Source organism: Puma concolor, chromosome C1 (genome assembly GCF_028749965.1).
Source record: "Puma concolor isolate L17-30 chromosome C1, mPumCon1.1.hap2, whole genome shotgun sequence".
Taxonomy (NCBI): Eukaryota; Metazoa; Chordata; class Mammalia; order Carnivora; family Felidae; genus Puma; species Puma concolor.
Window position 1 is genome coordinate 22,064,337 of NC_141674.1, and position 140,897 is coordinate 22,205,233.

Here is a 140,897-nt window from a genome sequence, read left to right on the forward strand (position 1 = left end):
TTTTTCTCCTTTGCCTTTTTCTTGCTTCTGTCTTTCTCCCTGTGATTCTCTCTCTGCTTAATTCTCTCACCTTTCTCCTCGGCCCCTTCCCTAGCTCAGCATGGAGCTCATCAGGGCTCAAAAGAGAGAGGGCTGGGGCGCCTGGGTGGCGCAGTCGGTTAAGCGTCCGACTTCAGCCAGGTCACGATCTCGCGGTCAGTGAGTTCGAGCCCCGCGTCAGGCTCTGGGCTGATGGCTCGGAGCCTGGAGCCTGTTTCCGATTCTGTGTCTCCCTCTCTCTCTGCCCCTCCCCCGTTCATGCTCTGTCTCTCTCTGTCCCAAAAATAAATAAAAAACGTTGAAAAAAAAAATTAAAAAAAAAAAAAAAAAAGAGAGAGAGGGCTAAGAGTGCACAAGCCCTGTGCCCTGCCTCCTCCAGACAACCTCCTTTGTTCCACGCTCATTGAGGAGCCAGCCTGCAGTGGAGGCAGGGCACAGGTAGGGCCTAGATAGACTTTGGACTCCTAGGCTCTGGCCTGGGTCACTGCCCACTAGTTAGATCCATCTGCCTATGGGTTCCTCTGTCTCCACTTGGCTCATTGGAAGACTTAAAAAAAAAAGCAAGCAAGCTCAGGACCTTTTATTCTTCTATTTAATGCTCCAGTAGCTTCTTACTGCTCTTAGGGTTTAATCCAAAGCCCCATAGTTTCTTGCATGATCTGCAGATCCTGCTGGCCTCTCTAGTTGCATCTGGCTTCCCTTCTCTCCCCACTCCATTCCAGCCACCCTGGCCTGGCTGTTCCTCAAACGCACCACCTCCTGTAGGCTGTCCCCTCTGGCTGTGCTATTCCTCCCCTACTGACTTGCTGGCTCCTTCCCTTACTTCAGGTCCCCGCTCAAATATCACTACATTGTTTCCCCAGGGAATCCCTCTCGGATCCCCTTAACTCAAGTAGGATCCCCCTTAATTATTTATCACAACATTCCTCCCACTTTCTTTAGAGTGCACATCTCAGATTGTAATTACGTATTTATTTGCATTTTTGCTTTTGGTCTTTTCCCTGAGAGTGTAAGTTTCATGAGGGCAAAGACCATGTCTGTATTCATTCGTTTATCCATTCAGTATTTTTTGAACATCAGTATGTTTTGAACATCAACTACATGTCAGACACCCCCCCACCCCCACTGTTTTTCCCTCCACTTCTCTGGCATATCTCTGTCTCATACCAGGAGTAATAGTTTATCACTGTCTCATGTACCAGAGCATTTGCTTGTTTGGCTGTTTATTTTTCTTGTTTTCCTACTGGAGTGCAAGCTCTATGAGGGTAGGAATTTTTGTCTGTTTTATATTTCCACCTTGGCTTATAGGAATTGTTGAACAAACAAATCACTACCTGGTGTTTGTTAATTTGCTCCAGATGTGAGGCAGATCTCAGCCTCCATTCAAGTTAAACCAGATGGCCTTGATTCAGTTCCCGGTGCCACTACATAATAATGCACGACCTTGGAAAAGCCACCTCTCTGTAACTCAATTTCCTCAACTATATAATGGGAATAATAAACAACAGTGGGGAGAATTAAGTGACCCTCTGTGGGTAAGGCATATAGAAGGTGCATGGTCTTACGTAATAATGGACAACTAGTTTGTGGTCATTGTACAGGGCCTGTACTGGGTAGAGGCCCAAATATACTTAACCTTTGTAGCCAGAGGTAGACTGGGACCAAGGAGAATTAGTGAGAAGGTGGACTTCGTGCCATGAAAAGTAAAAACTTTCTGAAAGCCAGCATTGTAAGGAGAAATAGGTGAATTCCCTTCCATAATTAGAGATTTCAACGCCCCTCCATCAGAAATGGACAGAACCAGCAGGCCAGAAAATCAGTGAGGACATAGTTGAGCTCAACACCATCAATCAAGTGGCTATAATGGACATCCATAGACTATGCCATCCAACAACAGCAGAATACACATTCCTCTCAATCTCACATGGGATAGTCACCAAAATAGACCACATTCTGGGCCATGAAACACATCTTAACTTTAAAAGACTAGGATTCACACAATGTCCGCCCTCAGAGTGTGGTGGAATTAAACTAGAAATCGATAACAGAAAGGTAGCTTGAAAACTCCAAACAATTTGGAGATTAAATAACACATGGATCAAAGAAGAAATGAAGAAACAACAACAACAACACATTTTAGACTCGATGAAATTGAAAACACAACTTCTAAAAATTTATGGGATGCAGCAAAAGCAGTGCTTAGAGGGAAATTTATAGCACTGAATGCATCTATAGAAAGGAAGAAGGATCTAAAGTCATTCACCTAAACTTCCACCTTAGGAAATAGGAAAAAAAAAAAAAAAAAAAAAAAAAGCAAATTAAATCCAAAAGAAGCAGAAGAAAAAAAAATTAGAGCAGAAATCAGTTGCCTTGAAAACAGGAGATCAAAAGAGAAGTTGGTTCTTTGAAAAGATCAATAAATCAATAAACCTCTAATCAGGCTAAGAAGAGAGTGAACATAAATTACTAATGAAAATGAAAGAGGGGACATCACTACAGATCCCATGGATATTAAAAAGATAATAAAGGAATGTTATGAACAGCTTTAAAAGCCAACGTTTCCAAAGACCCAACCACCTGTTTTTGGTCGGTGACGAGCACCCTGTCCTTGGAGGTATTCGTGAATGTGCATTTGGAGGGGTGTAGGTAAGGAGGGGATTCAAGCATCGGAGGGGACAGAGAAGCAGGGTGTCTTTAGGTCTCTGTCCCGGAGAGAGCTGTGCCAGAGCTAAGTGTGGGCAGCGAGCGTGCTGGCTTGAGAATGTCGGTGCTGTGGGTGTAGTGGCGGGGTGGTCCTCCACGTTCCGGACCTCCTAAAGGGGGCGCCGGCGTGGGGGAGGGGTGCGTCCAGGCCGCGGGAGACCTGACCGGCTGCGCGCGCGGCTGCCAGCAGGGGGCGCCGCGAGACCGCGGAACCCGCGGCGGGGCCTGACGTCAGCTCCCCGCTTGTTTGGGCTCCCGCTCTGGACTCGGCGCCAGTCCCGCTCCGCGCCGCGCCGCTTCGCTACGGCTCCGGCTCGCCTCGGGCTGGGCTCGGCTCGGGCTCCGGCGGCGGCAACCCCGTGCCGGGCCCCGGGGCAAGCGGCGGGGCACCATGGCCCGCGCCCAGGCTCTCGTCCTGGCGCTCACCTTCCAGCTCTGCGCGCCCGAGACCGAGACTCCGGCAGGTAAGCGCTCGTCCGTCCGACCAAGCTTGCCCCGCGGAGCCCCCGGGGCCCGTGGCGTAGCTCTCAAGAAAGTGTAAGTGTTGGGTGACCGAACGTTCCCGAGCCTGCTCCTTGTGTGTGTCTGAGTGTTGGATGTGCGATCGGCTGCTCAGGGTCTTGTGTGCCTGCGAATGTTGTGTGTCCGTGAGTTATGTGTGCACGCGAAGGTGCTGTGTGTGTTGTGCGTCTACGAGTGTGTTCGGGTGAATGTTGTGTGCATCGAGGCATTGGGTGTGTGCTGAGTGTCTTGTGTGCCTGCCAGTGTGTAGTGTTTGTGCGGCCAAGTAGGTTGTGTGTGTGTGTCTGAGTTTGGTTGTGTGGCCGGAGTTGTATCTGCGAATGTGTTGCATTTGTTTGTATTTAGTGTGCCTTGGCAGAGAGTGCTGCCTCTCGTATGTCCACGAATGTGTTGTGTGTGTTATGCGTGTGACCGGGGGTGCTCTGTAGATCCTGCCCGCGTGTGGATCAGGGAACGCGTGTGTGGTGTGTGTGCTTGTGAGGTCCGTGTACGTGTGTGAAGGCGTGGGAACGGGTCCGGAACGTGTGTGTCCGTGCGCTGTGTGCGCGATGTGTACGTGTGGGAGTGTCTGGGGTTGGTGGTGTGCGCCACCGGGGGTTGCGTGGGTCCGAGTGAATGCCAAGTGTGCCGGGAATGCGCGTGTAGGAGCGGGTCTGGAGCGGATGTGAGTGTGTGTGTCCGTGCGTGCTGGCTGCGTGTCCAGGAATGTTGCGAGTGTGGTGCGCGCCTGGGCGGTGGCCGAATGTGTGCCCGGGGCCCGGGGCCGCTCGAGGGGGCGGTGTCAGGATGTGTGTGTGTGTGTGTGTGTGTGTGTGTGTGTGTGCGCGCGTGTGTGGCGTGCGGGCCCCGAACAAGTTGTCGCGGCTGCGCCCCCTTCGCCCCGGGGTCGGGCCGGGCCTGAGGCTCGCGAGGGAGGAAGGGGGCCCCGCGGCCGCCGACTCCGACATGTCGGGCTGTTTGTTGTTTCGCAAGTTCTGCGCGGCGCTGGCGGCCGGGCTGCTCCGAGGCGGCTCCGGGGCCGCGGGGCGCCCCGGCCGGTGGCGCTGAAGGGCCGGGCGCTGGAGGCCGTCGCCCGGGGCCGCGGGGCGCGCCGGGGCCGGCGGGCGGGCGCTCCTGCGGGGCTCGGCCGCGGCCGCACCGGGCCGGCAGTGGAGGGGGCGGCGCGCGGCGGCCGCTGTGGCCGGGCGGGGCTGCGACGTCCCGGCGCGGGCAGGGCCTGGCCCTCGGCCGCGGGACGGCGCCCCCTCCCGTGGCGCGCGGGAGGCGCCGCGGACACCGGGGTCTCTCGGGACACTCCCCGGGTCGATTCCGCAACTTTGTGCGGCCTCCCCGCGGGCCGGGCCCGCGGTGTGTGTGTGTGTGTGTGTGTGTGTGTGTGTGTGTGTGTGTGTACGTGTGTGAGCGTGTGTCTCCGTGCTTCTAACTGCTGTGCGGTCGCGGGGGTCTCTGGGCGTGTGTGTGTGAGAGTGTATGTGTGTGTGTTCGCGTATCTGAATGTGTGTATCCGGGGCTTGTGTGTGTGTGTGTCCGCGTGTGCTGTGGACCGTGTGGATGGTGTGTCGGCTGTGTGCGTGTGTCTGACTACCTCTCCCTCCTCCCCCCCCCCCGCCCCCCCACCGCGCGCCTCCATATCCCTCCCTGGGGCCCGGGATTCCAGACTGTGGCCCTCTCCCGCGGAGTTGTGCCCGACACGTCCCCTGGGGCATCCCTTTCCCGCGGCCTCATCCTGTCAGCCACCGTTTGGGTGGCTCCAGCCCGGTACCCAGGGCGCTGAGTAACGGGGAGACGCCCCAGCAGAGATCAGAGCCAAGGCACGTGCCAGGCCACCTCGGCCCCAGGGAGACTCCTCCTGGCCTCAGGCCTCCGAGAACTGGTCTCCCCGGGATCGAGTTCGGGCCTCTCCGGTGGAGGTCTTTTGGCTCCCGCAGTCGCTCTTGCCTTTGGCTCCTTCCGAGCTGGGGCCTGGCTTCCTCTACCCCCTCAACCCCTCCCCCACCCTGAGATCAAACCAGAGAGATATTACCGGCTCCCCCCACCCCCTACCACTTTGCCTTGATTCCAAGAACCCTCCTGTGCCTTACCTCCTGCTAGCAGGGGGTTGGGGGTGGTCCGGAACTGAAGTTTAGGATGGGAGTGAGACCTTGAGCAAGTTACTTCCATTTGGGGAGTCTGTTTCCTCATCTGCCTTCCGGGCATCATAATAACGGTACTTGGTAGATCTGCCCTTGCCCCCCACCTAGGTAAAGTCAGCCCAGCTCCCTGAATGCCTCCTGAGTCCCTTGCCCCACCGAGGGTGGGTGTGTGATGTCTCCCAGTCATGCAAATCTGGCAATAATTTATTCCTCTGTGTTCTAGCTCATTTTGTCCTTTTGGTTGCTGGGGTTGTGGACAGCAGGAATGAGGGAGAGGCTGCCTGGTGGTTTCAGGTTGGGCAATAAAGGCTTGTCTGAGCAGCTGGCCCTTCTCCCTGGGGTGGGGGGAGGAGACTCGTCAGGAGGTGGTGAGTGTGGCCAGAGTGGGGGTGCTGAGCTCCTTGGCTGCCCCCTGCCCAGATCAAGTGTCAGCGAAAACTCAGGGTCGGCACCTGCTTGCTTGTGCTAAGCTAGGTGGCCATTTCATGCAGGGGCGGCTTAGCTAGAGTTGCTAGGGGTGCCTTGTGCCCCCCCTCCTCCCTCAGTCCCCTTCTGTCCTCTAAGCTGTACTTCCTCCCCAGAATTCTCTAATTCCACCTCTTCTGGTGAACTCCTGCCTTTCCTTCAGGTCTCAGCTTAGATATCATCTCCTCCCTGAAGCCTTCCTTGGTTACTCCCTGTTCTAGCCCGGGAAGGGAGAGTGGGGGTTGATTCGATTGTTTCAAAGCATTGTAATTATTGTAATTACAGTTTATTGGTCTTTTGTCTCTTACAGACTGTGAGCTCTGTGAGGACGGAGACTGGGTATTTAGTATTTAGAATCCTTAGTGCCAGGTACAAGTCCTGGCCCACTGTTGCTGAATGAATAAATCTATGTTGTAAGAAAGAATGAGTGAGGTCCAGTGGGTCAAGTTCTGAGCTGGAGAAGCCAGACGGGGGCGCACTGACTCCATTGAAAGTAGAGATTAAAGAACTAGGTTTTCCCTCCAGGAATCTGGAAAATTCTGCCGGGGGATGGTGTTGTGTGTGAAAAGGCCACGTAGAGAGTCCTCTGGGAGCTGTGAGTTGGGGAGGTTGAGGCCCTGGCAGAGACTGAAGAGAGCGGTCTCCTGCCTGCCAGCCCCTCCCCCCAGCTTCCAGCCCAGTCTCCAAACCCACCCTCCCCCCCAGCAGCTGGCTGGGCCTGTCCAGCCCCCAGGCTCAGCCTTTGTGCCGGAGGCCTCGGCAGGTGGTGAGAAGCTTGGGGTCCCAACCGTCAGTTTGAGCTGAGCGTCTCTGGAGGAGGGAGGGCAGGCCCCCGCATCAGGAGGGGGAGACTCCCTCAGTTCTCTGTCCCAGATCTAGGAGTGGGCAGATGGGGTCACAGCCGGTGTCTTGGCTGTTGGTGAGCTCCAGAGAAGGGAGGAGGGCTACTCCTGGTGGTAACCCCTGCAGGTGGGGTTGTGGGAGGCTGGCCCAGGTGTGTGCAGGTGTGATCCTGGCATCTGGGCAGTCAGAGTGGGGTGAGGGGTGTGTGTGTGTGTGTGTGTGTGTGTGTGTGTGTGTGTGTGTGATTGTATAATTGTAGCCTGGGGCACAGAACATATGTGTGGCTTGTCAGGCTGTCTAGCCATCTGGTTACCCTGTGTGGCAGGATCTGACTTTGGAATAGGGAGGTGACCAGCTATATGGATCCCTGGGGAGCCCGCTGCTAGGGGGTCTTGGTATCTAAGTGTCAGATTCCTGGAGTTTGGGTGCAGACCTCTTTGGGTGGGTGGTATCTCACTATCTAGGTGTGGGTATCCCAATACCAGCGTGTGGGAGGCTCAGAGCGTGCCAACCTAAGGATGTCCCAGTGTCTCTGCATCCAAAGGTGGGTATATCCGGGTGTCTGGGAGTCCTCAGGTTAATGGGTGTTCAAGGAAGGGGGCACCTACCTCTGTGTTGGGGTTGGGGGGCTGTCTCAGTACGTGGGCGTCTGAGTGTTGGGTTCCCGAGTATCTGGATGTCAACGTGTGGGGGTGTCTGTGCCCAGGAACAGGGTACCCATGCATTGGAGTATCTAGGTGTTTGTGAGTCTGGGTGTGGGGTGCCCTGTCGTAGGCATGTCTGTACGTTTAGGTGTGTCTGTCTCCAGGAAAGGGGTGTGCGTGTGTTGGGTAGGGAGTGTCCCGGTGACTGTGTGCAGCTGTGATCAGGGACTGAGGCTTGCCTCCCAATCTCCCTTCAGACCCCAAGGCCAGGAGCCTCTGGAGAAGGTTCCAGTGGTTCTGCTTCTTCATCGTTAGTCAGTCTACAGCTGACTTTCCAGAGAACTTCCTACAATAGAACTTCTGACAGTGATGGAAATGTTTTCTACCCGCACTTTCCAATACGGCAGCCGCTTCTTGGCACGTGGTTATTAAAGTTAAAGTGGCTAAAATTCACGAAAATAGAAAACCCATCCCTCGGCCACACTTGGCAGATCTCACATTCTCAAGAATCTTGCGTTTTGCGTGGCCACCGGCTCGGTGGGTGCAGATAGTGAACATTTCTATCAGAGCAGAAAGTTCTATGGACAGTGCTGTCCTGGAGGTGTGAGGCCTGTCCACCTCAGGGAGTGGAATTGGTCTGGCCGAACCACCACTCAGCAGCCATTGCAGAAGGTTTTGTTGAATTCGTGTTTGCTTCCTCCCAGCCCATCATTTCGTGCTGGACTGTTGAAGTAGCCCCCTTCTTGGTCTCCATTCTGCCATCAACTCCCCAGTGCTGCCGGCGCCTGTGACCTGAATGATCTCTAGCAGGCAGACATAGGATGCTGCCACTCCCTTGCCCCAAGCTGAAGGGTCTCCAGCCTTTGTCCAGGGGACAAAACCCAAATCTATATGACGCAGACCCTGCTTTCTGGAATAGCTTCGTGTTTATACCTCTCCTCCGCTGACCACATTTCTCCTTGTCCCCTTACGATCCAGGATCACCAGGCCAGTGCTGATCCCAGAATCTGCCGGGCCCTTTCACAGCCCTCTGCCTTTGCACAAGCTGTGCCTCCTGCAGGAAATGCCCTCCGTGCCCTTCTCACCTTGTGGGGGCCTGCTGACTTGTTCAGCCTCAGAGCCCAGCTCTGTCACTCCCCCAGTGAAGCCTTCCCGGACCCTATCCCTCTGCACAGTTTTTCAGATTTCTCCCTTAATGCACGTATGACCACACGCTGAGTTGTTCTCCATCTTCTTTGCCTACCAGGCCAGAAGCCCCCTGAGGGCTGGGCTGGGTCTTTGTCATTTTTTGTCCCCAGGACTTTGTATGTGGCTGGTGCCCACTCAGTGTTTGCATTGTGAACCCTTGGGTGTGCAGGGAAGGCTTGGAGCGGGTGGAGTGTGGAGCTGGGGCTCCTGAGGGCAGCCATGGATGGGGGCCACTGTGCCCTCTTGGCTTGCCCCAGGCAGGGCGGCCACTGCCTGCAGAATGGCTGGGGGAGGACTCACGAGGTGGACAACCCAGAAGAGGCTGTTGCTGGCTGATTCCGGAAGTCTTGGGCACATTCCCAGGGTGCAGATCCCACAACCTAGTGGTGAATCAGAAGGGATGCGGAGAATGGGACTCAGAGGGTCCCTGAGACTGTGGAGTGGAGTATAGAAGCTGGGTGGAAGGACTGGGTTGGGGAAATTGCGGGAAGGGTGTGGTTGGGGATATTTGATGGCCAAGATCACAGTTGAGGGCAGAGTGACAGCTGGGACAATAGGGATGGAAGATGGCTATCCACGAAGATGTATCTGGGGGCTGGGGACAGCTGGGGCTGAGGGAACAGGTGGTAGGGGGACAGCTGAGAGTTGGGGGACAGATGGAAGACGGAGAGAACAGGAGGGCATGGGACAGTTGGGGGATAAGAGGCGACCACTGTGAGGTGTCAGAAACCTGTGTAGGGGCACCTGGGTGGCTCAGTCGGTTAAGCATCTGACCCTTGATTTCGGCTCAGGTCATGATCTCATGGTTTGTGAGTTCGAGCCCCGTGTCAGGCTCTGTGCTGACAGTGAGGAGCCTGCTTGGGATTCTCTGTCTCCCTCTCTCTGTCTCTGATCCTCTTCCCTGCTCTCTCTCTCTCTCTCTCTCTCAAAAAAATAAAAAAATAAAACTTAGAAAAAAAAAGAAACCTGTGTGGACAAGGATAGGTGGGTCTTAGCTGAGTGGAGGTACGTGGCTCAGAATGCACGTACGTGTGTTTACGTGTATGTACGTGTCGTGCACGTGCATAAGTATGTGTTTTACCTAGAGTGTGGTTAAGAGCACGGGTTCTGGGTTCTGATCCCAGCTCCCGCCGTCACTAACTGTGTAATACTTGGGCAAGTTGCTTGACCTTTCTGGGCGTTTAGTGAGATTGGGATAATTATAGAACACGCTGCATGGAGTTGCCATGAGGATCTATTTTATTGACATAGGTATATAGTTAGAACAGGGCCTGTCACATAGTAAGCACGGTGGAAGTGATAACGATTATTAAGCACGTGTGTGTGTGTGTGTGTGTGTGTGTGTGTGTGTGTGTGTGCAGGCATCCTGCGTGCTCAGAAAAGTTTGTTCCTGGCTTCTGATGAAGTCCAGAGGTATTGGCGGTAGGGGAGGGCGGGAGCAGCCAGCCAGGGGGGTTAGATCTGGCTCCTCTCTGACATCCTCCCCGCTGTTCATCCCACTTTCGGATCATCCTGCCACCAGAGCCTGGTCCAATAGATCTCCCTCTCTGTCTCTGCCCTGCCCTGCCCCACACTGTCCTGCCCTGGGCTGGGGGCCAGGCGATATGCTTTAATTGCCCAAAGGCTTTTCAGCAGAATCTGAATTCATTGTTTGCCTGCCAGCAGGCTGGGGCCTGCTCAGATACGAATACCTGGACAATGTGCTCAGTTCTGGCTGCCTATCCCATGGAGAGCGATGGCTTCATCCTGTGCCCTTGGAGAGTCACTGGGGTGGAAGATGTGGGCGTGGGGGGGGTGGGCAGGGTGGAGGGAAGCCCACAGGGCAGACGGGGCCTCAGCCCCCAAACCATGGTTCAGACAGCCCAGGCTGGCGGAGCTAGAGGCACAGGGTTTTCCAGGAGTCGGCGCGTCCCATGTTCTCCAGGGCATCACAGCACACACGACCTCTCTATAACACTTTGGTCGTGTGTCGCATCTTGGACTTACACTAACAACTGCACTACATCGCGGCTCTGGATATGTGCCTTCCGGCCATGTGTGCCTACCGTGCCGTTGCTGCCCGAACGCCGCCCCTCACGGCATCCCAGCCTCTCGGTGTTACCGCTGAGGAGTCTGCTGGCGGCCTTTCCCCCAGGTTTCTGTGGGCAGGCCCGGTTGAGCAACATCCTTGCCTCGGGCGTCCCCCCTGTGTGCGGGCCTCTGTCCCACCCCGCACACTGCTCGGGGAGTCTGGACTCACACTGCAGCTTGGAGCCGCTTTGTTGGGCTTTGGGACCGGCTTGGGTTTTTGCGGGTTAGCACCTTTGCCCAGGACCCCGCATACTGCACAGGGTTACAGCCCTGAGCCTCTGCCTGCACTACAGGTGCTCGCTGTTAAGTTGTGTGAACTCTGCCGGATTTCAGGACCCCAGGATCCTTGCGTTGAGTTCACTGTTCCGCACAGCATCTTCACGGCACTCCGTTTTTGCGCCTCTTTCCACCCCTGCCCTTGAGTCTACCCCTATCCTGCTCCTCAGGACTACGTCTGGCTTGTATTCCGGATTGGGCTTGCATGCCCGGCAGTTCCTTCTGCGCCCCACCACACCCTCCGCATCCCCGTGTCTCTGTACTGTTGTGCATACTGACGCTGGACACATGCTTTCAGCGAGAAGTCATGGAGCACCAGCTATGTACCTGGCCCCGTGCTAGTGTCTGGAGAGGGAGAAGAACCAGTAAAGCTTTCTTTTTTTTTAAGTTTTTTTTTTAATGTTTATTTATTTTATTTTATTAAAAAAAATTGTTTAGGGGCGCCTGGGTGGCTCAGTCGGTTAAGTGTCCGACTTCAGCTCGGGTCATGATCTCGCGGTCCGTGAGTTCGAGCCCCGCATCGGGCTCTGGGCTGATGGCTCAGAGCTTGGAGCCTGCTTCCGATTCTGTGTCTCCCTCTCTCTCTGTCCCTCCCCCGTTCATGCTCTGTCTCTCTCTGTCTCAAAAATAAATAAAACGTTAAAAAAAAATAAATTGTTTAATGCTTATTTATTATTATTGAGAGACAGAGCATGAGCAGGGGAGGGGCAGAGAGAGGAGGAGACACAGAATCCGAAGCAGGCTCCAGGCTCTGAGCTATCAGCACAGAGCCCGACGCGGGGCTCGAACTCACGAACCGGGAGATCATGACCCGAGCTGACGTCGGACGCTTAACCGACTGAGCCATCCAGGTGCTCCAGTGTTTATTTTTGAGAGAGAGAGACAGAGACCGGGTGCAAGCAGGGGAGGGACAGAGAGAGAGAGGGAGACACAGAATCCCAAGCAGGCTCCAGGCTCCAAGCTGTGAGCCCGGAGCCCTATGCGGCACTTGAGCTCCTGAACCGAGAGATCATGACCTGAGCCGAAGTCGGATGCTTAACCGACCGAGCCACCCAGGTGCCCCCTGAACCAGTAAGGCTTGAACTCGGCACCTTGGCATTCCTCCGTGCCCCTGTCGTGTAGCACCGAGCGCCAGCCCAGGGTACTCCTAGAGGTGCTGCGCTGGTGTGCCGGGCCTCCGTGCAGTCCTGGGTCATGCCCGCGATGGGTTGTGGCACCTCTACGCTGCATCGTGGCCCTGGCCAGCTCTGCCACGCTGTGCCGGGTGTCAGTACTGGGGTCTATGCACACCGTGGGCTCTGCTCCCCCGTGTTGTGTAACTGTATTCTGCCTCTGTACAGTGTGGAGCTGCTGCATTGAGCTCTCAACACATCACACTGTGGCACTCCGTAGCCCTCTGTCTCCACGGACCTTTATAAAGTGCAGATTTTTACACGGCACGGGTTTGTGCATGGCCCTCTGCCTCCCTGCTCTGCTGCACTGTGTTTTATGTGACACAGAGTGTCCGCACGGTGGGGGGGTCTGTGTACTCTTTGCCCCCCATCCCCCTGCATAGCACAGCCCCTCATTCAGCCCTTGGCCTCTGTCTGGAGTTGGGCCAAGCCCTGTGCCTTCCCCTTAGAGCGCCAACATGGCAGCCTTACCGTTCTCCTCAGGATTTGTGGTGCATATTGGTCCGGGAGATGGGGAGTGCTTCTGGCGTAAGTTTCCCTGGTCTAGTTGGCTTCCTTCTATCCTCAGTGGAAGTGGAAGGATGTTGGCCTTGCTGGGGTCTGTGTTGGCTCCTGTGGGGGGGTGGGGTACCAGCTCAGTCTTTTCTCTCTGTGGTCCTGCCTAGGGTGATCTTCCTAGTTCCAGCCATGCATGCTGAATCCTGGGTGATTAGAAGGTAGTCACCCCTGCCCTTAATTAATTACTCATCAGTTATTCAGGGCTCTGAAGAACAGCTCCAGGGAACCCCGGGCTGAAGTCTGGGTGTGTTGATCTGGGCAGGTAAAGCAGTGAAATGGGCTGGACTGGGTCTCTGAGATGAAGTCATGGTCCTTGAGCCTGGGCGGGGTTGGTTGGGGTGAGACTAGTTGGGATCATGGGGTCAATAAGTCCAGCCACTGTTGGCCATCTGCTATACACAGGACTTCGGGGGGTGGGGTTCGAAGGTGTCAGAGACCCTAGGGAAGGAGGAGGGGGGGTGGTTAGATGGGCCTGACATGGAGCTGTAGTTGGGGTGGAGAACATAGGACAGGGCCAGGTTGGGCAAGAATGTCCAGGGGTGAGGCCAGTGTCGGTCGCAGGGTTGGGTTAGGCTACCTAAAATAGAGATGTGGCTTCGGATGGTGAAATAGAACAGTGCTGTTATTGGGGATGTATCTGGTTTCCCCAGGCCAGGGTTGGGGCTATGCCTGTGGTTGGGTATGATCCCAGCCCCTAAACTTATAGTCTGTTGGGGGAGGTTCTGTTTCTCCTGGGGCCACCCTTGGGAACTGAATGCTCTATTGACAAATCAGAGAACAAAAATCTCATGGCAAACAAACTCTATTTACCTAGGGTCCTTCAGAAAATACTGTGGCTGGCAGCCGCAGTTGGCACAGAGCACCACTCCCTGTCTGGTGGGGAGAAAAGTCTGGTGCTCACACATGCACACACACATGCACACAGGTGCACAACTCCCCTCTACCCCGCCACATATATTCATCTCCTCTGTAGGTCCATGCTTATCCCTGAGTGTGGTCATAGATCTCCGCACGCGAATGTACACCCACACACCCACACCTTCACAGCATGCCACCTGGGGGACCCACACTTGGGAGACTCATGCTTACCCTCGCTCACATACCTCTGCCCCACAGTCTCTCTCTGCCCTCAAATTATTCTTGCTCATGGGCATACTCACACAAATGAGACCAGCATTCTAGAGGTCGATGTGGCCTTAGAGGTCACCTGGGTCCCCATTCTCATTTTGTAAGTGAGGAAGCCGAGGTTCAGAGGGGGCAAGTCACCTGCCACAGGTCACACAGGGAATTAGACGCTCAGCAGCTATTAGATCCTGGTCTCCTGCCTCCCAGCTGCGTGCTCACAAGTCAGTACCAGGCTGTCACTCTCACAGCCACACACACACACACACACACACACACGCACGTGCACACACACACACACACTCGCGCACACACACACACGTCTGCATATGGAGACACATGCAAACGGAGACGAGGAGGCCCTCATGCCGGGGAGACCCCCTTCCCACACCCTGACTTCCTGCAGAGGTTGTGTTGCCCCTTCCATCGCCCCATCCATAGCCCAGCCGGATGTGGATAAGCCATCCTCCTGCCTTCCCAAATTGTGGCTGACGGTTGCTGAGGCAACCGCCTGCCAGATTGGGGAGATTAGCTGAGGAATGTAGCTGGGCCAGTTTGAGCTGAGGCTGGGGGAACCGGTGGGGGTCCTGGGTTGATTTAGCCCACCCTCTCTGGGAGGCCAGGGCAGAGATGGGTTCCCCCTTGTGGCGTCTGGTTTTCTCCCTACCCCAGCCTGGCTGAGACTGGGTCCCCGAGGCTTGCACTAGGCATGAGGAGGGGGGAGTGTGGGGCTGTGTGTGTGTGTGTGTGTGTGTGTTGTGTATCTCTCTGGGTGTGACTAGAGTATGTGCTGTTTGCATCTAGGATGGGGACCTCAGTTCCTGACATCTGACTGTGGCTTGTCCCTCCTGATTTTGTGGTGCCCTCTGGAGAACCCACCCACCCTCCTGGTTTAGAGGATCTGTCACTGTCTCATCTGAAGCCTGCTCAAACACCTATTCTGGCTTCCCAACTCCAACTTCTTGCCCAGATGCCTAAGGCCCTGCCTCCCTGATCTGGCCTCAGTCTTCCTTTTTCCAGCCTCCTTTCCCATCGCTTTGGCCAGTCTGCGCTCCCCTTTATGCTCTGGACTGTGTGTTTACTCCCTGCCCTCCTTCGCCTCAGAGGCCCATCTACCCACCATCTCTACTGGCCAGAATGACACCCATCTTTCCACGCTCTGCTCAGATGCACCCACCTCCAGAAAATCTTTCCCCTGGATCCCCTTCGTGGCCTTGGCCCTCCTCTGCTTTGTCTTATTCCGTCAGCCCCACTCAGACTGGGAGGTCCCTGAAGCCAGGGCAGGATCTTAATTATCATTATGCCTCTACTAGTGTCAGGCTGAGACCTGCTTTATACTGTCAGTGAGCAAATTTCCTGTGAATGGAACCGAATTAACACATGTGGCCAGCGGAATACCAGGGCCTTATTTTGTCTGGACCTAGTCTCCTTGAATAAGTAAGTGGCTTAAATCCTAGCTTCTGGGACTTAGAATGTGGCCTTAGAATGGCCACCTCATCTCTCTGAGTCTCAGTTTCCATCTGTAAAGCAGGAATAATAATAGTACCTCCTTATGAATTCCTATGAAGTTTCATGGGTGTAGGTGGCCATGGCGGAACGTGGCAGTCCCCTCACGGTGGTGTTCGTGTGTGTGTGCACGTCTGCGGCCACTGTCTGTGTTGATGGAGTCAAGAGGGATTCCCTGCTACCATTCTTGCTCTGAACCCAAAGTCTGATCTAGTTTTTCTCCCCCCACCCCACCCCAGGCCAGTGGCCTCCAGCCGAAGTTGGATCTTTCTCTAGCAGCAGCTGGGACTTAGCTCTGGGGCCCTTGAACCATCCAGACTGGAGGTGATAGGTTTTTCCTTAGGACCTGGGAGGCCTGATTGTTCCCACCCCAGGGGGAGCCGGAGAGAATGTGAGGATGTGGCTCTCATTGAGGAGCCTGGACCCAGAGATATTATCCTCTAAGTGCCATTGTTGGAATTGGCCTGGCCCCAGAGGCACCGCGTTGGGGGGGGGTGGACCTGGACCAGGGACAGTGAGTCATTCTGCCTAAGGGGACACTGTGGAGGGGGAAGGTCAGCTAGGGTGACCTCCCTGCCTGAGGCCAATTGTAGGAGTCATTTGGCAGAGGTCAGGGGACACTCTGGCCGGCGTTAGCTGGTCTGGGGTCAGTCAGACAATCTGGTGGTCATTCTGGATAAAGTCAGATGGTCTGGATGGTGTTGGGGTCACTCTGGCTGAGGTCGTTCTGTCTGGGGTGGGGGGGGGGGGTCACTGACCTGGGTCAGTCTGGGAGTTACTCTGGCTAAGGTTACATGGTCTTGAGGGTCCATCTGACTAGGTTGGTCAGTCTGGGAGTCCTGACAGCTCACGTGGCCTGGCTTGGGATGGACCGGGGATGGGGGTGGGGGGGCGCCAAGGAGCTGGCACTCCCAGGCTTGCCTCAGGGCCATGGCTGAGATATCCTTGGGCAGCTGCCTTATAAAGGAATAGGAAGGGCCTGAGCTCCATCCAGGCTCTAGATCCTGGGCTTCCCTTTCTGGCCATCCCTCTGCCTTAGGGAGGCCTTGGCTAAGAACCTCAGGAGCAGACTGTAGACTCAGCTCAGGCTGAATGAAGTCAGCTCTCCCCTCCTTCAGGAAGCCCTCTTTGACCAACCCTACTGTCCATGGCCTCCCTTTGTGCTGTGCTGTGGGTCATTTTCTCGAGGGAGAGTTGAGGCCTTCTCAGCACAGATTGGGTTAAAACTTACCTCCCACGGGCCACAGGGCATGATGCTGACCAGAGCTTTTCGCACAAAGAGGCAAAGAGCATTTGGAAGGGTCCTGCACTAGCTCTGGAGAGAGGCTTCTGTAATTTCATCCCCTCCACTCAGTGCCAGCCTCATGCCCACATCTCATTGTTTTACACCCCGATGGGGTGCAAGAAGAGGAACGGGGGACCCCCAACAAGGGCGAGCCCCCTTTGTGCCCAGCTCTGCCGGGCATGTTTCCAAATGCTACTGCACGTGATCTGTGTGCCAACCTAGAGAAGTCCCCTGCAGCAGGTGAAACAGCAGAGCCCCCGAGAGTGGAGTCACTCCTGTGGGGCAGATGCCCGCCATGCCTGGCACATGGCCCTCACCCCCTAGTTTCTCTTCCTTCCTCTTCTTGAGCCTGGGAAGAACCCGGCTGTGCTCCTTCTCATAGTAAAGGACACGTGGGCTCTGGTATCTGACTGCCACGGGTTCAAGTCCCGCTTCTGTCTGTTGCTCGTGTAGGCTCAAGTGGCACCCGTGAAGGGCCACCATTTCCCGAGCGCTTGCACGCGCTAGGCGTCGTGGTCAGTGGACTCCCGCATTGCATCCTCAACAACCGCACACGCAGATGCGGAAACTGAGGCTCAGAAAGAAGTGACTTGCCCATGGTCGCACAGCTTGACAAATTACAGAGTCAAGATTCAATCCCACGTCTGTCTCATGGCAAAGCCCACCCACATAACCACTGTGTTGTACTGTGGATGGAGCCCTTCATCCCCCGGGGCCTCGGTCACCTCATCCGTCAGGTGGGGAGAAGTACCAGCGGCTGGTACATAACCCACACAGGGTCTGGCCTCACCACTTGCCCACGCATTTTCCTGGCTCCCCAATGCCTTGGACGGCCTGTGACGGGGCCGCAAGCACCCAGCTCTGGGAGTGACTGCAGGAACCAGTTTGCTGTTAACTTCTCCAACTGGTGGGGTTCTCACATTTATTCAGTGCCCGGCTCAGGGCTCCGATGAGCTACTAAGATACGTGGACCTCATTACTAGGCAAAGGACTCACATCTGTTTCTACCTCGCCTTCTTCCCTCCTTCCTCTTCTCCTCGTGCAAACTGTAAATATTGGGTCCGAATCACGGGAACTTGCTTCTCTAGTCATCCGCGTGCCCCGTCCACACATGACTGTGACTTCGCGTGTCCCAGGCCTGCAGGCAGAGACCGGAGCGGGGCGACTGGGCAATGACCGAATCCCCTAAACTCACCTGCCAAGCAGGAACAATAGGGGTCCCGGTCTCAGGAGGCGAGGCCTAAATGAGATGCCACCCTGAGAGCCGTTAGCGCTGCACCGGGCTTGCCTGAGATGATCAGTGGCCATTGTTATTTTTAAGGAGATACCATCAGGGCTGGCTTAGTGCATTCCTGAGCCCGCCAGTCCTGGGACCCACTGTCTGTCCTTTACGTGAAGATGGGGGGGCGGGCAGGGAGTGGGACACTGAGTAGGAGTTAGGAGAGGAGATCTCCATTCAGACGCCAGCTCTGTTACTACCTGGCTGTGTGGCCTTAAGGAAGGCCTTAGTTTCCTCATCTGTAAAATGGGGATAATTCTAGACCTGACCTCATGAGCTGTGAGGCTCTAATGTTGTAGTGATAATGTTAACTAGTTTTCCCTGAGGAGGATCTTTGGTGGGTGGTTGTGCAGTGTGTGGTCCTGGGAGTGGGCAGTGTGGGGACGTCCCAGTATTGGGTGGTGACAGTGAAAAGAGGGAAAGGGTTGGAGGAGGGAGCAGTGAGGGGAGGCCTAGGAGAGGGAGGGGAGGAGGGTGGGCCTGGGTGGGCAGGGCAGTGAGGGGCACCTGGAGGGGAGCCCCAGGAGCCTTCCTGGCCAGCAGTGGTGCCCTAGCCAGGGCTAACCAGGCCCTGCCCTCACAGCCGGCTGCACCTTCGAAGAGGCGAGCGACCCAGCAGTGCCCTGCGAGTACAGCCAGGCCCAGTACGACGACTTCCAGTGGGACCAAGTGCAGATCCACCCTGGTACCCGGGCTCCTGCAGACCTGCCACACGGTGAGCCTACTCTCAACTCCCATTCCCCCTGGTCTCCTTCTAGTTCTAGCCACCCGCTGTGCGACCGTGGGCACATTCCTTAACCTCTCTGGGCCTCGTTTGCTTTTGCATCTGTAAGGACATACGTAGGACCGTGCATGTGGCGCTCTGTGCATGCTGTTCAATTGTGTGTATCGGGTAGTTTTACCTGTAAGATGGGTGCAGGTTCAAGCAATCAAAGACCCTTATAGGTGCTAAGGTAAAACCCACTTCCCATTACTCCCCCTGCAGCTTGGCTCCCATCAGGTTGTCCTAAGTCTTCCACCGCCAGGGAGGCCCTCTCCTCCCTGGGAGCCTCTGAATCCTGGTCTCCCAAGACTTGAAGATGTTGATGCTGATGGAGCAGTAACACTGGGGGCTGGATGTTACAAGACCTTCCTTTCTCTGCCCCCTTCTTCCTGGAAGTCCCAGATCCTTCCCAGCTTCTACCTTGCTCTGCCCCATTTCAGGATGAGGCATTTATGGCATCGTGGGCACTGGACTGGGGGTCAGGAGACTAATTACATGGATTGTAGTGCTGGCCTCCTACTCTGATGAGGGCCCCTGCTATCCTGGTTCCAGAATCATGAAGACTGGGCTTCAAATCCTGGCCTCATCACTTTACCAGCTGTGTGACTTTGGGCGAGTCACTTAACGTCTCCGAGCTTTCGTCTTCTTAACTGTGAAGTGGAGAGCACAATAATCCATTTCACAGGGTTATTAGATAATGCCTACAGGGTATATAGCATGGGAGTGGCATGTAGGGGTTCAGTGAATGGTTAGTTGCTATTGTTGGAGGTATTTGAGGGGGCCCTCTGCACGGCGTACAGAATTAACTGGGAATTTAGAACAGGATAAGAGAGGTGGAGGCCAGCCTATGAACTTTATTAGTGATAAAGGCTGGGTTAGAAGACATAGCATAGGGTGAGAACGAGATGGGCTTGCTGAGGGAACTCCAAAAGTAGACAGCCTAAGGACCCCCCTCCCCTTCGCCCTGTCATAGTAGCGGACCAGGCCCTTTGCTACTCCACTCACAACATGGCTGCAATTGCACTGGCCCTCGAGAGTTCGGGTAGGTGCAGCAAAGGGTCTCAGTGGTGAGGCCAGGACTTGAAGCCGCCAGAGAGGCCTTCCGCAACCTGGCATGGGCGGCCGTTCAGCCCCGTCTCCTCCTGCTCACCTTGCCCCCTGGAGGCCTCCCTGCCTCCCCTTTCTGTGCCTTTGCTCACACAGCACCCTCCCTGGGGCATTCCTCTCTCCTTTGCAGGAACGGCTCTCAGCTCTTGGTTTGACCCCTGTGCTAGTGGGTATCAGAGTCTGACCTGTGTGACTGTGATCTGTCAAGGTGCCCACCACGGCAGGGACCCAGTGTGGGCTCTGCCTCTCTCTCTCACACCCGTAGGGACATGCCCAGTGAGAAAGGGGAGAGAGACATTTAGCATTTCGTGTGGGCCTTGTGCTGGATCCTGAGGCCGCAGTGGTCAGCGAGAGGGCCACCGTCTCTGCCCTCTCAGGGCACACATTCTAGGGAAGGGAGTTGGGGGTGGAGGGAGAAGGAAGGAGGGAGATTCAGAGACAGGGGAAGGAAGAGCCACAGGAATGAAGGGAGGAAATGAAGAAGGAGAGGGATGCAGAGTGGGGAAAAACTAGGGAAGAAGAGAGGAGAGAGAGGGGCAGAGGAGTGGGCCAAGAGGCACTGTTGGGGGCCAGGATGTGCCCCTTTCTGGGTGCGGACGGGGACTTGGGAGTTCTGTTTACTATCCCACCGGGACTGATCCAGGAGCCGCCTTCACAGGCCCCTGGCTTGCAGAGATGAATGAGATCCCCTCCAGTGGAGTCCCTGGGGAGCCCTCCCAGAGCAGGGAGCCTCGTGGTTTGGGATCTGAATGAGCTTGTTTTGGCTGGCAGCCAAGCCCGGGAGGAGGCGGTGCTGGGTGGCTGTGGGCACCCCCTTGGCAGCTGCTGGGGCCTTCTCCCCACAAAAGGGAAGCCATAATCCCCTAGCTGGATCCCGAAGGAGTCCAGTCCCTCCTACCCTGCCAGGCCCCCTCCACCCCCTGCCAGTACACAGCCCAGATCTGGAGAAGGAGATTGCTGCCTTTCTCCAGGTTGGAAGAGATTTGTATCCCAGGCGTTTAGACCCAGGGTGGGGGCTGGAAGGGAAGTTAGAGTCCTTTTATTCAATCTCTGTTCTACACACTCATTCAGCTTGGGTTCAGCCCTATGCTGGAGACACAGTGGAGCCTCCGAGGCATCACAGGCTGGTGGGGAGACAGACACTTTATTAATGATCCAAGGGCCAGGAGAGAAGCCTATAGAGGGACAGGGAGGGAAGACTTCAGAAAAGGTAGCCTTTGAAGGCCTGTCATGTGCCAGACTCTTGACTCCTAGATGAATGACCTAGTTAGTTAGTCCCTGCCTCCAAGGGCAGCTCAGCACATGGGGAAAGTCGTAGATCAGCATGAGCTTGGACTGTGATCGTAGGTGGTGAGGGACCATAAAGGGTTTGGAGAGAGTCAGTTTTGTGTGTTTTTTGCTCTCTCCTCTGGGAAACAGATGCAGGGAGGTGAAGGGACTCAGCGTAGCGGGTCAGAGCTGGGACCAGAACTCAAAACCCTTGATTCCTAGTGGGTCCAAATGCCTGAACTCCTTTGTTTCTGTCCCCCTCCTTTGCCCACCTGACTTTGGTCCTCCCCAAGCCTCCTCAGCTCCTGCCTCTTCCCTTTCTAGGCTCCTACTTGATGGTCAATGCTTCCCAGCATGCCCCAGGCCAACGGGCCCATGTCATCTTCCAGAGCCTGAGTGAGAATGATACCCACTGTGTGCAGTTCAGCTACTTTCTGTACAGCCGGGATGGGCACAGCCCGGGCACCTTGGGCATCTACGTGCGTGTCAATGGGGGTCCCCTGGGCAGTGCCGTCTGGAATATGACTGGATCGCATGGTCGTCAGTGGCACCAGGCTGAGCTGGCTGTCAGCACCTTCTGGCCCAATGAATATCAGGTAGGCTGGGTTTGGTCTGTGGTCAGCCTGTGCTTAGGGGAGTGGGTAGAGAGGTGTCAGCCCGAGGTCAGAGTAAGCAAGTGACCGAGGTTGGAATTAGTCTGTGTTCAGCATCAGGAGTCAATATGTGGTCAAGGTCAGGGGTCAGTCTGTGGTCAGCATCAGGCTATTCAGTGCTGCTGTGGTTTGGGTTCAGCATCAGAGATCATTGTCAACAGAAATGGTCTGTGGCTGGGGTCAAGGGTGAGTTGGAACAGTGCTGACCTGGAAACCCTGTCTGCTGGGAAAAGTTTTCCTGCTTGAAGGTAACTGTCCAGAACTGGGAGAGAACCTCTGGCCTTGACCTTGTTAGCTCTGGCTGCTGACACACCTTCCCACAACTAGCTGGCTTGGTAGGGAAGGCCGTTGTGAGTTGGGCTGACCTCTGCTGGTTGAGGAGCATGGGACCGGAGCAGAGCTAAAAGGGGTCTCTTGTGGGCACCTCCCCAGGTAGGGCTGGAGGGATATGACAGGGAACCTCCCGCCTCCCCCAGGTGCTGTTTGAGGCCCTCATCTCCCCAGACCGCAGGGGCTACATGGGCCTAGATGACATCCTGCTTCTCAGCTACCCCTGCGGTGAGTCCCAGCCCACTGGGGTGCAGGGTGAGGGGTGCCGGTGGCCACGGCTCCTGACTGTGGCGGGCATCGGCCCAGCTCACACTGTGGCTCTATTCCCGCAGCGAAGGCCCCGCACTTCTCCCGACTGGGCGATGTGGAGGTCAACGCTGGCCAGAACGCCTCCTTCCAATGCATGGCAGCGGGCAGAGCAGCAGAGGCAGAGCGCTTTCTCCTGCAGGTGAGGGGGTGCAGGAACCTTAGCCAGGGTGGGGGGAAACTTCTTCTGGGACCTGGGTCCCTTGCGGGGTGTGGAGTCGTTCCTTCCTTTTCCAGCACCCATACTCATGCATCCCTGCTCTCACCTAGGCTCTGCTCTGCCCTCTTGGGGCCTCTTATACCCCCAGGATAGAGGGTGACTCCAGGATCCCCCAACCACTCTCCATCGGAGGTAGAGACCATGTTCCCTTAATCAGCTTTTCATCCCGCGCCTTCCTGTGATGGAGCTGATTCCAGGAACCCCATAAGTCCCCTGTGTACTAGGGACGGCTAAATGGGGCCAGGACATGTACTACTCCCCTCGCCCGGGTCAGAGCGAGATTGGGACCCTCCCTCCCCAGCGCTCCTGACATTGTCGACCTTACCCCTGCGCAGCGGCAGAGCGGGGCGCTGGTGCCCGCGGCCAGCGTGCGGCACATCAGCCACCGGCGCTTCCTGGCGACCTTCCTGCTGGCCTCCGTGAGCCGCTCGGAGCAGGACCTGTATCGTTGCGTGTCCCAGGCCCCGCGCGGCGCGGGCGTCTCGAACTTCGCAGAGCTCATCGTCAAGGGTCAGCGCGTGCGGGCGCTCTCCCGGGGAGGGGTTGGGGGTGGGACCTGCACCATCTGAAGGGCGGGGCCAGGCGAGGGGGCGGGGTCTGGTCTAGGGGCGTGGCCTGTAGAAAGGTGGGGCCGTGGGGGGAAGACTGGGAGTCGGGTCTGTCAAGGGGGGCAGTTTCTCTCCAGGGAGGAGGTCCGCTCCAGGGGGCGGGGTGTGACTGAGAAGCAGGCAGGCGGGGAGAGCTAGGCCAGACGTGGGCCGTGAGCCACGCAGGCGGGTCAGGCTGTGGGGATCCGGGGTTGATCCGACCGGGGTGCGGTCAGCTCCTGAACGCTAGTCTTTGGGGATTCAGAGGGGAGTGAGGGACAGGGTGTAGGCTTAAGGATGAGGGCGGGGACAGCCTTTGGAGCGGACACCCCTTAAGGCCTGGGGATTTAGTGGGCACGAGCGAGGAAGTCTAGTCGAGGGTCTGGGCGTTTGATCAGGGCCCCTGGGAAGACAGGGAGGGTCACTGGGGACTTGGGTGTGCTGGGATCCCGAGTTGAGGGCAGGGTCTCACAGCGCATCGTTCGGCTCCACCTCTTCCTCACGTCCTCGCAGAGCCCCCCACCCCCATCGCGCCGCCGCAGCTGCTGCGCGCGGGTCCCACCTACCTCATCATCCAGCTCAACACCAACTCCATCATTGGCGACGGGCCGATCGTGCGCAAGGAGATTGAGTACCGCATGTCCCGCGGCCCATGGGCGGAGGTGCACGCCGTCAGCCTGCAGACCTACAAGCTGTGGCACCTTGACCCCGACACGGAGTACGAGATCAGTGTGCTGCTCACGCGCCCAGGTGATGGCGGCACCGGCCGCCCTGGGCCACCCCTCATCAGCCGCACCAAGTGCGCAGGTGGGTGCCTCCCGGCCCAACTCCCTCCTCCGGACACCCGGGTATGGGCTCAGGGCTATCGTGGGAGGGACCAAGGGGATACATTCTGAGAGGTAATATGGTCAGCACCTGTGCTTCTAAAACTTTCTAAAAGGTTATTTCCCCCTAGTCCTTGTTTTGGTAAAGATAATGATAGCTAAGAGTTTGTGCCTGACGCTATACGTATGTCTATGAACACACACACACACACACACACACACGCACACACACATACACACACACACAGTCAGACACACACACACACAGTCAGACGCACACACACGCACAGTGATTTAAAACTCACAACACTGATCTAGGTACTCTTGTCAAACCCATTCTACAGATGAGGTGTCTGAAGTACAGAGATGTTAAGTGACTGGCTAGTGAGTGGCAGAGCTGGCATTGGGATCCCTGACTGGCGGGCTCCAGAATTTGTGTTCTTAATTCCACATCATATCATCTAGATAAACAACTGAAAAAAAAAAGTGCGTTATTAATTTCAGCTAGAGTCTCTTGTGGGGGCATCTGAACCTGAGGTCTGCTCTTTCTCCTTAAAAAGGGTATAAGCAGCTGTTAGGAGCTGTGGCACTCATGCACCGGAGGACATTGTTTAATCTGAAGAGAAATTGAGAATAGAACAGGACAGATTGCAGTATATTATAATTGGAAGTTTTATTGAGATAATTGTAGATTCATATGCAGCCGTAAGAAAAACTGCCAGCGTGCCTGGCTGGCTCAGTCGGTACGTGATCTCCAGGTTGTGAGTTTGAGCCGCATATCGGGTATAGAGATTACTTAAAAAAAAAAAAAAAGAAGAAAAGAAAAGCTACAGAGATTCCCGATGCACTTTACCCTGTTTCCTGAAAAGGTAACATTTTGCAGACCTGTAGGATAATATCACAGTCAGGGTATTGACATTTATGTAATCCACAGATCTTACTCAGACTTGCCCAGTTTCCTTTGTCCCTGTTTGTGTGTGTGCATGTATTTAGTGCTATACAGTTTATCACATGTACAGGCTTGTATGCTTATCACCACAGTCAAGATGTTGGATGGTTCAGTCAGTTTGTATGGCCCTTTTTATCTATACTCACCTGCCTCCCTTCCTCCAACCCCAGCCCCCGGAAAACACCAATCTGTCCATCATTTCTAAAATTTTGCCATTTCAGGAGCACCTGGATGGCTCAGTGGGTTAAGCGTCCAACTCTTGATTTCAACTCAGGTCATGATCTCATGACTTGTGGGATCGAGTACCTCATCCAGCGCTGTGCTGTGTGGGGCCTGCTTGGGATTCTCTCTCCCTCTCTTTCTGTCCCTCCCATGCTGGCATTCTCTGTCTCTCAAAATAAACTGAAAAAAAAAATTTGCCATTTCAAAAATGTTACATAAATCATGAAATCATATAGCATATAACCTTTTGAAATTGACTTTTAAAAATTTGGGAACAGGTTTATTGAGATTTAATTCACATCTCATAAATTCACTCATTAGAGTACACAGTCCAGTGGTTTATAGTATATTCAGAGGGGTGCATCCATCACCACAGTAAGTTTTCGAGCACTTTCATCACCCCAAAAGGAAACCTTGTACTCTTTTTTTCTGTTTATTTTGAAAGAGAGAGAGAGAGAGCGTGTGCGTGCACGAGAGAGAGAGAGGGAGAGAGAGAATCCCAAGCAGGCTCCACAGTCAGTACAGTGAGTTCATGACCTGAGCTGAAATCAAGAGTTGGACACTTAACAGACCGAGGCACTTGGGCACCCCAGAAACCTTGCACTCTTTAGTAGTCTATCCCTCCCCACATTTCCTTCTATCATCTCCAGCCCTAGGCACCCATTAAAACTGCTTTCTGTCTCTGTAGATTTGCCTCTTGGTGGACATTTCATATAAATGGGATCATACAATATGTAGTCTTTGTGACTTAGCATAATGTTTTCAAGGTTTATCCAGGTGGTAGCACATATTTACTTTATCCTTTTTTATTGCCAAACAATATTGCATTGTATGCAGCTGTCATTTTTACATTCCCGTCAGCAGTGTGTGAAGTTTCCAGTTTCTCTACGTTCCCACCAACCCTGGTTATTATCTGTCTTTTGATAATTACCCTCATAGTGGGTGTGAAATGGTATCTCAGTGAGGTTTTGATTGGAGTTTCACTGATGGTTAATGATATTGAGCAATTTTTCATGTGCTCATTGGACATTTGTATGTCTTCTCTGTAGAAATGTCCATTCAGATTTTTTACACATTTTTAAGTTGGGTTGTCTTTTTAAAAAAAAAAAAAAATTTTAATGTTTATTTTTGAGAGAGAGAAAGAGATAGAGTGCGAGCTAAGGAGAGGCAGAGAGAGAGAGAGAGGGAGCATAGAATCCGAAGCAGGCTCCAGGCTCTGAGCTGTCACCACAGAGCCTGATGCAGGGCTCAAACCCACATACTGTGAGATCATGACCTGAGCTGTAATTGGGTGCTTAACTGACTGAGCCACCCAGGCACTCAAAGTTATTTGTCTTTGTATTACTGACTTGTAAGAATTCTTTATGTATTCTGGGTTCTGGACCCTTACAAATATTTTATTTGATTCTATGGGTTGTTTTATAATTTTCTTAATGGTATCCTTTGGAGCACAACAGTTTTTCATTTTGGGGGAGTCCAGTTTATCTGTTTTTTCTTTTGTTGTTTGTGCATTTGATATCATATTAAGAAACCATTGCCTAATCCAAAGTCACAAAGATTTACCCCTATTTTTTCTAAGACTCTTATAGTTTGAATTCTTGCATTTAGGTCCATGATCCATTTTGAGTTTGTTTTTGCACATGGTGTGAGGTAGGGGACCAGCTTCATTCTTCTGCTTGTGGATGTCTGGTTGTCCCAGCACCATTTGTTGGAAAGAGTATTCTTTTCACATTGAATTGTCTTGGCAGTAAGAGTGGCTTATTTGGGGCGCCTGGGTGGCTCAGTCGGTTAAGCATCTGACTTTGGCTCAGGTCACGATCTCACGGTTTGTGAGTTCGAGCCCTGCATCGGGCTCTGTGCTGATAGCTCGGAGCCTGGAGCCTGCTTCGGATTCTGTGTCTCCTTCTCTCTCTGCCCTTCCCCAACTTGTGCTCTCTTTATGTCTCTCAAAAAATAAATAAATGGAAAAAAAAAAAAAGAGTGGCTATTTTGATCAGCATAATTCCCTGGAGACTCATCCAAGTTGTGTATATTGGTAGTTCATTCTTTTTTTATTGCTGAGTAGTATTCCATGGTGTGGACACACTGCAGTTTGTTTAACAGGCGAATGGTTATTCACCTGTTCAGGGACATCTGGACTAGTTCCTATTTTGGGCTGTTACAAGTAAAGCTGCTGTGAACATTTGTGTATAGAGTTTTGCGTGAACACGAGTCTTCATTTTTTCTGGGATAAATGCCCACAGGTGCAACTGATGGGTCCCCATGATAATCGCATACTTTGTTTTGATCAGAAACTGCCAGAATGGCTGTATTGTTTTACATTCTCACCAGCAATGTATGCGTGATCCAGTTTCCTGCACCCTTGGGATTGTCATCATTTTTCTTAACCATTCTGAGGGATGTGTAGTGATCGCCCATCCTGGTCTTAAGTGGTGCTTCCTGAATGCCTAATGTTATCGAACATCTTTCCATGTGCTATTTGCCGTCTGCGTATCCTCCTTGGCGAATTGTTCATGTCTTTGCCCATTTTGTAATTGGGTTATTCATTCATTCCTTTTGGGTTTTGAGAGTTCTTTACACATTGTAGATACTAGTCTTTGTTGGGTATATAGTGTATAAATATTTTCTCCCTGCTTTTAGCTTGCCTTTTCATACTCTTCACCTGGGCTTTTACAGAGCAACCATTTTTTTGGTAATGTTTATGTATCTATTAATTTTGAGAGAGAGAAAGAGAGAGAGAGAGAGAGCGCGCGCTCACGAGTGGGGGAGGGACATAGAAAGAGGGAGAGAGAGAGTCTCAAGCAGGCTCCGTGCTGTCAGTAGAGCCCCACGTGGGGCTTGATCCCACAACTGTGAGGTCACAACCTGAGGTGAAATCAAGAGTCGGACGCTGAACCGATGGAGCCACCCAGGCGCCCCACCCATTTTTAATTTCGATGAGGGCCAGTTTATCAAAACTGGTTCCTTCTATGAGTTGTGCTTTTGGCGTCAAGGTTAAGACCTCCATGCCTTGCCTTCGATCTCAAGGATTTGCTCCGGTTTTTTTCCTAAAAGAGTTACAGTTTTACGTTTTACATTTGAGTCCGTGATCCACTTTGAGTTAATTTTTGGTTAAGAGACGAGGTTTTCATCTTTTTTTTTTTTTTTAATTTTTTTTTTCAACGTTTATTTATTTTTGGGACAGAGAGAGACAGAGCATGAACGGGGGAGGGGCAGAGAGAGAGGGAGACACAGAATCAGAAACAGGCTCCAGGCTCTGAGCCATCAGCCCAGAGCCTGACGCGGGGCTCGAACTCACGGACCGCGAGATCGTGACCTGGCTGAAGTCGGACGCTTAACCGACTGCGCCACCCAGGCGCCCCAAGGTTTTCATCTTTTGACAGCCTGTGTTCTTAAGTGTTTTTCAGAGCTGATCTGGGGAGCCACCTAAAAATCCAGGTGAGTGCCACATTTGAAGAAACTCTTGAGTGGTGCATCAGAGTGCAGAGTTTTCCCATGGGAATCACTTTCTCACTGAGGGATCTAGGTCAGGTTACTTAACCTTAGAGCTTTCATGCCCTTGTTTTACAGCATGAGAAGAATAAGAATCTTTACCACACAGGGGTCGGTGTTAGGGTTCATTCAACAGATGTTTATTGAGTGCCTGTTATGCGTCGGGCACTATGGTAGTTGCTAGGGATGTGGGACTATGACGGAGCCAAGCAAGGCTATTAGCATGTGAGTGCCTCCTTCGGGAACTCTGCACGGAACTCACATTGTGGCAGGAGAAGACAGTAAAACAGGTGAGATTTATAGTTTGATGATGATAAGTGCCGTGAAGAATAAAGCAGGGTTGGGGGGGGTTGGTGTGGGGGTAGGACGATTGTTATTTTAAAAAGGCTCAAGGGACCATTTTACTGAGAAGGTGACTTATGAGCAAGACCTGAGGGAGGCGAGCCACTGAGCCACATAGAAGCTGGAGAAATTGCTGGAGGAAGGAGCAAGCCTGGCGGATGGAACAGCAGGGCTCAAGGACCTGGAGGCTGGGGGATGCTTGGCACACGGAGAAGCAGCAAGGAGACCAGTGTAACTGTGGCCTAGTGACTGAGGGAGGAGATGGCCCGAGAGGACGGCCAAGTCACTCTGGGGATGTGGGATGCAGAGTCATTTGACACTGAGTGAACTGGGCGCCACCATGGCAGGATTTGGAGAGCAGGGGTGACATCACCTACTTTGTATAAAAGGATGACTTTGGCCTTTTTGTGAAGAGTAGATTCTAGGAGGGCGAGGACCAGAGGGGAGACCAGTGAGGAGGCTGCTGTAACAGTGCAGCCGAGAGGTCGCGGCAGTGGTGGGAAGCGGTTAGCTCCGGGGTTTATCGTGAAGGTCGAGCTGACTGCGTTTGCTGATGGGCGGGCTATGCAATAAGAGAGAGGAGAAGAGAAGTCAAGGATGGCTCCAAGGTGTTTTGCTCGAGCAGCTGCAAGGATGGAGTTGTCATTTGCTGGAAACGAGCAGACTGCAGAGGGGCAGGTGTGATGGGGTGCTGTAGATCAAGAGTTCTGTGTTGGAAATGTTGACTTTGAGATGCCTATTAGACGTTCAAGCGGAGATATCCATCAGGCAGATGGATTTACGAGTGTGGGGTTCAGGGAAGAGGTTCAGGCTGCGGACATAAATTTGGAAGTCATCAGTGTAGACAGAGATGGTATTTAAAGCCAGGAGACTGGCTGGGATCTTTTACCCTGGTGGTTCTCAACCGGGGGTGATTTTGTCTCCCGGGAGACATTTGCAGTGTCTGGAGACATTGGTTATTACAGCCGGGGGTGGAGTGATAATGGCATCTGAAGGGTACGGGAAGCCAGGGGAACTGCTGAAGTCCTCCGGTGCACAAACAGCTCCCACAACAGAGAATTCTCTAGTCCCAAATGTCAGTGGTGCCAAGGTTGAGGACCCCTGATTTAGTGCTTAGATTTTAGGGAATAAGTGTAGATGGCAAAGAGAGGAGATGTGAGGCCTGCACCCTCGGGCCTCCCAGTGTTTCAGGTTAACTGCAAATAATCGCCTGTAAATGCACTAAATACGTGTGACGATGGCGTCTCATATGGTAAGTACTCAGCAAATGACAGTTGTTATCATTACGGTGTTTTTAACTCTTCAAAGCCAGTTCTGGTCAGGTATTCAAAAGAAAAATCAGAGCCAGGGGATCCGCAGATGATCTCTGTTCTACTCCCCTTTAGCGTACGGGGGGGTTACTGAAACCCAGAGAGGGGACTGGGGTCAGGGCCCCGGGTTTCATGGCGAGAGTGGTAGCTGATTCCCATTTTGCAGATGAGTAAACTGAGATTTGGAGAGTTAGTCCCTTGCCCAGATCTACCCAGTGAGTCCATAGCAGAGTCAGAGCCAAAGTTAGAATATCCCGATTTCTAGGGAAGCGTTTGAAACAACAGCAGCAGCCACGGTGACAGCGATTGCTGTCGTGGGCTGAGTCCCCACCTTGTGCCAGGCACTGCTGAACTTTTCACACAGGCTGGTGAGGATGGAAGCTGGGGCAGGGACCAGACGCACAGAACCCAAGCAACTCATCCTGCCCGTCTTAACGACTTGCTTCCTTCATTGATGTTCTGCCCCACCCCCTACCCCCGACTCACCCCTCGTCCCACTTAGGCATCTTGACCAGCAATTGTTTTGCTGTTGGTCCGCTGTGTTATCCTCCCCACCCCATCTCCCTGAAACTCCCCTCCTACAATATGATTTAGTGTAAAAGCAATAATATAATGTCAGGAAGAGACATTTAACAAAAATCACTCTACACCTCACTATCCTAGCCCAGTTTTTCTGTCTTCTTCAAATCTCTGCCCATATGCCTACGGTACACAGTTTTACACCCCTGTCACTGGGATGTAGAAGGCATTCTGTATCCTGCTTCCTTCGCTTTGGGGTGTACCATGTGTTGTGTTGTTTATAATTATGTTTATTGGCTTATAGAGGTCCATGGAGTGTCTCCATATTGCTGGACGATTTTGTTTCCAGATCCTGGTTATCATAAATAATACTGCATTGAAAAACTTGGTGCTTATAGTGTTTCCCCCCGCCCCCCTGAGTAATTTCTGTAGGATAAATAGTCAGGAGTGGCTTAAGAAAGGGCTTCGACGTATATTGCTTTAAAAACTGGTTGTACTAATTTCTATTTCTACCGTTACCTCATCTTAGCGCGCACATGTTTATTAATTACGAGAGGCCGGGCGGTCTGGCTCACATCCTTGCCCGTGACTCTGCCACTTGCTCTTCAAAGCAGGCGTTAGTTACTATCTCCATTTTTCAGTCCAGGTTCAGAGGGAACAAAGCAACTTGCCTGAAGTCACAGAACCAATGAGAGGTGGAGATAGGATTTGCGCTTTGGAGCACCCGCCCTGCTCCAAAGCCCCTCCTGCGAGAAACAGTTGAAAGTTTCAGGGTTATTGCATCCTCATTCGCATTATTAAAATCAGCACTGTGTGTCGTGATTTAACAGGTATTCACTGTGAGCCTCCTTATTTTCTTGTGCGTCTGACCTCTGATCTCTGAGTGGCCTGCAGTGTGGTGGAGTTTAGAGGGCTGGGGCTTTGAGGTCCCCAAGGGCTGTTTGCCAGCCTGTGCTGGCAGCTGAAGAGAGAATGTGTGGGTGCCAAATGGTTTTTGGAAGCAGCGACTCGTGAATTCACACCCCTCAATCAACATATCCGTCTGTAGTCAACAAACTATTTGAGCTCCTGGGTCCGCCCAGATTTGATCAGGGTGGGGTGAGAAGGGGAGAGTGAGCTTTCTTTTCGAAGACTCCCTCAATCCAGTGAGGTGGACGGGGTGGGGGTGGGGGGGGCGGTTGGCTAACACAGCGTCTGGAGAGTGAGGCATGAGGGTGGAAGTTTCTTCCTCCAGGTGGGCGGTTAGTTATTTAGTGACCTACAAAGTGGTTTTTACAAAAACCTGAGTAGGTTGCCAGGATTTATCCACCTGGCTGGCTGGCTGGCTGGCTGTCTCTCTTTATCTAGCAAGCATGTGAGTAGGGGAGAGGGGTAGGTGGAGAGAGAGGGAGTCGTAAGTGGGCCCCATGCTCAGTGCAGAGCCCAATGTGGGGCTTGATCCCATTGAGATCATGACATGAGCCCAAATCGAGAGTCAGACACTCCATCGACGGAGCCACCCAGGCACCCTGGGTTGCCAATAGTTAAAAACCTGGAGATTTCACATAAAAATATGAAATTCTGGCTTCTCTTTAAAAAATGGGAGGATCTTGGGGCCCTTGGCTGGCTTAGTTGGTGGAGTGTGTGACTCTTGATCTCGGGGTTGTGGGTTTGAGCCCTACATTGAGTATATTTATTTAAAAATAGAATTTTTTTTTTTTTTAAAGGGGGAGGATCTCGCCACCCTGAGTCTGTAGTCCTACATGGGAAAATTGTCTGGAGCTGAGAAACAGCTGTCCCTTTTGGATGGAACACTTACTGTCCTGTTTGTCATAGTACCGACCCAGCCTGTGTCACCGGTTTACGTGTAACTTTTTGTGCCTTTGTCTAACTGCTGCAGGAGGGTGAAGGAAGCAGTGCACATTGGCCAAACCTGCATGGGTGGAAAGGCATGTGGGGCAGGTGTCCCTGGGGGCAGGGATGTGAGCAGGGATGCAGGGAACAAATAAAGCAGTGGTGCTTTGACTCCCATGGACACCTTGGGAGACACAGTACCCATGGGGCAGCCAGGACCAGGGCCTGGAAGTCAGGGAATAAAGCAAAGATCTCTGAACAAGGTGGCAGAGTGGACATACCCAAAACCCGCCCCCTGTACTCTGAACAGCTAAGAACGTGGGTTAAAATGAAACCGGATAGAAAAACATTGGTGGGGGCGGGGTGGGGGGCGCCTGGGTGGCTCAGTTGGTTAAGTGTCCTACTCTTGGTTTCGGCTCAGATTACAATCTCGTGGTTTGTGGGTTCAAGTCCTGCTTTGGGCTCTGCGCTCAGCGTGGAACCTGCCTGGGATTCTCTCTCTCCCTTCCCCTGTTTCTGCCCCTCCCCTGCTCTCTGTCTCTCTCTTGCAAAAATAAATAATCTCTCTCTCTCTCTCTCTCTCTGTCTCTGTGTATATAAAACATTAGGAAAAGTTCTGTGGGCCAGGAAAGGGAGAGGAAACATAAGTGTGGTAAGTGGGCTTCAGCCAGCAGCCCCTGGGGTGCGGTGAGCAGTGGAATCAGCCCCTTAATGTCTCCGTCGGGTAGGGATTGGGTCTGCCTTGCTCGTGGGGGGAGAAGGAAGCCAGACTCTGTAAGAAGTCAAGAGGCGGGCCTTGCTCCTAGCAGGCGCTGAAATACGTCTTTGGTGGCCTGATCTGTGACTGGAGCCTGCCACTTGGCCGTGGCCCAGGGAAGAGAGGACAGCTCTGGTGGAAATAGAAGTTTGAATTGTGCTGTCCTTGGGCCAGCATCAAACGCTGTGCTACTTCTGGCCTCCCGACTAGAGAGCAGCCTGGGCTGGTGTTTCCCTTTGCGGCTCCTTTGGAAAGAGCATCCTGAGCAAATGAGTCACAGGGACATGGTCATAGGGTCATACTTAATCATCTCAAGAGGCCAAGTGGCAGCATTTCCTCATCTGAGGCATGTGCTGAGAGTCTCTAACTGGGGACGTTTCGCAGGTGCTCGCGGAACTTGAGGGTAATGAAGCTGCATCTCACGGAGTTAGGGCGCAAGAAAGAGAAGGTTCGTCAGTAATCTTGGCTTCCTCCATCATTTTCTAGATGAGGAAATTGAGGCCCGGAGATTTAAGATCACACAGCTGGTCAACGCAGATGTAGAACCAGGGGCTGAGCACCTGGGCTCCATACTTGCTTTGCTCCAGAAACCTCGTGTTTCTGTTTGTTTGTTTGTTTGTGTGCTTTTACCATTTTATAAGTGGCTTCATGGATTGATCAAGAGGCTACAAAGCACAGTGACACGCTCCCCCTTGTGTTGGGGGAGCTGTACCTCCTGTGGCATTGGTGTGATGTTGTTGTTGACCGTGAATTCCTCATGGAGAGGCAGGTAGTGGTGGTGAAGAGTATGGATTTTGGAGCCAGCCTGTCCAAATTTGCATCCCAGCTTCACCGCTTAACCATCTGTGGGACTGACTGTGGGCAAGTTACCTAATCCCTCTGTGCCTCCATTTCCATGGCTATATGACAGGGCTAATAATGTCACCTGTCTATTGGATTGCAGAGAAGATTAAATGAGATAAAGTGTTTTAAAGCCTCTGGAGCAAGGCCTGGCACATACAAAGCCCCCCCCCCCCCCCCCCCCCCAGTAAATGTTAACTGTCATTGTTCTTATTGCCCTTATGTGACAGATTGTATTTCCCTTTTTGCTTTGGCAATCAGGGAAGTCACCACTCAATTTGAACCTTATCTTTGGACCTGCATGGGACCCCATGGCATGAATTTCTGTTTTCCTAACATTCTCTGGCATTATTTAATTATTTGAGTCTCATTTCCCCCATCATCCTGATTTCTATATATTATTGCATTGTATGTATCACTATAAGCCTATTTAAAAAAGTTTTTTTAACGTTTATTTATTTTTGAGAGAGAGATAGAGAGAGAGAGAGAGAGCATGAGTAGGGGAGAGTCAGAGAGAGAGAGAGACACAGTCTGAAGCAGGCTCCAGTCTCTGAGCTGTCAGCACAGAGCCCAACGTGGGGCTCAAACTCACAGACCGTGAGATCATGACCTGAGCTGAAGTTGGATGCTCAACCAACTAAGCCACTCAGGCGCCCCTACTATAAGCTTTTTTAGAACAAGCTTGGAATTAATAAATTAAGAAAGATACAGCATTTGGTTGATTTGGACTGTCCTGATGTCTTCCAGGATGATCTTGAACTAGGAGGTGAACTGTGTTATTAAAAAAAAAATTGGGGGCACCTGGGTGGCTCAGTCGGTTAAGTGTCCGACTTCAGCTCAGGTCATGATCTCGCGGTCGTGGGTTTGAGCCCCACATCGGGCTTTGTGCTGACAGCTCAGAGCCTGGAGCCTGTTTCAGATTCTGTGTCTCCCTCTTTCTCTGATCCTCCCCCATTCACGCTCTGTCTCTGTCTGTCTCAAAAATAAATAAACGTTAAAAACAATTAAAAAAAAATTATCACTAACATTTTTGTGGCCATTGTCACACATGCTTTACACACATTACCTTAAACTTTACAACCATCCTGTGAGGTAGGGCATATTAATCCCTTTTGTGGGTGAGGAAACTAAGGCTCAGAGAGGTGAAGGGACTCAGCCAATGTTGCCAGGTGCACAGGGCAGAGCTAGGATTCAGATGTGGTCCCACCTGTCTCCACCACACACACTTTGACTCCCTGTTCTAGATGGTCTCTTGAACTCTTGAGGGCAAAGGAAGGATGATTTCAGCAGCTGACTGATATTTTCTCTCCTGCCCCACTTCTCTTCCCACTTCCTCTACCTTCTCCTCTCTGCTTGCCGGGTTCCCCAGAACCCATGAGGGCCCCCAAAGGCCTGGCTTTCGCTGAGATCCAGGCCCGCCAGCTGATGCTGCAGTGGGAACCTCTGGGCTACAATGTGACACGTTGCCACACGTACACGGTGTCCCTGTGCTATCACTACACGCTGGGCAGCAGCCACAACCAGACCATCCGGGAGTGTGTGAAGATGGAGCGGGGCGTCAGCCGCTACACCATCAAGAACCTGCCCCCCTACCGGAACGTTCACGTGCGGCTCATCCTCACGAACCCCGAGGGACGCAAGGAGGGCAAGGAGGTCACCTTCCAGACAGACGAGGATGGTAAGAGTCCCAGCCCTGGTTCCCAGGATACTCAGTGCCTCCCGCAGGCACCCACTGTGAGACTGAAATTTTCATAGAAAATTTTTCGCTGAAGATTAAAATAACACAACAACAAAGTAATGATGGCTAATATTTATTCTCTGAAAGACTTGGGCTAGATTGGTATAATTTCTTCCTTAAATGTTTGGAAGAATTTAGCAACGAAGCCATCTGGGCCTGGAGTTTTCTTTCTTTTTTTTAATTAAAGAAATTTTTTTTAATGTTTATTTATTTTTGAGAGAGAGAGAGACAGAGCGTGAGCAGGGGAGAGGCAGAGAGAGAGAGGGAGACACAGAATCCGAAACAGGCTTCAGGCTCTGAGCTGTCAGCAGAGAACCCGAAGTGGAGCTCAAACTCCGGAACAGTGAGATTATGACCTAGGCCAGAGTCAGATGCTCAACCAACTGAGCCACCCAGGTGCCCCTGGGCCTGGAATTTTCTTTGTGGCAATGTAATTACTAACAGTTTTACTTTCTTCTTCTTCTTCTTCTTCTTCTTCTTTTTCTTCTTCTTCTTTTTAAAGTTTATGTATTTTGAGAGATAGAGAGTGAGGGAGGGGCAGAGAGAGGGGGAGAGAGAGAGTCCCAAGCAATCTCTACACTGTCAACACAGAGCCCAACTCAGGGCTCAATCCCACAAACCACAAGATCATGACTTGAGCCAAGATCAAGAGTTGGATGCTTAACCCACTGAGTCACCCAGGCACCCCAATAGTTTTACTTTCTAAAATAGGTATTAGAGTGTTAAGATTTTTTAAAAAAAGCTTATTTATTTGGAGAGAAAAAGAATGTGCGCATGGGGAAAGGACAGAGAGAGATGGAGGGACACAGAGAATTCCAAGCAGGCTCTGCACTAGCAGCACAGAGCTGGACTCAGGGCTTGAACTCACACACTGTGAGATCATGACCACTGTCCAACTAAGAGTTGGACACTTAACTGACTGAGCCACCCAGGAGCCTCATGAATATTAAGATTTTCTATAATTGTATCTATTTGGTGTACTGGGCTTTAAGGAATTTATTTCACCTAAATCATCATATTTCTTGACATAAAGTTGGTTATAATCTCTAATTATATTTATTTGATGTCTGAAGGATCAATAGCATATGTCCCTTTTTTTCTTTCCTGAGTTTGGTAATTTGTGTCTTCTCTTTATTTTCTTGTTCACTCTTGCTAGGGGTGTATCCATTTTTTATCTTTCCAAAGAGCCAGCTTTTGGCTTAGTTGATTTGCTTTATTGTATATTTATTTTCTAGTATTTCCTATTTAAAGTTTATTTATTTATTTATTTATTTATTTATTTATTTATTTATTTATTTATTGGGGCGAGGGGGGGGAGAGAGAGAGAGAGGGAGGGAGAATGTGAGTGGGGGAGAGGTGGAGGGAGAGAGAGAGAGAGAGAGAGAGAGAGAGAGAGAGAATCCCAACCACAGAGCCCGACTTGGGCTCATGACCCATGAGATAATGACCTGAGCCGAAATCAAGAGTAGGATGCTTAACTGACTGAGCCACCCAGGTGCCCCTGTATTTCCTCCTTTATACTTTCTTTAGATTTGATCAGCTCTTCTTTTAGCTTTTTGAGATGGAAGCTTATTAGGTCATTGATTTTGAGATTTTTTTTCATTTCTAATATATGCATTTAAAGCTATAAATTTCCCTCAAAGCCCTGCTTTAGCTGCATCCCATGAGTTTTGATATGTTCTTTGTTATTATTCAGTTCAAAATATTTTCTAATATCTGTTGTGATTTCCTCTTTGACTCAAGAGTTAGAATTACATTGCTAAATTTTTAAGATTTCCATAATTATCTGTGATTGGTTTCTAGCTTAATTCCTCTGTGGTCAGAGTACATACTCTAATTTTGGTCTTTTGAAATTTGACATTTGCTTTATTGCCCAGCATATTGTTAAATTTTGATAAATATTTCATGTGTACCTGAAAAAAAATTGTGCAGGTAGGTAGCACAAAGATAGGTTTGTGCTGAAGAGGTTTCATTCTTTTTTCTTTTTTCTTTTATTTTTTAGGAAGAGAGAGAGAAAGAGAGAGGAGAGAGAGTAAACATGAGTGGGGAGGGGCAGAAGGAGAGAGAGAATCTCAAGCAGGCTCCATACTCAGCACATAGGCCTATGCAGGGTTTGATCTCACAAACTGTGAGATCATGACCTGAGCTGAAATCAAGAGTCAGAGGCTTAACCGACTGAGCCACCCAGGCACTCCAGAGTTTCATTCTTAACAGCAATGCTGTTATGCTAGCACAGGTCCAAAGCCTTCCCCCAGATATCTGCAAATCTTTAGGTACCCTAAGCTCCTTTGTGGATAATTTTTCTTGACTCCCTACATGTGGAATTTTCTGTTTTGTACCACAAGGGCCCAGACACAAAATTCAGCTCCTTCCTTGATTTCCACAAAGTCCCACTTACCTAAGACAGAGTGTATGCCCTGTGCCCTGTGCTGATGTGCCGAGGATTTTCTGGGGGGTGGGAGTGAGATCTGGGGGCAGGGTTTACCCTAAAGCATTGCAAATGCAGAGAAGGAAAAACTTCACTTCTTCCTTCTAGTTGTCTTTGGTTCATTGGTTGGGGGCACATAAATTACACTGAGAAAAGACATTAACAAGAGAAAACCAAATAGGAGTTTATTACCCTGTGCATTTCGCGTGCGTGCGCGCGCACACACACACACACACACACACACACAAATGGGAGTACTCTCTGATGAGTTATGCAAAGGAGTGGTTAGAGCTTGGGTTTACGTAGTGTCTTAACAGAAGAACAATGAATTTGTAGGGAAATGACAAGACAGAGGAAAAGGATTTTTGAGAGTTCAGGCACAGCAGATTATGTGAAGGCAAATATTTGGGGAAGCCAGTGGTAGATAAGGGCTAGTTAGTAAAGTTTAGTAAAGTTCATGTAGATTCTTCTGATCTGATAAAGGTCTGGGGTTGTCTCAGTGATTAACCTCTTTCCTTCCTGGTAGCGAGGGGATGGGAGCACCTTTATATATTTATGTCCTGCTTTTAGGCAAACAGGGAGAGCAGAGAACTTTTCTTGGGTCTGCTTGCTGCTTCTTGATTCAGCTCAAAATAATCTTTATGTGAAGGTGGTATATTTTGCGGTGGCATATTCTACTACCCTTCACAATTAACCTCAAGTTCAACATCTGACTCCTTCGTTGTTAAAGTCTGTTGACCTGTCTCCCCCCTGAGGTATGTTGTTGTGTCTGCTTCACTCCCTTCCAACCAGGCCTCACTTGGACTGCGTGGCTTTATTTCTTCTTTCTCTGTCCCTTTCCTCCTTCCCTCCAATAACTGCCTATTACTTAATATTTTTTTTTCCTTTTCACTTAGGTATTAGTATAATAGTTTTAGGAAATGTACTTACTAAGGTAAAGTCAGTGAGTTCTCACAGACTGGACACATCAGGATAACCCACACACGGATCAAGAAATAGCATTAACAGGGGCACCTGCGTGGCTCAGTCAGTTAAGCATCCGACTCTTGATTTTGGCTCAGGTCAGATCTCACAGTTTGTGAGATCGAGCCCCACGTGGGACTCTGTGCTGACAGTGTGGAGCGTGCTTGGGATTCTGTCTCTCTCTCTGCCCCTCTCCTGCTTGTGCTCTCTCTCTAAAAGAAATAGACTTAAATAGAAATAGCATTAGCAGCTCACCAGAAGCCCTCCCTTTATGTTCCCACTTCCAGCCTCCTGAGGGTAACCATTACCTTGACCTATAATCCAACAGATTAATTTTTGCTTGGTTTGAACTTTCTATCAGTGGAGGTCATTACGGCATGTATTCTTTTTACGACTGGCTTCTCTCTCTAGAATTTATGCTTGAGAGAGCCAGCCATGTTGTGTATAGGGTTCCAGAGAATTCTTTCTTATTACATTATGTGAATGTACCACATTCATTTATCCTACTTAAATTGTGCTGTAAAGAAAAATACTTGCAGATTCTTTTGGGTGTGTGTGTGTGTGGGGGGAGGAGTGGTATAGATACCCACATTTCTGATTGGTTAATGCCTGGGACGGCTAGGTTATAGGATCTGTGCTCATAATACGTAGATCTCTCCAGACAGCTTTCCCAAGGTCTTGTATCAGTTTACATGCAGTGTGTGGAAATTTCAGTTGCCTGCATCCTTACCAACACTTGGGATTGTCTTTTTCATTTGATCATTTTGGTGGATGGACTGCCTTGTTGACTGTTCGTTTTAACCAGAACATTTTAGCTTCGGTGATTGTTCATTGAGTTCTGCTTGCCTCAGGATTTCCGCTTCCCCACACTGGTGTATCAGTTTGTCTCCCCAAAGACCATTCTCTTCCTAGAAGAAATTCCCTGTGGCTGCTGTTAAGGTGACATGACCCATTAGAACAAAAACAAGCAAAGCCAGACCTGAAAGGGTTTGTGCTAAAATGTAAATGGTGTCTCCAGGTGACAGAATTGTAGGTGCCACTAAATTTCTTTATACTCATTTTGATTTTATACACTGAGCATAGTTTTTGTGTAATCAGAAATTTTTAGACAAGAAAACATCTCTACCCATAATCCTGCCAGTCTAATGCAATTGTTTCCATTTCTCTGGCGAAGGTCTGTGTTTTCTGAAAACCATTCAACTGGAACAGAATTGGAACATTCAGATGTTCTCTGCTGAATGCCACCTGCACAGTAATGAGAATGCCAGCTACCCTCTTTGAGTCCTTGGGACTGGGTTGAACCATATGAAATTCCTGATATTTACCTTGGGGCTTTCTGTACATCACATCACTTAATCCTGGTGAGGGAGGGGTTATTTTCATCTCCATTTCGCAGATGAGGAAACTGAGGTTCAGAGTTGAGATGCCTGAGCATACCAGCCAAGAAATAGCAAGGCTGGAATTTGAATTCAGGTATCTGCTCCAAAGCCGGCTTTCCCCTGCTCTGTGCCACTTTCCCTCGCAGTGCCTGGTGGGATTGCAGCCGAGTCCCTGACCTTCACTCCACTGGAGGACATGATCTTCCTCAAGTGGGAGGAGCCCCAGGAACCCAATGGCCTCATCACTCAGTATGAGGTGAGTTTGGACCTCATTATAGTGGGGGTCGCTGGTGGAAGGTGGGCACACAGCTTGGAGAGGGAGGTGCAGGGTAGGGGACAGAGATGATCACTGAGGTTCCTCCCACTGGTCAAAGTCTGTGCCCTGTGGGTTATGGGGACAGGGACCCTGAAAGAATAGAGGTGAAGGTGTCCAGGGCCTGGGCTAATGGGCATCCACAGTCCCCCTTTGCCCAGCCTTCTCCTTAGCTCACCTGAACTATGATGGGCGGGAGGCTATGGGGCCAGTGATGACCTTCCCCATCCCTGTGCCCACTTACCTGCCCGTCCTGACTCTAGATCAGCTATCAGAGCATTGAGTCATCAGACCCGGTGGTGAATGTGCCGGGCCCACGACGTACTATCTCCAAGCTCCGCAACGAGACTTACCACGTCTTCTCCAACCTGCACCCGGGCACCACCTACCTGTTCTCTGTGCGGGCCCGCACGGGCAAAGGCTTTGGCCAGGCGGCACTCACCGAGATCACCACCAACATCTCAGGTGAGCCCGCCCGACCCCAGCCTGGCCCCTTTAGAGGACACCCAGAATCCCAGGATTCCGTGGGCAGAGGGAGGAGGGGCGGTGTCTTGGGAGTGTTTATGGAGGGCCCCCACTGAGATGAATGTACCATTTAGGAATTAAGTTCAGGGGCAGGGAGGATTAAGTCAGAGGGGTGAGGAGACTGGAATCTGAGGGCTGAGTTCAGGGGTCAGAAGTCAGGGAATCTCAGGCCAGAGGGAACAAGGCTGAAGGGGAAGAGATCTGAGGACGGGAGTCCAGGAGGCTAGAGACTCAGCCTTCCCGGTCTAGCAGCCGGTCTCCGTGCTTACGTCTGTGTCTCCTTCCCCAGCTCCCAGCTTTGATTATGCCGACATGCCATCACCCCTGGGCGAGTCTGAGAATACCATCACCGTTCTGCTGAGGCCGGCACAGGGCCGCGGTGCGCCCATCAGGTGGGAGAGCCTAGACGGAGGGGTGGGAGGTCAGGGCCATAGGGAAGAAGCTCATCCTCTGACCCAGAGCCCCCCCCATATAGGCCAGCTCAGCTGTCCTCCCTCAGTTTCCCACTTAGGACCCAATGTGTCCAGAGGAGGACATTCTGTGATCCTGGGCAGGTGGAAAGCCCACAGCCACTCCCATGGGTATCTGATGGAGATTGTCATGAGATCTTCGGATAGCGTCCAGCCTGGAGAGGTGACTGTCCGGGCCTCTCCTGGAGGCCTTCCTTCAGACATCTTGGAGAAGTGAAACTCTTGGGGCCTTCTTTCTTCCCAGCTTTTCCCAGGAGACACAGGGATGGGCATTCTAGAAGGCTAGCGCAGCCAGCAAGATAGGGCCTTTGCTCTGGAGTGGCTAAGAGCTTGTCTTTAGTTTCTTCTCCACTGAGAAAGCTGAGGCTGCCTCTGCTGGAGAGAAGGTGCTGGAGACAAGATGGCGCGTGTATGTGATAAAGACACGCAGTGTGTATGTGTGATGTGTGGTGTGGAGGTGTGAGTGTGTGTATGTGAGAGAGCGTGAGGGTGTTTGTGGGATGTGCACACGTGCTTCCTGTCAGCTGGACGCTGTGTTTGCCACTTTACCCGCACCCGCCATTTTGTCCTCATGGCGGCCTGTGGAGTCGGTATTGTTACCCTTCAGTAGACAGGCTCAGTGACCTTAAGTAGCTTGCCCCCCCGGGTCACACAGCTGGTATGTGATAGCGCTGGGGTTTGGAACCCAGGTCTGTCTGCACAGCCTATGCCTTTTCTTGAAGTCACAGAGCCTCCCTGCCCCTGCGGTCCTCCCCCTTCTTCCACAAAGAAGTGTGCACTGAGAGAGGCCTGCTGAGCCTCTGAGGAGGTAGTGGGTTGCCCAGGTGCCCTTAATCCCCCCTCACCTCCTCTCCCCCCTTTCTCCTGCTCTGCCTCCCCTGCATTTGCTCCTGCAGAGTCTGTCCTGGGCTGATTCCCAGACTCAGGAAAAAGTCAGGGTGTTTGAGGGGCATGTTGCATTTGCAGGAGTCTCGGGGCCCTTGTGTGGCTGAGTCTGGGAGCTGGGAAACCCAGCAGCGCCTTCTCTTTTCCTGGTCTTTTTTTTTTTTTTTTTTTTAATGTTTATTTATTTTTGAGACAGAGAGAGACAGAGCATGAACAGGGGAGGGTCAGAGAGAGAGGGAGACACAGAATCGGAAACAGGCTCCAGGCTCTGAGCTGTCAGCAGAGAGCCCGATGCGGGGCTCGAACTCACGGACCGTGAGATCATGACCTGAGCCGAAGTCGGACGCTTAACCGACTGAGCCACCCAGGCGCCCCTTTTCCTGGTCTTCTTGAGAGATCCTGTGAGCGGGCTTGTCCAGTGTCCCTCAGGGATGACAGAGACAAGGTGGGGTGGGGAGGGGGGAGTGGAACATGGTGAGAGGGGAGAGGCATAGGGGCTGTGTGACCTTAGGCCTCTCCCTTTACCTCTCTGAGCCTTCCTTTCCCTGTCTGCACCATGGGGATCATCCCAGTCAAGATGCTTTGTTCAGTGTTGATTGTTATCACCTCGTGGTGGGATGTGGGGCCGGGGGAGGCCTGACCTGGGAGGTTCAGGGAAATGGGGGCTGAGAGGGGCCTGGGTTTGTGTTTGCAATGCGCTAGTGACAAAGAATGAAACTGTGTGACCCAAATCTCAGGGCGCTGGGGTGATTCCCTTACAGCTTCAAAGCTGGAAAGAAACAGCTGGAGAGCCAGGAAAAGGCATTTCTCCTTCCCAGAGTGCAGCTGGCGGTATGGGTGTCACACGCCAAGACGTGGCCGAGGCTGTGACGGGAAATGTTTAAATTTGTCAGCGCTCATTTATTTGCTCTCGGCTTTGTTCCACGGAGGATTTGGAGGAGCTCACAGCAAAAGGCCATTCAGTAAACTGATAAAAATAAATAGAAACCCACCGGTCGGGACCAGGGGACACAAATCAGAGGGAATACAGATGAGGGAACACAAATAGGCTGTCAGGACCCGGAGGTGACAGGCCCAGGGTTGCAGACCCGAGGCTGCCTCCAGGTTGGGAGGGTACTCGTGATGCAGGATTCATGTGGCTTTCTTTGCTTGCTCAGTGACTATCTCCCCAACTGGAGGTCAGTTGCAGGAAGCCTAGGTCCCCAAGGGCCCACCTAGCATACTTTCTGAACGAATAAATGGACTGTGTCAGACTCTTTCCGGAGACCCAAAGGGAGCCATCGGTAATGGTGGTGGAGCCTGAGGCTTTGCGGGGGCTGGCAGCCGGGGGCGGGGGGGTGGGGTGGGGTGGCCCAGGTCCTGTGGCACTGGAGCACTCACTGAGGACTCAGGGTGGGGCTGTAGGGCTTGGTGCCATGGAGCAGGGCCCGCGTTCTTTCTGCCTTAGTGAAAGTAATTTAGCTCATGGGACTGCCCTGTGATCACGCTCATCTTACAGAGGGAGGCAACTGAGGCCCAGGGAGGTTAAGTGTGTTGCCCAGTGAGTGAGAAGAGGCAGGCCCAAGATTAGTCCCTGGCTGGGCCCGACCCCAAAGCCCATGTCCTTAGGCACCGGATGGCTCTCCCCGTGCCTGGGACCACTGCCCTGTCCCCTCCCCTGTGCAGCGTGTACCAGGTGATTGTGGAGGAGGAGCGGCCGCGGAGGCTGCGACGGGAGCCGGGCAGCCAGGACTGCTTCCCAGTACCCTTGACTTTTGACGCTGCGCTGGCCCGGGGCCTGGTGCACTACTTCGGGGCTGAACTGGCGGCCAGCAGTCTGCCAGAAGCCATGCCCTTCACGGTGGGTGACAACCAGACCTATCGCGGCTTCTGGAACCCACCGCTGGAGCCCAGGAAGGCCTACCTCATCTACTTCCAGGCAACAAGCCACCTGAAGGGGGTGAGGGACCCGCAGGGGTGGTGATGGGGCGGGCTGGGGACCCCTTGGAGCCCGGAGCAGTCCCCTATGGAGGCCAGAGACCCTCCCCCAGCCCCACTCCCTCTCTGGAACCCTGCCCCCCTCCCCTGAGCCTTCTGACCTCAGGCTCCTTCTCTTAGAGCATATTCCCTTCCTGAGACTTTACCCCCAAACTCTTATGTCTAAGCCCCCAGTCTATCCCTCCCCCCTCCTTGAGGCCCTGGTGTCTGTCTCAAGCTCCTGTCTCCTGGGAGGGGTCCATCTCCTGGTCCTGCTTTCCCCAGACCTTGAGGTCCACCAGCCACCTCCTCCCTGAAGCCCTGCCCTTCTCCTGCCTCCTCCCTCCCTGGCTCTCTCCTCCTCAGGCTTCCCCTCCTAACTGGCTCCTGGCCTTCATTATTGAGGAAGCCCCCTTTCCACGCTGTTTCTTTCCCTGCTCCCCCTGAACTCATTCCCCTTTCCTAAGGCATTGCCCTCTTTGCACGCCATTCCCTCCCTTCCCTGGTACCCCACCCCCACCCTGGGCCTTGCTACCGGGAGGGGTGTCTTTAGTTTCAGTCACCTCCAGACAAGCTGCTGGATCCCTATGGGGAGGGTCAGGTCCAGGCTTTGGCAGTGCTGAGACCCCCCATCTTTGCCTCCAGGAGACCCGGCTGAATTGCATCCGCATTGCCAGGAAAGGTAAGGCCCCCTGGGTTCCTTCCGGCCTTCAGCACCGAGTTCCTCTCCTCTGGGCTCTGGGGGGCTTAGGCCCTGATCACCCAGGGCTATGGGAGCAGAGGAGGGTGGTCTGTCAGACCTGGGGTCAGGAAGATTTTCCCTTCCTGGCCCCCATTTGCCCCACCTGAAGGGTTCCTTCTCCCATACTGGACAGTGGGGCTAACCTCCCTCTTCTCGATCATGGTCACAGAAGTGGCTTTGGCCTGGAACAGGGACGGGGAACCTTATGGTTGGGCCACGGGGGTGATGGCACTGGGCACTGGTTCAAGGTTCTGTCTGCCCCCTTTGCTGTGGTGGAGGGGAGGTGGATCCTGCGGTGTGGACAGGTAATGGGGTTGGCTTTCGTCCTGAGATGCCCTGAACACACCCAGGTACATAATTCTTTCCTCCCACTGCCTCTTGGGGGGCAAGCGGGTGGCCCCAGGCATTCTTCATCCTCCATCCACTGAAGGCAGGATTTGAGAAAGTAGAGAGGAAAGGGGAGCTCTTCCTGATCGGGTGCAGAGGGGTGCAGCGGGTGTAGATGGTGAGGGGGAAGATCTGACTGAAAGGCTGGGCGTAAGCTGAGGGCGAATCGCACGTGTTCGTTTATTCCTTGGGGCTCAGGCCCCTGCCGGCAGTGGGTAGGTGGTTCCTATCTCCCCTCTGACCCTTGGTCTGCTTTATTCTCCCCAGCTGCCTGCAAGGAAAGCAAGCGACCCCTGGAGGTGTCCCAGAGATCGGAGGAGATGGGGCTCATCCTGGGCATCTGTGCGGGGGGACTTGCTGTGCTCATCCTTCTCCTGGGGGCCATCATTATCATCATCCGTAAGGGGTGAGTGAGGAGCGGTGACTGGTGGGCAGAGAGGAGCGGTGGCCGGGGCCTGGGAGGGCAGCCGCCTGGTGAGCGTGGAAGGCCGCCAGCCTGGGCATCAGGCCTGAGGACGGGCCCGAGCAGGCAACGGGAAGCCAGAGCCTCTGCAAATGAAGCCGCCCTGTAGCGGCTTGGCTGGAGCCCAGGTCTGGCTGGTGCCGGGTGCCGCTATCTAGGGAAGGGCGCTCCGCGCCAGCTGCCAAGGAGCGGTGCTGGAAGTGGGTGCCGCCCTGCTGTGCCTGCTGGGCTGTTCCCGCGGGGAGGGTGTGGAGGTCACCCGAGTTTGAATCTCTGGCCTCCTGCAGACCAACTTGGGGTCGTGGTGTTGACCCCTCCTGAGCAGTGGTGGCGGGTGGGGGGGTGCTCACTCCCCTTCAAACCAAGAACACTGAGCCATGGTTCTTCCTGGGCCCCACCCTCCCTTGGGCTCAGCTCGCCCCGGACCCTGGTACTGTTGATTATTGTGGAGTCTTCCTGGACCCCGAGCCTGCCCCTCCCATCCCCCAGGCCTCCAAGGTCCGGCGTGTTTCCAAGGGATGCCTTTCCTAGTGCCTTTTGCAGTGGGCACCATGGATCCTGGCACATCTGAGAAACCGGAACTTAGAAATTCAGAGTTTCAGAAATCTCGGATTGGGGATTCGAAGAATCTCAAAAGTTAGAATTGTAACAGAGGCTCAGAGCTCAGAAGGCGAGAGCTGCCTGGTAGTTCAAGGACATCTAGTCTAGTGGTTTTTAAATCTTTTTAAAGCAACAGAACCTGTCTTCAAAATGCCAAATAAACAGCCAGTACGTGGAGCAGATGAAGGCTGAGCCTCTGGTTGGAGCTGGGCTGGAGGCTCCAGAGACCACTCTGGTCCCCCCCACCCCATCCCCCCACTTCATTCCCCACCAGACAGCCAGGATGCTGTGGTCCAAGCACTTCAATTGAAGGCTGGAGATACTGAGGCCCCAAGGAGGCATGGACCTTTCCAAGGTCACATGGGGAGCCAGAGGCAGAGCCCACTCCACTCTCTGCCCACCTGGGCTCCTCACAGCTGCTGCTGGGCTCGTGCTGGATCTCAGGGCTGCCGGGAGCTGCCATGTAGGATTGGGGGGGGATGAAGGAGAACTGGCCAGGGCTCCCTTGCCTGAGGCAGGCGGCAGCAGAGAGAGAGTTCCAGAGAGTCTGGAGGTAGGGTGTGCCAGCTAGGTGGGGTTGGCCTGTCCAGGGCATTAAGCTCATTCCTCCCTTCCCTAGTCCCTACACAGCTACTTGAGGCAAAATATTTTAAACCATCATTTGATGACTATTACTGTGTGCCAAGGCCTTTACGTATACCATCTGTTAGCTACTGAGCACCTACTGTGTGCCAGGCACCGTTCTGGCGCTCAGCATACATCAGAGAACATTTCCTTCTTGGATCCTGACCCATGAAGGTCAGAGCCCTTTTTCACAGATCAGGGAACTGTAATCGAGCAACTTGACCTTGTCACTCGGCTGGTAAGTGGCGGGGCCTGGTCTGAACCCAGTCCTGACTGCAAAGCCCGTGCTCCTTATGGCCGTGGACGTGAAGGGCCTCACCATGGCTTGCACACAGTCAGTGCCCAGAATTAGCAAGTTCCTGTCCTCCCCTGTGGGGGACCTGGAAGTCAGTTCTGGGTCTGGAGCCCTGGAGAGGGCTGTAAGGGAGTGATCAGATTTGGGGGGCTTGCAGATAGTATTTGAGGCCTTAGAAATCTACACTCGAGGAGAGCGGGGTGTCACCCAGGAGAGGATCGGTCAGAGACGCTGCTGGGGCCTCACTGGGAAACCCTTCACTTCTAATACCTGCTACTCCATAAACCTTTCCAGGCTACCCCAGAACCCCCTAGGATCCCCCCAGACTCCCTTTCTTCCTTCCTTCCATTTGGCCTGCTTCTATAGCACCTCGCTGCATCCTCCCAAATCCTACCCTTGCCTTCAGGATGCACTTTGCTCCTCAGGGCTCCCCCAGTCTGCCTTGCGGGGTGTCAGGGGCCAGAGCAGGTCTGGCAGGGATGGAGGTGTTCACATTAAATGTAATGGACTGGGCAGGAGGTTGCTGAGGGAGGGCTGACACCCAGTTGCAACCCCCCTGCTCATCGTCATGGGAGGAAGGAGGCAGCCTGGAGCAGGGGTGGTTCTGGGAGACAGTGGGGCTGGGGGCAGCGAGGGGGAGGTCGGGTTCCCCATCCTGCCCTGCCTCGGTGGGTAGTGAGCCTGGATGCATCCACACTTGGGGAACTCACCAGGCGGGGTCACATGCCTTCTTCTGTTTCCAGAATCCCATCCTTCTCCTTTGCAGTACTTTCTTCTCCCTGCACTTTTCCTTACTTGTAGTGCCTTGTTTATTTTTCTTCCCTGCTGAGCTGAGAGCCCCATGAGGGCAGAGAAATTTGTCTTGTTGGCTGTGCATCCCCAGGGTCTGGTCCAGTGGAATGGTGTCCTCTTGAACCCCTAGCTCCCAAGTCAGCAGGTGGAGTGAGGCAGGGAAGGGTGAGGCTGACAGTGGCCCCTGGGTGGGGGGTGGGGGGGTGGTCATTATTAACCTCACTCGTTTCGAGGAGGATATGGATGCTCATTAGAGATGGAGTTGTTTTATTTAATTTCTCTCTTTATTGAGTACCCGATTCAATGAAACATTTATTGGAGGGTTGTAATGTCCTGGGCACTGTCCTGGGTCCCGGGACCCAGCAGTGGGCAAAAGAGATAAGGAGGCTGCCCTCCTGTGCTTTGCAGCTAGTGTGGAGTCTGGCGTTAAACTAGAAAAAGCACAAATGTCAATTGTGAAAAGAACAGTGTGCCCGGGTGGGGGATGGAGAGAGGGTAAAGGTGACATAATAGAGTTGGTGATTACGGGGGTCTTTGGGGAAGGCCCTTGAAAAGTCATTGACACTTCAGCTGAGGACAGAGGAACGCCGTTTCTTCACCCATTCCCCACCCTTTTGGGGGCCCCTGTGACCTGCCACGGGGCCTGGACCCTCCCCTAGCTCCCGGGATGGATGACAGGAGACGTGCTGTACGACCTCCAGCCACTCTCTTGCCCTCGCTGGGCCTCAGCCTTCCACACTTCTCTCCTTCCCTTCCCCCCAGTCTGCAGGATTCCCTTGTGGAAGGCCGTTCATTGGGGTCCCTGCTGGCCGGGTGGTGTGGGGGCAGGTGAATGGAAAACCCCCGGATGTGCCTGGATGAGGCCTCAGGAGGGAGCTGGCTCTGGGGCGTCAGGGTCCCGGGACCGGCATCGGCACTCTGCCCGTGACCCCCTCTCTGGGCAGGGGCGGACCGTGACCCTCTGGGACTTGTCTTCCCCGCCCGCGAAGTGGGACAGACCCAAGCGATGCTTCGGGTGCCCAGAGGGGGTGGCCTGGCTCCTTCGATGGACCCCACGCTCAGGGGCAGTCTGGGTGAGGGAGGGCCGGCCTCCCCTTTGCCCCGGAGTCCAGCTGGAGCCCTCCACGCCTCCCCCTCTGCCAGCCACCGCTCCCTCCCAGGCACAGGTGTAGGCAGAGAGGCCTGCAGGTGTGAGTGGCACTGGGACCGAGGGGTGGGGCTGCAGGGGAGAGCCAGTCACCTGTGAGCATGTGAGGGCGTGTCTGTGCGTCAGAGGGAACGCATCTGTGCGTGAGTGTGTGTGTGACTGTCTGTGTGTCCTGTGAGTGCGTGTCGTGGTGCGTGTGTGAGTACGTGTGCACGAGTATGTCTACCTGTGTGTCTGTGTGAGTGCACGAGAGTGTCAGTGCTTGTGTCTGTGTGTATGCGTGAACACGTGTGTATCCACGTGAGCGCGTCTGTTTACGTGCGAGCGTGCACGTGCGTGTATTTCTCTCTGTGTCTGTGTGTGTGTGACTGTGCGTGACAGCTCTGCTTCCTGAGGCCCTTTCCCCACCTCCCCCTCACTCCAGCAGCAGGCTCGGGGAAGGTTCTGGAAGGGTCTGGGGTCTCGGTTTTCAGCGACCGAGCCCAGCCAGGCCTTGGGACAAGGGAGGTCCTTCTGACCTGCCCGGTCCCTGGCCAGCGCCCCCCTCGGCACAGAAAGCACCAGGCCCCTCCCTGCTGGCCGGGTGCCGCCCACCTTGTGGCAGGACCACGGGCCCAACTGTGCTGTTCTCTTTGCACGCTGCCAGGAGGGACCTCTATGCCTACTCCTACTACCCGTAAGTAGCTCCGCCCCGCCCCCTGGGCCCCGCGTCTTCCTCCTCCTCCCCCTCCTCCCCCTCCTCCTCCCCCTCCTCGTCCCTCCTCCTCCCCCTCCTCCTCATCCCGCTCGTCCTCCTCCTCCCCCTCCTTCCCCTCCTCTTCGTCCTGCTCCTCCTCCCCCTCCTCCCCCTCCTCCCACCTCCTCCTCCTTCTTGTGTGGAGGTCCTCATGCAGATCCTCACGCAGGTCCACAGCCGTGCACGTGTGTGTGCCCACCCTGGCAGCTGTCCCCCACAGTGCACACAGCTGTCAGGTCACCACGAGCTCGTTCTCCAGCCAGGTGCCCCAGGCTCTTCAGACCCACCGTTTCTGGGTGCTTCCTCTGGGCCCTGTCTGTACACAGGATCCTCACAGTCACCGAGAGAAGCAGCACCATGATCCCTCCCGTGTTACTGACGCGGGGACCGAGGCTCAGAGAGGTCAAGGGACTTGTCAGAGGTCCCAGGAAGAGCCAGAGCTGGGGTTACCACCCAGGCCCCATCGGCCTCCTGATGCTACTGTTTTCTGCCTCTGTCTTCTCCTACTCTGCCAGCCTTGCGGAACATTCCCTGCACCTGTGCTTGCTCTCCCTCCTTACAGAGCAGGCTCAGGAGGCCCCAGGACAGCCCAGAGGATGGTGGGCTCTCACCTCCTCCTCCCTGAACCCTCCACCTGCATGGATGTCCTCCAGTGTCACACCAGCTTTTCCAGCCACCAAGCCCCCCTTCCCCCGGCAAGTCAGGGGGAACCTCCAGCCGGGCTTTTACAGGAATCGCTGACAAGACAGGTCTCCCTCCCCCTCTACTTGTGCAGTTAATGTTCGAACAGAAATGCAGAACTTTTCCAAGTGTCCGTATTACGTCCCATCTGCTGCACGAATCTCGCCCTGAGATCAGCTGGAGGCCGGCAGTGTCCGTGTCCCTCCGGCTTCTGTCCTCTGTGGATCTGCTCGGTCGGTGGCTGTAGTTCTTCCCAGTGAACCAAGAGGCCTGGGCAGGGGACAGAGCCCTGTGGTACACCACGGAGACTGCCTTCTAGCGTGACCGGCTGTCCTCTGGCCATGGCCCTCTGTCTGCCCTCCCTGTGGTTTGCTGGCGTCTGCCTGTCCCTCCCTCTCTCTCCTTGTCATTGTCCCTTTACCCTCTCTCCTCTTCCCTCTTTTCCTTCTCTTATTCTTCTGATTCCCTTGCCCACTCCCCCCCGCCCGCTCCCCCTTCTTTTTCAACTTCTCTTTTATGCCAGTGATCAAGGTCACAGTCCCAGAGGCTTTTCATCTGTCCACAGAGGGGTCCTTGGCTGTGCTCTGGGCCAACGTGAGGGTGATGCCCAGAGCTTTGTGGTTGGGGCATCCAGGATTCACCCTGTCTTCCCTGCCCCAGACAGCTCTTGAGCTAGGACAAACTGATCAGAATTTGCCTGTTTGGGAAGATCCCTTTATTGGCCTCTTCATCTCCACTGATGGTCAGGGGTCCTGAGCCCTCTTAACCTGGAAGTCCTTCCTTAGGTCTACCCCACATCCTGCATGCTGCAGGTCCCTGCAGTATAAATGGCTCTCTTGTCTTTAGCCCTTCCTGTGATTGGGCCCCTGACTCTTCCAGTCTCAACACCGGCCCCAAGTCATTTCCTCTTTCCCTTTTGCTCAGCCCCTCGGTCATGGGTCTGTGGCTCCTGTTCTTCTTCCCACTTTCCTCCAAGTCCTCTAGAGTCACAGACGGCCGTCCTCATCTGTAAGGCTGGGCTAGAGGCCTGGGCAGGTCCTTGGTCTAGGGCCCTCTTCACAAGGCCTCTCGGGGGGGACTGGGGCCTCTTGCCTTCTCCCTCCGCTGCTTCCGGTGGCTGGATGGAGTGCTTGCCAGTGACAGGAATCTCTTTACAGCCTCATGTCTTTACAAGTCTAATGTGGCCCGTGGTGGGGCCACTCAGGGGTTGGTGGGGGATAGGAAGAAGCCAGTTGGAGTTCATCCCATGCCCAGAGGAAGACTCCTGAGCAGTGGCCAGACTCTGCCATGAAGGAGGAGCACCATCCCCTTCGTAGGCAAAAAAGTTCTTAGGGCACATGTTTGGTGAGGATGGGGAGACGAGGGTGGCTCTGGGGCATGCTGGGGTTGGAGCTGGGGAAGCCATCTTCCTAGCTTGGATGGCATGACAGCTGTGACACCAGAATAGTCCCAGGGTGACTATTCTTCCCATTTCCTGAGCCCTTGAGGCCAGTGACAGGAGCCAGGTCCCAGCCCGAGGCCACGGCTGCTTCATTCCTTGTCCTCAACAGTGGTCCCCAAGATGAGGACTCTGCTCGGTCCCTTTTTTTGGAGGTAGCAGCTCTCTGGGTATGGTGAGCAAAGGATAGAGATGGAGCCCTCTCAGTATTCAGAGATGCTTCTAGAATGACTCCTGGCCTCAAGGCCCCCTGACTGTCGGGCCTCCCCATCCATCTCTGGGTGTCGTTCTGCCCAGCTCAGCACCCCTGTCTCTTGTCAACCCCTCTCTGCAGAAAACCCGTGAACATGACCAAAGCCACCGTCAATTACCGCCAGGAGAAGACCCACATGATGAGTGCCGTGGACCGGAGCTTCACGGACCAGAGCACCTTGCAGGAGGATGAGCGACTGGGCCTCTCCTTCATGGACGCCCACGGCTACAGCCCCCGGGGTGAGTGCCTGGCCCTCCCGCCCCTTCCTCGTGGCTCTGGGCTCCACACTTGAACTAGTAGGACTGGGCCCCTCTGATGAGTTCTGTAACACCTTGAACCCAAACTGAAGCATCTGTTGTTCTCCTGTGGGGTACCGGTGCAGGTGCTGGCAAAGCAGAGAAGGCACAGATATTGCTTTTGCCCCGGGAGAGCTTTAGGAAGATGGAGGACTTAGACACAGGCTCATCTGGAAGGAATGCGAGGTCACATGTTGATTGGGGGAAGTGCTCTGGGGGCTCAGTGTGATCAGAGGGGACCAGAGCAGTCTCACGGCCATTGAGCACCTGCTGTGCGACAGACAGGGGATGAGTGGCTAAGAAGGATTGCTCTGGAGTCCGACAGACCTCCATTTGCATCTCACATCCCCTAGCTGTGTGATCTGGGGAAAGTCACTTAATCTCTCTGGATGTCTGCTTCCTCATGTACAGAGTGGAGCTAAAGATCATCTTTGCTGGTAGACCTGCTGGAAGACTAAGTTAGCTGTTATGTGTACATCATTTAGTGCTGTGCCCGGCTTGCAGGAAGAATAGGGTGAATTAGCCACACGTGCTAGGAGCCTGTCATAAATCATCTCCTCACACGTCTGTTTCTTCTAGTTAGTGTTGATTTGTACCAATGAAAATACGCAATGTTTGTGAAAGTCATGCAGTGATAATACCACAAACACTGGTGAACCACACTGGTGTATTAGAACATCATCTGGGGGACGCCCGGGGAGCTCTGTCTGTGAAGCATCCGACTTCGGCTCCGGTCATAATCTCACGGTTCTGGGTTCGAGCCCTGCATCGGGCTCTGTGCTGCCAGCTCAGAGCCTGGAGCCTGCTTCAGATTCCATGTCTCCCTCTCTCTCTGCCCCTCCCTGGCTTGCACTCTGTCTCTCTTGCAAAAATAAGTAAACGTTAAAGCAAATAATAATAATAAAAAAAGAACATCGTCTGGGTGTCCCTCCCTGAGTATATGCCCTACATCCCTCTTAGACATAAACGTCCCCCTGAAATTTGTGTTTATAATTTCCTTACCTTTTGGGGAGCAGTTTTTCCATGTGGACACACATCCCCAAAACAGTGCATTGTGTAACTTCGCTTGTTTCTGAGCTTTATAAAAAATGCAATCACACTGTGTTTCGACTCAACATTGTGTTTCTAATGTCTACCCAGGTGGATATTTCGCTGTCATTTCTTTGATTTTCTCTGATGTATAGTTTTCCATTGTATGAACGTATCGCAATTCATTTCTCCATTCTGCCATGCAGCCACATCTGATTTGCTCCCCGTTTTCTTGTTATTACAAACGAGGCTGCTCTGAATGTGCTTAAATGGGTCTCCAGATGCACCTGCGCAGGAGATTCGAGAAGCAGAGCAGCCGGCTCACAGAGCGTGTGCTTGCTGCTCTCTAGAAGGCACTGCCGACTTGTGTCCCGGAGTGGCTTTGCCCGTGCTCACGCCCGGCAGCAGCGAGTGAGAAATTCTGCTGCTCTCCGGCAAGCTCAGAGTTTGCCAGGCTTCTTCACTTTTGCCAAACTGGTTTGTATAAAATGGGAATTCTCTATAGTCTCAATTTGCATTTCTCTGATTACTAATGAGGTTGAGCATAGTTTCAAATCATTATTGGCCATTCAGCTTTCTTCTTCTATGAAATGCCTGTTCATGCCTTTTACCTAATTTTCTATTAGGTTTTCTGTTGCTTTCTTAGTGGTTTTTAGGAGTTCTTTACATATTTAGGATGATAATCACTTTTCACTTATGAATTGCAAATACCTTCTCCCAATTGGCGGCTCATCTTCTCAGGTTATTTATAGTGTCTGTGGAGGAACAAGTTTTTATTTTAACTTAGTCAAGTTCATCAATCTTTCCCTTTCTGATTTCGACTTTTTGTGTTTTCTTCAAGAGTTCCTCCCTCGCAGGGTCATAAAGTATTTTTTTCTAAGACCCTTTTTATATTTTGTGCTGAACATTTAAATCTTTACCCCTCTGTGATTAATTTTTGTGTGTGCTATGAATTAAGGATTTTCTTTTTTTTTTAAGGGCTACATTTTAGTTAGTTTTGGGTGTTTTTTTTTTTTTTTTTTTGAGAGAGTGAAAGCCAGGGAGGGCCAGAGATATGGGGGGACAGAGGATCTGCAGTGGGCTCCTCACTGACAACAGCAAGCCCAATGTCGGGGTCAAACTCAGGAGCCACGAGATCATGACCTGAGCCGAGGTTGGACGCTCGGCCGACTGAGCCACCCAGGCACCCCTGATCCCTTATATTTTTTATTTTCCATTGCAAATGGTACATTGTGTGGGTGTGTGTGGCAAAATCCACATAACATAGAATTTACCACCTTGACCATTCTCCAGTGTGCAGTTTGCTGATATTAAATACATTCATAATGTTGGGAACCATCACGATCACCCAACACTACAGCTCTGTTCATCTCATAAAACTGAAACTCTGTTCCCATGAAGCATTAACTCCCCATTCCTGCCTCTTCCCAGTCCCTGGCAACCCCCATTCTATTTGGTGTTTCTGTGAATTTGCTCTAATTATCTCATAGATGTGGAGTCACACGGCATCTGTCTTTTTATGCCTGATCCGTGTCACTTAGCTTGTTTTTCAAGCTTCTTTCATCTTCTAGCATCTTTCAGAATTTCCCCCTTTTTAGGGTTGAGTAATATTCCACGGCATCCGTAGTGTACGAGGGCTCCAGTTTCTCCACATCCTTGTAACACTTGTTATTTTCTGTGTTTTTCTTGCCAGCAGCCATTCTAGTGGGTGTGAGGTCTTATGTCATTGTAGTTCTGATCTGCAGTTGCCTAATGATGCACCGTGTCATGTTGGGCATGTGCCATTTGCGTATCTTCTTTGGAGAAATATCTATTCAGGCAACTTTGCCCATTTTTGAATTGGGTTGTTCGGTTTTTTTTGTCCTAGAGTTTTAGGAGTTCTCTCTGTATGTTAGATTTTAAGCCCTTATCAGATATATGATTTGCAAATGTTTTCTCCTATCCTGTGGCTTGCCTTTTTACTCTGTGGATTGTGTCTTTAAAGGCACAAATTTTTAAAAATTTTCATGAGGTCCAATTTGCCTATTTTTTGTTTCTTGTTGCCTGTGCTTTTGGTGTCATAGCCAAGAAATTATTGCCAAATCCAGTGTTATGAAGCTTTTGCCCATACTTTCTTCTTTATTTAAAAAATTTTTTTTAAATATTTTTGTTTATTTTTGAGACAGAAAGCACAAGCTGGGGAGGGGCAGAGAGAGAGGGAGACAGGAACCTCAGCGGGCTCCATGCTGACAGCAGAGAGCCTGATTCAGGGCTTGAACTCATGAGCCATGAGATCATGACCTGAGCTGAAGTCAGATGCTTCGCCGACTGAGCCACCCAGGCACCCCAACCCTGTGTTTTCTTCTAAGAGTTTTATAGTTTTACCTCTTACATTGAGGTCTTTGATTCATTTTGAGTTGATTTTTGTATCTGGTGTGAGGTAGGGATCCAACTTCATTCTTTTGCATGTGGATGTCCAGTCTTCCCCAGCACAAATAGTACACTTTTAAAATATCACATTTCTCATAGTTGTTCCTATAGAGAAATATAGTTGATTTTTTATGTGTATATATCGATCTTATATCCATACTCCCTGATAACCTTATTTATTAATTCTCATTTATCTATAGAATCTTTCGGGTTTTCTGAGTATGTTCAAAGGATCTGTAAATACTGCCAGTTCTGTTCCTTGTTTCATTTCTCCTTTTTTTTTCCCCCTTGTCTTTCTGTGTGGCACTGGCTGGGGCCTCCAGCACTGTGTCGAATGGAAGTGGTTATAGCACGAATCCTTGTCTTGTTTTCCTGATTTCAAAAGGAATGCTTCTAACACGAAACAATGAGAATGAAGTTTGCTACAGTTTTTGGTAGAAATGTTTTATCAGATTAACAAAATGCTCTTCAGTTTCTGGTTTGCTAGCAGGTTTTATTTAAATGGGCATTAAACTTACCAAATGCTTTTTCTGTACTTACTGTCCTATGTATATTTTTTTATTTTGTTAATGAGGTGTGTGGTATTTTTCGATTTTATAAAGTTTAAATAACTTTCCATGCCTGGGATAAATTCAGCTTGGTCATGATGCATTGCATTTTTTACGCCTTGTTGGATTCAGTATAGTTATAATATCGTTCAAGATTTCAAAGCTGTATTCCAGAGTGGGATTGGCCCGTGATTTTTGTTTTTTGTGCTATCCTTGTCTGGTTTTTGGTATCGAGATTCTGTTTGTCTTGTAAAATGCACTGAGGTCTCTTCTCTTTTTTCCTTGTTATGAAAGATTGGAATAATTGACACCTCGAAAGCTTAGTGGAATTCATCTATAACACAATCCTTTTCTGTTGTTTTCTTTACAGAAATATTTTTTTTTTAATTTTTTTTTCAACGTTTATTTATTTTTGGGACAGAGAGAGACAGAGCATGAACGGGGGAGGGGCAGAGAGAGAGGGAGACACAGAATCGGAAACTGGCTCCAGGCTCTGAGCCATCAGCCCAGAGCCTGACGCGGGGCTCGAACTCCCGGACCGCGAGATCGTGACCTGGCTGAAGTCGGACGCTTAACCGACTGCGCCACCCAGGTGCCCCATTCTTTACAGAAATATTTAGTTAATTTATTTATTGAGAGACCGTGCATGTGTGCAAGAGGGACGGGGAGAGGGGGAGAGAATCCCAAGCAGGTTCCATACCAAGTGCAGAGCCTGATGTGAGGCTTGATCTCATGAATTGTGAGATCATGACCTGAGCCCAAATCAAGAGTTGGACACTTAACTGACTGAGCCACCCAGGTGCCCCCTTTATGGAAAAATTTTAAACTTTTAGTTCTGTTTAAAGGAGCAAAGGACTGTTGAAACCTTCTATTTTTTCCCAAGCCACTTGTAGTAAGTCTTATTTGTCCAGGAATTTGTCCACTTCATTTAAGTCTTCAAATTCACTGACATGCACTTATTTTTCGAGTTCTCTTTGTGATCTCCCTCATTAAATTTTCACCCCAGCCCTGCATGGTAGCTATTATGACTCATCTTACAAATGAGGAAACAGAGACGCTCAGAGAGGGGACTTCACTTGTCAAACAGCCAGAAAGTGGCAGAGCCAGGATTTATTTATTATTATTATGTTTAAAATTTATTTAGTTTTTAATGTTTATTCATTTTTGAGACAGAGCACGTGCTGGGGAGGGGCAAAGAGAGAGTGAGCAGGCTTCACGCTGTCAGGGCAGAGTCTGATGCAGGGCTCAAACCCATGAACCACGAGATCATGACCCGAGCCGAAACCAAGAGTCAGATGCTCAACCGACTGAGCCACCCAGGCGCCTCCAGAGCCAAGATTTAAATGCAGGTCTTTCTGAGTTGCAAAGAGCTGTTTCTACTATCTTGTGCTAGGCCCTGAAGCACAGGCAGGATTTGGACAGCAGAGATAGGAAAGGAAGGGCATAGGGTGAGGGAACAGCATGTGCAGATGCGTGGAGGTGAGCATGTGAGGAAACCATGGAGAGGTGTGAGTGGGTGGGGAAACTCAAGTGGGCATCGTGGAGAGTGGGAGGTGGGGGCGGTGTGGGCACATGCCTTGCTGCTGAATCTTGTTGACAGATCCAGAGACAGCGTGGGCTCTGCTCCCCCACCAGCTCGCTGACAGCTGGGGAGACGTGGCCTAGGGAAGTCGGGCCCAGGCTCATTGCCATGTGGACACAGTGGGAACGATTAGTGCCGCCAGAGTTTTGAAAAGATGTACCTTCGGGCAGCGGTGGTCAGAGTTTGGGCTGGGGCTGGACGAGATGTGGCTGACGGAGAGAGGGGGAGTGGGCCCCGGGGCACATCGTAGGGCAGGGAGAAGGCGTGAAGGCCAGGTGTCTTCGGGAGGCGGGGGCCATGTGTCAACTCCTTTTGTCTCTCTCCACGCCCCGCCCTGGTCCAGCCTCCACCTCCTTCTTGGCTTTCCAAACAGAGGAGGCCAGAGTTTTGTGGTGTGGAACACAAAGCTGCGATGATTTTGATGCCTGCTTAGTCTGCGAACTTTACCATGGGGACCTCTCACGCTGAGTCAGTGGTGGCAGGCTGGCTGTGAAGCAGCCGGCTGGGGTCCTACAGTGGAGAAGGACCAAGGAAGGAAGGCCCCCGCTTGGCCAGCCAGCTGCCCTGGCTTTCTGGGACTAATTATGTCAACAGCCCCAACTACAGGTGCTCACTCTGTGCCAGGCACCGGACTGGGTGCTTTATATGCATTATCTTGCTTAATATTTATCTAATCGTATTGGAGAGTAACAGTTTTTGTCTTCATTTGACGTGTGACGAGAGAAATTGAGGGAGAGGAAGTACCATCACCAAGGTGACGTGCGGAGATGGGATTTGATCTCAGGCCCATTTGGCTCCAGAGCCTGTCTCTTAATCAGCACGTTACACTGTATCCCCTGAGGATGTTTCATGAAACAAACAAACAAAAAGCTCTCTGTGGTGAAACATTGCTATTTCTGCTCATCTCTTGGAGATTTTTTTTTTTTTAACATTTATGTATTTTTGACAGAGAGAGAGAGAGACAGAGCATGAGCGGGGGAGGGGCAGAGAGAGAGGGAGATACAGAATCGGAAGCAGGCTCCAGGCTCTAAGCTGTCAGCGCAGAGCCTGATGCGGGGCTTGAACTCATGGACCACGAGATCACGACCTGAGCCAAAGTCGGATGCTCAACAGACTGAGCCACCCAGGCACCCCATCTCTTGGAGATTTAAAATGCACACTAATATGTAGAGGCCCTGAGAGGTCTTACAGAGAAAAAGACATATTTACTTTTGTTTCAACTGGAATTTCATAGATTCCTTTAATTTTTTTTTAATGTTCATTTATTTTTGAGAGAGAGAGAGACAGAGACAGAGCACAAGCAGAGGGAGGACAGATAGAGGAGACACAGGATCCGAAGCAGGCTCCATGCTCTGAGCCATCAGCACAGAGCCCGATGTAGTGCTTGAACCCACGAGCTGCGAGATCATGACCTGAGCCAAAGTCAGAGGCTTAACCCACTGAGCCATCCAGGCGCCCCTCATGGAGTCTTTTATTTTTTTTATTTATTTATTTTTTTCAACGTTTATTTATTTTGGGGACAGAGAGAGAGCATGAATGGGGGAGGGGCAGAGAGAGAGGGAGACAGAATCGGAAACAGGCTCCAGGCTCTGAGCCATCAGCCCAGAGCCTGACGCGGGGCTCGAACTCACGGACCGCGAGATCGTGACCTGGCTGAAGTCGGACGCTTAACCGACTGCGCCACCCAGGCGCCCCCATGGAGTCTTTTAAAACAGAGAACCCCTCGTCACCTTTCTTCTCTTCTTATTCTTCTTTTTAAATGTTTATTTATTTATTTTGAGAGAGAACGCGTGCACGTGTACATGTGAGTGGGGGAGGAGCAGAGAGAGAGAGAGAGAGAGGGAGAGAGAGAATCCCAAGCAGGCTCCACACTGTCAGCGCAGAGCCCAATGCGGGGCTGGGTCCCATGAGATTATGACCTGAGTTGAAATCAAGAGTTGGACCCTTTACCGACTGAGCCACCCAGGCAGCCCCACCCCCTCGTCTGCTTCTTTTTAATGGAGTAACGCTTAGTCATCTGCCATGGTCAGTATTTTCTGGAATGCACTTTAGCAAGCACTGTGTTAGGCAAGTCTCTCTTCTTTGGACCTCAGTTTCTCCATCTGAAGAATTAAGGACTTGGGGTATCTGACCACAGTGGTGTCACTGGCACATGACTTGCCCTCCCGCTGTAAGTAACTAGAAAATCTGGATAAAATGTGAAGTGATTGTTTTCAGACCTTGGGTGGCAGGCAGCTCAGGACTGATTCCCAAGAGAAGAGAAATAAATGAGGTGGGCCATGCCATCACATTGCCTATCTGCCTGGAGGCAGTTTTCAAACGGAGGCACAGGACTGAGGGACCCAAGCAGGGCAGGGCAGTCCCCCTGATTCGAAGAGAAGGGACTTGGAGTTTGGGGGAGGTGAGCAGCACAGGAGTCTGTCCTGGTGTCATGCCTTCAATCATGAGTCAATCATGAGTAGGAAGCAGATGCCCGGCACTGAAGGTTCCCTAGGAAGGCTCTTGTTGGCTAAGATCTGAAGGATGGATGTGAGTTCACCAGGCAGGAACAGGAGGGGAAGGGTGTTGGAGGTGGTGACAAGGGAGGGTGCTGGCATCTAGGCCCTCCTGGGAGTTCCTCACCTGCCCCGTCCAGCTCAGACCTGGGCAGAGAACAGCCATGAGCAACACGGAGGGCTGGCCTTGACTGAGCCCCTGCATGGTACCCAGGACAAGTGGAGGGAAATGAGTGGTGAGTGTGTGAGAGGGAGTGTCCAGAGTGGGGCACTTTTCTCAGTGCCACAACCTGATCTGGGGGACCATGGTGGGATGTCCTTGGGGAGGCTGACTGGGAGAGCAGGGAGTCGGTGGGCCTGGGGGGAGGGGATAGTTTTCCCTGGGGGTGTGTGTGTGTGTCGCTGTGAACCCCTCGACCTGTTCCCGGATTGGCTGAGGCCGCTGCACAGGCTGACAATGGAAATGCTTGCGCAGGAGAAATGCTTCTATTCAGGTGCCTCGCATTAATCTATGGAGGGGGTGGCAGCGGCAGCTAATTTGGGGATTTGCTTGTCTTTGAATGGGGGTAATTACTGGGAGTTGCCAATTGTTCCAGATTGTTCCCTGGAAGAAGGGGAGGGGGGGTACTCTCCTGGGCTCTGCTGAGCGCTGCCCCCTGCAGGCAGTGTGGTGAGGTCACAGAGGGGTGGTCCGGGCTGGGGAGCCACAGGAGGAGTCAGGGGAGCCCAGGATCCCAGCAGTTGGGGCTGGGCCAATAGGGCCCTCCGAGGTCACGTGACCCAACCTGCTCATTTTACAGCTGGAAAAACCGAGGCAGGAGGGAAGGGACTTACTTGCCCAGGGGTGCGCCGCGTGGGCCCAGCCAGGCTGCTCGGCCCCAGGGAACGGCCTCCATGTTGGCCATGCTCCCCCGCCCCTCCCCCATCCCCGAGTCTGTCTGGAACTCCCCAGCCTGGGGGCTGTGCGCGTCAGGAACCCCCTGTCCTTTCTCTGACTGCAGGAGACCAGCGCAGTGGTGGGGTCACTGAGGCCAGCAGCCTCCTGGGGGGCTCACCGCGGCGTCCGTGTGGCCGGAAGGGCTCCCCATATCACACGGGGCAGCTGCACCCCGCAGTGCGCGTGGCCGACCTCCTGCAGCACATCAACCAGATGAAGACGGCCGAGGGCTATGGCTTCAAGCAGGAGTACGAGGTGCAGGGCCCCAGGCCAGCCGGGCCCCCTCGCCAGGGCCTCGCCTGGCTCCCCCTCACTGTGGACCCTGACCCTGGGCAACCCTCAGCCTAGCCCGGGATGGACCTTTGCTCTGACAGTCCCTAACTCGACCTAATTTTTTTCTTTTTACCTTGATCCCAACCGCAGACTGACCTGGTTTCTCACACTCGTCCTAACCCTCGCTTGAAATCTGACCTTGAATCTTCTCGTAGTCTCCATCTGGACCCTGATCATGATCTCTATCCTCTCCCTGATATGACTCTGACCACCAATACCGACCCTGACCTCTAACCTAACTCCCAGTCCGACTTTGACCCTGACTCATCCTAAGTTCCATTTGAACTCTAATTTGAAGCCTGTCCTCCCTCCATCCAAGCTGTGACACCACCTTATTCTGATCTCAGTTTGACTTTTGGCTTTATCTTCTTCCCAACTCAAACCTGGATTTACCCTAAACCTGACCCTCATTCTAACGTGTCTATAAACTCTGACCCTTTCCTCCCCTTGCTTTTGCTCTTAGTCCTTTGCCGATAAAGGGATATACAGTGACTGTCTCAGGCTCCAAGTTGAACCCTGCCTCTGGCCCTTATCTGTGGTCCCACCTGTATCCTGTTGAGGGGATGGGGTCTTACAAGGGAGGGGGGTTCTCTGCCCCATTGACAACCACTTTACTTTCCCTTCTGGCAGAGCTTCTTTGAAGGCTGGGATGCCACAAAGAAGAAAGACAAGGTCAAGGGCAGCCGGCCAGAGCCTGTGCCCGCCTGTGAGTCCTGGGGAAGGGCCTGGAACTGGGGCAGTGATGGGAGGGAGCAGGGAGGGCGAGAGCCGCCAGAGTGAACCACTTATTGAGGGCCTCCTACATGCCAAGCCACGTGCTGATTATTACACGCATAATTTTACTTGCTCCCCTTAATAACCCAGTGACATGGGACATATTATAACCCCCACTTTACAGATAAGGAAACTGAGGCTTGGGAGGGTAAGCCCCCTGCTCCAGGTCACACAGCTAATACTTGCTGAGTAGCACATGACCTTGGGCCTCCTTGGTACCACAGCCCAGATTCTAACCACTGGCCTGTCCTGCCTTCTCTGGTGCCGAGAGCCTCCTGGTCAGCCCCAAGCCTCTGGGTCCCCTGGCTGTCCTGCCTGTGCCACACCTCAGGCCTCCAGGAAGCCTTCCTTCATTTCCCTAGTTCTGCACTCCCCAACCCACCCCATGGCCACCTGCTTTGTGTTTCCAGATGATCGGCACCGAGTGAAACTGCCCCCGATGCTGGGAGGCCCGGATGCCGACTACATTAACGCCAACTACATAGACGTGAGTGCCTCGCCGTCATCCCTGCTGGCCTGGCCCTGCCCACTCCAGGCGCACTGCCCAGGGCGGGGAGGGGGAGGGGTGGGCAGAAACCTGGCAGGGAATACATGGGGGTTTGCCCCCACCTCCCGCAGTCAGCTCCAGGGAGCTCAGAGGAGGGGAGGGCAGAAGAAAGCCATCAGGAAAGCTTCCCCCAGGGCAGACAGATGGGGGGCTTGAGGGAAGCAGAATGAAGGCAAGTGGGCAGACAGCTAGGCCTGGAGTTGAGGAAGGAGCCCCTCTCAGTGAGGGGCCAAGTGGGGTTCGCATGACACAGAGTAAGGCTGCAGGTAGGCAGGGGCTGGACTGTGCAGGCCTCAGATGGCAGGTTTAGGAGTCTGGCCTTTCGCCTGGGGTACCAGGGAGTTGCTAAAGGTGTTCTGTGATCAGAGTGGTACTTTAAGAATAACAACTCGTGTTTATCCAGCATGTACTGTGTGCCAAGCACTGTGCTAAGCGCTTTATACGGAAGATGTCATTTTCTATCATCCCTACAATCATGCTACGCGGTAGTTAGCATGATGGCCTCACTTTACAGGTGAGGAGAAAGGCTCAGAGAGGTGGAGCTGCTTGTCCAAGGTCGCATAGCGAGGGAGCGGGCAAACAGGGACTCACATCTCAGCCTGTGTCTCCAAAGCCTTTGCTGCTAACCATCAGGCTGTCCTAGCGTCCAGTGTAGCAGCTGGGTCTGGCTGGACCAGAGGAAGGGGCTAGGGACAGGGCAGGCAGCCAGGACGCCTGGGTTTGGGTGATGAATCTGCTCCCCAGGTGTAAATGAGGGTGAGGTGGAACAGGGCCCAAGGACCCTGGTCAGACTCCCCTGTCCTGACAGCAGGCCAAGTTTGGGAGAGAATCGTTTCTTCACTTATCGGATGTATTTTGAGCGGCCGCTATGTGCCAGGCCTTGTGCTGGACACCAGAGATACAGCAGTGAACAAGATAGACAGCGTCCCTGCTCTCCTGGAATGTGTAGGTGCTAGTGAGGGAGACCTGTAAACATACAGACAAGTGAAATAACCTCAGATTAGCTGGGAAAGCACAGGCCAGAAAAGAGGAATGACCAGTCACACAGCGAGTCAGTGGTAGGGCCAGAGTTAGCCACAGCAGGCTGCATGGAGGCGGGGGTTTGAGCTGGCTTTGGGTGGCCAGAGAGGAAAGGGCGGGAATGGGGGGCAGCAGGAGCGGAGGAGGAGGAAGGTGTGTACGTGGGAGGCAGGACAGTCAGGGACTCTGGAGGCCTCTCCCTCTTCTTCACCTCCTGGGGGCCAGAAAATATGCTGCCCCATGTTTTCCAGAATTCCTTGCCTTCTCCCCCACCTCCCATGCTCTCCCTTGACTGGGGTACGGGCCGGGCCTGGCCTCTTAGACTTGGGCAACAGGAGCCTCTTCTGGGCCTTCTCAGTGTCCCAGGTGGCTTCCCTTGGGCCCCGGGAGGCTCAGGCCACTTCCTGCTCTCCGGCCCAGCTCGGCCCCCATCTCTGCTCTGCCTCCCCTGCTCACATCGCCCATCCTGGCCACTCCTGTGCTCCGTCCATCTCCATCTGCCTCTGGCCTAATATCTGTCTCTTTTGCTTTGTACTGTTCCCTCACTGGAATCATTAAGATTCGGATAAACCGTGAAGTAAGTATCTCTCTCCCCGTCTCCTCCTCCTCCTCCTCCTCCTCCTCCTCCTCCTCCTCCTCTTCCTCCTGTCTGTCTGTCTCACCAGCTGTATCTCAGACTCTCTCATGGTCTCTAGCTGTCTCTCTTTCTCTCTGTCCCTGTCTCTATCCTCCTTCCCCTCCACTCGTGTGCCCAATGCCAACCGTCCGTTTCAGCAGCCTGGCCAGGGGCCACTCGGGGCTGCAGATTTGACTACCCCTGTTGTAAGCAATTCCTTCCCCTCCACCACTGCCCGGAGATGGGGCATCAGGGTTGGGGTGCTTCCACAGGCCCCATTCACCAGCCACCACCTTCTGTCACCTTCGTCCCCCAGATCCCCATGCCCGATGAGTCTCACTAGCTGTACCTTCTGCGGGGCCCTGGGAGAGGCGGGCGGGGGATGCCGCTCTGGGTGCCCCATTTCTGCTGCTTGGGGGGCAGGGTCTTCAAGAAAGTAAGAATGGTCCTGCTGGTCCCCTTAAAACTAGTTTCTCTGGGTGTTCAAATCCCTTTGTGGTCAGTTTGCTTGAAACTCAGACCTAACCACTTTGCTGCCAATTTATCCCTACTTGGAATGTTTTATTTTGGGGGTGCAGTTTGGGTATTGTTTTTAAAACTTAGGTAATCTCTGGACCTTCCAGGAATATTTTTAAAAAATCCTATTCATCTAGTAATCCTTTAATTTGGCTTTTAATATACATTCAACCCTTGAATAGCATAGGTTTGAACTGTACTAGTCCACTTTCTTACTTTTTTCTTTTTTTTTTTTATTTAAAAAAAAAAATTTTTTTTTCAACGTTTATTTATTTTTGGGACAGAGAGAGACAGAGCATGAACGGGGGAGGAGCAGAGAGAGAGGGAGACACAGAATCGGAAACAGGCTCCAGGCTCTGAGCCATCAGCCCAGAGCCTGATGCGGGGCTCGAACTCACGGACCGCGAGATCGTGACCTGGCTGAAGTCGGACGCCTAACCGACTGCGCCACCCAGGCGCCCCCTTTCTTACTTTTTTCTAAAAATAAATACAGTACAGTATTGCAAATGTATTTTCTCTTCCTTTTGATTTTCTTAATAATATTTTCTTTTTTGTAGTTTATTTAAGAGTATAGTATATAGTACCATATATCATATGAAAATATGTGTTACTTGACTGTTTATATTATCAGTAAGGCTTCCAGTCAACTAGGCTATTAGTAAAGTTTTTGAGGGGTCAAAAGTTATGTGTGGATTTTCAACTGCCCCAGGGGGTCAGCACCCCTAACCCCTATACTGGTTCAAGGGTCAACTGTATATTATTTTTTTAAAATAATATTTGATAACCTGATGGGATTGTTTGCTATTTTGTGGGTACCTTTCTATTTTACCTCCTTTTTTCTTTTAAAAAATGTAGTTCATTTTTTTTTTAAGATTGTAAAAATATAGTTCATTATCATATTTCAGACAGTACAGAAATATACACATCTCTGTATATATGAAGTGAAAGGTCCATGTGGTGACAGCTGCTGGAGGACCAGCAGCTGGTCCCAGACATCCCCCTGCCCCCCATTTGGAGTGTGCTTAAACAGTTTGTAAAGGTCCCAAATTTAAATGGAATATTAGGCCCATGAAATGCAGTGGATATACTCAGCCCTAGCGCCCCCTTTAGGAGGTGGTGAATATAGGTACAGTTGGTACAGTTCTTTTTTTTTTTTTAAATGATTTTATTTATTTTTGAGAGAGAGAGAGAGTACAAGTGGGGGAAGGGCAGAGAGAGAGGGAGACACAGAATCCAAAGCAGGCTCCAGGCTCTGAGCTTGTTGGCACAGAGCCCGACACGGGGGAGGGGGGGGCCTCGAACTCCTGAGCCATGAGATCATGACCTGAGCCGAAGTCTGAGGCTAAACCAACTGAGCCACCCAGAGCCCCTAGGTACATTTCTTTATATCTGAATCTCCATACAACACATAGTCCCACCCTTTTGGTTCCTTGTTGTCGCCCTTCGGTGCCCTGAGGAGACTTGGTTTAATACACCTTCACATGCTAGTCAACAAGAGTGTCATCGGCTGGGCACCTGGCTCTGTGCCGGCACCCTCAGGCCCATCATTTCCTCTTTACTGTACTCTGAGAGGGAGGGACTAGCAGTTGGTGGATGAGAAAATGGAGCCTTAGAAAAGTTCAGTGACTTGTTCATGGCCGCACGGAGCTGGGCCTCAAGCCCAGCAGGAGCCCTCCACCCTCATACTAGACTGTGGTTCTCTCCCGGTGAGGAGCGTCCAGATGCCCTGGGGTTCTTGTCCGTGATGCAAGTGGCCAGTCCCCCGGAACCACCCAACGAGAGGCTCCAGGCAGCCGGGGGTGTGTGCCCCAGGAGTAGGCGCCCAGGTCACGCTGATGCCCAGGGTGCGAGGACCAGTGTGCTCTCAGATGCTGGTTTCTCAAGTGGGTGTGCTCCAAGTGATCTGTTTAACACCTGATCGTTTTACACTTCCCACTGTAGCGTTCTCTGTGTAATATAATTGTGCAGGAACGCACATGTGCAATGGAAAAGTTAATGTGCAGATACTGAGGATGATCTGTTTAAAACTTGTTCAGCTATGTACTGTATCGGCTGACTAGCTTGGGTGCTGGCACTGTGCCGGGCACCGGAGGGAGGGGCAGAGATGGGTGAATCAGAAGAGATGCTTGCTCTCGTGTGGGAGTCTCAGGCACACTGCTTTTAGGGGGAGTAGCTTCTTCCCAGCTTGACCGGTGCTGGAGGTGGGAGGGCAGCCCTGGGAGCGCCTTTGCTGGGCCTTCCCCTGGGACCCCGGTTGCCCAGCAGCTCAGCCGAGGACTTGAGGCAGAGGCGGTGGCTGGGGAATTAGCGTATATCCAGAGCGGTTCCTCTAGTGAGGGCAGAGTGGCTTTGGGGCGCTCTTCACTGTGGGTAACTTGAACTGTGTTTTGGGCATGGTGTGTAGCTGTAGAGCAGCATCTCTGGGGTCGGGGTCTCACTGTTATCCCCATGCTGCAGAAGGGACCAGAGGCTCCGAGAGGCTGAGGGGCCGGCTACTCCAGTGTGTCTTGAGATCCGGTACTGGTACCACCTGGGAGCTGGTTTGGATTGCACAATCCTGGGCCCCACCCCAGACCTTCCGAATCTGAATCTCCCTTTCAACAAGATCCGCAGGAGATTCCTGTCCATGTTAAAGGCTGAGAAGTGCCTTTTTAGTGCCCAGAGCCACATGGCTGTTCTGTAGAGCTGAGCTAGGAACCCAGGTCAACTTGACTCTCCACATTCAGATTCTTTTTGTTTGTTTGTTTTTGTTTTTAAAGTTTATTTATTTTAAGAGAGGGAGAGAACAAGCGGGGAGGGGGGAGAGAGAGAATCCCAAGCAGGCTCCGAACTGCCAGTGCGGAGTCTGATGCAGGGCTCGAACTCACGAACCGTGAGATCGTGACCTGAGCCGAAGTCAAGAGTCAGGCGCTTAACCCACTGAGCCACCCAGGCGCCCTCGAACTCGGATTCTTAACCCCCGTAGTAAGCCGTCTGCCCTAGGAATTATTGACATCCGTACTATTTTAATCTTCAGGGATACGCTTTTTGAACTTTAAAGTAGTAGCAGGTGCTAATGGTTGCTATTGATTAAGTACTGACCTTGACCTACACCAAACCCCTGACCTACGTTACTTTGTTTACTCCTTGCAACAGCCCTAGGAGGGAAATACTGTAATTCCCATTTTGTAGATGTGAAAATCGAGCATAGTGAAATGATAGGATTTGCCTGAGGGCACACGGCTAGCAAGAGTTAGAGCTGGGATTTGAACTCTGGCAGCCTGACTCCAGGGTTCCCTCTGCGCCAGAGTAAGGGGTTGGGGGGGGGGCGGGGAGCTAGGTTGTGGCCGTGAACTTGAGGTGAGCAGCCGAGCTTGATTGTTCCCATGTTGACTGCATTGATGCCCTGGGTGTCAGTCACGTGAGGGCAGGACCTCGGGGTTTGGCTGTGGCTTCGGGGTGGGAGTTGGGGCTGGCTCCCCTTTGCAGCCTGAGGGCTCCGGGATGGATGATACAGTAGCTCTTGCCCTCTCTTTTGTGGGAGATAGTGTAGGTAAAGTGCTTAGCACAGTATGTGATCATAATAGGGTCTCAAAAAATTATTATTGATTTTAAAGATTCAAAAAACATTTTATCTGAGGGCCATGAGTAACCCATGTGCCCATATGCTTCCAGCCTGAAGCCTTCATCTGGGTCCCTGGGTTCCCCAAACTCTGGATGACATGTCGTGGGGAGGGGGCACTGCCCATCTGGTTGCCACGAGGGGACTGGGGTGACTGATAAGACCCAGTCTGGGGTCTGGGGTTGATTAGGCCTCTGGGGCTTTGGGGACACCCTGGTAACTTGGGCAGGGTCACCATGGTCTTTATTTGTATCCAAACAGCTGGGCTGTAAGCTGATTGTGGGTAATTCCCCCCAGTTTGTGGGTGGAGAGACCTTTTAGGCCCATAAAGGAGTCGTGTCCTCTGTGGTGTCACACTGCAGAGAGGCAGAGATGGGTTTGGACCCAAGACACTGGTGTCCCAGCTGCTCTTCCCTCGCTGGGGGGCTGGGAGGGCAGGGCCACCCCGGTTTGGAGGGCCTAGGGAAGAGGGTAGACAGTTGCCTATGGGTGTGTGTGCTGTTTCTGGGACAGGAGGGCAGAGGGGGTGAGATCTGAAGGAGTGCGGGGCTGCTCCCTAGGGTCTCACCGCACCCTCTTCTCCTGTTCCAGGGTTACCACAGGTCAAACCACTTCATAGCCACTCAAGGTACCTGCACCTCTGCCCGTGTGCCCCCGTGTGCTGAATGCCCTCTGCCGCCTTTCTGCCTTCGCTCTGATCTGCTTGACTCCCCGTCTGCTCCCTGCTGTCTCTCTACTGTCTGAGCCCCACTGTCTGGTTGGGTCTTCTGGAATCCGGCCACCAGTCTCTGCCCCTCTTTGTGTTTGTGTCTCCCCTACATGCTCGGCGCATGTCTGTCCATCTGTCTGTCTTTGAGGTGGTGCATGCAGAAGAGGGGAGCCAGGCTCAGTCCTGATGAGTGTGGATTGTGCCTTTCGGTGGGGGGTGGGGTGGGGTGGGCGGTTCCTGGGACCCGCTGGCTGTCTTCCCCCCTGCCCCCGCCAACCATTTACTTGTCCATCCCTCCGGGAGACTTGCCCTATAGACCAAGGATCTAGCCCTCCAGCTCTGCCCCCTGGGTTTCACTCAGGATGATTGGGGTCTCCAGCCAGGCCCTCTCTGATGCTCTCAGGGCCCTCCAGGCACAAATTGGCATTGGGTGGGGTGGGCGTGGAATGAGCACGAAGCCCTCCATGGGGCTCGGGAGACTCCTGGCCTGGGGTGGTGGTGCCGGGCAGCAGGTGTGCTGGCCCTGGGTGGAGACCTTGCCTCAGGGACTAGCACCCTCTGCGCCCCAGGGCCGAAGCCCGAGATGGTCTACGACTTCTGGCGCATGGTGTGGCAGGAGCACTGTTCCAGCATTGTCATGATCACCAAGCTGGTGGAGGTGGGCAGGGTAAGCAGGGCCTTGGGGTGAGGGGGTAAGGCGGGCCAAGGGGGGCAGCGAAGAGCCTACTGAGCCTTCCTGTGGGACTCTAGGTGAAGTGCTCACGGTACTGGCCGGAGGACTCGGACATGTACGGGGACATCAAGATCACGCTGGTGAAGACGGAGACTCTGGCCGAGTATGTCGTGCGCACCTTTGCCCTGGAGCGGGTGAGTCTCCTGTCACGTGGTCCCTCCAGGGGTGCCTGCAGAGGTGGGGCAGAGTCCACCTCCCACCTGCCAGCGCAGAAGCAGGAGAGGTGAGGACGGCTCCGCTGTCTTCCTTGGCAAGGCAGTCGCTCTGTGACTGGGGAGCACTGCTGGAGGACAGGAAGGGGAGCATTGCAGGGAGCAGTGTTGGAGGACAGGAAGGGGAGCACTCCAGGGAGCAGTGCTGAGGACAGGAAGGGGAGCACTGCAGGGAGCAGTGCTGGAGGACAGAAAGGGGAGCACTCCAGGGAGCAGTGCTGAGGACAGGAAGGGGAGCACTCCAGGGAGCAGTGCTGAGGACAGGAAGGGGAGCACTGCAGGGAGCAGTGCTGGGGGACAGGAAGGGGAGGACTGCAGGGAACACTCATAGAGGACAGGAAAGGGAGTACTGCAGGGAGTATTGATGGAGGACAGGAAGGGGAGCACTGCAGGGAGCAGTGTTGGAGGACAAGAAGGGGAGCACTCCAGGGAGCAGTGCTGAGGACAGGAAGGGGAGCACTGCAGGGAGCAGTGATGGAGGACAGGAAGGGGAGCACTGCAGGGAGCAGTGCTGAGGACAGGAAGGGGAGCACTGCAGGGAGCAGTGCTGGAGGATAGGAAGGGGAGGACTGCAGGGAGCATTGATAGAGGACAGGAAAGGGAGCATTGCAGGGAGCATTGATGGAGGACAGGAAGGGGAGCACTACAGGAGGACAGGAAGAGGAGCATTACTGGGAGCATTGTGGGAGAACAGGAAGGGGGCTGCCCTTCACTGATGACTCCAAGAGGAATTGGAGATGATGACAGCTGCCAGGTGTTGGTCCTTCTCTGCACTGAGCATCGTGCTGAGCTGTGACATGTGTTGGCTCCACTCTGAAAACTCTGGAATGAGGTGTTTCCATTAGTCCCATTGTACAAATAAAGACAATGAGGTGGGGTCATTGCATCACTCAGGAGGCCACATGGCCAGTGACTGGCCGAGTCCTCCCGTCTGTGATCCCATTTGATCCTCTGTAAATCCTCAAAGGAGACACTTTCCCCCTTTAGACTAAGACCAGAGAGTCAAAGTGACCTCTTGGGGGTTGCACGGCAACGCGGTGGCAGAGGTGGGTGATTGGCAGACAGGTTTAGGCGTCAGGCAGGCCCTGGCCCCTTTCCTGTGTCATGCTCATCTTGTCTAACCTCGGGCAAGCAGTTTCTTCTCTCTGGGCCCTGGTTTTCTCGCTGGTACGATGAGTCATCAATACCCATTCGTAAGTTTATCACTGGGATTAATTGAGATCCTGGGGTGAGATGCTTACCCGGCAGGTGTCTAACAGATGCCAGCAGTGACTCTGCCTGTCTCCCCAGAGAGGCTACTCTGCCCGGCACGAGGTCCGACAGTTCCATTTCACGGCATGGCCAGAGCACGGCGTCCCCTACCACGCCACAGGGCTGCTAGCCTTCATCCGGCGCGTGAAGGCCTCTACCCCACCTGACGCCGGGCCCGTCGTCATCCACTGCAGGTGAGGCACCGGGATCCCCAGAAGAGGACTGGGCGTGGTGGTGTTCAGGGTCCCAGAGGGAGACTAGGCTTAGGTTCATCCTGCTTAGAGACGGAGGAGAGACTGACCCCCAAGGGCCCCTTGAGCTTTGGCTCTGAGGTCGGCACCCTCATATGCTTCCCAGGACCTGCAGAGGCCCTGGGCCTAGAGGCTAAGGAGGCGCTGGAGACAGAGGGGGCTGGGGCTTGGTGAGGCACCAGGCAGGCTGAGTTCTATCTGCTTCCGTTCAGCAAAAGTGTGCATTGCACACCTGCGTGCTAGGTTTGGCCCAGGTGCTGGGGGGGTGGGGGGCGCTTTGCTTTCTCTTCTCCAAGTCCCATGGGCTCTTCTCACTGCTTGGCTTTCACACCCTGTGCAACTCCTGGCCCTCACTCCTATCTGTCCCCGGTCCTGTCTTGCTCGGCTCCTGTGACCCCGGCGGCGCTTCCTCTGCTCTGCTTCCTCTCTGGCTCCACATCTTTCTCTTGCCTCTTCAGTGTCCTGTCTGGTTCCTGCCCCCACTCCCCTCCTGGGGAGCTTAGCCTCTAACCCTGTGGTTTTACCGATTCCCTGACCCAAAGGTCCTTGGCCTCTGTATCTGTCCTGGCTCCTCTGCTTGGATTCCGCTCAGCTTCCCAAATACCATGTGGCAGACTCAGTCCCTCCCTGTCCTGCCACCCACAGACTATTTCCATTTGGTGTCTTTAGGCTTCTTTAAGATACCGTCTTTAAAATAAGACTTCACTGAGGTATAACATACTTAAAGCAAAGTGCACACGTAATAAGTGTATACCTTTATCAATTTTCCATAAATTGAACACACCCGTGAAATCACCAGCACTGTTCAGATCAAGAACTAGAACGCTAACAGCATCCAGAAGCCCCCTTGAGCCGCCTTCCTGTCTGTACCCACCTGCTCGCTCCTGGAGCAATCAGTATCCTGCCATCTCAAGCGTAAATTCATTTTGTGTTTTTGAATTTGCATAAATGGAATCCTACGGTGTGCACTCTTTGGTGTCTGAACCTTATGTACGTAAGATTCATCCCTGTCGGATCACAGGCTACTGGGTGACTCACCCACAGTGTGTTCATCCATTCTGCTATTGATAGGAATTTGGGTGGTTTCCAGCTTTGAGCTATTATGAATAGAGCCACTAAGGACATTCTATTGCCTGTGTTTGGGCCGGCAGACGCGTGCATTTCTGGGGGGTACGTATGTGGGGTAGAATTGCTGCCATGTAAACATTCCGCTTTTAAGTAGATACTGCCAAACCGCTTCCCGAAGTGGCGGTACTGATTTCAGCCCCCGGCAGGGGCGTGTGGAAGACCCACTGCTGTGCATTCCTGCCAATGCCCCGATGCCACCATTTTGAGCCTGACAGCTTGGTGTCATTTTTGTCCTCTCGCTCCGCCCCTCAACTCTGCTCAGCTCTTTCTGACCATGAGCATCCCAGAGATGGGTCTGACCCAGCCCAGCTCTCGAGGAGCTCCCAGTCGGGTCAGGGAGACAGCCACAAAAACGACGACCGCGTAGCAGGAAGAGGGTTTGATAAGAGCCTGCCCGAATTACTCTCAGAGCTCAGAGGAATGATGTCTGGGGAAGGGTTGGGGAGGCTCCATTGAGTATGCGAGCGGCTGTGAACGTGTGGGGCTTTGAAGGGTGTGTAGATCTGGGGCTACCCAGGAGGCAAGAACATTCTTGGATGAAGCTCTGAGCATCACCTTTGTCCTCTCCCCAGCTAAGTTGCTACCCTTCCCCCTCTCCCCTCCTGAGGCCCGTCCCCAGCTCTGTCTTGTGTCACCTTTCACCACGACTCCTGCTGCAGACTCCTCCCTGGCTCCTCCTTGCTGGTGCAGTGGGGTGTCTGTCTCTGTCCCCCAGTCCCTGTGTGGCGTAGGCATGGCCAGGCACCCCAGAACCCCTCTTCCCTTCTTGGTCCCGGGCTCCCTCCCCAGGCTCTGACAGGGCCCCTGGCTGCTCTCTCCCCAGCGCGGGCACCGGCCGCACAGGCTGCTACATCGTTCTGGATGTGATGCTGGACATGGCGGAGTGTGAGGGCGTTGTGGACATTTACAACTGTGTGAAGGCCCTCTGCTCCCGGCGCGTCAACATGATCCAGACAGAAGTAGGGGACGCAGCCCTCCTCCCCTCCCCTCTCCAGGACTTGGGTCCCTCGTGGCGGAACTCAGAGCTGGTGGAATGTGTCAGAGGGGTGTCCTTGGGGCTGAGATGCCTGAACTTGGCCCGCCAGCCTCTTAGCGTCTTCCCAGAGTCCGCACCACTGTGTTCATTCGGGTGAGGTCAAACAGCGGTGGGCCAGGGTCAGGTTCTACAGTCAAGATCCACTTGTGTTTGCTCTGCCCTCACCTCCAGAGCTCCTCACAGGGTTATTATAGAGATGAATATGAGATGAGTGAACGTACCCATGAAAGTTGTTTCCAGCAGGGTTGGTCCAACCTGTAGTCACACGTGGTTGGGCTCCAGCACCCCTGCCTCAACCTTGGGCTCGCTTCCCCCTGCCATCACCCCCAAATCTCTAGGTCCTGGTCCCCTCCTGCTTCCTTATATTCTCTCCTCCTGTTCCAGGAGCAGTACATCTTCATTCATGATGCAATCCTGGAGGCCTGCCTGTGTGGGGAGACCACTATCCCTGTCAGCGAGTTCAAGGCCACCTACAAGGAGATGATCCGCATTGACCCCCAGAGTAATTCCTCCCAGCTGCGGGAAGAGTTCCAGGTGGGGCATGAGTGTGTGTATAGGAGTGTGGATGTGGCTTGTGACTCTGTGTGTGTGTGTGTGTGTGTGTGTGTGTGTATTGGGAAGTCCTCAGTGCTATAGGCGTCATTGAGAGCCAAGAAAGAGGGACCGAATGGGGCTACTGGGAAGGACTTAGAGACTGGCCTTGAACACTCACATTACTTCTCCAAGTTTTGGTTTTCTTATCCCGGAAAGCAAGTCAATATTGCCCCTGCAGTGTTTGTACTCTCAGGATTTACAACTTTGGTTGCTGACAAAAATCCAACTGCATGACTTTTGTAACGGACAAGTCTGAAGATGGTGCAGCTTCAGTTATGGCTGGATCCAGGGGCTCAGATGATGATGCCAACACTTAGCCTCTGCCCATTTTTAGTTCTGCTTTCTTTGTTTTCGGCTTCTCGGACCCACACCCTGGCCGCCCCCAGCAGTGCCAGGCTCATGTCAGGAGACCGGAGAAAGGACTCCCAACAGCCCCAACAGAAGTCTTAGACCAGCCTCTCTGGTGCCTTCCCGGAGCCAGTCACTGGGGCCAGGAAGATGGAACACATTGATGGGCCCAGGAGGGGTTCTGGGGGTGGAGCCACTCTCAGCATGTCATGTGACTGAGATGGGGGAAGGGCTGGTTCTCAGTGGGCAGGCAGAGACCCCACATGTCTGCTGCACTCCAGGTTCCCACGAGGGTTCCGTGGGGTGGCACCTTCTGGATACCTGATGCCGTCCAGCCAGCGTAGGCTGGTGTCATAGGAAATGCTGCCTGTGATTCTTGGGGCCTGTTGGGCTCTGGGGATCATGAGAGACTGGGACTCCCCATTAGGGACCCCCAAGGACAAGAGAAAGAAGCCAGGACCCCATCGATCAGGCTATATGAGGCACGAGGTGGAGGAGATAACCTGGAGTCCCAGGCTTGTGGCAGCACAGGTGCCTCGGACTTGCGTTTTGTTCAGACGGGGCTGACCATCTCTGCCAGGCCCCCGGAGTCCGCTTTGCAGAAGACGTGGGGCTTCCCGGCTTGTCTTCTTGAAAGCGCCTGAGAAGCTCGTAACGGTCCTCACTGCGCCTCGCACGTCTGGAGCCTTGCATGTGCCTGGTGCCGTGCTTGGTCCTTGGCGTCATCTCTTTATCTTTCCGATAGCCCCTCGCGGCAGGCATATTATTATCCCACTTTACGGCTGAGAAAAGCAGTGCTGAGAAGTAGGACAGCTTGTCTAAGGTGATGCAGGGAGCAAGGAGGCAGACTCGAGTCTCCGGAGCGCTGTTCAGAGTCTGCGTGGTCTGGAGGCTGGGAGCTTGGGGTCCCTGCCCTCTCTCCCTTCTGTCCGGGCCTCAGGTCTCCAACCGTAAAATGGGGTTAGTAGCCCAGCTCAGTGTGCTTTGGCGGGAGCTGTGAGGAGGCCCAGCAAACACTGGATGTCTATACTCACCCACGCCCACCCTGTTGCTCCTTCCACTCCTTTAGACGCTGAACTCGGTCACACCACCCCTGGACGTGGAAGAGTGCAGCATCGCCTTGCTGCCCCGGAACCGAGACAAGAACCGCAGCATGGATGTCCTGCCGCCCGACCGCTGCCTGCCCTTCCTCATCTCCACCGACGGGGACCCTAACAACTACATCAACGCGGCCCTGACTGACGTGAGGGCTTGGGGGGGGGGTGGGGTGGGCTCTGGGATTCCCGCACTGGGAAGTATCTGGGAAGGTTAGGGAGCCAAGGCGGAAGGGCCGAGGGCTCTGGTCGGGATGAGGTCAGGGCAGGGAGTGGCGTCAGTGCCTGTGACTGGTCTCGGGCCCTGAGCTGGGGTCTCAGACCCTTCACCCATGGAGTCGGAAGGGACGTGGAGATTTATTTATTCAAAAATATTTATTGAACTCCTACCACGTGCCGGGCAAAGACCATACCCCTAAATCTCTGCTTTCCTGAAACTTGTATTTGGGTGATGGGTTGGGACAGCCAGTAAGCAAATATACACTGGTAATTCCTACAAAAAGCAACCAGGCAGAAGAAATATGTAGTGTGGGGTTTGGAGTGTGTGTATATGGCGATTTTTGATGAGGTGGTAAGGAGGGCCTCTTTGTGGAGGTGACCGTTAAGCAAAGAGCACAAAGAAGGGAGGGAGAGAACCATGTCAATATTTGGAAATTTGTTCTAGGCAACAGGAATAGCACATGCCTAGGCCCTGAGGCAGGGAGCAAGCTTGGCCAGCCTCTAACTACCATGCCCAAGTTCCCATTGCCACAAATGTGAGAACCTTTTGTGTTTAGTTCCAAGGGCCGTGGGCTTGGGCACCAGAGGCCTGGGGGCTCACCCTATGAACTCAGGCCTCAGTGTGCCAGCCAGCCTCTAAAATGGGCCACTGGAGGCAGCCTGGCCCCGAGGGGAGGGCTGTTCAGCCCAGGGTGGGCAGAGTGGGAGGACAGCCTGTGGGGGCGCTCAGGCCCTGTCGGGTGGCGAGCAGGCCCCGCTGAGTCCCGGTTTCCCTGCAGAGCTACACACGGAGCGCAGCCTTCATCGTGACCTTGCATCCTCTACAGAGCACTACGCCTGACTTCTGGCGGCTGGTCTACGATTACGGGTGCACCTCCATTGTCATGCTCAACCAACTGCACCAGTCCAACACTGCCTGGGTGAGGCCTCTGCTGCCCAGGGCCTCGCTGTGCTCAAGGGCGTGTCCCCAAAGCCCAGGGTTGGATCCCAGATGTACCACCTATTTGTTGAGTGACCTCAGATGGGTCTTGCTTCCTCCCAGAGCCTTGGTTTCCTCTTCTGTAGAGTGAGGCTTTCGGATGGGAGGGAAATAGCTGTTTTTTACTGAGTACCTGCTGTATGCCAGGGACTCTGCTTCACACTTACGGGCTTCAGGTGAGAAGATCAAGACCTAGAGAGGTGAAGTGACTTCTCCAAGGTCGCAGAGCTGTGCCCCTACCCCAGGCTGCCTTCTTCCAGAGCCTGTGGAACTAACTGGCCGTGGCGGGGGCCTTTAAGGCAGAGTAAAATTCCAGCCTCCTTACTTTTTGACTGTTTGATCTAGGGTAAGTTCATTGGCTCTTTGAGCCCCAGTTTCTTTTCTGCCTGGCACACAGTAGGTGCTACGTACATGGCAGGGATAGAGATGTTGCAGTTGCCGCTGAGGTTGGTCCAGACACTGGCCCGGTGGCCTCAGCCTGGGGGCTGCCCCAGTTTCCTCCTGGGGCTCCCAAGGCTGGCTGGCGCTTCCAGGAAGTGCAGGTGTTGAGCCTGCCAGCCACGCCTGGCCCTGTCCCCTCCATCCCTGGGCCTCTCTTCATCTCCCTGTCCTAGGCGGCCAGGAGGATTCCTGTAAAATGAGCATGATGGTCTCTTTTTAATTTTTTTTTTTTTTTCAAAGTTTATTTATTTTTGGGACAGAGAGAGACAGAGCATGAACGGGGGAGGGGCAGAGAGAGAGGGAGACACAGAATCGGAAACAGGCTCCAGGCTCCGAGCCATCAGCCCAGAGCCTGACGCGGGGCTCGAACTCACGGACCGCGAGATCGTGACCTGGCTGAAGTCGGACGCTTAACCGACTGCGCCACCCAGGCGCCCCTGAGCATGACGGTCTCTTGAAGGCTGAGAAGCCTTGCTAACTGGGCTCTTTTCGAGTTGGGCACTTGGTATAAATGACCTAGGACTTCCGGGTGGTGGGTTCTTGCCCCGGGGCAGGGGTCTGGAGGGAATCCGGCGTGGGAAGAATCTGCCCTTGCTGAGGCGGAGGGGAAGGACCCGGAGGGAGGCTCACACAGACGTCACTCAGTGTTCACCATTTGCTCATGCATTCAGCCACCTTTTCCCACTGGCAGGCCCTGCAGCAGGCAGTAGGGAAGTAGAAGAACACACAGCCCGCCCTCAGATCTCATGGTCCCGTGGGGAGCAGGGCACAAAGACCAACAGTGACAGCACAGAGGGAAGGGGCTGCCGTGGAGCTGGTCCTGGGACGTGGAGAAGCCTGGGGGGATCATGTATCAGGGAAGGCTTCTGGAGGAGGTGATATCTGAGCTGAGATGTGTAGGAAGTTAACTAGGTGAGGACAGGGCCGGTGAGTGATCCATGGAGAGGGGGGAGCACCATGTGTAAGGGCCTGTACGTAAGGAGTGGCCAGGACCCCGGGCGAAGAGAGGAAGCTAGGGTCCTCTCTTTGTGGGTGCGGTCAGAGAGGGAAGCAGGCGGAGCCGGGAGTCCTCTGGGAGGAGCTTGAGGACTGTTTCACAAACGGGGAAATGGGGGCCCAGAGGAAGGAAGAGCCTTGCCTGGGCTCTAGGCAGAGCTGAGCCTCGAAGCTGGGGCTCTGGACCTGCAGGCCCAGAGGACCTGTGTCTGTCTGTGTGTTGGTGGGGGGATACACCTCTTTCACCCCTCTGCTGTCTCCAGTCTAGCCTGGAGAGGAGGGGGCATTTAGGGCCCTGAGGCTATGGTGGGGCCCTAGGGAAGGAGTGGGGGTCCTGAGCTGTGTTGCAACCCCAGGGACACCCCAGCTCTGTGAGCTGATGCTGGGGAGTGAGGCAGCAAGAGAGACGGCTGGGGGCAGGGGTGATGGGGTGGGTGGGGGTGACCCGAGGCCTGGCCCTAGAAGGAGGCAGCCTCACGTGGGGATGTGTGTGTGCGAGCGTGTTAGGTATAGCTGTGTAGCTGCACAGCAGGGATTGTTAGTGCCCACCTAGGAAGGGTTTGTCTCTGTGCAGAAGGCGTTGGGGGCCGGTGTGCACTGTGCTCTGATGGGTGAGTGGCGGGGACCGGCGGGGGGGGGGGGGGGACTTTGCAGGGGAGTTGGGAGCGAGTGAGTGGGTCAGGGTGTGCGGGAGCCCCAGGGCAAGTGTGGAGGTCTGGGCTGGGTATGAGCGGCGGCGGCCGCCCTGGCCCCCTCTGCTCAGCCCTCCCTGTCCGTCCATGCTCTTAGCCTTGCCTGCAGTACTGGCCGGAGCCCGGCCGACAGCAGTATGGCCTCATGGAGGTGGAGTTCGTGTCGGGCTCAGTGGATGAAGACTTGGTGGCCCGTGTCTTCCGGGTGCAGAACATGTCTCGGGTGAGTGAGCCGGGAGCCCTGCGGTGAGGACCCGAGGGGTTGCCAGGGCAGCCTCGTCAGACCCTCGTGAGGTCACCACAGGGTCTCGTGACCCCTGTGCTCACACCCCCTGCTTGGCCGCCCGTGCCCCCAGCTGCAGGAAGGGCACCTGCTGGTGCGACACTTCCAGTTCCTGCGCTGGTCCGCCTACCGGGACACACCTGACTCCAAGAAGGCCTTCCTGCACCTGCTGGCCGAGGTGGACAAGTGGCAGGCGGAGCGTGGGGACGGGCGCACGGTCGTGCACTGCCTGTGAGTGCGGGCCCTGCTGCGGGGTGGGAGGAGGGGTGGGGGCCTGAGGCCCAGTCTGAGAGAGGGCCTCACGGCTGGCACTAACCGCCCCCGGGCGGGGAAGGCGGCTGTGGCCTGCACTCTGCGTGGCCGTGCGAGGATGGCCCTGTCTTCCCTGGAAGACTCCGCTCGGTTTCCAGGGTGTAGACTCAACGCCGAACAACTGCCCGGCACTCTGTGTGATGCATGACTTTGCCAGTTTAATTAGAGTGCTGTCAGAATTGTTCACTGCGTGAGACAGTAGCACCCTCGAAGCCAAAGAATTTCCAGTCTTTGTCCGCGCATGCACACGTGCAACTTTTTCATTCATTCCTTCACATGCCCCCATTCATAAATTCTCGTACGTGTGTCTGGGTACGCTCACTCTTTTGACCGCCACTCCCTCCTGCTTTTAGCTTTTTTACCCTTTTAGGGCCAGTCTAGGCATACTAGATAGGGATAGGGAGCCGAGTCAGGCAGGGCCGGTCCTCAGGGAGGTTCTAGTGGGAGAGACCCCTTGAGATGGCGGCTGAGGGCCTAGTTTATCCCCCATCTCCCAAGGGGAGCCCTACACCCCGAGGTCACAGGGGGCAGAGGAGGGAGAGCACAGGGGATAGGAAGTGTCTCTCTTAGCCTCGGAGTGTGGCTGTGTACGTGTGTGTGTGTGTGTGTGTGTGTGTGTGTGTGTGTGTGTGTGTGTGTTTTCACCTCGCGTCTGTGTTGCTGGGGGTGACTGGTGTTCTCGGTGTTCATTTTCCATCCTGCTCTCCGGTTTTGCTTGTCGCTCTGCGGCCGTCCTCTGTTGCTGTCTTTGTCTCAGTGGATTTCTCCTGGAGCGTGTCTAGCCTCCTTTCCCTCAGAATCTGCTGTCTTTCTCCGGGAGGCTGTCTCCTTAACTGCCCACGGGATTTGGATGCCAGTTTTAGCCTCTGACTTCCCCCTCTGAGCTCCCAGACCCCTACTTCCTGGGTTCCCTAAGCCCCGCCCCTTACCTTTGGGCCCCCTGGCTCCTCCCTCCTGGGCTCCACCCCTCACCTCTGGGTTCCCTGGGCCCTCCCTCCTGGGTTCCCTGGCTCCACCGGTCACCTCTGGGCTCCCAGGCCCTGACCCTCCTCCCTTTTGGTTCCCCGGTTCTGCCAGTCGCTTGGTTTTCCAGCCTCAGGCCTCCCTCTCTTAAGCCCCACCCCCAAACCTTTCGTGTGTGTCTCATTTAGGAACGGGGGTGGCCGCAGTGGCACCTTCTGCGCCTGCGCCACAGTCCTGGAGATGATCCGCTGCCACAACCTGGTGGACGTTTTCTTTGCTGCCAAAACGCTTAGGAACTACAAGCCCAATATGGTGGAAACCCTGGTGAGAGGCCGCGTCTCCCTGCCCAACCGCTTCCAACTTCCCGGTCCATGCCAAGCTAGGTCCCTCTGTACCCACTGCCCTCTGTGTGGTTCCCGCCACCGGGCTGTGGGTCCTGATCTGGTGGTGCCAAAACAGGGATCCACGTTTGCCCCCCTCTCCCCTCGAGATGGGCCAGGGCTCGTGCTCACCCTCTTGTCTCCCACTCCCCCCTTCCCCAGTACCAAAGAGGGACCAGGCTCATGATTCCTTCTCTCCCTCTCCCCAGGATCAGTACCACTTTTGCTATGATGTGGCCCTGGAGTACCTGGAGGGGCTGGAGTCAAGATAGCGGGGCCCCTGGCCTGGGGCACCCACTGTGCACTCAGAGCCAGGCCCAGCACTGATGAGGAAGACCTGGACCCCTAACTCTGCGCCGCTACAGCTCCCCCGGGGGACGGCACTAGAGTGGGCGCCGGGCCATCTCGGTGCCCCTTCCACGGTGCCCGGGGCCTCTCACCATGTCCGATGGGCAGGCTGGGGGCCAAGGAGAGGCTTAGCGAGACTGCAGCCCGGCCTACCTCCATAGGTTCCTGCAGGTCTGCGCCGTGTATCTGGCACTGCCTGGTAGAGTGACAGGCGCTCAGAGTTGCCAGCTCGGGAGGACCCAGGCTCAAGCCCCTCGACTCCAGGCTCAAGCCCCTTGACTCTGTCCCAGCCCTTGGCAGAGATGAGTAAGGCCCTGTGGGGCCTGTGCGTGGCCAGTTTCCACCCGGCGTGGCTTCCTCTGGATATGGATGGAGAGTTCACTGGGGCTTGGCATCTGGACTCCCATCTGGCCTGGCCCCTGAGGGTCCTGGGTAGACTGGGCACATCAGACTGGTCCTCTCTGGAGGGGACAATAGCCCCCTCCTCCACCCTGCTGCCCCCCCTACAGCCCCGGGGCTGTTTTGCTCATGATCCCTCCCACTATTCTTTGACGTGTGCTCTGAGCTTCCTCGAACCGAGATCTGCCCATCCTTACCCTGTTCCCTGTGGGGCCCCTTCCCTGCCTGACCCAATGCCTGCAGAATGAAGGCACCTCAGCCCTTCTTCCTATAACTTTCAAGCCTCACTGGTGGGAACTCCTCAGCCTAGGCCGTGATAATCTGCAAGGTTGAACGACAGCCCTTGGGGTTGAGGTCTCTGTGGCTCCTGGTGAGGCTGCCCACTGGGGACGGGTCACTGCTAGATCAGGGGTGCTTGCAGCGTCTACGGTTCAGAGGAAGAAGGTGTATTTTGGGATGAAGGAGCGATTCTTTCTTGTTAATTTCATTATTTTTTGATGGGTGGGTGGGAAAAATCTCTTTAAAATGGGGCAGGCCACACCCCCATTCCGTGCCTCAATTTCCCCATCTGTAAACTGTAGATACGACTACTGACCTACCTCGCAGGGGGCTGTGGGGAGGCATAAGCTGATGTTTGTAAAGCGCTTTGTAAATAAATGTGCTCTCTGAATGCCACAGAGGAGCCTTGTGTGTGTCTGGCCACCCTGAGTGGAGCCTGCTCGCCTGCCCCCAGCCTCCTAGTACAGTGGGAGGGCTCTGGGCTGGGAGGCAGAAGCTTGGGTCCGGTCAGGCCCTGATTTTTCCATTCATCAAATGGTGGGGGTGTGGACCAGAGCATCGCTCAGGGGTCTTCTACTTGTAGGGGCAGGTTCCAGAGAACTCTTGGCTATTGCTTCAGGCCTCTGAAGCAGCTCCTTAGGCAGTGGGCTTTATCCTGAGACCCCTGAGGGCCACAGAGCTGCCTCTCACCTCTGGGGGCTGGATCTGGGGTTGAGCTCTTTTGAAGACATCATGGGAGGCTCAGGCTTTGGTATCAGGTGGATGGGCTTCACCAGCTGCAAGACCCTGGCTAAGTCAGTTGCCCTCCCTGGGCCTTGGTTCCCATCTGTAAAATGGGAATGATGCCGATAAGATCAGAAGTCATGATTAAGTGCCTTGCATGGTGCCATGGGTGCTGAAAGGGCTCTGATTACGAACACACAAGAGGGGCAGATGCACCCTGCTTAATGATGATCATCCCAGGCATTCCCAGCCTTGGGCTTCTGCTAGATGGGGAGGGGAGTGGAGGAGGAGTGGGCTAGCTGGTAGGGATCCCAGTCACTCCTGGCTCTGTCATAAACTTGTGTCAGCTTGGGCAAGACATTTCATGTTCCTGGACCTCAGTATCTTCATATGGAAACTGGTTCTATGATGTACTGATTCCGTTTTCACACTGGCTTACTCTCTCTGCCTCAGTTTCTCCATTGGCCAGAGAATACAACCTATAACAATGGCTCCAGGACCCAACATCTCTTCATCTGAACTAAGAATTTATTATGATCCCCCTTAGCTAGGGTACATGCCCCCCCCCTCCCCCCCGCTCCCCACACTCATTCTGAACTGACTGCTAAGCCTTACCTGATGAATGACAAATGTACTGACAAACGCATGTCAGACACTGGCCAAGCAATAGAATGTGACTTGCTTTGACCAATAGAAATGGCAGAAGTGATGGCAAGTGAGTTCTGGGTCTCAAGCCTCAAGGGGCGACTGCAGCTTTTGCTTTTGCCCTCTTGGAACTCTGCCATGTGAGGAAGCCTGCCTAGCCTCCTGGAAGGTTTGAGGGCACATGGAAAGGAACCAACAGAACACATCCCATGAATGGCCAGTACCAACTACGAGACCTGCGGATGGGGCCATCTTGGGCCTTCCAGCCTGGCTGACCTCTCAGGTGAGTATTGCCACGTGACTAACCTGAGCAGAAACTGTCCAACCAACCCCCAGAACTGGAAAAGATAACATAAATTGTCCTTTCTTTTAAGCCAGAGTGTGAGGATTGTTAATGCAGCAAAAGCTAACTGATACGTATGTGTTCTGGGCAGGGTAGATGGCAGCTTGAAGTGTTTCTGCATTCTTCCTGTTAACATCCATTGCCCCGCAAAGGGCTGGTCTTCTAGCTGGCGCTCTAGAAATGTTGGTGTGACAGAGGGAAGGAAGGAGTAAGTGCCTGTTTGACCATTGGCTTTTCAGAGGAACTGGGAAGACAGGTTGTATATTAGGAGGAGCGCCGGCTTCATAATAAATAAACCAAGGTCCCTGACTGGTAAAAGCCGGCCAGCATTATCTCCTACTTAATCTGTACAACAGCTCGGGAACCCGTGCTGTGCTGACTCCAAAAGCCCGGGCCTCTGACGCTCTGCTCTGTGGCCGGTCTGGGTGGCGTGGAAAGCCAGGGGATCCCCTGATGCAACACCAAATGGCCAATGTGTGGCCTGGGAGCTGATTTTCCCGTGCTCTGAAATGTGTCTGAGGTGGGGGCCTCTCGGACAAGGCAGCCTGTAGCACGAGAGGACGGAAGGTCAGGCCTGGCTCTGCCCCGGGGCCGCAGGCCTTGCAGGTGTGGGGTAGGAGCCCCCGCCCTCCCAGATCCCCGCAGAAAGGGTTTCTAGAAGTGCAGACGGGCCGGCTGTCTAATAGTGCCAGAGCTGAGTTTGCTTTTTTATGTCCTAATCAATCTGGCCGTGGGAGCCGGCCCAGGCAGCGATTACTTCTCAAGACCTCTCTGCCGGCCCCTGAGTGGGACATGTTATACATCCCGGGCACCCAGAGGACGGAGCCGTGGCTTCGATGGATGCGAAAGCCGCCTACGAGGCCCTAATGGAGAGCGGGCCTGTCACTGGGCCTCTGCCCCCGCCCCTCCCCCCGCTGACCTCTGATGGAGAGGAGCTTAATAGACACCCCATGGCCGAGGGCCACGCAGAAATGACGGGGCCGTTGCGTAGACAGAACCTACTTTGCCATGCGGTGGAGAGAGCGGGGACCGTGGTGTCAGGCCTCGGTCCGAGGGCCTCGTCCTCACGGGGGCGCCGAGGTGTCCTGACCTTCCGCGAGCCTCAGTGCCACATCTGAGATGTGACAGGAGAAAAAGACAAGGCGTGGTGGCGCCCCCGGGGCAGGGGAGGCTGGCTGGTGGGATGGGTTGCGGGGACCTATGGTTTCAACAGGTGCGGGCCAAGCTGCGTCCTGTCGGTGGAGGACGAGGGCTGGGGACGTGGGGATCTGAACGAGGGAAGCCTTCCTGGGCACTTACGGTGCCGGGGGCATATTGCCAAGAGCTCTGTGTGGACTGTCACGTGTCCGCTCTGTGAAGCCTGAGAGGTAGGCACTGTTATCCCCATTTTATAGATGGAGAGATCAAGGCTCAGGGAGCATAAGTGACTTGCCCGACGTCACAGAGCCCCCAGGTACCACACACACTGCAGCAGCCACAGTGACTGAAAGAAATACGCCAGGTCACATCACTTGCGGGCTCGGACCCTCCAGGGACCTCCTAGCGCTCTGTGAGTAAAGGCTGAGCTCCTGGCCGTGACCTCCAAGGCCCTGCCCGACGTGGCCTCTGCCCTGTCTCTGCCCATGTCCCTCCTGCCCGCTGTCACCTCATCAATCCGAGCTCTTTGTCTGGATGCCCTTCTCCAGCCTCTGCCTGGCTGGTCCTTCTTGGTGTGTAGGTCCAGCTCAGATGGTCCCTCCCTGAATGTTTGTCCCTTGTTGCCCTCTCACAGTGGGTGACTCGCTGGCTTTCCGTTGATTGGTTTTGACTGCCTCCCCCACCAGACTGTGAGAGGGCCGGGGCCACGTGGATCTGGTCCCCTGTGTCCCCTGCCCTGAGCCCAGTGCCTGGCACATGCCAGGCGCTCGAGGACTATTTGTTGAATGAATGAAAGATGCATACTCTTTAGTCTTCCAGATGGTCAAATGGTTCAATGCCACGAAGTCAGGCTCAGCCTTCACTATGCTGTGTGGCCTTGAAAAAACACCTGCCCTCTCTGGGGCTGAGTCTTCTGATCTGTCCAGTGAGGAGGAGGGACTAGGTTCTCTCTAGGAGCCCATTCCAGGTAGGGCACCATCAGTCCAACATCAGTGACATTGGAGCTGACATGACTCAGTGGTGCCAGGCTACTGGCTGAAGCATCTACTTTCTGAGTCTGGTGAAACCTTGGGTGTGGTTTGGGCTTTGGTCTGATGGGTCTGGACACCTGTGCTGGCAGGTCCCTGCATTATACTTCATGTAGACATTGTCCCTAATCTTCCCAGCAATTCTGAAAGATAGATATCACCAAAACCGTTTGATATGAGCAAAGAGGCTCAGAGAGGCGAGACAAATTGCTTAAGGTCACACAGCTAGAAAAGAGCCAAGACAAGATTAGAACCCATTTCACTGGACTCCAAAGCCTTTGCTCCTTAATCATCACAGAAATACTGGCAAATCTGAACCTGAACCACACCAACTGCTGCAATTTATCTTGTCCGGGAATCAGTCTGCTTTCTCAACACCGAAGCCCAGCTCAGCCACTGACAGCTGTAGACAGCCTTAGCCGAGGCCCACAGGCAAACAGCCTCCCAGACTTAGTGGCAGGCACCTAGTAGGTGTGCAGAAAACGCCGTTGAGTGAGTGTTCAAGTGTCTGTTGAATCTGTGGATGGTGGGGGTGGCCTGAGTCAGCAGGAGCCGCCGAGCTGAGAAAGCCTCTTCAAGAAAAATGAAATGCCTCTCCACTCACTTCCTACTTATTCCCAGAGGTGGGAAGAGGGAACCTGTCCAGGAATTTTATTTTCTATTCATTCAAAAGCCGAACAATGTGGCTTTCTTGAGCTGTGTTTATTTATGTGACTGCATTCTCTTTCTGAAGACAGCTGAGGACAGAGTTCTCTTTCCAGGGCTCCAGTCCATGCCTGCTCCCCACCCCCACAAAAGGCGAGAAAGCCTCGCTCCTCTAGCTTCTTTCCCTAACAAACCCTTTGCTCCTTTTCGTGTCTGCCTTTGCTCCCCATGGTGATTATTGATTTATTGTCTCAGAGCTCCAAATACACCCTTCTTTGCCCTGCTTTGGGATACTGGAGCTGGACCCTGTAAACAGGTCTCTCTTGCCAGCTGGAGCGATATTAGGACTGTATCAGTAGAGGGTGCTGGAGGGACACTGTAAGGTGACGACAGCAACAAGGCACCTCCCTTCCAAGTTCTGGGCCTCTTTCCTTTAAAAAAAAAAAAAAAAAAAGAGGCACCTGGGTGGCTCAGTCAATTGAGCAACAGACTCTTGATTTTGGCTCAGGTCATAATCCCAGGGTCGTGGGATCAAGCCCCGTGTTGGACTCAGTGCTAAGTGTGGGGCCTGCTTACGATTCTCTCTCTCTCTCTCTCTCTCTCTCTCTCTCTCTCTCTCTCTCTGTCTCTCTCTGTCTCTCTCTCTGTCTCTCTCTCTTTCTCCCTCTGCTCTGTCCCTCTCCTTGCGCATGCTCTCTGTCTCTAAAATTAAAACAAAAACAAAAACAAAAACTCAGTGCAGGAGCCAAGACCTTAGTGGCCCTTGTGGACTAGCCCCAGATATACCCTCAGGCCCCACTGTCCATTTCTTCAGACCAGTGCTAGCCCATGCTCTCTGGCAAGTTTCTTAGCCACTTAGAGGCTGAATGTTCTTGTGGTCACCACTCCCTCACTGAAAAGGTCTGAATCTCAGTTTTTTTTTTTTTTAGGTTTATTTATTTTTGAGAGATAGAGAGAGTGGGGGAGGGGCAGAGAGCGAGAGTGGGGGAGGGGCAGAGAGCGAGAGAGGGGACAGAGAATCCTAAGCAGGCTCTGCACTGTCAGCACAGAGCCTGATGTGAGGCTTGAACTCACAAACCGTGAGATCATGACTGAGCCAAAGTCGGACATTTAACAGACTGAGCCACGCAGGCACCCCAGGTCTGAATTTTGGTTTTGGGGGAGACCTTCTTTTCAATCTTCAGTTCATTTGTTATTCACTCTCCCTCAGCCTGGACATAGTAGCTCCTCCCCACCCCTCCCAGAACATCCTTTCTTCTGGATGCTTCTTTCTTGCTACTCTGGGGTCCCTTAGAATCCTCTTTTAACCCTTTACTAGTCAACAATTATTTATATTAAAATTTCCATGTTCAACGTATGGGTTATGAACTTTGTCTCTTGACTGGGTCATAATTGATATAGAATTGGAAGCAGGGGTAGTCCCAGGAGGCAGACCCTCAAATGTAGGATTTTGCTTGGTTTTGTTGTGCCCTGGGCCTTGAGCATGGTGCTGAGCTCCTTGTCACTTGGACATGGGATGCTAGTAATCCACAGCATAGTATCATCATAATTATCCCCTGTGATGGATTTTGATTCAATGACAACTGAAGCAAGTGTCTTTGGAGCCCAGGTGACTACTGCACTTGACCACCACATCAGTAATTATGACTGTGAGGACTGTGGTGTGGGATGGATTCTTGAATGCACTGGAGCATTTACTAGAAAGAAAATGATAAGTTAATGTTATTTAATTCTAAGCTCAAATCATGGTTTGAGAACCACAGAGCTTCCGTGGTATCCTTACCAGAATCTCTTACGTCATGTAGCCACAGATCTGATATTGCTGAAAATCAAACATAAATTTTAATTGTGTGGGTTGCAGAATTTAAACATCAGTTAAGTTTACAGCGTCACCAGTTTTTTCAGATGAGAGTTTCGGCACAAATTAGGAAAGAATGGGATCTTGAAACTTGGAATAGAGATATCTGGCTGGACTCAGATGAAATAAAAAATCACTCTGAGCCTCCTTTTACCAACAGGAAGACTTTATCCTCTTGTATCTGAGGAGAGTAGTTTTCTTTTGTTTGAAAACCCTTTGAAAACTTCACCTGTGGCAGATGCCTTGAGAGGGGATGACCATTCTCCCCAAGACATGCACCCTTTGTTACTGTTAGATCCGTGATGAAGGTCAAATCTCAACATGCTCCAAGAGGTCAGGTGGGCACTATCATGATCTAGGAGGAGATAGTTTACACAACAGAAGAATGGCAACATTTTGGCTAATAGCAGGATTTGATATATTCCTGGGAAATATATATGGAAGTTGATCCTAAAGGTGGAACATAACACTAAATAATTTTGAATTCATGGTTGTGGACTTGGGATTTAATGTGTTAGCTTGTGCACCTGAAGGTGGATCCAACAGTTTACTTGGTTGGTTGACTGAAACTTGAACTTAAAGATGCCTTTTGTTTAATGAGTGGAGATGCCAGAACTTTTGTGGAATAAAGTGGAAGAGGGAACCCAAAGACTTAAAGATATAGGGTGTTGGAGTGGATTTATCATGTGTGACCTGCACAGCCACCCCCGAACTATGTTCCATGAAAATTCTCAGAAGACACTTTCCTAATAAGGTATTGAGAAACATATTCGTGAGATGAGAATCTGCATCCTTAACATATTCTGTAAATGTTCAGCTTTGTAGCCCAGGTATTTCCAGGGGCATGTTGTTATTAAGATCGGCTTCCTGATTATAAGGGGATGATAGGATCCTGGAGTGGTAGAGGCTAAGCGGCGGTACCTAATAGCCAAAGACAAAGTTAGTGCGTTTATCAAAAAGGGCAGCAGGGATGTACCAGCAATCAGAATGCCTTTGCCCATAGGGATCTTTGGTGATGACTAATTGGTCAGTGTGTTTCTAGGAAGGAAATAGATGGATAGCCTGCTAGAGAATTGCTTGATCTATATAGCAACCAACTGACCAACCGACCAACCAACAAACGTCTGGGACTGGTGGCCAAAATGTGACTTGAATCACCATATTGGAGAGTTGTGACCTCTCATCAGTTTCCAGACCTATGCCAATTCACATATCAGACCCCCTTGAAGAGGTAGGCAGGCCTCCTGCAGCAGTGCTATAAGTATATATCACAAATTCTTCCTCTAAGCTTTCACCAAAAGGACCTGTGGCCATTTACTAGAGTGACCACACTTGGTAAAAGAAGGTACCCAAACTTTGGAGATTACTAGACCCTGCTCTGAATTTATGATAATCCTTGGGAATGCAAAATAACACTGTGGCCTACCAGTGAAAGTAACAACTTAGGTATTCAGGTGGTAGATATTTAACCCAAGTGAGTCCAGTGGATCATTCCCCCAGTTTCTGAGCACATAATTGAAGTAGACATACTCAGCAAGCCGAAGAATCCCTATTTTGCATCTCTGACTCATGAAGTGAAGACAATTATGGAAGGAAGCATTAAATGGAAGTTCCTGAAACTTCTTCTGTCTACCATGATAGTAAACTGAAAGCACTTCTCTATCTTGGGAAATTTCAGATATTGTTGAAGGCTGGAATCACAGAATTGGTGATTCCTATCCCATTCTCATTTAGCTTGCCTGTTTGGCCTGTGCAGAGGTTGGATGGGTTTTGGAGAATGATTAGGTTACTGTATGCTCCACTGGGTGATGACATCCATTGAAGCTGCTGTCCCAGGCATGGTGTCCTTAGCAAAGCCACTTAGTATAGCACTTGATATGTAGCCACTGACCTAGCTACTGCTGTTTTTCCACACCAATTGGGGAAGATCACCAAAAAACAGTTTGCTTTTACCTGGAAGGACTAACAGTATACCTTCACAGTCTTGCTTCAGAGCTAAATCAATTGTCTTGTTTTCTGCCATTGTGTAGTCTACAGATGATGTGATCATCTTGACATTCTACAAAGCACCACACTGGTGTGCTCCACTGACAACAAGCTGACTGCATCTGATGAATAGGAAGTAGCAACTACAACATATGTGAACAAGGTAGTGGGAAATAAATCCCACAAATTTCAGAGGTCTCTTACCTCAGTGAAGTTTCTGAGGGTTCAAAGGTGTGGAATGTGTTGAGATATCCCTTCCAAGGTGAAAGTCAAGTTGCTGCACCTTATACTACCAACCTTGAAAAAAAGAATCAAAACACTTGGGTAAACTTTTTGGATTTTGGAGGAAACTTGACATTTGGGTGTGTGCTACTTTGACCCAATGGCAAAATCTCCATAAAACTGTTAGTTTTGAGTGGGGACCATAGCACAAGAAGGCTCTACAGCAAGTAAAGGCTTCAGTACAGCTCCTTCTACCATTTGGTACTTACAATTCAGTAGATCCAATGATTCTCAAAGGTTTCATAGCAAATAGGGATGGTGCATAGAGTCTTGGGCAAGGCCCCAAAGGGGAACCACAGTGCAGACCTCTAGGATTTTAGAGTAAATATATTATTTCTTATGCAGACAATACTTTTTTCCCCCCTGAGAAACAGCTTCTAGTTTGCTATTAAACTGTCGTAGAGGCTGAATGCCTAACTATAGGACATCAGGTGGCCACACAGCCTGAGATTTTCATTTAAGAGTCCCTTGACACAGCTAGCCGTAAATTTAGCTTTGAGCAGCAGCAATCTATCATCAGGTGGGAGGGGTATAAAAGAGACCATGCTTGGGCAAGTCTGGAAAGTATGAGTAAATTGTATGAGTCAGTGGTTCAGATTTCTGCTTCACTGCCTCCTATTTCTCAAATCATGCCTATGGCTTCATGAGGAGTTCCTTATGACCAGGGGACTGAGAAATAAAAATCCAAGCCTGGTTTACAAATGATGCTGCAGGATAGGCTAGTACCACCCAAAATAGAAGACTGCAGCATTACAACCCCATCAGGGGTGACCCTGAAGGACAATGGTAAAGAAAGATCTGTTCAGTGGGCAAAACTTTAAGCAGAATATTTGGTTGTCTGTTTTGGAATTAGAGATGGCTAGAAGTATGGATCTCTGTTTATTTATGAGCAATTATTCATGGTATGGTTTGGCTGGATTGTTAGGGACTTGGAGGAAACATAATTAGAAGATTGGTGACAAGGAATTCTGGGGGGAAAGGTATATGGATGGACTCTTCCGAATGGGCATAGACTGTGAAGATTTGTGTCCCATGTGAATGCTCACTAAAGGGAGTCAAGTGCAGTGCAGGCTTTCAATAATCAGGTGGACAATATGACATGCTTTGTGGTTATCAGCCTCTTTAGCCAGCTGTCCCTGTGCTTATCCAATGGTCCCATGAATGAAGTGGCCATAGTGGCAAGAATGGAGGATATGCATAGGCTCAATAACATGAACTTCCCCTTATCAAGAGCTGCCTTGGATACCACCATTGCTGGGTGCTCAGTCTTCCAAGAGAAGAGATCAACATGAGCCTACAATATGGCTCCATTCCCCGGATGGACAAGACATCTACCTGACGGCAGACTGATTTCATTGTACCTCTTCTATCATGTAGGGGGCAGAAATTCTTCCTTTATGGAATAGAATCATCTTCGGGATATGGATTTGCTAATCCTGACTGTAACGCTTTTGTCCATACCACCATCCATGTATTTACAGAATGCCTCACTCACCATTATGGTATTCTACCTAGAATTGCCTCTTCTCAAAGAACTCATTTCAAAACAAAAGAAATGCAGGGGTGAGCTCATTGTTATGGAATTAACTGGTTTTACCACATATGTCATCATCTGGAAATGAATGGCTATTTTAAAGTGGAAAGGCTTACTGAAGGCTCAAGTACGGTGCCAGTGGAGAGACAAACCCATATTTTGACAATATATGCTTTGATGCAGGTGCCATTATATAGTGCTGTTTCCTTTATTGTTAGAATACATGGGTCCAGTAATCAAGGCATGGAAACGGAAGTGGTTCTGTGTTAGTCAAGGTCTAACCAGGAGACAGAAACCACACCAAATTAACTAGAGGGGAATAAGAGAGAACTCTAAAGCATACCACTAATTGAAGGAGAGTATGCAATGAATCAAACATGGAAGGGAGGGAAGATCCTCCCCATGGCTGAGATACAGAACACTGGAAAGGATGTGGGTGCAGCCCATTGACTGGCAGAAAAGTTCACTAGGTTGTCCAGGCCAGAGATGGTCAAGGTTAATGGGCAGAGAATTGCTGAGGTGCTGATTCAATCTAGAAGCTGCCCATGGAGGTTGCTGTTGAACTTGCTGGGAAGCCAGCTGGGGTACTGGCTTCAATAAGTTTCTCACTGAGTTGGGGGGAGGGCAGAGAATAGGGAACACCATTGGGAAAATGCTTGGAAGTGAGCCAGGGATCCCAACAATCTTGCCTTTGGGAAGCCAGCGGTGGGAGTGCTGCCGATACCACTAGGAATGTGCTCCATTGAGTGCCCTGCACACATCTAATGCTTCAGGAACAAGAAAAAGTATGCCGGACTCAGAAAGAGAGTCTACCAGTGCCACCTATTGACAAAGATTAACATCATGCTTGCAAGGGAAAAAGGTTCTAGTACCACAAGCAGGCCCTGAAGGGCGGACTTAGAGCTGAGAAGCCAGAAATGACAAGTGGCGCACGCCCCTTTCACTATTGTTCTTCATCACCCACTTGCAGAAGTTTTGCTTCTTGTCTCAGCAAATTGGAGCTCTGCTGGCTTGGAGACCTTTGTTCCCAAGAGGGGCATACGAGAGGATGCAACAATGGTTCCAGTGAAGGGAAGGGTGAGACTGCTATCTAGTCATTTAAGGCCCTGTGTCACGAACAGACATCGAAGCTAAAAAAAGGGTTACTGTACTCGGTGGAATGACTGATCCTGATTGCCAAGGGCTGCTGCTAAGCAATGGGGGCCTGGAGGACTTTGTTTGGAACTTTGGATTCTCTGGGACATGTCTTAGGACTTCCATGTTCAATTGTAAAGGTTCGTGGAACACTTCAGCAACCCAACAAAGCAGGATAGTTGAAGACTCCTATGACTCAGGAACACAGTTTTGGCTCACTCTTTCCCGGTAAAAAAAACCCCAACTAACTGCACTCTTCCCGGTAAAAAAAAAAAAAAAAAAAAAAAAAAAAAAAAAAAAAAAAAAAAAAAAAAAAAACCCAACTAACTGAGGCTCTGGTAGAGGGTGGGGAAAATGTGGAATGGGGAGTGGAAGAAGGAAGCCATGTATATAAATAATAGCTTTGTGACCGATTACAGAAATGAGGACTATTGTCGCTTTGCATATTTTCTCCACTATTGTTATATTTTCAAATATATATTTATGTTAACCATTTTCTTCTTTCCTCTCCTTATTTCCATTATTATTTATATGCAGGCTATTAGAGGTTAACTTTATAAACAAAATAGTCAGTGTGACTGTGCTGAATTTGAGGAGTCATTCATATAGCTGGTGATGAATACAGTGGTGTTGCAACTATGTATTTCATTTTGGGGCAAGTGCAAGACCTTCCTTATTTGTACCAAGGACAACTGTGTCTTGTTTTTTTGTTTTTTTATTAAAATTTTTTTTTTAATCTTTATTTATTTTTGAGAGAGAGACAGTGTGAGCAGGGGAGGAGCAGAGAGAGAGGGAGACACAGAATCCAAAGCAGACTCCAGGCCCTGAGCTGTCAGTACAGAGCCCAACACGGGGCTCGACTAACGAATTGTGAGATCACGACCTGAGCTGAAGTCTGATGCTCAACCGACTGAGCCACCCAGGTGCTTGTTAGGTGGACAACTGTATCTTGTTAGGTGGAAATATAGAGTTGCTGTGTTGTGAATAGAAGCTCAAAAGTGTAGGGGCGCCTGGGTGGCTCAGTCGGTTGAGCGTCCGACTTCGCTCAGGTCACGATCTCACGGTCCGTGAGTTCGAGCCCCGCATCAGGCTCTGTGCTGACAGCTCAGAGCCTGGAGCCTGCTTCAGATTCTGTGTCTCCCTCTCTCTCTGGCCCTCCCCCCATTCATGCTCTGTCTCTCTCTGTCTCAAAAATAAATAAATGTTAAAAAAAAATTAAAAAAAAAAAGAAGCTCAAAAGTGTGTAGAAGGTATATGTAGAAGCTGATTAGCCAAAAACGAGGACTACAGCAGCTATCACTTTATTGTCTCTCAGCTCTGAGTCTACCCTTCTTCGCCCTGCATTGTGATACTGAAGCTGGACCCTATTAACATTTCTTCTTCACGAGCTGGTGCAATGTTAGTATCTGTTAACAGAGGGCACTAGGGGGATATTGCAAGATGATAATGTTGGGAGGCACCTTTTTTTCCCTTCTTCCTGTGTTGGACCTCCTTCTGTTTTCTTTCATCTGGTTTGGGAGCTGTCCAGTAACATTCAGAGCAGTGGCCATCAGGAACCAGCTCCACTGTGCCCTCAGGCTATGCTCTCCTCACTAATAGTGGTCACTTTTACAGGCCAGCTTCAGCCACAGCCTTAGTCGTGGTGAGGGGTAGTAAGTTTTCTCTACATTTGCTATTCCTGTGTGTTTTAGAGTCATCTTTTATTCCTTCTAGTGATTAACCCCCTTTTATTAATGATCACTTCTTTACATTAAAATGTCCATGTTCAACTTACTGGTGTGCTCTCTGTTTCTGAGTGGACCCTGGCTCAAATACTCTCTATCCTGATATCTAGTCTCCTTTGCTGCCTCCATCCCTGTCCTTGGAAGATTTGGGCTCCCTCTTGTTCTTCTCATCTCAACCTTTCTCCTCACCTCTGCTCTTTCAGATCCATCTTTTAAGAACAACCCAGTTACTGTGCAAAGACAAGGATGTGGCATCCTCTCAGGATGCTTTGCAAAAAGGTGAGATTTCACAAAGCTGGTAGAGTGGTTAGAGCCTGCACCTTGGGAGCAGGGTGCCTGGATTCTAGACCCAGCTCAGTCACTGACCCATGTGTTTTACAGGTGGGAAAATGGAAGAGAAGTTGTAGTAAATAACTACTCACCTCCAAGCTGCTCTAATCAGCTGTCAAGGGTCCCCTCTGCCTAGGTCCCATTCTTTTATGTGTTCCTCATGAGGACGCTTTTCTCATGGGTTGGCCAGATAGGTCGTCATCATCTCCTCCTCTTCCTCCTCCTCCTCCTCCTCCTCCTCTTCCTCCTCCTCCTCCTCCTCCTCCTCCTCCTCCTCCTCCTCCTTCTTCTTCTTCTTCTTCTTCTTCTTCTTCTTCTTCTTCTTCTTCTTCTTCTTCCAATTAACATAATGGCTCTCAACTTGGAGCAGTTTTGCTTGTCAGGGGTCATCTTGTTGTCACAGTGGGCGTGTCCTGTGTGCTACTGGCATTTAGTGAGTAGAGGGCAGGGATACTGCTGAATATCCTATACCACACAGGACAGCTCCCCACAATAAGGAATTATCTGGCTCCAAATATGAACAGTGCTGAGCCTGAGCAGTCCTGAATTAATAGGTTTAGAGAGGAGAAGTGACTTGCCCAGGTTTACACAGAAAGTGAGTGGCAGAGCTTGGGTGACAGCCCAGGTCCCCTAACTCTGAGCTGGGGTCTTTTCAACTCTTACCCTCACTCATTCTTCTCCCCGGTGCAAGGATAGGAAAAGACAGGGGGAAGCCAGTGAGGTCTTTCCCCAGAAATACTGTGCCTATAGGTGGATGGCATTCTCCTCTTGCCACCCCTGCCCTGCCAAACCCCAGTCATTTCTCAATGCAACCATCTGCTTTCTCAACTCCCGTTCTGAGCTGCTGGGAAGCCGCTGAGAACACTGTGCTCAGTGAGTCCTGGCAGCATTGCCAAGGAGTAAGTGCCAACGTAAGCTGGCTCTACCACCGTCCATCCTTCCTCTGACCTTCCTGCAGTCTGCTCCCTCTCCCTTCACCTTCAAGGACTATTCAAGTCCCTCCACCCTCCCCAAGCCCGCTCCCACCAACTGTCGACTCCTTCACTCTCAAGAGGTAACTGACTTCCGAGAGTACTCCCTTTTCTCCTACAGTTAAACCTATTGTCAACCAGCTCAGGAACAGAAATTTTCTCTCCTGGTGGAAGGCCAATTTCTTCTTGTCCTCTGGATCCGTTCATTTCTGCCTGTGCAGGAGGCTGTCCCTAATGAGTACTCTCTTTCTCTTTCTCTCTCTTAATCGCTCTTCCACTTGTCAGCTCCTCCAATTCCACCACCTAAGGTTTCCCTGTGTAGAGTCTGCTCAAATCTCCCCCCCTAATTAATTCTAAAATAAATTCTTCTCTTGAAATCCTCAGGCCCTTTGAGCCACCTTCACTTCTTCCCCTCTCATCCACATACTGTTTCAGCTGCCTGGATTAGCCACTCCCTATGCCCATTCCGGCTACAAAACTCCTACTCGTTATTCAACCCAACTCAAATGTTAGCTTTTCTGAGATGTCATAGCAGATGCTTTAATGTCCCACCTCATCTGCCCTCAACTTTCTGAGTTCTACAGGCAACTAAGGCAACTCTGGGTATGCTGACAGTGCCCCGCCTCAAATGCTTGAATGCCTTGTCTTCTTTCTCTGGCACCTGGAGAACTTGTTTTTTGGTGTGACAGGTGTGTGTAGTAGGTCCCACCTAGAAGTACAGGGGGCAGGAGGAGTTAAGGCCCTGAGAGTCAGTGGATAAATGCCATTTCCCTTGCTCCAGGAGGATTGCTCTGAATCATCTTCCACATGATCCTCAGAGCATCCCCAGCAGGACTGAGTCTCAGGTGCCCATCGCTGTGACTCACTCATTGATCCATGTGTGATTGGCTTTTCTCTCTTCCATGATCAGTCTCTCCAATCCTTCACCTGGGCTCATCTCCCAGATAAACTATTGACACCAGAGCCCCTGTTTCAGGGTCTGCTTTTGGGCACCCATCCTCAGACTCCTGCCTGCCATACCTGCCCCACACCAGCCCCACCTGCCGCATACCTGCTCCACCCCTGCCCCATACCTGCCCCACCTGGCCCACACCTGAACCCCCTGCCCCATACCTGCCCCATACCTGCCCCACACTTACCCCACACCTGCCCCACATCTGCCCCACACCTGCCACCCACCTGCCCCACCTGTCCCACCCCTGTCCCACCTGACCCCCAAGGGAGTTCATGCTTCTTCTCCTGCTCCCTGGTGTCTATTATTGTATTTCTTGAGGCAGAGTCTATCTTTTGCGATAGACCCTGAGCCCTTCAAGGGTAAAGAACAGCTCTCACTCACCTCTGTGTCCCCCTTCACCTGCACATTCCTCGGCCATCCCTGACCACAAGTGTTTGTTGAGTGAGTGTGTGAGAAAGTGAATGGATGAACGACAGTCTCCAGGGCACCCATCCAGGGTGACAGACCCTGCAGAGTTAGTCATCCCATCAGTGTGGCCCTTTCAACCAGCCTCTCCTCCCCATCAGGCCTATCCCTTGCCCCCCTGCCAGGCTCCGTGGCCCCTCACTCTGCCGGCATCACGGGTTCTGTCCTCTGTAACACAGTGGGCTCCCAGGACCCCTCCTGCCAGAAAAAGTCCCAGACAAGGACGCGCGCCTCTCGAGGGGAGATTCCGACGCCGGTTAAATAAAGGTTACTGGAACTGAGTGAGATGCTATTATAATGTGACATAATTCAATGCCACCTTCCAGCAGATGTCGCTTTGGAGGGATAGATTTGTCCCAGCTGGACTCCGGGGCGCATTCAGAAGCACTCAGAGCACCCACCTGCTGCTTCTGATGTGAGCAGCCCCAGGAAAGGGTAATTTCTACAAATCAACTTATTCAGCCCAAATGCATGGAGCCAAGTTTCCAGCAGGAAGAATTAAAATCATTGCTGGGGAAGTGGAGCATTGTGCCAAGCCAAGCAGTGGTGTAGACCACGTCTGGCTTTGAGACCCCTGGGGGAACGGGGTGCTCAGAGCACATCCATGATGCCTCTTTCTTAGGGTTAGTCTTGGCAAAGTGCTTGACACCATGCCTAGCCAAAGTTCTCAAAACACAGTAGCTAGAGTGCATGCAGGGCAAGTAGCTGTAAATCTATAAATTAGTGTGTTCTTCAGGGACTGGCTGTAGAATGCATCCCACTGACTGGATGCAGGAACACAAGAGGGCTTGTTCATGTAGAGGAGAAGGTGGGTTTGTCCAAGTTGAAAGAAGCCTGGAGAGGCACGAAAACTTAGATCTCACAAAAGAACGCAGTTAGCAAATTTTTATTGTGTTGATTATAGTAGAAATTATTCTTATGTGGCTAACAGCAATTATGTTAGTGAGGACAACAATTCATGTGCTAATGCTGGCTAAACTGATTACAATAATATGGCAAAGCTCATGTCACTAGATCAATTGCAAAAAAAATGTTAATGGAGAACCATGATCAAATGACTGTTACGTGTATAAGAAATGAGTGTGACATCAGAGAGATGGAAGAGGGAATGAAGGCACTGACTGTATGCAGCCACCCTGGAGCACTCACTGGGGTTGGCACTTGATATCAAATGGGATGCAGTATGTGAAACAACATCCCCCAAATCCCTCAGCAGGTGAGTGGAGCCCAGACTCTAACCCAGCCATCTGAAGCTGAGGCTCTGACCAGTCATCAAAGTTGGTCAACACCATGTCTTTGGACTAGACCTTACCAGACCTTTCTAGCCCAGCAATATTGGGAGACAGAGCAGCCATAAACTGAGGAGTGTAGATAGCTGGGGGTGAGGAAACCTTCCCTGCAGTCCTGATGGTCTGCACAGGAAACATAACCAGGGACCATGACTGCAAGGCCAGATGGATGGATGTGCCAAGTTATGGGCTTTCCAGCTTCCTAGAATTATGAAATCCTTGCAAGCTTTCCCCTCAGTAACCATCAGTAGGGGCACACCCACTTCACATGGATGCCAGAGCTTTGTCTTCTTAGCAGTTATGCCCAGGTGGCTATGACCACAAAGATGTGAGTGGAGATGAAACGACTTAGGATGCACACAGTTTTGAACTGGGATAAAATGCCAGCTAAATATTTGTCCTAGATTTTCTCTCTTGAGTAATTGAATTATGAGATGCCAGTTTTTTAAGTATGAGCGACGTAGTATCAGTCACAGAATCTATTGCCTGAATAGTCAGACACACACACACACACACACACACACACACACACACACACACACGTGTACATGTGCACGTGCATGCACAAATATCTTTTGAGGCTATTTTCCTTCTCCAAGAACCTTGAATGGTTCTTTTTTTTAAATTAAAAAAAAATGTTTATTCATTTTTTGACAGAGACCACGTGTGAGTGATGGAGGGGTAGAGAGAGAGGGAGACACAGAATCCGAAGCAGGGTCCGGGCTCCGAGCTGTCAGCACAGAGCCCAACACGGGGCTTGAACTCACAAACCGTGAGATCATGACCTGAGCTGAAGTCAGCCACTTAAGCGACTGAGCCACCCAGGCGCCCCATTGAATGGTTCTTAAGAAGCAGAAAAAGTCTCCAAACTCAAGAAAGTATTTTTTCTGGAACCTGTGAATGCCATACATAATTGTAATCTTGTTCCTCCAGCATCCCTTCCTACCCCCTAGCTCTATCTTGCCCTGAAGTTTCTGTCCCCTAAACTGAAGAACAAATAATAAGGGATATTTACTCTTGGCTCTCTGGGGTGCTCAACTTCTTGGGGTCTTTTCTGAGCCCATCTCTTTCATCCCCTTCCAAGAAATGGAGACACAATAGAAACATTGAGGTCTGAACTCACCTGCTGAAATGGTTTCATACTGTTTCAGTACCATGGACAGAGCACCCCCACTTTTGGAAGAGCCTCCAGTTCCATTTTGACAAGTTTAGGAAGGAAAAAGGGGAAGCTTCCTGCTAATGGCATCAGGACATGAGGACACCCAAGTTACCTAAAGAAGCATCGGACAGTCCTTCATCTAGACTGATCACAGGCTCACAGGTTCTTTGAATCCTCCAACTGAAGATTTCAAATCTATGCATATTTTGCCCTCTATCATACCCACAATTGTTTCAACATAAAATACAAAATAATGGACATTTTCCATGTTTCTGGAGTAAAATTGGCACAGAGGAAGGATGCTCTATGCCTATCCTATGGCTTCTTGTACTGCTGGGCACATGGCCAATATTCCTTTGGCGTGCATGCAAGCGTGTGTGTGTGTGTGTGTGTGTGTGTGTGTGTGTGTGTGTTGGGGGTGTACACTGCCTACAGGGTGAAGTTCAGATATTTAGCTTGGAATTTGTATAATTATCCACCATTTCCTCCTTTTCTTCCCCCACTTTCACCCCTGATCCACCCTCACATCTAACACAAGAACTACACACAACATACACACATCCCACACATACATAGGATCCTTTGGGCCCTGGATTCAGTGTTCTCAGGTTGTATTATTTTTCCATGAGAGAAGTGAGTCCCTCCACCACTGCCTTCCCTGATCCTGCCTGTGATTGCAGACATGTGTCCTGCACTCTGAGATGAAGCCCATACCATCCAGCAGAAAGCAGGGCAGTGGCTTTGCTGTTTTTAAGTAGTAAACCAAGGCTGGCCCCCATTGATTTATTTTATTCTTTGAGTCTTACCTCCAGGCATGGGCTCTTCATCATTGATTGCAACGAGTAGACTGAGGAGAGCATGACTGTTCAGATAAGCTGCAGTTGGAAAGCAAAGAGTTGAGCTTTCGGGGGATTTTTTTTCTTACCCTGCAGTATAATTGTGGCTCAGTGAGCCTTCAATAGCACTAGAGATTCTGTGTAAGCTGAGGCCTCCAGCCTACACGCTGAATGCCAAATCTCTTCCATCTACTCTACCTTGGGGCTGGGGTCTCCAGGAAGCTCCTTGGGGTGGATAGAAGAAAAATAGCTGGTCCCTGTCAGCATACATGGTCCTGACCATGAGAGGTTAGAGCAGGAAATTATAGTTCCCACACCAATTGGTCAACAGCCCCACTGACACCTGCTCTAGGGCTGCAGGGCTGGCTTGGACATCACCCCTTGGGTGGGCTCCTTGGGGAGCTCAGTCTTGGGGCTGGCGGATGAACAACCAATGGAGGCCCAGAGAGGGTGTGTGATTCCACTGGGCCTTACAGTCCGACAGAGGATGGGTTAGAATAGAACCCAGGACTGCTGATGCTGGCCTTTCTGACCAGGACTTGCCATCCCAGCGCCCTGCCAGTGTTAGGGGTCAGGAGATGTTTCCTGGGGAAAGAGCTTCACTCATGATAAGAACTGTACCTGGAGGTGGAATCCAAAGGAAAGGATTTGGCCAACCCCGCCCCATCCAGGTCCAGGCACCCGCGGGCCGTTCCTTTTCCAGCTCCACCCAATGCTGTCCTCCAGAAATGCCTGGCATCAGTGAGGAAAGTTTCACCTGAAAGTCACAACAAACAGGCTGAGCAAAAAAATTTTCTGGCTCAGCTGAGAACAGCAGGGGTAGGTCTACCCAGACCCCATTTCTCCAACATTCTCTCCTCTCTGCCTCCTCCCCATGTCGTCTTCACCCCTGGCCTCCACCACCCTCCCTCCCTGGAGCCAGAAAAAAAGGGCAGGTGTATCTGGGAGCTCCCTTGGAGGAGAGGGGAGGAGCCCTTTCCCAGAACCCCTGGCAAACATCTGGCCTTTCATTGGTCTGAGCTGGGTCATGTGCCCTTTCCTGAACCAATTAGATATCAGCAGGATGGGCGGGGCCAGACTACTTAAACTAACCAGGCCCCACCCCTGGAGCTGAGGGTGAGTCATTCAGACCACATGACTGAGAGAGGCACAGGGCAGTCCCCAAAGGAGAGTCTGGTGGGCTTTGTGGGAGGAGGTGAGGGGGAAGCTGGGGAGGCAGGAAAGCTTTGTGACAGAGGCCACCTCCTGCGATGACAGGTAGCGTCCAATTAATGAGAGGTCCTCCCTGCAGCTGCAGTCCCACCTGGCGTATCCTGCCTTAAACCCTAGCCTGCTGAGTGCTATGTCGTCCCCATGTGCCGCCATACTGGCTAATGACCCTATTGATTTGCCCTGGCTGTGCCCTTCCACTGGGATTCTCAACCACCGCCCCCTCCCCCTCCGCCGCCTTTTATCCTATAGATTAAGGCTCAAGCTCCAGCTTTTGCAACTGCGAAATGGGTCACCTCTGCTGGGGGCTCCCACAGCACCTCACTCCCAATTTGATGCTCCATTATGGTCAGCATGACTATCATCCCCCACGCTGCCCCCAATACACACAGAGTTTGCCAGCTCCTTGAAGGTGTTGAAATAAATTTCTAGGCCCAAGATGAAGCTGCTCTAGACTAGGGTTCCAGGTCAGTAAACCAAAGCTCAGGAAACTCAGAATCTAACTTTCCTGTGTTTGTAAGTGCTTCCCTCCATGGGAAATGTAGTATGTCCAGGCAGTCAAGCCTCGCATGCAAAGCCAACTCTGGGCTCTGTGCTCATTTTCTTGTTCCTTATTCATTTTCTGTTTTTTCCTTTTTCTCATTCCTTTGTTCTTTATCCTATAAAAGCTTCCTGCCTTCCGCCCAATTTTGCAATTCTTTGGACCCTTGGCCGCAGACTGTTTGCTTCATGAAGTGTTAAATAAAGTTTGTATCACCTACATTGTCTTCTTTACAGCCATTTTTTTAAACAAAGGTAAAAAACAGGACAAGTCTTAATTAATCCCTTCATTTCCAGCCTCTAGGTACTGTCTGGCTTAGACCAGGAAGTCAATAAATATTTGTTGAATTAATGAAAATGAGTCTGTGTTGAAGACATGACTTCTGCGCAGTTGTTTGCATTTTAGTAAAGGACAAAGCCTCAAGCCTTAGGAATGACGCTCCAATGGTAGAATTTCAGGCACCAGTAAACTGGGGACAGAAACTTCCTCTATTGTTTAGTGCCTGGAGAAAGAACGGCAGGTGGAATTTTCCATTCACGGCTTTTCAGTGCAAAAACAATCACATGGTCTCCTGAAAACATAAGTGTCATGGAAACAAATGTGTTTCCCTTTGGCTTTCTGGTGGGAGGAAACTTCTCTAGTCCCGTCAGGTTTTCTGCCCTGGTTCTGGTTGACAGAATGTTCCTTCCTGACATCACTGTGAATTGTGAAAATGATGCATTGATTGACCCTCCTCAGCTCTCTCACCCCACAGCCACCAAGCCCTGCCTGTCAGCCCTGCTCTGCCTGATGGGGGAAACCTATTGCGAAGCTCAGACATTTCTACGTCAAGCCCACTGACCTGGCTGCTTCTTCTAAGCTGACCTGGGGCTCAACCTGACCACTGGGTCCTGTCCTGGTCCTCTGGCCGAGCCCCCCGGTGCCCCAGCTCTATGCACCAACACCATCTCTGTTCTCAAGCCAGTCCCTTTTAGCCCACGCGCCACTCTGCCCCAGAGCAATCCTCAGGAGCACAAAGCCGATTGGGTCCCCCCACCCCCACCTTTCCCCTGGAAACCCTTCCCAGGCTTCACAGCGTCCTTATATCATCATCCAAATTATTTAGCCCTGCACCGGCCACGCGGAGGCATGGACATTACCCAGGTACACACCAGACAACATCCCTTTTCCTGTGGAGCCCTCCTGACTGAGCCTATTTATATCTCTGCCCACGGCCCTTAGTTACTGGCCCCCTGGTCTGTCTCCCCCACTAAACCTTAAGCATCTCCAGGTCAGAAGCCGAGTCTGATTTTCCGTGTCCCCAGCGCCCGGCAGCGGAAGAGGTGTCAGTGTGTGTTTGTGGAGGGAACGAATGAATGAATGACCTGACTACTGTTAAGATAACAACGGCCACGATTGCAGGTCTTATTTTTGGAGCGTACCCCGTGTACTAGGCACTTCGCTGGGCAATTTGCCTGTAGTTGTTCACCGTAGCTTCCCACCCCCTTCTGAGTCTGGCACGATTACTGGACCTGTTCTACGGATCAAAGCCCTGAGCTCAGGGATGTCTGGCTCCAACTTCCTCATTTCACTGAGGATCTATGAAGTACCAGGGGCTGTCCTGTGGTCTGGGGAACAGAGGCTAAGTCCTGGGCTCACGGAGCTCCTGTTGTAGTGTAGGGGGTGGGGAGGGGGACAAACAACCAACAAATACATGTGTCGAGCATGTCAGGGCTGATAAGTGCTGTACAGAAAAACAAAGCAGGCTCGGTGGGCATATCAGTTTGCTCAGCCTGCCAAAACAAAATACCACAGTCGTGGCTTAAGCCACAGAAATACTTCTCCCAGTTCCGGAGGCTAGAAATCCAAGATCAAAGTGTTGGCAGATTCGGTTTCTTTGAGGCCTCTCTCCTTGGCTTGCAGAGACGACCATCTTGCTGTGTCCTCACATGGACTTTTCGCTGTGTGCACACACCCCTGTCGTCTCTCTGTGTCCTAATCTCCTCTTCTTAAGAGGACACCAGTCAGATTGGGTTAGGGCCGCCTAACTGCCTCATTTGAATTTTCTTACCTCTTTGAAGCTGCCGTCTCCAAATGTAGTCACTTTCTTAAATACTGGGGGTTAAGGGTTTCAACACGCGAATTTTGGGGGGGCAGATTCAGGGGGTCACAGAGTGATACGCTGGGGTGGGTAATACTCAGAGGATGTCTCAGCTGACACTTGAATGAAATGACGGGAAAAACCTGGTTAGAGCAGGGAGAAGCAGAAGCAGCGGGAACAGCAAGTGCAAAGGCCCTGAGGCTGGGGATGTGCATAGCCTGTTTGAGGATGGCAGGTCACTGTGGTTGTTGCTGTGTGAGTTGGGCAGAGAAGGGGATAAAGTCAGAGGGGCGGACACACACACACACACACACACACACTCCCTGAACATCCTCTGAACTTAGTGGCTTCAAGTGAGGGACTCCTCCCTTCTCTATAAGTACCTAGTTCAATGCCTGTGTTGTGCAGATGGGGAAACTGAGGTCCAGAATGGGAAAGGACCTGCTCAGAGAGAGCACCTCTCTCTCTGGGGAGGTGTGTGGGTGCCGCTGATGCTGGCAAAGCTCAGCTGACGGGAAGGACCTGAGAATTGGGATTATTCTCATCGTTGTTGCTGTTACCTCTGTGCAGAAACGACAGCATATCGGGCAGGTCCAACTGGGAGAAGAGAAGCTGAAATGTAAAAGGCTTGGGGTGACTGCTCCCCAGGAGAGAGCGATTCTCCTCCACAGGCCGTGCCTCACCATGTTGCCCTGATGTTCTTCTCTTTGGTCAGTTCATTAAGCAGCATCTGTCCTGTCCCAGGAGCCACGTGTGGGGTGGCCTCGGTCACTCTGAACCTGCTGCCTGGCCGGGAAAGCGCCAGATTCCAGCGCCACGATCACCATGTACTGAACCTGGAATGAAGGTGCTGGAAACTTTGTGGCTGCCCCCGCACCACCCGCTGCAGTTCCTACAGCGACCCCTCAAGGGAGGCAGTGTGAAGATGACCCTGTTTTACAGATGCGGTGATTGAGGCCCAGAGAGGTTAGGCTGCCTGAGCAAGGCACCCAGCTGGTGAGCAGGAGATGGGATTTGAACCCACGTCCACGGGGCTTCAGAGGGCACCAACCCTAATGCCCGGCATCCTCAGCTCTCAGTCTCCCAGGTGCTGCCCACCACTGCCATCTGCCACACTTGGGAGAGTCGCTTCCCTTCTCTGGACCTCTGAGGCTCAGAGAGGTTCAGGAACTCACCCAAAGCCACACAGCTGGGAAGGACAGAGCTGGGGCCATAATGCCCCAAATCCTTACCCTCATCTCAAGCATCTTCCCCTCCCTCCATGCTGCCTGCCACCCATTTCTGGCAGTTCCTAGAACATGTCCTGCTCCTTCAGGTCTGCCCTGCCTTTTCCTAGAACATTCTTCTCCCTTTCCGCCCCTCCCCCAGTCCACTCCCCACAGTGTACACACAGAGCTTTCAAAAAAATTTTTTTTAAATGTTTTATTTGTTTTTGAGACAGAGAGAGACAGAGCATGAACAGGGGAGGGGCAGAGAGAGGGAGACACAGAATCTGAAACAGGCTCCAGGCTCTGAGCGGTCAGCACAGAGCTCCACGCGAGGCTCGAACTCACGGACCGCGAGATCATGACCTGAGTTGAAGTCGGACGCTTAACCAACTGAGCCACCCAGGCGCCCCACGAAAGAGCTTTAAAAACGTGCCAGTGACCTCACAACCCACTTACACCTCTCCTGTGGCCCCTACTGCCCTGGGATAAGCCACTAGACCCTGGCCCAGCCGCGTGGTCCCACCTCTTTGTTGGTTTCTAGCTGCCCTCCAGCCACGCCGGTGGCCTCTGATCCCAGGATGCCACGGGCTCCTTCCTGCCTCAGGGCCTCTGCACAGGCCTTTTTGCCGGACTGGCTCCTGAGGCTTCTGGTCGCAGTTCAGATGATTCCTCAGGGGAACCTCCCTGGACCCCCGAGTCATGTCCTTTTTTCCTTCTCCCTCACGTTGTTTTATTCTCTCGCTTTCACAAGAACTGATCCTGACTCCAGGTAATATTCAATTGTTGAATATTCATGTCTGTATATGATGTATAATATTTATGTCTCCCTCCTCCCCTAGACCACACACTTTCTGAGGACAGGGGACATTCCCTGCTGTTCAAAGGCAAACGGAGCCTAGGTAAATACATGGAACGAGTCAGGGAATTAATGAGCAAAGTTCGTTCAGTCTCCCGAATGAGACAAGACTGGGGAGTGGGCTCCCCAGGAGGACCCGACAGGCCCCTCCGCCTCCAACTGCTGGTGTCCCCTTTGGTAGGGATGCCGTTACCATGGCTACCCACTTAGCAGCCCACCTCTCCAGTCAGGCTTATATTTAGTTCCACCTGGTTCCACTCATCACTTCTCCCAGGAAAATCACAACATTTTGACACGTTCAGGAGCCTGGAGATGCCAGGGTAGCGACGCGCCGCCGAATGTCAGGCAAGGGGCCCCCTCCCCGCCCGTCTCTAAAGGCTGCCACCCCAGGGGAGGCCGGCTTGTCCTTTGCGTGGGGTGGGTACGATGCGCCCCCTCCTGGGGGAGGTGGGGAGGCCCCGGGACGTCCTAGGTCATTGCGAAGTGGGAGGCCTCACCGATGCCAGCCCCCCTATCTTCTCCTAGGTGCCCACCGCAGCGCCCAGCACGTGATTGGCCGAACAGATGAGTCCATCTCATTGGTCCTGCTGACTGGGTCCCTGCTGATTGGCCCAGCTCCTTGGGTCTTCTTGTGGTTTGCTTGCTTGAGAAATACCGTTCTCTGCAATCCTGGGTTATTCTAAGGCATCCGCCTTCGTGTTGTTTATTCGCTCTGCCCCAGGTTGCAGGAGGCACCCCGGCCCGGCCCAGAGCCTCCGAGAACAGCTGGGACGTTGCCTCTAACGGGGCCTTGGGGCCTCTGGGGACTGTGGTAAGGGGTCCAGTCCTGGCTTCCGGTCCTTCCATTCTTCCCTTGTGCTTCCAATCAGACGACCCAGGGGGCAGATTCCTGCTTTCTTGCATTTTCCACTAAGTGGGTCTTCCGACCCCTGCCTTTGCTGACCCCCTGGACCCAGGGAGACATACCCTTGGGCCCTCAGGGTCCTAGGCGGTAAAGGGGGCATCAGGTCATCTACAGGACTTTGGAGGTGTTTGTCCAGACCCTCCACCCCTCTTTCATTAACACGATCTTCTGATTTGACAGATGGGCACCGGGAGGGAGACAGGCCTTTCTGTGGGATCACAGGCTGTGAGGATTATCGAAGCCTGAGGTTACTGGTGGCTTGCCTTCCCCCCAGGGAGGAAAAAGCCAGCAGCAGAGGGAAGCAGGGCTAAAAGGAGGGAGGAAAAAGAGCCCTGGGGGGATGGTTTGAGCCCCTGCCTCTGGCCCTCCCTGAAGCCAGTTCCACCCCTGTCTTTCCATCAGTCACGTGGGCCAAGAACTCATTATACCTTTTGCTTTGGCTTTTATGTTCCGCCCCCTTGCAAGAAAAGGTTCTACCTACAAACAAGCTGCAATCAAGAGGCAAAACCAAACTCCGGAAGGGAAGCCAGGCCCGGAGCAGAGAAGCAGAGAAGCCCCGGAGCCGAGCTGTCAGCAACGTGGGGAGTGTCACCGGTGAGGGCGGCTGGCCGTCAGCGGGGCTGTCAGAGGGAGAGACGCCGTGTGCCCTCTCTCCTGACGTGACGTGGATCAGGGAGATTCTGGGGCCCGTGAGATGAGGCAAAGTGATTGTGACCTCGCAGATCAGGAAAGTGAGCTCTGAAGAGGGGAAGTGATTTTCCTGAAGTCACACGGCTAGTAAGGGGTCGAGGTAGGATGTGTCAGACTCTAAAGCTCAAGGCCTTTGACCTTGCTCTGCACTGCTGGAGTCAGAGACTCGGAGAACAAGCTCAGAATTCGTTCTCACCCCGATCGAAGAGGGTCTTGAGATGGCCAAGTCTCGTATGGTCCCCACCCATCACACTTGTGTGCAGGACACACATCCGGGGCTTCCCTCCTACCCCTCCATTGGGTCCTTCTTGGTCTCCTTTAGCTGGACCCTTCCTGTCTTCTTGTCCTGTCGCTAACAGAGGGCCAAGGCTCAGTGCTTCGCCCTTTCCCCCCCTCCAGCAATGTTTCCCCCAAAGGGAGACCATCCAGTTCCGCAGATACACCACCTCCACACTGGCGACTCCCAAGATGACGCCGCTCCAAGATGGGCTTGGCTCAGACCCCACCTGCCTGCTGTGCTTCTCCCCTTGGGTGCCTGATACTTCTCAACTTTCTGCCCCCACCCCAGCTTTACGGAGATGTGATTGACGTACAACCTTGTGTAGGCTTGAGGTGTCCAATGTGATGATTTGATACACATATGTATTTCAAAACAATTACCACAATAATGTTAGTTAACACATCCATCACCTCACATAATTACAGGGTTTTGTTTTTGTTTTTTTTTTGCATGTGCACTGAGAGCATTTAGAATCGACTCTCCTACCAACGTTCAGGTATATCATTAACTATAGTCACCAGGTGGTACCTTAGATCCCTAGAACTTGTCTTCTAACTGGAAGTCTGTACTTTTTTTTTTTTTAATAATGTTTATTTATTTATTTTTGAGACAGAGAGATAGAGGGGAGGGGCAGAGAGAGAGAGGGAGGCAGAGAATCCCAAGCAGGCTCCGTGCTGTCAGTGTGAGGCCCAATGCAGGGCTCGAACTCATGGATCGTGAGATCATGACCTGAGCTGAAATCAAGAGTCAGATGCTTAACTGACTGAGCCACCCAGGAGTCCCCATGGAAGTCTGTACGTTTTGACCAACATCTCTCCATTGCTGCACCCCCATGGCCCCTGGAAACCCCGATTCTCCTCTCTGTTTCTATGAGTTTGGATTTTTTTTTCCTTGAGATTCAACATATAAATGAGATCTTACAGGATTTGCGTCTGACTTATTTCACTTAGCATAATGTCCTCACGGTCCATCCATGTTATTGCAAATGGCAGGATTTCCTTTTTTGTGGTAAAATTTTCATGGCTGAATAATATTCATTATACACAATGTGATATATATACCACATTTCCTTTAATTTTTTTTTAACATTTATTTATTTTTGAGAGGGAGAGAGAGTGTGTGTGTGAGTGGGGGAGGGGCAGAGAGAGAGAGAGAGAGAGAGAGAGGGAGAATCTGAAGCAGGCTCCAGGCTCTCCACTGTCAGCACAGAGCCTGATGCAGGGCTCAAACCCACGAACCCTGAGATCATGACCTGAGCCGAAGTTGGATGCTTAACCAACTGAGCCACCCAGGCGCCCCTATATATCACATTTTATTTATCCATACATCCCTTCATGGACACTTAGGTGGTTTTCATGTCTTGGCTATTTGTGAAGAATTCTGCAATGAACATGAGGGTGCAGATACCTCTTCAAGATAGCGATTTTATTTCCTTTAGATATACACCCAGAAGTAGGATTGCTGGATCGTAGGGTAGCTGTATTTTTTTCTTAAGCTTATTTATTTATTTTGGGGCGAGGGTAGAGAGGGGCAGAGAGGGAGAGAATCCCAAGAAGGCCCCATGCTGTTATCACGGAGCCTGATGCGGGGGCTCGATGCTGGGTTCCATCTCAGCAACTGTGAGATCGTGACCTGAGCTGAAATCAAGGGTTGGATGCTTGACTGAGCCACCCAGGTGCCCCAGGGTAGCTCTATTTTTAAGTTGTTGAAGAAACACCTTATTGTTCTCAATAATGGCTGAACCAACTTACGCTCCTACCTGTAGTGCACGAGGGTTCCCTTTTCTCACAACCCATTGGCCTGTCAACCTAACATGTCTGCCCAGAACTCCCCAGCTTCACAGCACCCCACTTCTGCTCTACTCTGCTTTTCACCCCTGTGGCTCCGGGGGACCCTCACCGTCTCCCCCCACCCAGCCTGAGCAGGAAGTGGGAGTGAGTGAGGGCTGGGACTGTGCACATTGATGTGTGCGCAGTGCTTAGTTTCAGTGCTATCAGGAACAGAGTTTGCAAACGGCTGCCCACTGCACTGATCCAGCTCACGTCTATTTCTTTTGGCCCTCGTGGGGTTTTTTTTTTTTCTTTAACAACAAAAAAAAATTTATTTTAAAAGAGATTTAGATTTGCAGAAAAGTTGCAAAGATGGTCTAGAGAGTTCCCATGAACCCCACACCTAGTTTCCCCTATTGTCATTATTTTTTAAAATATTCCAGTTTTGGGGGCGCCTGGGTGGCGCAGTCGGTTAAGCGTCCGACTTCAGCTCAGGTCATGATCTCGCGGTCCGTGAGTTCGAGCCCCGCGTCGGGCTCTGTGCTGACAGCTCAGAGCCTGGAGCCTGTTTCAGATTCTGTGTCTGCCTCTCTCCCTGCTCCTCCCCTGCTCATGCTCTGTCTCTGTCTCAAAAATAAATAAAAACATTAAAAAAAAATAAAAAAAATAAAACAACCCTGAGAATAACAGAGGCCACCGTTTGCTAAGTAGTTACTACAATTCAGGCACCGACCCACTTGTCCGTGGGATCCTCAAAAGAGCTCAGCGAGATTGTCACTCCCTATTTTGTAAATGAAGAAACCAAGGCTCTGCGAGGAGAAATAACTTGCTCCGGGTCTCACACAAAGGTCAAGTGCTAGAAGGGGGGTTCAAAGTCCACTTGTCTCTATTCCCCAAGAAGCTCTAGGCTTCCTGACTTCCTGGCTGTTCCTCCTGAGGCCTCTTCCACCTGTAATGGCCTTCCCTCTACTACGACCTGAGTCCTAACACCTCTGCCTGTCACAGTCCTTAGCTTCTGTGGAAGTACAGCTCATGTGACTTTCCCCCCAAGCCTGCCCAGAACCTCCCCCCCCCCCCATAGCTGTAGATTGCCTCTCCTTCCTCTGCTCCCTGGGGTATGGGTGGAGAGAGTGTGGCTGCAGAAGCAGGCAGAGTTTGCACCCAGCTCTAGCCTGCCTGGCTGCGTAACTTTGGGTGAGTCTCTGCCCCTCACTGAGTCTATTTTTCATTTGTGGGGTGGGGAGGTGACACTCACTGACCAGCCAAGTAACTGTGGCCCAAGGTGGGGGGAGGGGGGCTCGAGCACCTGGCTCCGGGGTCCCAGACAGACCAGGTTAGGCCACTCGCTGCTGAAGAAATCCAAAGGCAGAGAAGAGCGTGGCGGTGACACGAGAAAGGAATTTATTTCCGCGAGGCCAGCACTGGGAGTGTCCCAAAGACTGTCTCCAAAGTGCCGAAGACACTTCCAGGTTCACATAAGGCAAATGAGGGACACAGGTCGTGTGCATCCTTGCAGGTGACTGTGAAGGTCAGGTCGATTGTCGTCTTGGGGTGAGTCACGCGGTGTCTCGCTGGCTCAGGGCGGCCCTTATTGCTTGAGGCGGTAGTTTCTGTTCCCATCAGGGGATGCTTTGCCTGCTGGGCCTTTTGCCTGAGTTAAGAGGTAAGCTGGAAAGAACTTAATCACTTAGAAAGTTTGAGGTCAAGATAGAGGGAGTTGAAGTCCTCGTACAGCCGGGCTCTCAGTATGGCACCTGGTAAGTGTTAACTCGATTACTCCCTTCAGGACAGTCTTGTATTCATTACTGTTGTTCCACAAACTCTCTATCAAATGAACTCCTAAAAGTAGACTCTCCTTTGTTCCTCTTTCTCTGTTTGCTCAGCAACTATTTTCTTTCTTTTTTTTTTAATATTCAGATTATTTTATTTTATTATTATTTTTGTAATATGAAATTTATTGTCAAATTGGTTTCCATACAACACCCAGTGCTCATCTCAACAGGTGCCCTCCTCCATGCCCATCACCCATCCCCCCTCCATCCCCCCTCCCCCATCAACCCTCAGTTTATTCTCAGTTTTTAAGAGTCTCTTATGGTTCACCTCCCTCCCTCCCTCCCTCTCTAACTTTTTTTTTCCCCTTCCCCTCCCCCATGGTCTTCTGTTAAGTTTCTCAGGATCCACATAAGCATGAAAACATATGGTATCTGTCTTTCTCTGTATGACTTATTTCACTTAGCATCACACTCTCCAGTTCCATCCACGTGGCTACAAAGGGCCAGATTTCGTTCTTTCTCATTGCCATGTTGTACTCCATTGTGTATATAAACCACAATTTCTTTATCCATTCGTCAGTTGATGGACATTTAGGCTCTTTCCATAATTTGGCTATTGTTGAAAGTCAGCAACTATTTTCTAAGCGTCTCCCCCCACAGGCCGGGTGACACCTTCAACCCCACCTCTGCATCCTTCATGATGGCGTGACCTGATAACTGGGCTCCTGTGAGACCCAGTCTCCACTCAGTCCTGTAGCCCAACCGACAGTCCAGTAACCAACAATCGCTTGGAAAGGAATTCCCACTTGGCTTCCATTTCCTGAAGAGAACTAACGGAGATGCGAGGTGTGCCTGCACCACACCTTTCTCCAGGCCCCGCTCCTCACGTCGGGGAGCCGTAGAGCCTCTCACAAGCTGAAGCTCGCAAGTCTCCCCAGACCGCAGGGTTGCCGAGCTGCGTGTTCTCTTCGCTCCCCTTTACCCCCTCATTTCATTAAAGGGAACGATCACTGCGGTCTTCTTGGTTTCGCCTTTGTTTCTCTCTCCGTCACCGATTCTCCTGATCTGGCACCACGAGCATGCGTACACGCACATCAGAAACCATCTTGCACAGCTCACATTCTTGTTTGGAGGGCAGGCGAAGCGGGGAAGCTTGGGCGGGGAAAGATAAAATAATCGTGTGTGTGTGTGTGTGTGTGTGTGTGTGAGAAAATGGTTGCAAACACGAACGTGACCATAAATCCTGTCGCTGCCACGGCAGGTTATCAGTAAGTGCCTACAGAAGTCCCTGCAGCCCTGAGATGCTGTGATTCCATAAATTTTGAGATGTCAGATCTCAAGGGAATGGGAAGGAGCTAGTGCTTCTCAGATGCAATTAACTCCACAGCCCTGGTCGGAGCCTGACCACCAGACAACAGTCTCCGGTATTTCAGCACCTGCTTCTCAGAGGAGGGATAGAGGACCCAGTTCACCGAGATTCTTAGCCTGATGGCCCTACTTCCGGCTCCTTGCTTCCAGGGCGCCATCTTGTTTCCTGTATCTCCCCCCGCGGGACTTCTGAGGGCTGCAGCCAAATCTGTGCCATAGACGTGCATGGGTGTGTGTGTGTGTGTGTGTGTGTGTGTGTGTGTCAGTGGGGAGAATAGACGTTAGCAGCCCAGCATGCAAAAGGACAGAGCCTTTACCCCTGAGGAAAGCCAGGTGTCTCTCTTCTCTCATTCAAAAGAAAAGAAAGGCAAAAGGTAACAGGTAGTGGAGAGGAAACGGCTTTTAACATAATGTGGCTTAAAAGGAGGAGCCACGTGCTGCCAGATGGTTTTTAATGAGCCTCATATACAGGGACGACTTCTGTGCTCATAAAGGCACAATGGGGGGCGCCTGGGTGGCGCAGTCGGTTAAGCATCCGACTTCAGCCAGGTCACGATCTCCCGGTCCATGAGTTCGAGCCCCGCGTCGGGCTCTGGGCTGATGGCTCATGGCTCAGAGCCTGGAGCCTGTTTCCGATTCTGTGTCTCCCTCTCTCTCTGCCCCTCCCCCATTCATGCTCTGTCTCTCTCTGTCCCAAAAATAAATAAACGTTGAAAAAAAAATTTTTTTTAAAGGCACAATGGAAGAGCACTGAAATTTTTTTGCTCTTGTCATTAGTTAGGTAGAAGAAATTACTGTTTTCCGTGACATTTTCATGTGAACGGAGAATCCATTTTCACATAGGGCTAGGCCCACAGGGTCAAAGCGGGATGGGGTGGGAGAGGGAAGGTGTCAGGGGCAGGAGAGGGACAGCCACAGACCCCATGTGAAATTCTGGAGGGGACACCCCGGGGTGAACGGTAGCTGTGGGGATAACAACCGTCCTGTGGGTCTAGGAGTTCACTGAGTAAAAGGCCCCTGCAGAGCCCCAGCTCGAGGGGACACCAGCTGCCTTTGATCCGTGCGTCTTCTGTGCCCAGCCCTGTGCCAGGCACTCTGCGAGGATTATCTCACTGAGTCCTCACCATGACTTGGAGGGAGGTGCTGTCATGATTCCCATTTTGCAGATGAGGAAACTGAGGCCCAGGGAAGGGGAGGGGGCTTCCCATGCTTCCTATGGTCCCCCAGCCAGGAAACAGTAGAGCAGGGCACAAGTCCCAGAAGTGTGACCATGGAGCACACATTCCTGCCCCGGGGGGTGGCCGGGAGGGAGCCCTGTCTCTCTGGGACCTTCACATGCGAGGCTCTGGGCCGGGCGTGGTGTATATTTCAGGGCACATCACCCGGTCCTGGGACCAAGGTCATCGGGGCTGGTGTCGTTATCCCCTTCCCTGGCTCAGAGCAGTGAGACAGCCGGCCGGGGGCACAGAGGAGTGTGCATGGGGCAGACCGCTCGCCCCACACCTGGCTCGTCCCTGCGGAAGAGCGGTCCCTGGGGTGTGGCGTCCACCTGGCACCTGCACCTGTCTCCCTCGGGCCCCTCCTCCTCCCGGGCTCGCTGGGCCTCGCTGGGCCTCGCGCTGCCTGCTGACCCCGCCCCCGTCACGCAGCGTCACTGCCTGGTCCCAGATGGACCCGCTGGGGCTGATGGGGAGGGGCCGGCACAGCCCTTCCGGGGAGCAGGGGCCTCCTGAGACGGCCACACCCGGCGGGAGCGACTCCTCAGAGGGAGACCTGAGCTGTGATGTTGTCAGAGGCTGATGCCCTGGTGGGACGGAGGCCCCAGAGGGTGTCCCTCGCTCTCTGCGGGCGGCCTGGGCTTCGGTCCGGCTCAGCCCTGACTCACTGTGTGGCTGTCCGCTTATACTTCTCCCACGTCTGACACGCGTGGCGTTTTCCCCACTTTAAGCAAAGTCCAATAGCAGTTGGATGTCCTGCGGTTCAACCTTATCTGGAGATGACGTCAGATCCCGCAGGTTCAGGGCTCAGTCCTACAAGAACGACGCCGGCTTCCCCACTTCGGATGCTAATCTCGAGTAAAGGTTGTTCCCTGAGCTTCTGACCCAACGGCTGGAGATCAGAGGTTCGCGTGACCCCCTCCTCAGGTTCAACTAGTTTGCTAGAGTGGCCCTCAGAACCCACAGAAACTTTTTACTCACTAGAGCACCGGCCTAGTATCCGAGCACTTTATGTACCTCAAGAGCAGCCATAGGGCAAGGCACGTGGGAAGGGCTTGGGACTTCCGTGCCCCGTCCCCAGTCTCAGAGTGTTCACCCACCAGGAAGCTCTCCAAATCCTGTTCTTTTGGGTTTTTCTGGAGGCTTCCTTATATAGGCATGCTTGAATAAATCATGGGTGGCTGACTTCACCTTCAGACGCTCCCTCCTCCCGGAGGTCAGAGGGCAGGGTGGAGGGGTGGAGTGTGAGTCTGAAACTGCCAGCTCTCCTATCACATGGCTGTTTCTCCTGGCTGCCAGCCCCCATCCTTAGATGTGTTCCCAGAGTCACCTTTAGCGTAACAAAAGTCACATGTGTCGCTCTCTGCACTTATGAAATTACAAGAGTTTTAGGAGTTCTGTGCCAGGCATGGAGGTGAAGACCAAATATATATTCATTATACATCAAAATATCACACGGCTGGGGTGGCTCCGTTGGTTGAGGTTGAGTGTCCACCTTCGGCTCAGGTCACGATCTCACGGTTCGTGAGTTTGAGCCCCGCATCAGGCTCACTGCTGTCAGCGCAGAGCCTGCTTCGGATCCTCTGTCCCTCTCTCTCTGCCCCTCCCCCACGCATGTTCGCACTCGCTCTCTTAAAAATAAACATTTAAAAAAATATCACACAGCTCTCGCCATCGTGATGATGTGTAAAGAAACACCATCTAAAGTACAGTCGCTTATGGCATTAGGCATCTGTCTGTCCTGTCCGTGGATCTGTGGACCGTGGAGCAGCCTGTCCCGGCGCATGATTTGGACACGGGTTGGGTTCCGGTCTGTTCTGTGGGTTTCTCATCCTCCGTGACTCAGTGGCTCCTGAGACGTGCTCTTCTCGTCAACAACGGCACAAACATAAGATTGTAAACAGAAACACTGGACGTCTTCTTAAGGACTTGACTCACAATCAGCAACGTCACGTCCATGCACATGGTCTTGGGCCAGAATCAGCCCCGTGGCCAAGCTTTATGTCAGCAGGGTGGAGAACTACACTGTGGCTCAGGAACGAGGGCCGGGAATATTTGCTGAAAAGGATCCAGATGGTTAGAGAGGTATTGGGCATATCACTCCCATCTCTAGACCTGGCAATCCTTAAATCTACTTATGGGCTGGCTAGTTTCAAGAGCTTTCTCATCCCTTACTCTCTGTGATTCTCTGTGACCCTGAGATGGCAGGGTTTCATTCCGTTTCCTCAATCCAGGACTGCCCAGACTTCGGAGGGGTGGTGGAGCCCAACAGTGACCTGGGGTTGGGGTGAGGGGCTAAGAGCCAGGCCCCTGTTCTTTTAAGCTGTTGGGCCCCACCCCACTCTCCCCTGTTCACAGTCTGATCCTCAGCTTTTTACTCTGCACTACCTGACCCTCCTCAATCCCACCTGCTCCCTGAAACACCACACTCACAGCCAAGATCACTCCTTGAACCCAGGCCTGGTCCAGCCTTTTTTTTAAAAAAAGAATTTTAATGTTTACTTTATTTTTGAGAGACAGACAGAGACAGAGCATGTGCAGGGGAAGGGCAGAGAGAGGAGGAGACACAGAATTCGAACAGGCTCCAGGCTCTGAGCTGTCAGCACAGAGCCCAACGCGGGGCTCGAACCCGTGAATCGCAAGATCATGACCTGAGCCGAAGTCAGATGCTCAACCGACTGAGCCCCCCAGCCTTTCTAACCCCAAACCCCTTTCGTCTTTGTGACTCCATCCTGTCCCTTATCCCCAGAAAAATTCCAGTCCCATCTGACCCAGAGCCCAAGATCGCCCTATTCCAGGCAGCAACTCGAGCTGTCTTCATTTTAGACTCCAAGAAAAAGGACATTAAAACCCAGCCACGGAGTCTGGGGACTGTGGGGATTTGCTTTCCTCCCCAACCAGCAGATTCTTTTCTTCATTCCGTGAGAATGGCAGCCGGTCCCTGGCAGGTGTGCTGCGGCTGTGGCTGCATGTAAATCACTCTGTTGCCATCAGTCCCCGTCACCACCGGGGCTCCTGCTCTCGCTGAGGCCTCCTTTCGGGTTGCTGCAAACCGTTTTCGGCTCTGGCAAAGTTGGTCTCCGGTTTTGGAAAAAGTCCAGTCTCTGACCCTAGAGGAACAGCTCTCCACCTTCTTTCCCACTCCACACCACCCCCCCGCCCCGCCCCAGTCCTCATCTGGGCCACAGAGAGAGGTGGAAGGGAGCCTTGCATGTGACAGAAAGGTTCTATGGCCACAGATGCCACCGCGATGATAACCGGCACGGCGGGCCCGCTCACGGCGTTCACGGATAAACACACACCCTCCGTTCGCCCGGGAAGGAGCCGTGTGATCCTCACGGTAATGACACTGATGGTAACTCACGATCATGGAGCCCCTCCTGTGGGCCGGGTGCTGAGCGGGGCTCCCTCCAGGCACCACGTCTCAGTCCTCGACAGAACTGTGTAAAGGGGGTGCTGTTCCCAGCGCCAGTCCTCAGATGAGGATGCCGAGGCTTAGGGAAGAAACTTTGCCAAGGTCACCCAACTAGTTAGCAGGGGGGCAAGGAATTACCCCCAGGGCTGTCTGAACATTGAACATGGGTGCTTCTAACGACATCACACCCATGTGCATGGAGCTAAACCAGCCCCCATGTATCCCCACATGCCCTCCGGCCGATGCGCACTCCAGCAGGTTCCATGAAAAGACTCCTCGCGAGGCGCCTGGGTGGCGCAGTCGGTTAAGCGTCCGACTTCAGCCAGGTCATGATCTCGCGGTCCGTGAGTTCGAGCCCCGCGTCGGGCTCTGTGCTGACAGCTCAGAGCCTGGAGCCCGCTTCAGATTCTGTGTCTCCCTCTCTCTCTGCCCCTCCCCCGTTCATGCTCTGTCTCTCTCTGTCCCAAAAATAAATAAAAACGTTGAAAAGACTCCTCGCTTTGCTGATGTGCAACATCCCTGTGCGCAGGGATGAAAACCTCCTGTGCGCGGGGATGAATGCCCCCATGTGCACAGTGATGCTGTCCCGTGAACACAGCTGATGTTCCGTACTCCGGATCCAGCCCAGCCTGACTGCCTCTTGGAGGGCCCCCTTTTAGGGAGACCCATAAACAGCTTCCAGGAATACTGGACTCCAAACCCTGGGAGGTTCATTGGTGAATCACTTGCTAATGAACCTGTGCCCACCCCCCTAACCCGTCCCCCGCCCCCGCCTCAATGGCGACCTGTGAGCCCTGGAGGGGTCTGCAAACCCTGGCTCCCGCCTTCCCTTAACCTCGTTTGCCCAGTTACAAACCCCCTCACGCCCACCGCCTGGCCCGGGAAGCCAGCCTTCCTCTGAGACAGAGGAAGATAATTAACTGGCATCGTTCCGGCTTAATCAGCTCCAGCGTGGGGAGGGCCGTCGTGATGCGGGGAGTCTGGTTTCGGGATGCGAATTACGTGCTCCCCGCGCTTCATCACCCTCCGATACTGTCTTATCTTTATTCATTCTGGGAAATTAAATTAGCACTGTCTTTCCAATCTCGTTCTCCAGAGGAATTAAACAACAGCAGCAGAGAGAGAACTGGCCAGAATGGGGATATCTGAGCACTTCTGAGTGCCCTGTGTCTTAAAGGCCCACTGCCCTGGAAAGTACCAGGTAAGTGGATCTCTGGGGGATGGACTGTGGGGTAAGAGGTTTGCTTCTTCCTTAGACCAGACGTGGATGGGAGTCAGCAATCCCAGGTCTAGTACAGCATTCTGTTCCTCAGTTTTCCCACCAGTAAAATGGGCCCAATCCTAGTGCGGGTAGGAGGAACACAGGCCTAGGTTCCGGAATTTTGAGTGACACCTGGCATCATCCTTGCAGAGAACTTTGGAATTTCACGTTGCATTTCCATGGCAGGGCGAAGGATGTTGAGAAAGGAGACCAAGCAAGTTGGAGGGTTTTTTTTTTTTTTTTTTTTAACCTAGGATGACCTCTGAGGCACCTGCTAGCCCTCTGATCAGAGGACCCTCTATCCCAGGCGTTGCCACACCTGTTCTGTACCTGTGAAACTTGTTAAAAATACAGATTCTGGGACCCTAGAGTATAACTAAGGTAGTGGCCTGGGAGGGATCTACATTTCCTGAAAGCTTTCAGGAGAAAGCGGATAAAGGCGGTCTATAAGTCAGAGTTTGGGACTCACTGCTCTAATGCTAATGGTGCTAGCACTTTGGGTGTTCCCCAACATAGCTGGCGTCCCGTTCTCCTTCCCGTTCTGGGCACTTGGAAGTCTTCCCAGCTTCCCTTGCAGTTTGGTGCACCCTGCACCTGTTTGTGGCTAGTGACCAGTGAGTAGAAATGATGTGGGTCACTTGCAGGCCACAGCAGTAAAGAGCTCCCGCAAGGTTTTCCAGCTCTTTCTTCTTTGTCAGAGATCATGGAGGCAGCCTGTCGAGATGGATGAGACCTAGGCTCCGAGCGGCCTGGATCAGTGGGTCAACACAATGGGAGTCAGCAGCGCCTGAGTCCCCCGGCCTGCAGTGCAGTTTGTGAGAGATAAAGAGATGGAGAAACTGCTAGCCAGAGAGACTTGGGGATGTTTGTTACTCAGAATAATGCTACCCTGTCCTGACAAATACAGACCCCTTTGAGAATCTGATAAAAACTATGATCTTCTCCTTAGGAAAATATACATTTGTATAATCATAAGATTACAGGGCCCCTTTCCAGGGTCCCTTTTTCTCCCTCAGCTCTAGAAATGATTGGCTCAGGTCACTGCCCATTGCGTACTCTGTGACCTGATTTGCGGCAATGGCGGCCTTCCCCTCCGGTCGCCCCTCTTTTCCCCAGCTTCCCCTTCACTGGTGGCCTCTGTGAGCCCCAGGTTCTCTCCTCTTCATGCAGAGCAACCCAGCTCCTTGCTCCTACCCCAGCTGTGTGGGTCCAAACCCAGCCAGGCAGTCAGGAGAAAGGACGGCTGCTTTTAGCAGCATCCACCCTCCTTAGACGGCATGCGGGAGCACAATTAGCACTACAGAATTTGGAGTTGTCCGTGCATGTGTTTGTGCTATCAAGCTTGACCAAATTTCAGGGAGTTTTGATCTCCTGAACCTCACCCTCCGATTCACAAGCCACAGGTTAACAGCCCCAGCTCTCGCCTAAGGCCAGACGATTCCCGGCCTCCCACGTGCCTGATGCAGGACCCCGAGAGGATTTCCCAGTCCCAGGCTGAGCCCCACCTTCAAGTCCTCGGGCCTGACGGACCCCCTTATTCCACCCGAGGGGCACCTGCGGCTGCAGTGGGCTTTCCAGGATGCGCTCTATCTGCTTCTCCAGCAGACGTCGACCCTTGCCGTCAGGAACGTACTCTCCTCCCTGAGCTTGGATTCGGGGACCTCCGCTGGTAGACAAACACCAAACTTCTGAAGCCCTGAGATCCCCTCCGCTGCGTCTCTGCTCTCACCTGCGCGGGGCTGACCTGCGGCTTGGCACAGGGAGAAGGGCCGAGTGACCCAGGCCTGGATTCGCAGGCTGGGTCTGCCACTCGCCAGCTGAGTGAGCCTAGAGAAGTCACTTAACCTCGGTAGGCCTCGGTTTCCCCATCTGTGAGATGTGAGTACTGTCCTAAGTTATCCTCCAATGTCCCACATCTGTCCTACACTGCGGCCAAAGAGAGCGGGTCTCTGCTCTGCAGACAGTCCCTGCCTTCCTGCCTCTGTGCCTGACATTCTCACTGCCAGGAGTGCCCAACCCCTCCACCCATCTCTGTCTCTCACTTCCTTTTCTTTTCTTTTATTAAAAAAAATTTTTTTAAACATTTATTCATCTTTGAGATGACAGAGAGCTCCGTCTCTCGCTTCTAAACACTCCCTGGGCTCCAAGACCTGGCCTCCAAAGTCTGCCCTTAGGACAGAATGACCTGTCCCTTCCCAAGACCCCCGACTCTTGTTGGCTCTGTCTCACTTTCTGCCTTTATCTCTGTATTTTCCAGGCTTTCCCGATCAGAGGAAGCCAGTGTTTATTGAGCACTTACTATATGCCAGATTTTGTGTAAGGGGTTTACTAGCACCCACTTTTTATTTTCTTATCAATCTGTGAGGTTGGCAGGATTGTCCCCATTTCACGGAGGTGGGTGTTGAGGCTTGGAGAGGTCAGGTGACTCACTATAGTCGTACGCAGGAAGGGGCATTGGAGCCCGGGTGCCCGCCTCTCAGGTGGAGGCTCCCCGGGGCGGGGGCTGAGTCTTGCCCACGGTGGGCACCCGGCAGAGGCCCGCTGGGGTTTGCAGGTTGCACCCGCCTCCGGCCCCCGTGGCTCAGAAGTCAGCAGGGAGAACCAAGTGACTCTGAGGCCTGGGCCTGGTGAGCAGAGGGGGGCAGGTCTCTCTCTTTCCATCAGGGCATTGGGTTCAAAGTGAAGACAGAGAAGAAGTCCCTGCTCCGTGCAGAGGACTCCTTAACACTCTCTGTGTCAAGGGCACTTTGGCTTAAGGCAGATCGGGGCCAGGCCGCTGGGCCTGGGAGAATTCACCTGTCACCTGGGGCCGACGTTTCGGGCTCTCGTGAGACAAGTCAGGAGGTGGCAGAGGGAAGGGGGTGTGATGGTGGGGGTAGGGGGAGAAATGTGTGAGCTCCAGCCTCTGATGATTGGGCTGCCGGCTCTTGTCCCTCTCTTGCTCTCTCTCTCTCTGTCTCTCTATTATCCCCTCCCTCATCCCTCTTCTGTCTCACGGTGGCCTCTCCTATCTCCTGGGTGTGTGCCTCTGACTCTCTCCCTGAGCCTCTCTCTCTTTCTGAATTTCACATCCTGTCTTCATGGGTGTGTCTGTGTATATGTGCATGTTTTTTGTATCTTTCAGTCTGTTGCTGTATTTTTGTCTTTATCTTCCTCTGGGTATTTCTTATTCTTTGTTTTTCCTTCTCTGGGTGAATCTGCTTTTCCCTCTTTTTTCTTTCCTCTCCTTTCTCTTTCTATTATCTCATCTCCAAGCCCCCGCCTTTCACCTTGTATGTGTGAGTGTATGTGTGCGTGTGTGCGTGTGTGTGTGCATGTGATGACGCTGTGTTCATAAAGGCTGGCTTGATGTCTCCGTCTTTACTTCTCAAACTTGCTCATTCTCCCCCCCCCCCACCCTGTATTTGCTGCTGATAGCAACACGGGGATCTGGGAGACTCAGATCTGAGGGCCCCAAGTTCTGAGGAAGGATAAATCAGTTTCCTGGCAGGCAGGCAGCTCCTAGCTGATCCTCGGGCACAGGACCTATTGCAAAGCTGAGGGGAGCCTGTCATCTCACCTGGTTTCATGGAAGAAACACTGCACCCAGAGCCAGAGGATCAAGGCCCAGTCCTGCCTTTTCAACTTCCTGTGTGGCTTTGGGTGAGCCACTCAACCTCTCTGACCCTCTGTTTCCTCAGTAAAACGGGACTGTTGTAAAGATTAAACAAGTTAATTGCTGTAGGACTGGAAGCCTGTGCACAGCGTGGGCGGGGGGGTGGGGGGCAATAAATGGAGGATGAGGCAAAACCCACAGGCCACAAAGTGCGGCCAGAGGCCTTCAGGTGGATGCTGGATGGAGGAACCGCTGGGGGTCCTGGAGGAGTCTTGGAGGCTTCCAGAAGGTGGTGTGGAGACAGCAGGTGCTGGCAGGGAGGGCAACGGGAGGTTGAAGCCCCTTATTCGTCCTGGCACCCCAGTACTCCCGGCGCCCTTCCTACGGAAGGCCACCCCCAAGATTCTGCAGAGGTGCAGCCTTAGGGCTGGCAGAGTGACCAAGCCCCTTGAGTGACTGAGCCCCTTGAATCTCATCATCAGGAGGAAACTGGGAGGCAGGGCTGGGCCCATTGTCCTGCCCACACCCTGCATGTGGGGCTGGGACAGACAGCACCACTTCTCAGACAGACAGGTTCATTCACTTCACAAGTATTTGTTGAGCCCTGATAGGTGCCGGGCTAGTTCACCAGGCTGCTCACCAGGCCGTACAGCAGGGCCGCTCAGTCTAGAGGGGGCGCCGGGGGTGGTTCAGACACACACAGGGCACATGGGTGACCGCACGTCGTGATGGGGGCGTGTGGATCTGACCTCATCCAGAAGTCAAGGCGGGCTTCCCTGAGGAGGTGATGTTGGAGGCGAGAGCATGAAGGATGAGAAGGAGCTGAGCTCTTCTCAGCTGGGGAGGAGAACAAACTACCATAAAGCTTAGTCGCTTAAAACAACCATTTTCTTTTGCTTGCCATTTTGTGGGTCAGGGATTTGAGAAAGGCTCATCTGGGCCACTTGGTGTCAGCTGGGAAGGAGGATCCCTTCCAAGACGGCGTCTTGCCCCAGATGGCTGGCCTCCTGGTGCCCTTGGCTCTCTTTCTCTCTCCCACGGCGCCTTCTCCTCCAGAACCTGTCCACATGCCTGGGCTTCCTCCCAGGATGGCGGCATCTGGATGGATGGGGTCTCAGGCAGAGGCTCAGGGCTCCAAGAGACCAATGCAGAAGCTGCTAGACCCTTTACAGGGTAGGCTCTAAACTGACCTGGCATCACCTCTGCCATACTCCACGGTGGAAGCAGGGACAGCCTTCACACTCCAGGGGAGGGAACACAGTGCCCCCTTCTTGCTGGCAGGACATGCGAAGCGGAGAATACAGTGTGTGTGTAAACATTTGAATAGGCTGCGTAAGTGCTATCAATGAGCACAGACCAGAGAACTGTCCTGGACGTGGGGATGGACAGAGGGAGAACTCTTATTCAGCGAGAATGTGGTAGGGCCCAGGAGTACTGGAGGAGATCAGAGCAGACTTCCCGGAGGAGACTCAAGCTGGGTCTTGAAATTTAGATGGGATGTGGAGAGAAGCACCAGGGCATTCTCAGTCTAGGAAACAGTCTCCGCAAAGGACTGGCGGTGGGGAAGCCCAGATGGGGATCTGGGGGCCATGGTCACTTAGGACACTGGACCGGAAGGGGAATGGTCAGAGCTGTGGCTGCAACACAGGTCGGGGGCTGGTGGGGCGAAGAGGCAGAGCCTCAAATGCCAGGTTAAGACCTTGCGGTGGGAGCCCGGGAGGTCTTGAAGCAGAAGAAGGTCAGCACTAAGCAAGATAGAGGAGGCTAGGGTGGGATGGGAGGGAGGACCTCAGGCAGGGGACCTGGGGAGGAGGCATTTCATTAGGCAAAGGACAGAGATGAGATGGGAACCTGAACCAGGGTGGGGGCGGCTGAATGTGGAGGAGGGGCAGACAATTATGAGACTGCAGCTACCGTGGGTCAAGAGTGTCTACCACTCAGGCACTTTATACTACATTCTCATAATTAATCCTTACAATCACCCCCCCAGGTAGTTAGTATTGCTATCCATAACCGGCAGGCGTATTTCTGAGGCTCGGAGAGTCAAGAAACTTGCCCGAGATCGCACAGAAAGCAGCAGAGCCGAGATTCTCAACACTGGGCCTGCTACTGTCCAGCGCCTGTGCTTCTGATCTCTGGGCTCCTGGGGAAGAATTGGCTCAATGATTGTGTATATGGGGGCAGGGGTGGGGAGGAACGCGCGAGAAAAAGGCAGGCCCGGTACCAGTATGCTGGCTACTGGGAGGGAGCCTGGAAGTTTCGCAAGACCCGAGGACCCAGGAGTTGTGGCCTCAGGTGGGCAGAATCCTGGAGAGAGGGCAGGGGTAAGTGTCTGGGGAGTTGGCTTTGGATGGGTGGGTTCAAGGGACATGGGACATACGGGGGGAGGGCAAGGGGAGAGGATCCAGAAGGCAGCTGTAAGTGGGAGAGTGCCAGTTGGGAGGGATGGGTTGGACTCTGAGGGCTGATGGGGATCAGAGAGGGCAAGCAGCTTGCCCAAGGTCACATAGTGAGTGAAGAGCAAAGCTGAGCCTGATCCCGAGTCCCAGCTCCAGGGAGGGACAACCGACTGTACCCTGTGCCATCTACAGCTGTGAAAAACACAGGCTCTGGAGTCTGAAAGGTGCCTCATACAAATCCCAGCTCCATCACTGAGCCACTGGACCAGTTACCCTGCCTCTCTGAGCCTCAGTTTCCCATCTGTAGAATGGCGGGGGCAGGGGTATAGTACCTCTGTCATAGGAATCTAGTGAAAACTAAATGAGACAATACTAAGTGCTGAGAACAGCTCCTGGCACACTGTCAACATTTAATAGATGTTGGGAGCTCTTGCTATTGCCATTATTTTACTCTCGTTATTATCATAGCACTGAGGGTAAACGGGTAGACTCGAGCCAGATTGGCTGGAATCCCAACATCGTCACTTACCAGCCGGATGACCTTGGACAGGTTGCTTAACCTCTCCACGCCTTGGTTTTCTCATCTACAAAATGGGTATAATATCGATACTGACTTTTTAGAGTGGTTGGGAAGGGTGAACGCCTTTGTAGAGTGCTTCAAACACTGCCTGGGACAGGGCAGGTACCGTGTCACTGTCTGACACAGTCATCCTGGCTGCTGTCTGCACAACAGTGTCACTGTCACTGTCACCACCACCATCACCACTATCATCATCATCACCATCATCACCATCCCCCCCCAACTACCATTATCACCCTCCCCCTCATCATCAGTCTTGAATCAGCGAAGAGTAGACTCTCTTTGTCCCCAGCCTCCCCATCCCCCACTCTTTCTCAAAGAGTGGCCTCTCCCTCTTCCCTACCGTTGCACCCACCCCTACCTGCCCTGCCCACAGCCAGGCCCCCAGGATGAACCTGGGTTGGGGGAGGAGTATGGAAGTCCCGAGGCCAGTTCTCTTGGAGGAAGGGCTGGAACCAGGGAGCCCAAGCTTATCCAGTGCACCAGGCTCGTTAGGGCTGAGGGCAAGAGAGCTAGAGTGTGTGGGCTCCCACTAGGCTGCAGGTGCCCCATACAAATTACTATATGTATTCCTCCCAGCCCTCCCGTAAGGTGGAGAGTATATTCCCATTTCACAGATGAGAACACGGCAGCTCAGAGAGGTTGGAGGACTTGTCCGAGGCCGTAGTAAGTCAGCAGCAGAGCTGGGTTCTGAGCACAGCCTTGTCTGATTTGAAGCACCAGGCACCATGTCCGGCATGCAGTAGGTACTAAATGGGTGGGTGGGCTCCTAAAGGGGTGTCTGCGAAGCCCCTATTGGGTTCTCCCCAGACCTCTCCCCATTCCAGAGACCCCCTTTAGGGCACTGACATGACTCCGGGTTTGAGATCAGAGACAGGAGTGTTTCCTCTCTTAGGAAATTACCCTTGGAGGGTGGGGGTTACCTGGCTCAGAAGATCCCCAGTGGGGCTGAGACCCATCAGGTTCAGGGCTGCGGGCTCAAAAGACCTTAAGTCTTCCTTCCAGCCCCCTGTTCACAACTTTGGGGCGTGGATTCCACCTTTTGCTCTCTCCGGGCCTCAGTTTCTCTCTCTGTACAATTAAGGGGACTTGGACTAGATGGTCTTTATTTTAATAATAGCAGTAATAGCCAGTGCTTACTGAGTACCCGCGGTGGGCTTGCCCAGCACTGGGCCCTCATAAGAGTTCTTATACTCTTCCCAAGGCATGGATTTATCATCCCATTTTATGGATGAGAAAACTGATCTCAGAAAGGTTAAGTGACTTGACTTCAAAGCTCGTCCCTTTCGTCACCAGCGGCCCCCTCCCCTGCTGGGATGGAACCCTCTGTGTCCACGAACAGTGGTCATCTCCCTCTGTCCATGTTCACACTGAGAGCTATCTGTCCCTGGGAGTAGAGTATGAGGGGGAGAAGGAACAAGGTCACTGAGTTGCCAAGGAGTCGGGCAGGCCACCACAGGAGGGGACAGGATAGGTGTCCTCAACATCTCGTGTTGGCTGTGGAGCAGCCTCCCTCCCCCCCAACCCTCCCCCCACCCCCATCTTGGAGGAATGTTAGCAATGCCGTGGCCGCGCTCACCTTCTGTCTCTCAGGCTTGCTCAGGTCAACAGATAAAAAACATCAGGAGCGGGTGTCCCGGACATGTCTGCGTAGACAGTGACTCAGTGGGCAAGGCCAGGTAGTGAGCCCCCCTCCTGCTGAGTCACCGGGTTTGTCACTGGGAATCAGAGGGCTCTGTCCCTTCAAGCCTCATCCTCACAGCTGGGACTGTCACCTCCTAGTTATTCATCCTGTCATTGCTGGCAGGGAGGGTGGGTGGCGGAGAGAGTGGCTGAGTTGGGGGCTGAGTTCCAACTGGGCTCCCCAGTTTGTCACTTGTGGGGCCTTGTGCAAGTCCCTGCTCACCTCCGAGCTGTTCAGTTCACTCCATGGGGTGGTCAGCGCCTGCCTGCTTGGGGCCTTTGGGAGGACTCAGGGGGATGACAGCTGTGAGCATTTCGCTCATCACAAGTGTCAGCTTAAAGGAATCTTTTTTAAATGTTTATTTTTATTTTTGACAGGGAGCACAAGCAGGGGATGGGGGAGGCGGAGGGGGAGGGGCAGAGAGAAGGGGGACAGAGGATCCGCCGTGGGCTCTGACAGCACAGAGTCTGATGTGGGGCTCGAACTCGCAAACTGCCGAGATCATGACCTGAGCCCAGGTCGGAAGCTCAACCGACTGAGCCACCCAGGCGGCCCAGCTCCAGGATGATTAACCAGCCAACCCACCAAGTGCGAGGCCTGGGGCAAGTTCAAGGGGGAAGGGGCGGAACCCCATACGCTGGGTCCTGATTGGTGCCAGGCACTGGGTGGGGGCGGGGCTTGGTTCAGCCTCATTACCTCATCCATGTGAAATGGATGCTCAGGGAAGGAGGAGAGTGAATGCCTCTGTCCGATTCACCAGCCCAGGGCTCTGTGCAGGAACCAAGAGGTGAAGACAATTATGTGTAACCTCAGTAGAGCTCTGACTCCATGTTGAATGCTCCACCCCATGGGCAACGGACCCCTCACAACCAGCCCGTGTGTCTGGGGAGGTGGGGATTACTGTTATCAGCCCATTTTCCAGATGAGGGCACTGAGGCTTAAGAGGTTATGTGGCTTGTCCAGGGCATGGCTGTTCAGGGTCAGAACCAAGATTTGAGCTCTGACCTCTGACTCTAGAGCCTGCGCTCCTGTCCACCCCTCCAGGCCTCTCGCCAGTGACCCCCTCCTGCCTCCTGGAGCCCATAGGCTGGTGGGGGACCAGCCGGTGAAGCCCAGAGGCAGGACTGAAATCCTGGTCTGTCTGAACCAGAGCAGAGCCCTTAACCCCACTGACCCCAGCTCCCAGGGAGCGAGCCCAGGATAGGGCTGGACAGGCCTGAGCCTGAGCCCAAGGTCATGCAAAGCTGGCCCTTGTTTGGCCACTGGGCCTTTCCGTGGGCTGGGCCACCCAGTCACTCCTACCCTGGCCTCCTTGTCCACTGCCCCAGGGCAGTCCTGGACATGGGGTTGAGCTCTGGGGTCAGAGACCAGCCTGAGCCTAGATGAGCTACTGAGCCCACACACAGGGCCGGGGGCCCCCCTCTCGACAGGGTCACCCACTGTGACCGAATGTGCCCCACCAGCTCGTCTGGCAGTTGGATAAGGGTCCCTCTGCAGGACTGCAGTGAGGACAATTCCCCACTGCGCGTGGGAAGCCCAGCCAGGGCCTGGCCCTCACCCTGGGCCTGGGCTCTCCGCTCCCTCACAGCCCTTTTCTCTCCTTTGCTCTTGGCTCCCGTGGGCTTGGACTTCACATTTGCCTGAACATCAAAGCGAGGCGGGTCTCTGGCCTGCGTGGTCCAGGATGCAGGTGCGACCAGAGTGGGTTTATTCTCCCCTGCAGCCATCATCCTTCCATTTTCACTGCCCCTGGGGCCAGGGGTCTTTCGGACCTTCCTGCTTCTCTGTCTGGAACTTGTTTCTTCTGCTTCCCCAGGCCCCCCCACCCCTGCTTCTCTGGGCTCTCACAGTCAGCTGCCCCCCCCCCACCCCCATCACAGCACTGGGACCTTGCGTGTAACGGCTGGCCCAAACATCTGTCTCCCCCAGGACACTGGGGACATTCTGAGAGCTGAGACGGTGGAGTCGCATCCCCAGAAGCCAGCCCAGGACCTGGGAGCCAGGAAGATGAATGAATGGATGAAAAGAGCTATGGTGGCTGTCTTCAAGTAAATATTTCAGAAATGAATAGATGACCATGATTATTCTTTCAAATATTTGAACAGCTACCTTGGGAAAAAGGGATTCAGCCTACGTATCCCTGGGAGTTGTGTCTAGGACAGAGCGGTAAGGCCACAGGTTACAGCTTTCCCGTTTAGTCTAAGGAAAGGCTTTCTAACAGTCAGGGCTGTCTCCGTGTGGTGGGTGACTTGGGGGAGTGAGTTCCCCATCACAGAAGGCGTGTAAGCAGAGGCCTGATAGTAAGGCCTGGGGACGACGTCCTAAGAGATATTTCGGTGTATTGTATTCAGTGTCTTTCAGGTGTTGGACTTGGCAATCTAGAGTCCTAGACTGTGTCGGGGGCTGGCGGGAGGGGAGGGAGGGCTGGCTCACTTCTAGGGTAACGTAGAGCATCTACAGGAGTGCTCATGTTCTCCTGGGCCCTTCTGGTGGGGAAGGAGCCCAGGAGAACATCTTGGAGGAGGCCACAGAGAGCTGAAGGGACCACACAGCTCCATATTCCTGGCGAGTTCCAGGCATCCGGCCTCCCAAGGCTGAGGTCAGGGTGGGGCTGGGACTAGGGCTGTCACAGCTCTGGGTTGGGAGGGGAAGGAAGAGGCAGTGCAGAAGGGCCCAAGGGAAAGACAGCCTAGATCCAGGCACCTAACCTGTGATCAGAGAAGTCCTGGGTCCAAGTCCCGGCCAGTCGTGGTACCACCCTGGCTGGTGCCCTTGGGTCCATCACTCTGCAGTTCCCCGAGCCTGAGCCCCCTGATCTGTCAAAGGAGATCTGGACTCAGTGGTCCCCAGGTGTCAGGAGTACCAGCTGCCCCTGTGGGTCCTTGGGCAGGTTGCTTGACCTCTCTGGGCCTTTCCTTCTTTGTCTAGAAAGATGAGATCATGGCAATCACCCTCTTCAATCCACAGGGGCATCTGGGAACCAAGTCATATCTGTGAATGGGATGTCCTTCATTCATTCAACACTTCTTTGTTGTGTACCTACTGGGTGCTTTGAAAAGTCTGCACTATCATCCCAGCTCCAGCTAATGTGTGTGTGTATATATGTTGAGGTGACTTCACTTTGCCTCCCTGTGCCGTGAGCTGGAGACTCCTGCCCCCATTCCACCCTGATTCCCCTGGATGCTTCCCTCAGGCCCCACTGGGCATAGCCCTCGTGCCTTCCTGAGAAGGGGGAACAAATGTAAGAGTCACCTGCTGTGACTGGCTCACTGGGCCCCCATGGGCTGGCTGTGATTAGTCTGGTTTTACAGGAGAAGAGCAGTATTATAGAGGAGGTGGGGGTGAGTGCAGCGGGGGACAGGGCAGGGAGGGGACAGGGAGGAGGAAAGGGCCCTGAGCAAAAGGGATTCACACAGATCACTTGCCTTGTCTCTCTTTCTCCCTGTTTCTCTTTCTTGTCTGTTATTCTCCCTCCTTCCTGTCTCTGACTCTCCTTCTCTCTCTCCCTCCGGTCCTCCTCCTTCCCCCTCTCTCTTCCCCACTGGCTTCTGGCCTCTCTTCCAGCTCCTTCCCTCTGCCTGGGCGCCGGGCCCTTCTCTGGCCCGCAGCTCAGCCGCTGGCTTGGCTCTAGGTGTCAGTTTCCCTCTGGCCCAGGCACAGAAGCCACATTGGAGCCCCTGAGTGTGGGGCTCAGAGCCGGGCCCAGCAGGAGGGTCTGGGCTTGAGCCTGGAGGGAAGGTTTGATTTTCAAAGCTTAGGCAGGCAAAATGTTTTACTTTTAGATGTTTTCTTGTTCCCTTTCACTGGCTGCTACCTCCCTCCCTTCCCAGGTCACGAAAAGACATTCCATCAAGAGCAAAGAGAAAAGACGCTCCATCAAGGACAGAGAGAAAAGACATTCCATCAAGAGCAAAGAGGTGATGAAACAGTTGTGAGCGTCAGACCCCACCAACGTCATCATATTTAATCTTCCCAAGGCCTGTGAGTTCAGGTCACTGTCCCCATTTACTGCCAACGGGGCTGAGGATCAGGGGTGGCTTGCGAATTGTTCGAGGGCACAAGTTCATTGCACCGGTAAGTGCCCCAGACTTGTCTGTTCCCCAGCCCTTCCTCTTTCCCCTCTAGCCCTTGACAGATCTGGGATCAGCTCTGTATTTTTTGATTTTTAAAGACAGTGTTAATTTGCGAAGCAAGCTGGCGAGGCCCCCCGGGGGACCGGCCAGGGGCGGGGAAGGAAGCCAGTCCCTGCAGTGGTCACTTCCTGAAGGTGATCGTGACCAGTACCAGGGTCACGACCTCCAGAGGAGGAAAGACAAGATAACCAGAGCTGACCCCTGACTTCCCAGGGCTCAGCCATAGCTGCTTCCAGCCTCCTGGAGGGTGATCAAAGGCCTGACCTTTCTCTTACCCCGACAGCCCTGGCCGCTCCCTTTACTGAGAGCAGGAACCCTCTGGGCCTCTCAGTGATTCTCCTCCTCGGAGTGAGACAGAACAGGGATTGGACACAGGTCCCTGCAACCCTGATCGCAAAAGCCAGCATTCTTTGGCTGCCTCCATGAGAAATAAAAAAAAACCCCAAAACTGAAACACGCAGGAGCATGGGGGCAGCATGCTTACCGACAGGAGGGACTGGACTACAGAGCCTGGCAGAGACGAAACCAGTTTGTGCCGAGATGGACCCCAGTGCTGACCTTTGGCTGAGTTCCCCCTCAATATACCACTAAGAATCATGCCCAGGGGTGGAGATTTAATTATCAACCAGGCACACAACGCATGAAGAAGCATGATTTGTAAGTGCACAGATGCTAACACATTCCTGCCCCTGCAGGCTTGGATGGCACCCTTTTCCCACCCAAGTTTCTCTATTTTTTTTAATGTTTATTTATTTTGTGAGAGAGAGAGAGAGAGACAGAGCATGAACAGGGGAGGGGCACAGAGAGAGAGGGAGACACAGACTCCGAAGCAGGCTCCAGGCTCTGAGCTGTCAGCACAGAGCCCGACCCGGGGCTCGAACCCTCGGACCGCAAGATCATGACCAGAGCCGAAGTCGGATGCTGAACCGGCTGAGCCACCCAGGTGCCCCCCTCCCACCCAAGTTTCTTTCAGAAACTCGCCCGACCTCTCCTCAGGGAGTCAGCTTGAGGATTCTTTCTCTTGGGCTGCCTCCCTTGTGCTCGAGCGTAAGCCCCAGTAAAGCCTTGCCCGAACCTCCTGTTCAACCTCCTGTCAACGTCTATTGCTTGAGAGCCCAAGGGCCTGGTTCGGTAACAAGGGGTCATGGAGTCTTCAGGCTGCTCCTGGTCCGGCCCCACATGATGCAGAACCCACCCCTATGCCCATGGCTGAGCCCAGTACTCACCGCCTCAGGCCTGGAGGCTCCTGGAGGGCTGAGTGTGGTTCATTCTCCATAGGGATGGCCTGGTGGCTGCTCTGGGACTGTGGGGAAGGGGCTGATGGCCGACAGTCCTCGTCCTCCAAGTGGAACTCTCCGTTGACCCCACCTTCCCCAGAGCCTTCCCCCGGGGTCTCATTGGACAAGTCCATCAAAAGTCCATTATTGGGCCTAATAAGGCCTCTCACATAGGTCATTACTGGAAGCAGAAAGAGTTAGGGGGCCCCAGAAAAAGAAAGACATGGTTTTCTTGACATAAGAGAAGTCATTTTAGGCCCCGGGGCATCTTAGGAAAGATGGGAGATCTTTCGGGCCAGGAGATAGTCTAATCACATCGGTGGAAAACTCCCGACGCTGATCTAAAAAGTGAAGACTGACCGGCCTCACATTGCTGAGTTATCTTTGTGGGATCTAAACCCCTCTGAGCACCCAGATACGGGACCAACTGAAGCCAGAGAATTGACGATGCCTACCCTTGCTGCCCTCGTGACTTGGACCCGGACTCTGTCACTTTAAGGTGACTTTTGCCCAAGTGCCATGCTGAATTCTCCGTCCTGCCGCCCCTTCATGAATACGCGTGCGCCCCTGGATTCCAACCTCGCCATCTTTGTTGTTGGAGGAGACGCTGCTTTGGGAAACATCCCCCGAGTTCTCCATTGCTTGTTGCAAGTAAAAACCCTCCTTTGCCTCGTCCTTGGCTTGGTTGTGTCTCTTGGCTCGACACCCACCAAGGGGCGGACCCAGTTTTGGGTGACAGTATCGGGGACTCAAGGGCCAGTGTGTCTCGTCTGGGTCTGGCTTAGCCGTTACCAGCTGTGTGACCTTGGACAAGTTACTTGGTTTCTCCGTGCCTCAGTTTCCCCATCTGCAAAACGAGATAAGAGTTTCTGGGAGGCTTGTTATGAGCAGTGGATGAATTCCTGCATGTAAATCATGTAACGCTGTGCCTCGTATTGAGGTGGTAAGCGTTCACTCATCAGCAGAGGAGTAGATGTTATTATTGGGTGCTGCTTTTTTTTTTTTTTCAGTTTTTGAAATTGTGGTAAAATACTGAAGGGGAGCAGCATGTGTCATCCCCAAATATGCCGATTTGGCATATTGGTTGTTTTGAATTAAAGTTACTTAAGAAACAGCCGGTGCAAGAAGGACTCTCTGACCTCCTCCGTCCCCTCGAAGGCAGGAAATAAATCTCCCGTGTGAAAGGTGCCCGCCCTCCCTGCACCAGGAGGGTACGGGGCGTCCTTAGCACCAGAGATAGGGGATTTAAGGCCGAGAGGGCTGTATAAACTAACCTTGTTATTTCCTTACTAATTTGCTCCCCCAGGCCCAAACCTCTTTGCCTTGGCCAATCTTCACAAATTATTGTTTCTTGGTCTAAAAAGTGTACAAAGTGCTGTTGGGTCACTTCTTTGAGCCATTATATAGATATAGATATAGATATAGATATAGATATAGATATAGATACATATACATATACATATACATATATACACACACACACACATATATATATATACATACATATATATATATATATATATATATATATATATAAAGGTTGATTTATTTTTGAAAGAGACAGCACGAGCAGGGGAGGGGCAAGGAGAGAGGGGGACAGAGGATCCAAAGCCGGCTCCATGCTGACAGCAGCAAGCCTGATGCAGGGCTCAAACCCACGAACCATGAGATCACGACCTGAGCCGAAGGCAGACGCTTAACCGACTGAGCCACCCAGATGCTCCAAGCTTCGTATTTTTATAGGCTCCGGTGTGTACAAAATTAAATGTGTTTTTCTCCTGTTAATCAGTCTTTTTAAAAAACTTTTAAAAAGAAGTTTATTTACCTATTTTGAGAGAGAGAGAGAGAGAGCGCAAGCAGGGGAGGGGCAGAGAGAGAGGGAGAGAGAGAATCCCAAGCAGGCTCCGCGCTGTCAGCACAGAGCCTGACATGGGGCTTGAACTCACGAACCATGAGATCATGACCTGGGCCAAAATCTGAGCTGAAATCAAGAGTCAGATGCTCAACCTACTGAGCCACCCAGGGGCCCCTGTTAATCTGTCTTACCTCCATTTGGTTATCAGACCAGCCAAGGCAAGAACCTAGAAGGGAAGAAGGGAAAAGCTTTCCTCCCCTACAACACATACGTTTGCCTTCTCGATCATTTTTAAGCGCACAGTCCGGTGGCGGTAAATACATTCTTAATGTTGTGCAACCATCACCACCATCCGGTAAACCATTAGACAGACACTCGATCCCCATTACACAACATCTCTCCATTTCCCCCTCCCTCCGGCCCCTGGCAACCCCCACTCTCCTCTCGTGTTGCGGCATGTGTCGCATGTCAGAATTTCCTTCCTTCTAAGGCTGAGGAATACTCCATTGTGTGTGTACCCCACATCTTGCTTATCCACTCCTCCGTAGCTCTTGCGAACAACGCGACTCTGAACATGTGAGTGCAGATATCTCTTCCAGAACCCCGCTTTCGGTTCTTTTGTGGCACTGCTTTCGGAAGCACAGGTTGTAGGATGACAGCTATGGCAAGGAGGAGTTAGAGCCTCTGGTTTTCATCTTTAACACGGCTAAGTTTAGGGCTTGGAGCAGGAGAGGACATCACCATCTGGAGGGAGAGACTCAGTTCTTTGCATCCGACTGAGACACTGAAATATTTCCACCAGCATCTGGGGAGCAGGGAGTGAGGACGGTGCCATATGGGGCCCCCAGAGATAAGACAAGGAGGCGGACGGGCGCCCGGGAACCACAGTGGCAGGGGAGAGGTAGCGGGCGGCTGGGCAGAGAGGCCCCATACGGCCCGCCCCCCCACACCTTCCTCCCATTGAGTGGACCATCCTGGGGCAGATCTCAGAACCTGGGATACTGGAAAGAACATTAATGTCCAGCATGTCCCTCTTTCACAGATGAGGCCCTCCGATATGTGGGGTTTTCCTATGTCACCAAAGTAACTCAGTTCTGGCACCGTCTACCTGGCACACAGGTTAAGGGCTCAGTCCCCCTAGACCCCCCTGTGCCCCCCTTCAGATGCCAAGTGCAAGTCTGGGTGGTTACCTGTGCTTCTGGCCGACTGGCTACAGATCAGAGGTTCCCAAGACCCCCTCCTCGGTTTCGAATGATGTGCCGGAGCCACCCACAGAACTCAGAGAAACATTTTCCTTATTAGATTGCTGGTTTGTTATATGAAAGGATATGAGTTAGGAACTGGCCAGAGGGGAGGGAGGCCTAGGGCAAGGTATGTGGGCAGAGGTGTCATTACCTAGTGGCAACGGCTGAAATCGTTGGCCCTGAGCCATGGAACTGACTTCTCCAGGCCCTTCTCCCCTCCCTGGAGGTTCGCAGAAAAAGGACTGAAAGTTCCAACCCTCTAATCACAAGATTGGTTCTCCTGGCAACCAGCCCTGTCCTGAGGTTAACCTAGGGGCTTTCTGAAAGTCGTCTCATTAACACAACAAAAACCCTGGTTGCTTTCGACAGAGGAAATTCCAAAGGTTTCTGCCTTGCTGTGCCAGAAACAGTGGATAAAGACCAAAAATATAGTTCTTATCAGTCACAGTATCTTGGGCCCCAAGAGAGGAAGACCCTTGTCCAAGGTCATACAGCAAATGGTTGTCCAGGCTGGGCCGAGGCCCCAGGTTTCTTGATTCTTGTCCATGTTCTCGTCCTTCAGAGTCATAGAGAGGAAGCTGAGTAGGGCAGGGCTGACCCGCAGGGCTCCTCAGAGGCCATCAGCACAGGGCTCTGTGGGCACAGCTTCCTTCTGAGCCGGGGCCTGTCCAGCTGGGTGGGAAGATTGCGCCGTCCCCTCCCCCCTCCTTCCCGTGACAATGAGGTTGAAGCCCAGAGGAGGGGCCTGGCTGGCCTCAGGTGACACAGCAAGGAACCAGCGGTACAGGGACTTAAGTCAAGGACTCTTGTCTCCAAGCGTAGCCAGCATCCCTGACCTGATCCTTTCATTCAAAATCTCACCTCGAGCTTTGGAGCAAAAGCCGATTTTATTACAGCTTTTGTGTCTTGCACCAACAATGCCCAGACACCTGTCATCTTGTAATTATTCTCATATTCGCTTTGTCTCCAGGGCCTCAAGACTCCTCCAGACTCGTTCAGCCTCTCCTCCCCCCGCCAAACTCCCCGTGTTGGCCGCAGCGTGGCACAGAGTGCCCGCGCTATTTATTTCCTAATAAAAAGACAGCCTGGGTGGCCCATGGGAGATTAAGACAGAGATTTACTATGAGATGATTAACCATAAAACCACAGGTTAAATCAGCGTCAGACAGGAGGCCGGGAGGAAGAGGAAGGGAAGGAGGAGGGAGGCCAGGAGGTGCAGGAAATGCTACATTTGCACAGGTGACCAGAGTTCCTGTTGCCTCTGGTCAACAGGAGTGGGTAGGGTGGCGGGTCTGGGGTGGGGGGGGGGTCCGGGGTGGGGGGGGGTCGGGGGTGGCAGGCGAGGCTTATGCCCTGACTCTGGCCCTTCTACTGTCCGATCCTCAGTTTCTCCACGTATCTAATGCAGAGACTGGGCTACGGGTTTCTTGCTTGGCGTCCAAGATCATGGTCTCTGGCATCAGCTGGGCTGGGGCTTGGAGTCCAGGATTGCTGTGTCCTGGGGTGGCCTCAGGCAGGTCACTTCTCCAAGGTCAGTTTTCTCCCCATGGGGAATATAGTGATAACGGTGATGATGATGATGATGGACCATGATGACGGTCATGATGAGACAGCTAATGTTTACTGAGGGCTTACCTACACTTGAGCACACTTACAAAACCCCCACTTGGACTTTCACATGTGCTGAGCTGTTGAATCACATCTCCATTTTACACAGGAGGTGGAGAGAGGTGAGGCCTGGCCAGTAGGTTTTGCTCTCCAGCGGGCTGTCTCCTGCTTTCTCAGCCTGTGGGGACCTCAGCTGACTTCTTCCCCATTCAGTGGCTCCAGCCACACCCCTCTCCCCTGAGGTCTGAATCACAGCGCAGGGGGCGGTGGCTCTTTCAAAATTGTTGGTTCCTGGAGACAGCCACCTCAACTCCATATATTAGCTAATTCTGTTTAATCCAGACTTCTTTTTACTTCTTAGCAGTGCATCCCATTACCAGCTGATCATTCATTATATTTTATTTTATTTTTAAATTGAGCCACCGAGGCGCCCCCAGCCGATCGTTCTTTATGTCAACCTTTCCTGATAAAATTACTGTGTGATCCTATTTTCTGTCTAGATCCTGAGTGATACAGAATTGGTCCTGGAACTGGTCCCAGGATATAGGCCAGCAGAGATGGTGTTTTCTTTGTAACAACCTTTAAAAATCTAAAAACCACTTTTAGCTGGTGGGTCATACAAAGATAGGCCACGGGCTAGACTTGGCTCGCGGGTCACAGCTTGCCAATCCCTGTACCAGAGTGACTGTCTGCTGGAGAGGAAGGCAGACCCAGCCCTTCAAAAAAATTTTTTTTATGTTTATTTATTTTTGAAGGAGAGAGAGAGAGAGAGCGAGAGAGAGATTGAGAGAGCGCGCGAGCAGGGGAGGGGCAGAGAGAGAGGGAGTCACAGAATCTGAAGCAGGCTCCAGGCTTTGAGCTGTCGGCACAGAGCCCGATGTGGGGCTTGAACCCACGAGCCGTGAGATCATCAGCTGAGCTGAAGTCGGACGCTCGACTGACTGAGCCACCCAAGTGTCCCAGACTTTTTAGAGGTGACCAGATACTGGCTACGAATTGATACAAAATCCTGGGGACCCAACATGCCACTGTGGCCCACCAAAGTGGGGATCTGCAGGTGATAGATGGAATCTGATTTCAAGTTCATCTAGCAGTGAACCAGGTCTGTTATCTCCCTAGTTCTGAACGTACAACTGGATTGGGCATGTATGGCAGCAGGTAGAGTTCCCACTTTGTCTCTCTGGCCCAGGAAGGGCGAAGTAGAAGTCCCCGGAACTTGCCCTTCCTAGAAAGGCGGTAAACCCAATGTGATAATGATTCCTTGTAAGTGTATGTTTGCGTGTGTGTGTGTGGGGGGGGGGTGGATTATAAGGATCAATGCCAGCGTCCAAACTTGAGAGACACAAGGGTGCTTCTAAATGGGCGCGTTAACGAATCTGATGAGCTTGGTTCAGAAGTCAGATGGATCTCGGGGCGCCTGGGTGGCGCAGTCGGTTAAGCGTCCGGCTTCAGCCAGGTCACGATCTCGCGGTCCGTGAGTTCGAGCCCCGCGTCAGGCTCTGGGCTGATGGCTCAGAGCCTGGAGCCTGTTTCCGATTCTATGTCTCCCTCTCTCTGCCCCTCCCCTGTTCATGCTCTGTCTCTCTCTGTCCCAAAAATAAATAAACGTTGAAAAA

At 52.7% G+C, this 140,897-nt stretch overlaps 1 protein-coding gene and 1 long non-coding RNA gene across 9 annotated transcripts; both read left to right on the forward strand.

Moving 5' to 3' along the window:
• The first annotated feature begins 3,002 nt into the window (after window positions 1–3,002).
• On the forward strand, window positions 3,003–83,688 carry PTPRU (protein tyrosine phosphatase receptor type U). Of its 8 annotated transcripts, none has more exons than XM_086716251.1 (32): window positions 3,003–3,206; window positions 18,388–18,519; window positions 21,268–21,539; window positions 22,073–22,154; window positions 22,259–22,374; window positions 22,788–22,962; window positions 23,553–23,846; window positions 35,497–35,805; window positions 40,782–40,891; window positions 41,212–41,413; window positions 41,763–41,865; window positions 44,494–44,767; window positions 45,430–45,466; window positions 46,181–46,319; window positions 50,481–50,510; window positions 53,024–53,181; window positions 62,303–62,493; window positions 63,202–63,277; window positions 63,756–63,832; window positions 65,472–65,489; window positions 70,237–70,273; window positions 70,924–71,021; window positions 71,105–71,221; window positions 72,590–72,744; window positions 74,753–74,888; window positions 75,350–75,499; window positions 76,977–77,150; window positions 78,000–78,140; window positions 80,426–80,551; window positions 80,685–80,842; window positions 82,075–82,210; window positions 82,476–83,688. In XM_086716251.1, the coding sequence occupies exons 1-32, from the start codon at window positions 3,134–3,136 to the stop codon at window positions 82,536–82,538; spliced, it is 4,359 nt and encodes a 1,452-aa protein (XP_086572377.1). In that variant the 5' UTR covers window positions 3,003–3,133; the 3' UTR covers window positions 82,539–83,688. The 8 variants fall into 8 exon arrangements, with proteins under 8 accessions (XP_086572377.1, XP_086572378.1, XP_086572379.1 ...); XM_086716255.1 differs by lacking the exon at window positions 3,003–3,206 and adding an exon at window positions 6,974–7,248; XM_086716252.1 differs by lacking the exon at window positions 65,472–65,489.
• On the forward strand, window positions 24,293–31,530 carry LOC147577876 (uncharacterized). Its single transcript, XR_015254573.1, has 2 exons — window positions 24,293–28,157; window positions 28,400–31,530. It is a non-coding gene; the product is annotated as an uncharacterized LOC147577876 (long non-coding RNA).
• Window positions 83,689–140,897: the final 57,209 nt, after the last annotated feature.

What these genes read in the sequence shown, in the direction of transcription:
- PTPRU (XM_086716251.1), top strand. Translation starts at nt 3,134, where the DNA reads ATGGCCCGCGCCCAGGCTCTCGTCCTGGCGCTCACCTTCCAGCTCTGC. An exon ending in CTTCCAGACAGACGAGGATG is followed by an intron (nt 35,806 to 40,781) that starts GTAAGAGTCCCA and finishes TTTCCCTCGCAG; the next exon opens with TGCCTGGTGGGATTGCAGCC. An exon ending in CATCCGCATTGCCAGGAAAG is followed by an intron (nt 45,467 to 46,180) that starts GTAAGGCCCCCT and finishes TATTCTCCCCAG; the next exon opens with CTGCCTGCAAGGAAAGCAAG.